This window comes from Amblyomma maculatum, chromosome 3 (assembly GCF_055883805.1).
Source record: "Amblyomma maculatum isolate TAMU_Amacu chromosome 3, ASM5588380v1, whole genome shotgun sequence".
Lineage (NCBI taxonomy): Eukaryota > Metazoa > Arthropoda > Arachnida > Ixodida > Ixodidae > Amblyomma > Amblyomma maculatum.
In genome coordinates this window covers 126,482,832-126,627,010 of record NC_139346.1, presented here as the reverse complement: position 1 = coordinate 126,627,010, position 144,179 = coordinate 126,482,832, and the positions used below count along the sequence as shown (strand labels likewise).

Sequence of the window (144,179 nt, the reverse complement as noted above, 5' to 3'; positions counted from 1 at the left end):
CACGTCATCTAGGTAGACTAGGCAACACTGCCATTTAAGCCCGGCGAGGACATTGTCCATCATCCGCTGAAATGTGGCCGGCGCGGAACAAAGTCCGAAAGGTAGAACTTTAATTCCGTAAAGGCCGTCGGGTGTGACAAAGGCCGTCTTCTCACGATCTCGCTCATCTACCTCAATCTGCCAGTAGCCACTTTTTAGATCGATTGACGAAAAGTACTTCGCATGCCGAAGGCGGTCGAGAGAGTCGTCAGTCGAACGTACGAACTCCCGTAGCGCCGATGCGTCCATGCTTTGCGATTGTTACTAGGCAGAGACGGAGATGGCGTGGACGGTACGATTCTGTACCGAAGCTCGCTGCTGAAGCACTTTTTCTATCGTGGCTGTTTCCGCAAGGAATTCTGCGAGAGTTTTCGGTGGGCTGCGTTCCAGGCCAGCAAAAAGCTGCTCTTTGACGCCAAGCATGAGGTAGCGCAGCTTGTTGTCCTCGGACATTGTAGGGTCTGCCCGCTTGAAGAGGAGTGTCATGTCTTCGATATATGCCGCGACGGTTTCGTTAGGCATTTGAACCCGAGATTGGAGAGCGTGTTCGGCCCGTTCGTGGCAATCTGAGCTACCGTAAGTAGCCGCAAAATGACGCTTGAACTCACTCCAGGAAGACAGCTGCTCTTCAGGCTTCTCGAACCATGTCCGAGCGCCATCCTCAAGGCTGAACTAGACGTTGTGAAGCCGGACGGCGTCATCCCAGAGTTTGAAGGTAGCTACCCTTTCGTAGTGCTGCAACCAGTCGTCGACTTCTTCATAGGTGTCCCCGTGAAAGGTCTTTGGGACGCGGGGGCATGAAACGTCACGTAAGTAGGTGCCGCTCGAGCCATTGCGACGACGTCGTGGCTGCCAGTAGTCATGGCTGATGGGGAAACTCAGGTGGTAGGCCTCGCTGGCTGCGGCTGGTGCGGTGAACAGGCGTTTCCTCGAATATATGAGCAGCACTCCTGCTTAGCGGAGGGGTACGGGACATCACACCTTCACCTCCACCAGATTTGTCACGATGTTGGTCACTGGGGCTAGCCTAACTGAGCCGGTACATGCGAAATTCCACGGTCCGAATTCTAGGTATCTCCTGCAAGTGCGGAGCCGATTCACTTCGTCTTTCGCTCCGAGCGCCCCCTGGCAATATTATAGTAGAAAAGAAAAGGAGAGGTAGCGCGTGCCGCACCCGTTGAAGGTAGGCAAAAACGAAGGCAGCGCAAAAGAGAGGTGGCTTCCGTTTTGGAGGGTGCCTACCGTGGAAATGAAGGGTATTACGAGGGCCGACAAGCACGCAGGTACAGAAAGGCCTTTCAAGAATGAGCAGAAGGGTGAGAACATAAAAACATGTTCATTGGGAGAAGAAAGAAAAAGCAGAGAAGGAGAGCAACAATGATAGGCGGATTGCGAGGCTGATACCTCTGGATGGAGAGGAGGGCAGTTTTGGATGAGGGCAAGATGGAAGCTTTTTATGAAAAGTGAAGAGGATATTATAGCTGGGACAGGAGTAAGAATCGGCGCGCAGCGTGCACTGTATGATGCTGGATATCTTGTGTTGAAATATTAGCACACGAAAAGAAATGTGTTCACGCCACCCAAATGCCCTCCGAGACGAGACAATGAGGCTTACTGATTCCTCCAGTTCTATCTCCACATCAGGCAACTCTTGATTAGGCATCGTGCTTCAGAAAAAAATTCAGACGTACACTTAAATCTGCCTAGGTTCAGTACTGCGAAAGCATTATGACTTCTCTCAAACTGCCTGGCGGATCTGCCCAATATTACATTCGAGGAAATTAGCCATATTCGACGAGATGGCTTATGTGCGAGACGGCCTTCTTAGGTTAAGTGAAGAAGAGGCGCAGATGAAGCCTTTCCGAGAGTGAGGGATATGGCCAGGTTTCTCCTTTTGGTTTAGGGTTCATGACTTGCTAGGGTTACGACCATGACGTTGTTTTCCGCGATCTCAGGTCTGCCAAAGTGGTTCGCCAGTTTGGCGCCTGATAACATGCCACTAAAAAGTTTTTCTGCACATGGTCTTCAGCATATCCCAGTTGCACTTATTCCTGTAGGAGATCGCGTAATTAAAATAAATAATCTTTGTTTAATGCAAGGTCACTTGCATACCCCAACCAGCCGATAGGTGCAGATTTCGGAGGCGCGAGCATTTGGTGCAAGAGGACTATAAGCAAATCTGATGACGTAGATGGCGTTGCTGACGTATGGCATTGCACATCATTTGCCTCATTGCCTGTGAAGGCACTTATTCCAGAGCAGCTTGCGTGCGTGAATGGAATAAACTGCGGAGTTGATTCTTCCGGTACGCCAGCACAGATTCTAGACGACTATATCATGAGGCCAGTGTTGGTAGGCTTTCAGTTTACCGTTGTAGCAGAGGGGCTGTATTCACGCTTACAAATGCAGTCAGTTATTACCACATTTGCAGGATCCTCTTGCCGATGTGAAATTTAAGTTTGGCCAATTATATGCCGCGTAGACCCTTTGTATCCTCGTCAATTACAAACTAAAATTTCTGGCGTTTTGGGCACAGTGCCTAATCTTGCAAGTCGGCAACGCACTGCCGCGTTTGCAGTGGTGATCATGCACCAGATGACTGCACTTCTGCGACTATTAACTGCTGCCTTTGTCAATGCAGTCACACAGCTGATGATCAAATTTGTCCAAAAAGGGCCGATGAGCAGAGTGTATTAGACATTAGTCAACGCTACAGGTGCTCGCGCGCAGGTGCTTAAGCCCTAGTAGCGAAACGACCGTGCATACGTAAATGTCCACACCTCAACTCCCGATGTTGAAGAAAGTATAACAAATCAGCTGTTGGTAATGTAGAGAAGACTGTTTCTGGGGTACTTGATCGCTTAATTAACACGTGCAGCTATGCTTTGGAAAAGATAATTTCCACCCAGGCTGCATTGTCGTCTATAGGTACTCTAACTCCGTCTACCTGCTGTATTTTCTATAAAACAATAGATGGCATTAAACTTACCGCCATTTCAGCGTCCACGCCTGCGGATGTAAATTATACGTACCTAACCCCTATTTCTACAGTATATCAGTCAGATGTTGACATGGCCTGCGCATCTGAGAAGCGTCGTGCTTCCTCCTCTTCCAGTTATTCAGATCATCCGCATGTGAAATCTGTGAAAGGTACAAAAGGAATTACAAAAAAAAAACAGATGTGTTGACTGAGGCTGTTGCTGCCTGATTTGTAAAGCAATTATCATATCGAAAATCTCTGTACTCCTGTGGAATTGTCGACCGATTATGTAATTTTTCTTCGACCTGCAGCATTTTATTCTTAAAATTACCCTGATATTATCTTACTGCAAGAAACGTGGTTCTCTCCTAATCGTCCTTTCACAGTTAAAAATTACCGCGTTTTTAAAGCTGATCGCCCACACGGCAGGGGTGGAGGCTTATTAACATTCATTTCAGCAAATCTGGTTGATTGCCACTAAGTGGTTCATGAATTTATTGGGCATGATTCTGAGATACTTGCCGTTGAGTTGATTTTCCCGCAGTGTGTCCCTGTCAAAATGGCAAATATATACTTCGCCACAGGTGTTTCTAGGACAGACATTTTAGAAGTTTTGCTGCGTATTAATTCAAATGTAGGTTTGGCTGTAGACTTCAATTCCCATTATATCATAAGGGATTTCAGAACAAACTATATTGGGCAGTTACGTTGGTCTTAAATGTCAAGAGATAATGTACATTGTTATAGCAGAAGCACCTTTATTTATATGAGAGCAAATTCTCATTCGGTTATTGATTTAACATTAGGTACAAATAGTATTGGAGTGTCATCGTGGTCTACATTAGACAAGGGTAGGTACGTCAAGTGACCACTGCCGAATCACTTTCAACATTGCATGTAGTCCGATTAGGCATCTGGTACATCATGTAAATTTGGAAACATTACCATATTCAAGAAATTTCCAGGAGAGGCCTTCAGGTCCTCTGCCCCTCCTGATAAATTGCGGTCCTGAAGTATTGTCGTCAGCGTTAGGCGGAACTTGGCGATCTTAAAAACAAGACTCCTTCGAGCTGGTGGAATGAATAATACGAAAACGCCTATCGTCTGGGGAAACCGCATGGAAGCGCCTTGCCTATAACGTGTGCCCAAACAACTGGGTAATAACAAATTCTTTGCAGCTTCGTTTTTAAGACTAAGGATGAATATAATGTGAATCTGAACACCTATTTGTCTAACCCAGTCAACCGAAAATATCTCTCTAAAAACATGGAACGTAATGACGTTTTGCCCTCCTTTCGAACCACCCAGTTCATGGTTTTGGCCACGCAAAATGAATTAGATCAATTGGAATCCATCGCCCAAGGCCTTCTGGCGCGCTTTCTATCTTTGTTTATGCCCGATTTAAGTTTCGTACTAACTTCCACTAAGATATCTATATCTAAATTAATATCTGCAGTTTATTGCCTGCACTCCGCTGACCCTGGTGTTGACAGAGTATCAGTTGCCATGCTGAAAATACTAATGAAAGACTATTCATTACCTATTGCAGTTTGCGAAATGGTCTTAGGAAAAAGCTTGAATTCCACAAGCTTGGATAACAGGAAAAATAATTTGACTAGTGAAAAACAAGGGGAAGTAATTTGATCTCGGCAATTCTAGTTCGATTACTATCACTTCACAATTAGCCTAGTTTACCGAACGGTTTGTCTACTCTCGTCTAACGGATCATGTTCTAACTTTTCATGACTTTAGCGAGGCTCACACTGGATTCCGACGGGAATTCTCGATTTGAGCGCACATTTACACTTGGAGAGCCGTATTAGGATTGCCATGAGGCAAAAAAAGATTTCAGCTTTTATTACTTTACATAATTGCAAAGCGTACAGCAGCCTAAAATACATCATTTTGCTTCATATACTAGCCGGTCTACATCCTACTTTATACTTATTTGCGTGGATAAGGGAAATTTTAATGGTTAGCTTCTTTTGCACAAAGGGTGCGTTAAATTCCAGCAGTTACACTCTGTGAAGAGGTGTACCACAAGGCTCAGTCCTCTCGCCGGTATTGTTTAATATACTAATGCGTGGTATTCCTATTCACCCGGCCATCAAAGTTTAGGTGTATGCAGACAATATTATCTTTTTTTCTTCTGCCACAAATGTTCACAACCGGTATTGTTTGTTCCAAATTATGTAAAGGCTCTGGAAGTTTTGCTGGACCGCCTAAGGCTAACTTTAAATGTCAACAAATCTGCCGTCCTAGTATTCACACAGACAATTCCCCCGTTAACATTTACTTGTCTTATCCTTCTGTCCTAATCCCGCAGGTTGATTCTATTAAATATTTGAGTATATTATACGAACCACAGTTTGACTGGAGGCCCCAATTTAGAAGTCTTGTGATTAAAAGTGAATGTGCCCTTGGCCGGTTGATAAGAATCAGCAACAAGAAATATGGTATGCGTCGGGACACTCTGCTCTTGCTTTATAAGACTTACGTACGACCAATACTTGGATTCGGCTCCATTCTCTTTTTTAGGTGCCCAAGAGAAAAGCTCGAAGCCCTTTTTGTTTTGGAACGACGAAGAGCTCGGCGCCTTTGCTTAGGTCTGCCGAAATCACTGGTCAATGCTTTATTATACTTGGAAGCTCGGATACCTTACCAAAATTTGCGGTTTCAGCTTCTAACTGTGCGAACATATTTAAGGTCTTTGGAGCCTGTCCCTGGATTGACTAATCTCATATTTACTTCGATTTCATGATACTTCTTTGTTAATATTCGGCCTTGGTATGAGCTTCTTCAGGTTGTGTTTACTAATTCCCGGCTGTAGAAACTTTTCGTATCATTATACTTTTAGTGCACGTTAACCACCGGCGGCCTGATACTATAATCTCACTTGATGACGCGCTCCAAAGGAATGCTAAGAATTTGTCTACCAGTGGCCTTATAGAGGAGTATCTAAATAATTTGCTAAGAAATATTGGCATTTTTACAGATGCCTCCCAGAAGAATGAAAAAGCAGCTATGCCATATACTCCCAGGCACATGACTGGAATTATTCATTTCGGGTCCATGACTATACGCTAATTTCCGCAGCTCAGTATCCGGCTATTGAGTTAGCCTTGACAATGATTCCTAGTAATATTTCAAAGGTTATTTTACCTTCCTGACAGCCTTTACATGTTGGCATCGCTCGAAAATTTGAGGGATACTCTGTTCTCCCGTTTGCTTTTTTAGTGCGTAGCACTACTAGCCGCAATCACGGATTTTGCCAATGTCTGTCCGAAGCCGCTCACTCACTCTCTTCGGGAGCTTGAAGTGGAGAAAGAGAAGGAGGGGATGCGCGCGTCGCGCGGCTCAGCATTGAGGAGGCGGAGCGGCCGTAAAGTTGCAGCGGAAGCCGCACTTTCTCTTTCTCTCTGTCCGTATGTCTGTCTGTGAACTTGAAGAGGAGGAAGGGAAAGTGGCGACGCCCGCATCACGCGACCTAACATAGGGGGGTGGAGCGGCCGCATAGATGCACCCAGTGAGAGAGCAATACTGTGGGGGAGTGGCGTGTCGGGGCGGCGATTCACAAGCGTGTGTTTCTCCGGAGTGAGCAGTGGTGTGTCGCTCGCGCGTCCTCGACTTCGGCATCTCTCCCTTCGCATCAGTTACTCCTCAGCCTTCACGGACAGCTGACGTGCACGCGCGGTACTCTGTGGACCTCAGATTCGAACCGTTAGCCGCGCCGTGAAGCTGCTCGCGCTAACCTCCGAGCCTTAACTGGCGCTCGCTTTTAAGAGCGGTTCCCTCTGTCTTCTCTCTTTCTCTTCCCTTGTGATCCCACCCCAGACCTTTCGGCCACATAGCAGTGCATTGTCTAGAGATACATTGTGCCTGTTTTCGTTTATTTCTGAAGATGGTGTAAGGAAAGCTGAGGACACGGCTGCGCCACGCATTTGGTTCGCATCGCAATGGATGAAGCCGGGCCGTCAGGCACTGCGGCGCAGGTTCGTTGTGCTTGACGTGCTGAAGTACAACGGCTACGCACCTACTCCGCATTTGATTAACTATGCAAATCGGCCGTAATATTTTTATTCCTCCTCATATTGCGGAATTTTGTTTGCCACTGTGGTATTACATTTAATGAGAGGGCCGATTTTTTTCGGAAATCCGCTGTTCGTGGACCGCCTATTCCGAGCATGCCTAATACAGGTTACTTAACTTTAGCATCATTTCAAAATTTCCAACGTCTCCATTACATCAGTCAGGAGCCTCTTCATTCTGCACCGGATTACCAATACTTAGATTGCCGTGGCGTGGACGCATGGGTAGTTCAAGGCAATATGAAGTGTCTATCGCTCTTGCGCTGCAGATGACCAAAACTAAATCTTCATTTATGTCGATCGGGGCTACCCGTTACTAACCTCTCTGAGTTGCAAAGAAATTGAATCCATAGATCATTTTGCCTCTTCTGCCGGCTGTTCGCATCTATGCGCAAAATGTACTTAGCGACTCCCCTTCCGAGATTGGGCATTCCTGTAACAGTTCCAGTTCTCCTCTCCCTCGGGCAAGCGTCAAGGGTAATGTCTTAAAATTAGTATGCGATTCCATTTATGATTACATAATTTCAACAGCAGATTCCTATGCTAAGTAGGTTTTCATTACTTTTTTCTTTTCGTTTTAATTTTTTTCCAAATACTAGTTAAACACTCATATTAATCTGAATACACCAGTCCTTGACCATATATATTCCAAATATACCTTGCACCCTGGCCAATTCCCCGCCGTGGGTATGTGCCATTTTTTCAGAGGTCATCATAATCATAAAGAAGGGCGTGGTTTTGCCGGCACAGTGCGATAGATGGTTGCAGTTGCAACTTCATAAATACGACGATGTTTTTAACTAAGCGCGAGTGTGCAGCACTTTAACACGAGACGTGATGGAGCGTATAAATACGCTTTTTGTGCATAAACACATTTAATAAATACTATTTTAGTCCGGGGGTGTTTTGGGACTCAAGACGCATGGCAGGAACAGTCAGCGTACAGGTAGGCCAAGCGCACGCACCGACAGCGAGGCCACTTCTCATTTGCAGGTGATCTTCATGTTTACAAGGGCCACTGGGGAAAAGGGGAGCTTTCCTGGCGACTTACGGCATTAGAAAGATATTAGGGTTGTAGTATTGCTTAAGGCACTGGACGTGGGCAGTCTCGCGGCCACGTCGATGAAGATCACATGAGGCCGCAAGGCGTTCTATGTAACTGACAGGAAAGATGCACTCAAGAACGCAATAGGGGCCATGATACTTCGAAACAAATTTAGAGGATAATCCGGAAGTAACTGCTGGAATCCAGAACCACGCAAGACAGCCAGAGGGGAATTGCGGTGTCGTATGGTGTTTGTCGTGACGGCATTATTGGTTGCACTACGTTTCGGTGGCGAGAGACCGGACAATTTGGCGACACTCCTCTGCGTGTCGGGCAGCTTCAGAAGCACCGCTTATACTCAGATTAGTATGGTTGGTACGGAATCAGATTATCTAATGGAGCAGAAGGGCAACAGCCGTAAAGAAGATAAAATGGAGAGAAACGAATAGTGGAATTTGTGGCAGTATTATGCGCGTACGTAATATATGGGAGGATATCTCAGTCAGAGTGGTCGGAGAAGACGTCCTTAGAAAGAAAGTCGCCAAGAGTACGATTAAAGTGTTCGTTGAGCAAATGTGCGGATGATAGGCGATGGATGTTCGATATGTCATGTGGCACTTGCTGAGAACAACTCGAACAACGTCAGATAAAAAGATGCGTCCTCTGTCCCTGAGTAATCACGAGATTCCCGTTGCGAAGGCCTAATCGCTGCAAATTGAATGACGCTCAGGAAGAAGGAAGGACAGCTGTTTACAGGGGCAGTGCATGGGAACGGCCCGTATAAATCAATACGGCTGCAACCCGCAAGCAGAACAATGAGTGGGGGTCTAGCGACATTGACAAGCGAGGTATGTCCGGGCGTAAATGAGGACAAATTTGTACATGCCCTCCAGCAGCTTCGCAAGCGTAGCCAATGCACCACTCCCGCATGGTTACATTGTGGATTAAGCATGGAAGGAATCACCGACTTGCGAGCGCAGCTGGCGGGGAATGACTAGCGACCATTTACCGTCATCAGCACTATAGTTGCGGCCATAAAGGAGTGTGTTACGAATGGCGAAGTTGATGCCTGGCGGCGAAGCGCACGAGTTGGAAAATCAGCGGATAGATCGGAGAGCAGACTGATAAGACAAGCCGCCCCAGGGTGTTTTGGCTTGCAGATTAAATGTGACCTAGTGTAGGCGTCCAAGGTGGAAAGGCTCGCGACGTCACCTGGATGGGGACGGCGAGGAAGGGCACCAGCGTCTTGGTACTTGCGGCCAGAGCGGCAGACTACGTTTACATCAAATTCCTGCAGACGTAGAGCCCACCTGGCAAAACAGCCGGATGGGTATTTCAGGGAAGAAAGCCAGAACAGCGCATGGAGGTCCGGCACAACTTCAAAAGGGCGGCCATAGAAGAAAGGTCGGAATTTGGTCGGAGCACGAACTATTGCCAAATACTCTTTTTTTGTGACCGCGTAATTTTACTCAGCCTTTGTGAGCCTTCGGCTTGCATAGGCGACGCGTATTTACCGAAGCTAGATTTCCACTTAGCTAGTACAGCGCTGAGACAGGCACCACTTACGTCGGTGTGTACGTTAGTAGATACGTCGGGTTTAAGTGACGCAAGACAGGTTGTGTCTTGAGAATGCGGCACAACGTATTAAAGGTGTCCTCGCATGAAGGTGACCGGAGACAAAAGCCGGAACGTCCCGACAGAAGCTGGGCCAAACGAGCAGCAATAGAGGCAAAGTTTCGAATGAACGGCGGAAAATAGGAGCACTAGCCTAGGAAACTGCGTAGGTAATTGATGAATACCGGCTTGGGAAAGGCAGCGACAGCATGATGTTTGGTCTGAACTGGAGAGAGCCCTTCCTTGGAGACAAATGGCTCCAACACGATCAGTTTACAGGTTGCAAAATTACATTTTTAAGTTGAGTAGCAAGCATGATTTGGAATTGTAGGTCAAGACGTGCTTCAGGCGGTAGAGATGAGTGTCAAAGTCGACAGAAGAAACAACGATGTTGGCAAGATAGCAGAGGAGTGTCTTCTATTTCAACCCATGCAAAATGACGGCTATCATTCTCTATAATGTCACAGGAGCATTGCAATGGCTGAAAGGCACAACCGCAAATTTATACCGGCCGTCGGTTGTAACAAAGGCGGTCTTAGACAGGTCTGCCGCTTCCATCCCGACCTACCAGTGCCCGGAACCTAAATCTAGGGAGGAATAAAATTCAGCGTCTTGCAAACAGTCCAGTCCATCGTAGATGAGTGGAAGTGCATAGACGTCTTTCTTATAGTCTTATTAAATTGGCGCTAATCTACACAGGAGCGGATGGAGTCATCCTTTTTTTAACGAGCACAAAGGCGAAGCCCATCGCTGTTTGAGGGCTGAATGGCGCCGTTCTAGAGCACCTGGTCTACTTTCTCTTCAATAATCCGGAGCTAAGTTGCATAGACACGCTAAGGCCGCTGTCGCAATGGTGCGTTGGCTCCTGTGTGAATCTCATGAGTGACAGTTGAACTTTGGCCCACGGAACTTTGATGGGAGTAGAAGAAGACGCTGAACTGTTGAAGTAGTGAAAGAATTTCCGCTCGCTGAAGCGTAGGACGATTGGCGTCGATGGAGTGGCGGAACAGTTCTGTGGACGACGAAGCGGACACAGAAATTATCCGTCATGAATCCGCTCAGCGCAGTCATGGCGGGGTGCAGTTCTTCGTCAGTCTTTACACGCAGAATAGATGCGAAGGGTTGCGGGCTCCCAAGACATTCAAGCGTTCATCGTGGTGCGAAGCAGTGGGTTAGTTAAACAGGTTAGAGAGAGAGAGGAAATAGTGGGTACAGCATATGCCAACGGATGGTACTTTCGGCAGAGAAATGTATGTGCTGGCGTGAAAGGAAATTTGATCGCACACATAGTCGCAAGTGATTTCGATGCCAGTGTCAAGATGGCTATAAAGAGGAGCAGAAGACGACGAAGTGACCATTTTCGCGCTTGCACCGGATGTCTCTGGACTATGCCACCACCGGCTCTCTGTCTTACCGGATCTGCGGCCTTCACAGATTATCTTTCCAACATGACATCTGGTGGAGACGTGCGGGGTACATTTTTCATGTACCGGACTTCATGCAACAACATCATCCAAGGGCGCACTCTCAGGATAAACACACCCGTTCACCATGGCCACCGGCGACTACGTAATCTCTCTCCCAAATTCTACCGCTTTCTGATCTACAGTCTACAAGCACACACTGCCACTATGAACACACAAGAGATAGCTGCCAATGGCCTGCGTCACCAGCGAGACCCCCTTTTATGATGGTCTTCACTACGAAAACGCCGATAACTGGCTGGTCCAGTTCAACCGTTTGGCCATCTTTAATGCGTGAGATGCTAACGCAAAGATGCACCCTGTCTACATTGTCCTGGAGGATTTGGCGGGGACCTGGTATGTTAACCATCAACCTCTCCTGCAAACTTAAGATAAGACGCGTTCAAAGAATAATTTCTGCATGCATTTATAAGCACATTCCGAAAATAAAAGGCCGATCTCCTACTGCATATTCGCATTCAGCATTCAAATTAAACTTGGATGATGTACGCGGAGATGAAGCTCCTGTTCCGCCGCGCAGATCCAAGCATGATGGAAGAGCGGACAGTGCTATTATTCACGAGAGGGGTGAAGAAACAGCTCTTCGACGGCCGGGTGCACAGTCCGCCAGTGACTGTGGATGTCTTCTTCATGGAAGCTACTTCCATCGAGAGAGCTCTTGACATGTGGGCAGGGCAGTACGCGTGCACAACTGTGTCGGTGCTTTCAGCATGTACTGAGGGATCCGCCGTGGCATCAGGAGACTCACGGCGTTTGACCATTCGAGCCATTGTGCAAAAAGAGCTGTATAAACTCTCGCCTACACCGGCACAGCCACAAATTGCATCTCACCGATGTAGTTCGCGAAGAAGCGCGACAAGTATTGGGTACCTCGCCGCTTCTTGCAAGCCCACCACAACCACGTCAATGTGTTACGCTGCCGTTACAAGCCGTCTTCAACCACCTGCAACACCGCGTTACCAAGTACCTGTCCCGGCCGCTCCCCAAATGTCCTCTTCCCAGTCGACGCCCAGCGACCCAGGCACCACCAACTGACACCTGGCGAACCGCGGACTAATGACCGCTGTGCTACAATGCCGCGAAGCAGGGCATGTCTGGCGTCGCTGTCGGTACAAAGAAATGGATCTTTGCAGGTTCCCGTTCAGTTCTCGCTGCACGCTGCTGGAAGAGCGCCCACAGGATATAAACCACTACCTTCCTAATCCGAATTCAGTCCAGTGCCACCGATCACCTTTGCCAAGCCGCTACGATTCATCCGAGCCGAGGGACCAGTCTAGAAATCCCTGTAAGGGAAACTAGACGCAGCAGCCTATGGTTGTGTGACTGCTATACACCGTAAGCTAGACAATGCCACCTTCGCCGACACCGAAAAATCAAGAGATGACGACGACAGTTACAAAGCCGCCCAAATTTAAAGCAAGCCGACAACCCGACCAACTTCGTAGCCCGACTGCTTCTCTACGACACCGCACCTCTGCGACGCACCATAACCGAGACCGGAGACCTCGACATTACCGCAGCGAGATGCCACAGCCAGACGATTTAGACCATTCCGTTGACGACAATGCCGTAACCGCTTTGGTAGATACAGGGGCCGATTATTCCATACTGAGTTGATCATTTACCGCTGCACTTACAAAGGTTACGACCGCTTGGGACGGATCACAGATACGCACCGCTGGAGGACATTTGATTACACCTGGAGGAGCGTGCACAGCGCGAGTCACTAGTGCAAAGGCGAATCTTCCTGCCAACATTTGTTGCGCTAGCGAATTCCCCAGAGACGTTATACTATCGACTTCCTGACGAAAAATGGCGCCATCATCGACCTGGATTTCCAGGCGGTTCAGTTTTCGGTAGAGAATACCCTAGAAGTTAACTGTGTCCTGTCAGTGCCGCACCACATTCTTTACGAGCACGTGACTGTTTCTTCTCGCTCTAGTGTAATGGTGACCGTCGGTGTGCGCACAGTCCTGGGATTTTAAGGTGTAGTCGAGGATAAACCGCCTTTGCTTATAGAGCGCGGCATTGCTGTTTCTCGGGCTATTGTCTCCCGCAAAGATGGCTATGTCGCCTTACTTTTCACCAATTTCAGCAACGAACACCGGCATCTAAATAAGCGAACAACTGACGCTTATATTGATGCTATGGCTGAAACTAGGTAGGCACACACATAAACTTGTGATTCTCGAGCGGAGCAAGAGAAAGTTGCCGACATAAAGTACGACATAAACCCGGCACTACCGCAGAAAGAGCAAGACATCCTAAGGAATATCCTCATTCTCTACCAAACTGCGTTCACGTCGCTGCCGCGCATCGGTCGAGCACACCTTGTAAAACATGGTATTATTACGGACGATACAGGTGCACTACTCCTATAGTCACCCTATTGTGTCTCGTCTAAAGAACGTGCCCCATTGCAAGTCAAGAAAATGCTTGTTCACAATGTTATTCGATCACCTCAGAGCCCCTGGCTTATATCTGTTGTTCTTGTCAAGAAGACGGAACATTACGGTTCTGTGTTGATTACCAGCATTGGAACAATGCTACTAAAAAGGATGTTTACCCCTTGCCCATAATCGACGATGCTTCAGATCACCTATGCAACACCATGCATTTCTCTTCTATGGACCTCAAATCTGGGTACTGGCAAATCGAGGTATATGAGATGGACCACGAGAAGGTTGCATATATCACTCCAGACGAATTGTACAAGTTTCAGGTCATGTCGTTCGGCATTTGCTCCGCGCCAGCGACTTTTCAAAGGTTCATGGACAGCGTTCTCGTGGACCTGAAATGGAAGATGTGTCTCGTATACCTGGACAATGTGATAGTCTTAGCCCCACATTTTTCAGAGTACATTCGTCTCCTTGAAGCGTCACTGGAAGCTATAAGATGTCCCAGCCTTACTTTAAAGGCTGAGAAATGTCGCTTAGCCTACGAAAAATTGAACTTTTTAGGCCACGTCATCAATAAGAAAGGGGACCTTCCCTAATCCGGGAAACCTGTTGCCATAACAAATTTCCCGCCTCCACGAGACCAGAAGAAAGTTTGGCGCTTCCTGGGGATATGTGCATACTACTGCCGCTTTTCACCAAAGTTCTCTAAGACTGCAGCGCCCCTTACGTATCTCACCAAAGGCAGATGCACAGTTTCAATTGGAAACAACGCAGCAACAGGCTTTTGAGGACCTTTAACGTCATCTTCAGTCACCCCCTATTCTGGTGCGCTTTGATGAACACGCTGATACGGAGGTACACAACGATGCGAGTAAGTTTGGTTTGTCCTCAATCCCTGCTCAGGTCCAAAAGTGACAAAAACATGTATTTACTTACGCAAGTCATTCATTGTCGAAATCCGAGGACAATTATTCTGCCACTGAAAAGGAGTCTCTCGCTATAGTGTGGGTAATTATGATGTTCAGGCAAAACCTGTAGAGACCTTTTAATGTAGTGACGGATCATCACGCACTTTGTTGGTTAGCCAGTATCAAGTATCTATCAGGGCGCCTGGCATGACGGAGTCTGCGCTTAGAAGAGTATGACATCAGAGTGACATACACATCCTTCCGTAAACATTGGTACGCAAATTGTCTTTCCCCGGCTCCCGTAGTGTCTGCCCCGACCTACGCAGAAGACAACGCCTTCGTCAACGCAGTGTGCAGACTTCGGCGCGCAAGAAAGCACCGACCCTGTTCCTCAAGCAATAGTTTATTATTTTCTAAGTGCTAGCTGAAGAGTTCCTATAGCCTACCGCGGCCTTTTATCTTTTCTCTGCCTACCCGTCGACTTAATTGCTTTTCAAGAAGAAGCTTGCCCCCAACAGTCGTCATTATTTGCTTGTCGTTCCTACAAACCTACAAAACGAAATTATGCATGCCTGCCACGACGAACCAGCTTCCAGACACTTTGCATTCACTAGACCGCAAGCCATGATCTGAAATAAATACTATTGGTCTCGAGTGGGACATTACGTTACGAATTAGATTCGCACTTGCTGTGGCTGTCAGCGCCGAAAGATTCTTCCTGTCAAGCCAGCCGGCTTGCCAAAACCAATAGAGCGCCATTCCCAGCCGTTTAAAGATATTGGGATGAATTTGCTAGGAGCATTTCCTGTCTCAAATTCAGGACAAAAGTGGATAATAGTCGCCACCGATTACCTGACACTGACACGTTATGCGGAGACAGCGGCTCTTCCGAGTGAAACCACTGTCGCAAAATCTTTGTACTGCCAACCTTCCTGCGCCACGGTGCTCCTGATCACAAACCGAAGTGCAGCCTTTTCTGCTGAGATTATGCAGCATATTCTTAATTTCAGTCACACATGTCACCGTAGGCCTACTCCCTAGCATCCTCAAAAGAATGTATTAAGTGAACGTTTAAACAGGACCCTTGCCGACACGATTTCAATGTACGTGGACGTTCAATACAATACGTAAGGTTCGCGTATAATACAGCCATTCAAGAATACCAATATGATGCCGTTTAGCCTGGTTTATTGTCGCCAAATCACCACAATCCTCGACGCCATGCTGCCCCATGTCGACGAACACACCATTGACGACGTTGCGTACTTCTTGCAACGTACCGAAGCAGCCCGCCAACTCGCTAGGCTGCGGATCCGTCACCAGCAAGTGCAGGATGCGCGACACTACAAACTGCGGCACCGCGATGTTGAATATCAGACGGGTGATTTTGTCTGGATTTGGTCTCCGATCCGATGATGGGGTCTTAGCCAAAAGCTCTTGCGTCGCAATTTCGGTCTTTACCGATCGACTTGTGCGCCGCGTTGGCACCCTCAACAACGCAGTTGCTCCTCATGGAGGCCCCACAATCAAGTCGTGCCGCGCGTATGCAGATGGTCCCACGTGGTTCGCATCAAACCGTATCACGCGAGGACCTGTGAGTCCGTACATTTACGCGAGCATCGGGCGGATTCTTCCAGACTAGAAGAGCTAATGATGCCAGTGAAAAGACCAAAATGAATAGGATCAGAAGATGACGAAGTGCTAGTTTTCGCGCTTGGACCGGACGTTCTTCGACTACGCTAAAACTGTCTCCGTGTTACCGGCTCTGAGGCCTTAACATGTATTTTTTCCTACGTGACAATATCATGTGGCCGCATGTGACTTATGCCAGCGTCGGAAAATACCATCCGTATTGCCATCAGGAAACCAGGACATCTCCATACTGACTGACCCGTGTTTCCATGTTGGTGTTGATTTGCTTGCTCCCTTCCCGGTCTCTTCCTCGGGCAACAAATTGATAGCCGTAGCGACAGACTATGCTACGCGGTAAGCCTTTACCCGCGCGATCCCGGCAAGCAGCGCTACAGACGTCGCTGATTTCGTCCTCCACGATGTGATACTACAACACGGTGCCCCTCGTCAACTGCTTATGGATTGTGGTCACTGCTTCCTCTTTCCAGAGCGGTTGACGAGCTGCTTCGTGTGCGCACCGCCCGCCACAAATTTACCACCGCCTATCATCCTAAGACCAACTGCCTCACAGAACACCTCAACCGTACGCTCACAGATATGTTATCAATGTATGCCTGTGACGACCACCGGGATTGGGACATTAATCTACCCTTTGTAACATTCGCCTATAATTTTTCTCGTCATGATGCCGCTGGCTACACTCCCTTTTATCTGCACTTTGGCCGACAACCATTACTTCCCTTTCATACATCGCTACCCACTACTGAAGCCGCCACTACTACTTACGGTCGTGATGCCATCTCCCGCGCTAATGATGCTCGCGAAAGGCTCTCTGCTCCCAAGGCTCTCAGCAATCCCGTTATAACATTCGCCACCGAAATGTGCATTACGCCCCAGGCTCTCTCATCCTGCTCTGGCTCCCATCCCTCAGGGTGGGCTTCTGCGAAAAACTTCTACCGCGCTATACAAGCCCCTACTGTATCTTGCGCCGAATCACCGACGTCACATACGAAATCGAACCTTTGAACCCGAAGTGTTCTGCACCACGCGCTTCCAACACTGTACATGTGACACGACACAAGCCGTATTATTCACGCCCTGCTTAGTTTTCTTAGAAAGCACGGGGACTGTGCTTCTGCGGCGGGGGTAGAGTTATGTGGTGTACCAGGCTGGCATTCAGCAAGTGAAGGACGAAGTGTCTGTGTGTGTGGGCGAAGACGACGCTGAGTGTTGTGTTGGGCGGTTGTGCGGTGCCCATCAATTCCAGAATGGTGTTACCCATCGGTGTGTAATTTCCACTCGTAATAATATTTACAAGCAGGGGAGAAGAGGGAGGAATGTGGGTGTGTTCGTCGTCGTGTGCTTTAGCGCATAGGCTAGAAGACGCGTTGTCAGACAGGGGCTCGAGCAGCGCCGAAAAGCCGACTTCAGCGCGAGCACAATGAAATATTGGCCTCGAGAGCGAGCAGAGTCGCCACCTTGCGGCACAGCGGCGAAACCTACTCAGTGTGGATGCGTTTTTGCGTCGCGCGCCAGCCCGTAGTGATTTACGCGCGCGCATGAGGCGTGTACAGGAGTGTTTTTGTTTGTTTCGGGGTTCCTGTGCACATTTTATTACCTATATGCCTCTTGCAAAATAAATATGAACAGTCTATAACCCCACGCTTCAAACAAAAAAAAATGTACTTGTCCGTATCGAGCATGTCATGCTTGGATAAGGACATCATCCATCGCGGTCTTTGGCGCTTGCGATCCTTTGACATGCAATGTCTCAAACGAAGTGGTACGTTCGTTAGCGCCGTGTCAAAGCAAAACAGGTCGCTGCCGTCAATAAAAGTTAATGCAAACGTTCAGAAATCGCATATTCCCGTTTCTGTTTGGAATACCGCAGCTACTAAAACATATGCCACAGCAGACTGCTTCATATAGCAGAATGTAGATTGAACAAACCATTCTATGCCTGTTATGCCTTCTGTATGCACTATAGAGTTGTGCGAGTACTTTTTTTTTTACTTTTAAACCTCTGTCGCGGTGTCTCAATGGTAAGGGGGCTCGACTGCTGATTTCAAGAACGGGGGATTCAATCACGACCGTTTCGAAAGGCGCTCCTCTGCTGTGGGATTTGACTGCACAATAAACAATCCCACGTGGTAAGGGTGGTGTTAATAATGAAACAAAAAGACACCAAAACCAGCCTCTGCAATCATCCGTCATAGCCGATGCTGCTTTCATGTGTTAAACACGGGCCAATATGCATTTCTTTCCTTTTTTATTTTGTTTTGTTTTGCTGTTGAAGCCGTCTGTGCATCCGTAAAAGTAGTAGTGAGCACATTCTGCTTCAGAAAAATGCTCGAATGTTTGGGAAACATCTTCCCTGCACCTAATTGTTACACTAAAAATTACATAATACACCTAGAATAATGTACTTCACTGGTAGCCTATTATAATCATTATAATCCCTTTTCGTCCAAGTGCTGTCTTCCGAGCAAACTCGTCGTTTCAGACAAGGGGAGTAAAACAGCTTCATGCGGGCTTAAATATCAGTGTTTAGTTGGGAATAAATACATTTTTATAGTCGCATGATAAGATGACGTCCATTTCTTTCGAAATAGTTTTATATCCGGCACCTGTTTTGGAAGAAACCCTAATAATTCGCATAAGATTTAGTCACTGCTAAATAATTTGTGATAAAGAAATTTTCAGCCTGTAAAATTGCTTCACAGAACACGACAGTGCCCATGCGCAGTTTATAACGACGTCTTCGCAGCGAGTAATTCGTAGCTTGCGCTTTAACGCTACTGAAAATTAATCGCTGATTATTGTAAATTCTGTGAAGTGTGTAAAAGTTCTCTCACACGGTGAAATTTATTGGCAATGCAAAACAACATAATTACACTACTAATTTACCATTATATATTAACATCACACACATCGGAAATCCCTTATACTTTCCTTGGTTTAAGAAAATCATTTACAGTTAGTGGCGCATGCAGTAATACACTATCACATTCTATGACAATGGCGGCAAAAAGCATCTCAGCAAATTCAATCCACTCAGCGCTGTACACGTGAACAATCAGCTTTCCTGAGCGGCGAGGTTTCCTGTATAGTGTCGGCGTGATCTCATTTTGGGGGAATACTTGTGCGTGGTTGCCTGGGCCAGAGTTGATGTGCACTCAATCTAAAGCAACTCGGCATGCAGTATGCTGCCAGAGCTACATTTAACCTGCTTAATCCTCGAAAGTACGATATAATGAACCAGGCTTTCTCAATGAAATCTACAGTACTGCAGGTAATAGCACGAACCTTGTATCTGCGTGGGCTTGACACTAAATTCGCCAGTCTCACTTGCATGAGACACGCGCAAACTGTTTAAAAGTCGATAAGAAAAACAAAGCTGTTATTAAGCAAGCCCAAGTAATATGCGCGGTACAGCGCAAGAAACGTGCAAAATAAATCTAGAAGACTGGTGGTTGCGTGCTTCGTTTTCCTAAAATCCGCGCTTCTGCTGCATTGGTGAAATCCTTGGATTTCTTTTCTGCAATATTGCAGAAATACTGTAGAAAACACGTTTTCATCGCCAACAAACCCGCCGTAAACTCGGAAGCAGACCTACGCTGCGTGCGTTTCTGCGAGCTCCGCCGGCTGCCAATCCACACTAACGGAACGACGGTGGCGGCACCTCTAGGTCGATCTCGCGGCGAATACGTGACGTGACAGAAATCTCAGCCTGAGATAACAGCGAGTTGCCAACTTTGCAGCACGACGAACTCACTTATATAATAGACATTCTGGATCCCTGCTCCAGCGGTGCATGCTGCTAAATGCTTTATTTGCCGAGCGCTGGCCGTTTGCGATGTAAGTTCTGTAACGGGCGTCTTAATTGTTGCGAGAAGCTTGCGCACACCTCCGCGAGAAAGGCACCCTTTTCGTGCCCTGGCCCTTTACCAACGCCGCAATGAAGTTGACGTAGCTGAAGATTTTTGTAAAATGGTTGTGGGCACAAACCAGGCACAGTTACCAATTTCAGAGGTTTTTGCACCACCTTCGCCGAATGATCAATACGACGTGCCCTTTACAATAGCTGAATTAGACGCCGCTCTTGCTTCTTGTCGGCATTCATCTGCACCTGGTCCTGACGGGATTACATATTCAACCTTATCGGACCTAGGCAAGGATGGTAGAACTGCACTACTTAATTACTTCAATGATATATGGGCTTCTAGTACTGTTCCTGAACACTGGAAAATTAGCCGCCTGGTTGCTCTTTTGAAGCCTGGAAAGCCTCCTCTCGAACTTACCTCATACCGGCCAGTTGCCCTAGCAAGCTGTGTTGGAAAAGTTATGGAGCGCATGGTGCTGGCAAGGCTTGAGTGGTATCTAGAGAGTAATGATCTTTATCCGAATATGATGACTGGATTTCGCCGCGGACGCTCTTCCATTGACAGCGTCATCGACCTTGTGGCGACAGTAGAACACGAAAAGCGTCACCGTCGACTAGTAGCTGCTGCACTTTTAGATATAAAGGGAGCTTACGACAACGTCCTCCATGAAGCTATTCTTGATGGACTTGACGACGTGGGAGTTGGTGGCCGACTGTACTTGTGGATTGTAAGCTATCTCAGCGGCCGCTCTGTTTACATGACTACGCCTGAAGGAGATACTACCCACTTTCAGGTCGGTCGTGGAGTTCCACAGGGAGGAGTTCTCAGCCCAACTTTATTTAACGTTGCGCTAATTGGCCTGGTGAGTGAACTGCCAACTAACATCCACATCAGTGCATATGCTGATGACATCTGCATCTGGGCCTCTGGTTCGACGCGCCCACAACTACGTGCGAGACCGCAACGAGCTGTGTCATCAACATCGATGTACTTACGGCGTCAAGGTTTATTTTTAGCGGCAGAAAAGTGTGCAGTGATAGCGTTTACGGGAAAATGTGTCAGCCGCTACCCGATTACCCTTCATGGAGTCGTAATACCATACGTCTCCAGGCACAGATTCCTGGGAGTAATTATTGACCACCGACTATCTTGGTCGAAACATATTGCTATGGTGAAGAAGAGGCTAATTTTTGCCATGTACTTCGTTACATAGCTGGCATCAAATGGGGTCCAACTGAGCGCTCCTTAATACGGCTTTACGAGGCTCTGTTTGTTGGCTACATCCGGTACAGTCTCCCAGTACTTTCTAGTATGAGCATTTCCTGCTTGCGGACTTTAGAGAGCGTGCAAGCGCAGGCACTGAAAATATGTCTTGGACTGCCCAGATGCACCTCTAACAAAGGCACAATTGAAGAGGCACACGCTCACCCAATGTCCATATACTTGTCACACGAACCACTTCGTGTATATTTACGAGCACTTACAAGACACCGTTTTCACCCACTCAGCGAGATTCTGGATGAGAGGCCGGACAGCAGTTTTACAACTGCACTCCGCTGCCATCAGTCGCAAGTACCGACAGGATATGCCCTCCCATATCGTCCCACCCAACCACCATAACGATGGATAAACCTTTGGTGCACCTTCGTGTTCCCGGAATACTAAAAAAATCTATGGTACCAATTAGTGGACTCAAACAACTTACTCTGGCACACATCTGGTCAGAATATCCCAGTTATATTCACGTATACACCGATGGATCTGTGTCAGCACAGGCATCCGCTGCAGCTGTGGTCATACCAGCTCAGAAAACGACTCTGCATTTCCTTTTGGGACATACCTCTACATCAACCGCTGCCGAACTTGTAGCCATTCGGGAATCTATTCGCTATATATGTGGGGAACCACCTCAAAAATGGTGTATATTCACGGACTCGAAGACTGCATTACAAATTTTGGAAAACTTCTTACGCCACACTGCCTATCAGTTCCTGGCACTAAACATTACGGAGCTCATCACATCTGCCCAGCTGCAAGGCCACATGATAATGTTTCAATGGATTCCTGCTCACTGCGGCCTCCATGGGAATGAGCAGGCCGATGTTGAAGCGAAAAGCGCTCTCATCAATGGCTTCCAAACAGCTGTGCCTTTTTCAAGAGCGGATACGACGTGTCTTCTAAAGAGTTGTATGAATATTGCTACAGCGACTTACTGGGCTCAACCAGACGCCCGACACATGCGTCTAAGAAAGCTTGATCGAACATTTAAATTTACTGTTCCGCGTGATATTCCGCGTCATCAGACATGCTTGATACATCGACTTCGTTTAAACGTGGCTTTCACGCGCAAGTACTTACATTTAATTGGACAGATGGACTCACCGGAATGTTTAACTTGTGGCATCCCAGAGACTGTGGACCATGTATTATTGGTGTGCCCAGAGTATGCGAACGAAAGAAATGTGCTAGCTGCTTCCTTGAAGCGTTTAGACAAGAGGCCTCTGTCGGAGGAACTGCTGCTGGGCGCTTGGCAGGACAAGGGGAAGGGCATCCAGGCAGTGCGCGCTCTTTGCCGTTATTTGAGCGCCAGTGGACTTGATTCACGTTTGTAAAGCAATCTGCTGTGTCTGTATATATATTTCATATGCCTTCTCCCACATCGTCACCCATCATGACCTTCTTTCTTCTCTCCTTCCCCTTCCCCAGTGCAGAGTAGCAGGCCAGATTTGAATTATTCGGGCCAACCTCTCTGCCTTTTCCTATCAATAAATCCATCTATCTATCTTCTTTAAGCAGCTACAAAGGTTTGCATTTATTACCGAAACCCGACTACCAGTATCAATGAAGACCATGACAAAAACGCCCTCGATCGAAACTTCAGTAAGGTTGCATGGTGATAGACAAGGACTTCAAAAGTAGAGCAGTGACATAGTTCCTGCCTCAGGAACTGGGGCCAGTAGTTTTCCTGAGGAGAAGCGTTCGGTCGATGTTGCATCAGAGAGATGTAGCGGCGTTGCACCGAGGGCGAACGACGGTCGGGGAGTGCTGAGCGGTCTGGTGAGAAATAACGGCTTGCTGCAGGCACAGAAGGCGCGGAATACTGAGGCGTCAAAGACAAGGTACCCAGAACCCTCGGTAGGAGGTGCCCACACTGGGAGATGGTTGCGGCAAAGTGGGCAATATGTCCAGTCAGTCCTTAAGTGTAGCAAATTACCCAGCGATCTGTCGTTCGCTAGGAAAAGAATGGTCTTGGAACCGGTCGAAAATTTGCTGCTGGCGCTCCCACAGGCACAGACGGTAGAGGGTAAGATGGCGACCAAAGTTGTGTGGATATTTCCGCTAAGGCAAAGACTGGCGACAGGCCTTGGAATGACATCGTCATAGGTAGTAGGAACGGCAAGAGGTCTTGTAACGGCGTCGACGGACGCTGGAGGAGCAGCAGCGACAACTGATGGTGGATGGACAGATGGAGGCACCTCAGCAACTTCCTCCTGAATAGCCTGTCGCGAGCACGGGCCAAATAGGGTCGCTGCTGTTGAGGGCTAGGAAGCAGGGAAAGATGATGCCCACCTGTTAACGAATAAATGCTTTAATATGCTGCAGCAATGATGGGTTGTCGAATGCAGGCGTCAGTCCGGCAAGCGATTCAACCTGTACCTGGGGCTGACGCGTTAACACCCTCTGCTTGCGCAGACCCTCGAATCTCTGGCAGGACATGAAGACTTCGGCGACGGTGCTCAAGTCGCGCTCTCACATGTGGAAGGCGTGATCGTCAATACCCTTCAATATGTGCTTTATGTTATCAACCTCTGATATGTTGGCACTATCTCGTTTGCACAGATCGACTTGTTCGATATAGCTTGTGAAGCTTTCACCGACCTGCTGCACCCGTTCACGCAAGCGCTGCTCGGCGTGCAGTTTCCTGACAGCCAGGCGTTGAAAGACTTCTGCGAGCACTGCTTTAAATGCCAGCCACGTACGGATGTCGCTTTCATGGTTGCGGTACGTCAAGTTATGCACGCCGGTGACGTAAAATATTACATTTTTCAGTTTCGTTTCGTGTCCAATTTATTGTGGAGGCTGAGCCGTTAAGAAGTGAGCCAATCTTCGAATCATGCTCATCGGTCCCACTGGCGAAGGGAGCCGGCGCAGATGAAAGTTGGACCCGCTGCCTTGCCTTGGTGTTAGACGTCGTCTGGCATTGCAGGTGTACGGAGAGTGCAACTACAGAGCTCCATGACCGACGTGTCTACCTAGGGACACAACCATATGTCAGATGAAGGGTTTATCAGGGGTACTGAAATTCTAGAAGCTTGGTAGGAACAGTCCGCGTGCAGGCAGGCGAAGCGCACACACCAATGGTCGTGCCACATTATCTCCTTTGCACGTACACCCTCGCACGTTTTAAACTGAACGCACGAGCGTCGACCTCAGAGTCGATAAGCGCCGTACGACGAAACACAGCGTCGAAATGAGCGAGAATACGCGCGTGCGCGCAATGAGCACTCCGGTGCAGCTGTCCTTTTCCAGGCTGCTACGGGAACCGGATACAACCCCACCAGCTTTTTGTGCGTTATCGCATTTCCTTTTTTCTGCATGCCGCTTGGAAAAGACAACAAAAGACTATGTGGTACCGCCTGCTTTTCTGTATGAGAGGAAAGTGTGAATTGATAAGCGAAGTATACCTTTAATTTGTCGCAGGAAAGTGCTGCTAGACCCTTAGCAAAAAGAAGCAAAATGCTGATATGCATGTAGTATAATCAGCGGGCGTATATCGCATTCCATCCAGCGCTACCATCTGACCGCTTTTTTATAACTTGATGAAAGCGATCAGAAAAAAAAAATGATGATGGCGATAATGGTGCTCAAAAGAAGCAGGGGTGGTGACCAGTTCCCGTAACAGCCTCGCAGAAGACAGCTGCACCGGAGTGCTCATTGCGCGCACTCATAAGGCTGAGTCCTAGCGAAATGTGGCATGTGGTGTTGCTTCTCTTGCGCATACATTTATTAGAGCATAAGAAGGCGAGGCAAATAACTACAGAATGTGAAAATGCAAAAGGCAGTAAGTTAAAGGGCATCGATGTCTATTCGATGCGACACGTCACACGATGTGCGAAATTTACGACAAATTATATGGGAACAATCTGCAAAGCATAACTTCATAGGATAAGCATATAGATGGCCGTACGTGTTTCACATAATCGGTCTGTATGTCTATCATCGCGCAAAGTCATCCGTATATTGTATTTGAAGACAAAGCAGGTAATTTTTTTTACTTTCATATATATGCATAGCCGTATATGTGTTATGGTGCAATTATTGTGAGGTTTTACAATTCCGCTGTAGTGGAAACATATTTGCAGATTAGCTCCAGACAGGTTTGGTTTGATGTATAGGATTTATCGTCCCAAAGAAATTAAAGATATGGGACGACGCCATAGCGGTGGGATCCATAAATGTTTACCGCTCGGGGCTCATTAAAATGCAGTTACAACGCAAAGCACACGACATGCTTGCATTTCGCCTCCATCAATAAGCGCCCGCTGCGGCCGTTATTCAGTCTAGTCTTCTTGTGTACATTAGTGGAATGCCCTAGCCACAGCGTCACCTCGGGGGAGCCCTTATCTCTAAGAAATCAAAATCGACAAAAATATCAAGATATCTTTAGAGAATCAGTATACAGTAATGTGCTTAGGTTTATCTTGTTTTGGCAATAATTCAGTATCTAAAGCGAGTAGCAGTTCTGAGTGCTTGTGCATTACTATTTAATCTGGATCAAGGCCTGGTATTTAAACATATGGAAGACTCCCTATATAACAATAAAGCGGAACTTCTGGACTGCCACAAGGGCAAGGGAAGAATGGCCAACCCTCTTGATACCCACGTCGTTCCGCTATGGGGCAGGCGAAAAAGGGCTTGCCCATGTCGGCCCTATGTCGGTGTCATCGAGGAATTGTGCTAGACCTTACCAAATTTCCACATCTGGCCCTCACCTTTATTTCAGCTGCCCTAGTTCAGGTGCTTCACATATCAGATAGCATATACCGTGGCTGGCAAACATCTTTTCTTTCCATTTGTATATACAATAAATAACCACCACCTCTCCTGCTCCTTGTCGGGTATATGCGAGAAAACGGCCGTTAATTTGGGCTAAGTAAGTGCACTCAAAGCACATTCTACGGCCCTTAAGATTGTATGTTTGATGTTGGAAGTAGTTTCAACTTTTTTTTTTTCATATTGCCGGTAGATCATAGGTCACTGTGCTACAAATGTCTATCTATAAATTTATTTATTTTGCAAACCTTGCGAGGGAATTTTATTACTGCAGATTTCTTCTCGTCAGTATACTACTAGAACAGCTACTTGCACAATCAGAAAGTAATAAAAGAGGCTATTGGTGTGTCAGCGTTCGTACTGCCACCCTCTTCCTTATTCTCTCAGATCGGAAAACCTGAAATCAAACACTGGGAGCGCATGCAAACTGAAACATTAATGTCATTTAAAAAAACAATTTTGCATTGCTTGAAACATCTCAATGCTTCACTTAACGTTTTAGCATCTAACAGTCGCAGATATATGCACTCCTCGCTGTACCAGTAGCGAAATGAGCATTTAGCACCCATGTCCCCAAGCATTCATATAGCACCCGTGTTCTCTTAACATTCAAAGCTATTTAATCTTTCATCTGCTGTGCCCAAGCAGTGATCGCAAAGGAAATACTCTGGGAACTGTAAGGCACACTATGTAGAATCAATACAGACTGGCAGATTTTTCGAAGGCAACTTATGTTGGTCTCAGTCAACAGCCCTTATTGTTGACTGACATTATTTCAAGAATGAAATGCCACTTTTGTCACATGTGTGCCCCTATTTCGCATTTTAGTTGATGCAGCGAGGCCTTGGCTCTGCCAAACATCTGTTACAAAATAGGACCATTTTTCCATGAAGTGAGAAATCATGCTTTTTATGTTAAGAATATATCATGTGTATCGATGAATAAGTTTCTAACTCCTATGCTCGCAAATTCCTTCTTGTGGACATGCTAGCCACCATTTGCTGTAACCTCGATAATTCTCAGATCTACTTATCCCTGGTACGCACTCATTAATATTTTCTTCAATAATAAATTCCCAAATTCCATCTGACCAACTCACTCATAAATTATTACCCTATTTCTATGTGTTTATGGACAGAACACATAATCAAAGCCTCACCCATCATCGTCATCATCAAAGCCTGACTATTCCCATCGTAGGGTGAAGACTTCTCCCATACTCCTCCGATTAACCGGGTCCTGTGCTAGCTCAATTTACTTCACCCCTGCGAAATTCTAGCGTCATACGCCAAACTTTCTGCCACCCCCACTATGCTTTCCTTCCATTGGAGTCTAATTTGTTACCTTAAGCGACTATCGATTGTCCTCTGCACCCACTACTTGCACTTCTCATTCCCATTACTACTTAAATTCCGCTGAACCTGAAATCGAAAACCGGGAGCCCGTGCGAACTGAAACATTACATGTCATTCAAAAATGAATTTTGCTTTGCTTGAAACATCTCAATGCTTCACTTTACGTTTTAGTATCTAACAGTAGCAGATATATGCACTCCTCACTGTATCAGTAACGAGATAAGCATTTAGCACCTATGTCTTTAAGCAATCATTCACGTGTTTTCTTAACATTCAAAGCTATTTAACCTTTCATCTGCTGTGCCGAAGCAGTGATCGCAAAGAAAATACTCTGGGAGCTGTAAGGCATACTATGTAGAATCAATACTTACTAGCAGATTCTTCGATGGCAAATTATTTTGGTCTCAGTCAACAATAATTATTGTTCATTGGTAACGTGCACGGTAGCGGCAGCAGCAGCGGATGCGTCGTAAGAAGTGTCACTGAGGGGTGATAACTCAAGTTGAGCACGGGTGCAATCTATTATGGCGTTATGATTGGAGAGGAAGTTCCAACCAAGGATAACGTCATGTGATGAGCGGGCGAGGACGAGGAATTCGATTGTGTATTGAACGTCGTCGATTGCAAGGCGGGCGGTGCAGGCGGCTAATGGTCGAATGTCCTGAGCGCTGGCGGTGTGAAGAGAAATGGCAGGAAGCGACAACATTACATTTTTGAGTTTGCGACAGAGGGTGTAATTAAGAACTGATACGGCTGCGCCAGTGTCTACAACTGCTTCGACAGGAACTCCCTCAATGAATACGATAATAATGTTGGCTGGTACTGAAACAGGTCTTGTGTTAGTCCCTGATTGCGCAGTTTTTGCCTCCGGAACTGCGGCCGTTAGTTTTCCGTGTGAACGGCTGATTGGCGGCGGAGCATCGGAGAACGGGAACGACGGCCAGGTGAAGGCGAGCGGTGGGATCGGCGATCGTAACTTGAAGAGGACTACGGAGGAGGCTCAGGGAACACGGGCGAGGGGGACGGGGTAAGATTGTACATCGGCTCACGTGTATAGTCGTAGGAACAAGGGCCACGATTGCGGCACAAACGAGCCACATAGCCGGCGACTCCACAGGCGTAGCAAATGGGTCAGTTGTCTTGTGTGTGCCAGGGGTTGGAAGGCTGTGGCTGTAATTGACGGCGGAGAACCGGACGATTAGGGGGGATTGTAGGCAGCTGAGGTTGCTGATGTCCCTGAGGCTCGTATAGGAGGGGAAGCCAGTTGTATACAGGGGCGACAGGGGGTGGTGGCGGCACCAAAACATCAGCTTACGTGAGAGGAGCCGCCACCAGGGGCTGCTAAAGAGGTGAAGGCAGAACCTCAGCGACCTGCTCTTGTATAACACGCTGAAGGGTGGGATTGAGCGGCGGCACAGGCGCAGGTGCTGGGGGCAGGTAGATAAACAAAGGTGGCATGCGACTTCCTCACGAACAAACTGTTGAATCTGCTGAATGAGCGACTGCTGATCCAGGGCACCGTCCCCGGAGAGAGCCAACCTGGAGAGGGTGGCCTGCTGAAGGCCAGCACGTCGTGTGGAAAGCCGCCTTTTGCGCAGCTCATCGAAGCTTTGGCAGAAGCTGATAACATCGGACACAGCTTGGGGATTTTGGCGACGAGCATATGGAAGGCGTCATCGTCAATTCTTTGCATAATGCGCCGGATCTTCTGGGCGTCACTCATGGTAGGGCTGACGCGCTTGCAGAGGTCGACGACATCTTCTATGAAAGTGGTGAAGTTCTCGCCGGTTTGTTGTGCCCGACTTTGCAAGCGTTGCTTGGCGCGAAGCTTACGTATAGCCGGACGGCCAAAAATTTCGGTCAGGCTGGTCTTCAGAGCCGCCCAGGTAGGGATGTCACTCTCATGGTTGCGAAACCATAGATTGGCCACGTAGCTCAAATAAAAAATGTTTCCCGTTGTCGTCCCACTTGTTGTACACACTTACGCATTCATACGACGCCAACCAGTCTTCTACATCCGTGTCATCGGTGCCGCTGAAGATGGCTGGGTCGCGCTGACGCGTTGCCACGGTACAGATGACAGGCGATGGGGTTGGCGGTTGGTTGTCGGTCTCAGGCATCGCTGAAGTGGTAGGCAATGTTCGGCTGCGAAGCTCCAGGTTGAGGGGATTGCTGTCACCTCCACCACTTGTAATAGGAGTCCTTAAACAGGGCGCTACGCCGTCAACAGTCAATGGAACGTTCTGCGATCAGTCGTTGCACTTCTGTAAGCGCACGCCCGAGCGTCGGAGAGAGAGCTTCATTGTCGTTTTCTTTCCTGACCGTCACGCGCGTTGAACATGGTTGTCGTTCTCTTCAGAGCATCAGGCGCTGAACATATCAGAGCGCAGTACCTGTTTTACACAGTAGACAGAATTGTGATCCGTTACAACGCTTAATGGGCAGCCATAAAGTCATAGACGAAACCGCTGGATGCCAAGGACACCTCCTAGACATTATTTTCATTGAGCGCGTAGTTCAAATCGGTATTCTAGGAAGTACAGCTTGCGTATGCTATAGCATGCTATTCCTCGTTGCAGCGCTGAATCAAAATTGCCAAAATGCCAACACCAATCGAACTTCTATTGAGAGCTAAACATTTCTGTCCAAAGGAGAATTCTACTGACAAGTTAAAAGAACACCAATGGGTGCCTCCATCTTTGTCGCTATGGTGAATATAACTATGCAGCGTATCTGAGCTCTTTCCACCGACCGCCAAAGATTTTTCTGATACATGTCGATATCTGTTTCTCAATCATTAAGAAATAAAAAGTCTAAAATTTCATTTCTCCTCTAAATTCTATACAACTGGATATTCAGTTCTCCCTAGAAGTCAAAGAGCGAGACACCTGGCCGTTTTTGAACGTTCTATTGACTCGAGAAAAAATCGTCCCTAATTCTCCGTCTATCGCGAGTCCACTCACATAGACCGATATTTGCACTTCACTTCGGACAACCCGACATGACATAAAACATCAGTTTTGATGACCTTACTACAAAGAGTCGAGAAACATTGAAGCACAGAGCCCGACAGAGCAGAAGAAAAGTGCTTAATATTCAAGGCAAACACCATGGATTGCTAACCTAGATCATTTTTTCCGAAATGAACATGCCTTCAAAAACGCAACGACAGGCTCCAGGGTGAAAATAACCCACCACAACCAACTTCATCGAAAAAATATGTCACTATTCCCTATGTCGGAGGCGCCAGCGAAACCACCGCCCGCATAGTAGAAAAAAGAAGTGATGTGGGTGGCGCACGTCTTTAAACACTTTGAAGAACGCGCTACATTTTCCGTTAGATTGACTGCTAAGAGAAAGAACCTAAGGTATTGTTTACAAAATTCTCTGCGCCGACTGTGACGCTATCTACATTGGCGAAAAGAACCAAAAAGAAAGAGTTGGCAACTTAAGAATGATGTAGGAAATTTCTCAAGAGAGAAACCTTTTAGCTGAACATTCAGAAGATTCCGACCGTCGAATAAATTTTTAAGAAACGTGCAACCTAGAAACCGGGAATGATTACCAAAAAAGATGCCTTCTCGACTCATGGCATATACAGAAGACCGTAAACAATGTCAACCGGACAATAGGCAACCTTACTGCTGCGTACATACAAGGTCCTCGCTCCTTCCGTGCCACTTTACAGAAGAAACGAAAAAAGACGGCAACAGGCGCTCCTTCACCTGCAGCACCGAGACTCAGGATTTGCAGTGCCCGGCAGCTGGCCTCATTAATAACCGACTCGCTTAAAGCCTTTCCTTCCTTTAAGAGCCTTAAAAGAACGCGCATACAGAAATCCCTGCCCAGCATGGGTGCGAAGAAGAGAAAGGCTGCGGTGGTACCATATGTGCACAGAATTTCACATGGCCTAAAAAATATAGGCAGGAGGTAGGGTGTTTACGTCGCATTCATCGCTCCGCTCAAGATGAAGAGGATTTGTCCGGCTATTCAAAGGGAAACAGAATCGAAGAAGCAAAAATGTGGGGTAAAATAGGGAGACCCATGTACTGAATGCAAGGCTGGTGTTGTGTACAGGCTTCCACTCTCTTGTGGAGCCTGTTATATAGGACAAATAGGACGATGTATTAACAAGAGACTACTGAATACCGGAATAACTTGGAAAGTGGCAAGGACAACATATTTCCGGTCTCGCATTGCCCTTCATGTGAAACAATGAAGGAGAAGAAGTGCACTCCTATGTTTGACCGGGGGCCCTATTCTCGACAGTTCGCCATTTTGTTCAAATTGTGGCGTAGGCGTGACGTGTGCAGTAGGATGGCGCCAGGTTATGTAAGCACACAATCTGAGTACGCATTCTGAAGAAAAAGAGAAATAAAGTAACAGAAAAAGGCGCGCTGTCGTCTGCTGCTATATATTGGCACCAAGTATGAAAAACGACGGTGCTCCTGCAGGAACCGATACTCTGCGGTGCATTTCGTGAATCGGAAGCCTCGGGTTGCAGTGAGGCGAGTGAAGTAATTTTTGGCGTTTCGATATTAGTGTCTCATAACATACTTGCGGTCGAACATTCGGCATCAGCTACGCACGGAAAGGCTGCGCAGGTTTCAGCTGAAGAGCAAGAACGGCAATGGAATATTCTCAAAGGGTTGGTGCAAAATGGGAGCGGAAAGTAGCATTGCTGTTCATATGCGCCGATAAACTTTCACGTTCACTTATCAGTGGCTTTTAAATGCAGGATCTAAAACGTTTAAGGACTTGGTCGTAAACAGAAGGAATCGACAGGTTTCAAAAGTAGCTCTAGCACTGACGAAGAGGAGCCAGCGCAGACGGTAATGTCCATCTCAGAAGGCAACTCTCGCAGTCTCAAAGTATCAGTTACGGTTAGGTACGGCTGTGTTATCCACCTTTTTCGAAAAGGCGCCTTATGACCAGCTACCGTCAGGTCACCAATTCTGCTTAAGTTTCTAACATATTGTGTCGGCTTGAGTTGTGTAGAGCGCGGAAAGCAGCGCGGAGAGAGAGAGAGAGAGAGAGAGAGAGAGAGAGAGAGAGAGAGTGAGAGTCTTCTCCACACACGCTCACACGAAGTGGGAGGCATACGCTAGGCCTTACACCTAGTCGGTTAAATTTTCATGCGCTGGCGTGCGAAAAGCATTTGCGACACGCAAAAGATGTCCGAGAAAGAGAACGTAACAGAAGAACAGAATAGCAGGAAACATAATTAACCGATTCTCATGCTACCGCAAATGTGCAGAGGGGAATAAACGGACAATATGTAAAGAAAGCGAAAGATGGCAGAGGAAATTATGGTATGATTTCCTCTGTCATCTTTCGCGCGTATTCCTTACTGTCCAAACAGTAAAATACAAATAATAAGGGGATATTATTTTCAGGTTGTATTAAAAAAAGCAACTAACAGAAAATGTCACTCAACTACATCATATGATTATAGCGTATCGTCATAACGTCCTCCGGAGTACTTATGTTTTTCTAAAAAATAAGCAATGGGGAGCCTGCACGCAATTAAATGAAAACTTTATATAAAAAACACATCACATGTGGCTAGTCAACATGTTACACGTAGATGGAACATGCATTATTTTATTAAAATAGAAGCTGTGAGTATTTTTGCTTGCTTTGCCCATCGTGGAAAGGCTGCTCTATTGATTAAAATTGCAGTGTGTGCATAGTGCAAAACAAAAAAGGCAGTGCTTAAGGTAGATGTTTAGAAAAGTGTTTGGTGATCCAGCGCTGCCTGTTCCGCGAAGTTTCTGCGCAGCCATCGAATCATATTACCCCTCATGTAATATCAGGTAACCGATCAGACAGATAATTAGAAAGCATCGCGGTGCTCTCTGAAATCCATGAGGGTTTGGTGGGCACTGTTTAACACAGAGACAAAGAGAAGAAAACGCGGCATTGGCGCCTTTATTTCTCTTCTTTGTCTGCATTTTAAAGAGCGCCCACGAAACAATCCTGAACAACCTACAACTCACCCAACTTCCCTTTCTGTTGCTCTCTGAAATGCTTCGTCTCGCGCAGATCAACCACTTGAGTTAGCGGGCCGCCTTGCTGCCCCTGGAAACGAAGGTGCGGATTGATGGTTTTTTTATGAGAGCAAAGAATTTGCAACGGGAGGGTAGCTACGACCCTCGTGCGGCTGTAAATCTGCGTCTTCATTATTAATCCTCTAAAAGATGACGCAGCTGAAAAGTTTTCTTATGATGTCGTTTCAGTGCTTTCTGCATTTACAATATGTGTCAGCTTACTTCACCACCCTCCAAACTCTCTACCAAACTACGGTTACACTGCACTTCGAATTCGCCATGTTATTTTCGCGGCCGCCTCTAGTGGCTAAAATGTGCCATCCAACATTGGTCACTTACAGCAATGGCAGAACATCATTTGCGTAATGAAACGTCATTTTGACGTCATCATAAATGTTTATGCATGACGTATTTGCCGCCACACAACGTCAGCCAATCAGATTTCAGGAGTCTGTTCCTGACAGTGGGCGGTTCATTCCAGCCCATTCGTAATACAAGCGTAAGTGCTTCCTATTCTATTATATATACCTCTGTTTTCCCTCCACAGTTATTTATATTTATACCCTGCATGCATTATGAATACCACTGCTAAAAATCGTTGTTCACGCTCACATCATTTTTACGTCACCGCAAAAAGTCGTTCTGACACACCGAAATTTCGCGCCACAAATTTGAAACACGTGACTGTTCTGCGAACCAATCAGAGAACAAAATGGCGCCGAACGGCGGCCATGTGCGTCGAGAATAGGGCCCCAGGTTAGGATTTTGTATCGCCACAAAGAAAAGATGATGAGAGATATAGTTGAAACATATTTTATTTCAACGGACAGTAAGCGTGTCAGCAAGACCTTTCTTGCACTTTCAAGCAAAGAGATGTCTTTTTTGAGTGACTATTTGTGCAGCAGGTGAACCCAGGAGTTGTTTCACGTTATTGTTTCGTTTTCGTCATGTTTGTTTTTATCTTTTTATCTGGGCCTTGTAGTAAAGGCCTAGGCGTAGTTGTGAGTCAGGGCTTGTACTGTGGCTTCCTTTTATCTTGTCCTTTGTCTTCTTGTTCGCGCTGTTTAACATAATAATGAATGTGTACCAACTCGCCCCAACAAAGCATTTTGGTAAGGTATATAATTGCGCTGTACCAATTGGTCGGCTTAAGGGCCGTTTACACTAGGCCGATCTACGTCGGCGGAGCATCGCCAGACGCGTCTTTTGCGTGGTCGTCGTGCTTGTCACACGGCGCCGACGCCGACAGCGCGCCGATGGCCGACCGACAGGGATGTTGGTCGGCGGACGCCGAAAGCGAAGCGATCGTGCTGCTGTCGGCCGATATCCTAGTCAGACTACGACGACGCGATGCCTCACTGCCCGCGCCGACCAATAGCAGTCGCTGCCTTCACCTCGCCCCGCCCACAGCCGCGTCTCTCGTCTGCTGCAGACCCCGGGGCTACTGATTTTTATACCTGCTTCTCGCTTTTTACCACTTGTTCACCAAATAGCGTACGTATTCGCTAAATGAATGCTTCATGATAATAGTAAATGCTTTGCCCTTTCCCGTGTGAGCGAGAAATTTTATCGGGAATGCGCCAATGACGACGAGTGCATGCCAACGACGCTGCAGTTTACATTTGTGTGCATACACACACGCTGCTCGTTTTCATGGCAATACAACCGCCTGCCGGGCTCTACTCGGGTATTTTCTTTTCTCAGGCTACGACTGCACATTACGCATTTACACAATGCGATAACTCCGCAAGAAATGCAAATCAGGCGATATACCGCATGAGAAATGTTTGGGATTTGGTTTTTGACATCGCACGAGAGCGGCGCTTCCTGCTAATTGTATTTGCTTTCTTCGATGCCATCAATGCTCGATTCTGATTCCTTTTATCCGGAAGTATTGCTTGGCAACCATTTGCATGAATTAAAACGGTGTTATTTGCGTCCCAAGAGCGAGAAAGAGAAAGAGAGAGAAGGCAGAGAGGTGAACCAGGAAAGCTTCCGGTTTGCTACCCTGTATTTTTAATGTTTAGTATAAGCCCAAACTTCTCACTCTCTTCTTGTACGCGCATCAGAAGTCTCTCGAGTTCCACTTCCTTTTCTGCCATTTAACTGCTATCTTCCGCATATCTATGGTTGTAGATACGTTTTTCAGCAATGTTCACTCCAGCTGAAGACTCGTCCGGACCGGCTTTCCTCATGATGCACTCAGCATATAGGTTAAAAAGGCTGGGCGACAGTATGCAGCCTTGTCTCACTCCTTTCTCAATCGGAAACCAATCAGCAAGACCATGCCCAGTTCCGACAGTGGCCTCTTGCCTTTCATATAGGTTCCTGTGGAGACAGATGAGGTGAATTGGAACTCACATCTCTTGGGGAGCTTGCCACAACCTGCTGTGGTCTACGCAGTCAAACCCTTTCGCATAAACAATAAAGCAGAAGTAGATGGGTTCTGGAACTCTGTTGCTTTTTCCAGGATCCAGCGAAGGTTAGCAATCTGGTCTCTAGTTCCTCTGCCCTTGCGAAACCCAGCTGACACGTCCGGAAGCTCGCGATTCACATACTGCTGCAGCCTACCTTATAGAATTTTCAACATCACCTTATTGCATGCGAAATAAGCGCGATCGTGCGGTAGTTGGAACAATTTTTGGCACTGCCTTTCTTTGGAATGGAGATGTAAACTGAATGCAACAGTTTCATTTCATAAACCACAGCAGATACTGATTTTTAGCATTCCCTAGTCTTTTTGCGTTATTTATATTCCATTCGACTCATGTCTGACAAACGGTATAGTTACCTGAATTAGCGCGGTTTCCAGTAAGGACCCAGGGAATCAACAGGTCATTTTGGTCTCTGGGTAACTTTCTGCGTTTCCAAGCCGCATATATGTGCGTCGTAAAACTTGGTTTCAAATCATGAACTCACTGTCTGCAGAACTTAAAAATGAAATTTCATGCATAAAGTGTGCTTGCAGGTAAACGTTTAAAAATATGTATTTGATGCAAAAAAGCTTTTACAGTGTGATGACCGTATTTCCTCTATACGTATACTAGAGAGGAATTAACCACCCTATTGTTTTGCTTGCCTCTTGGATCCTTACCAAGCGGGACTGGAGACCTTTTAGCACTGGGAAAATATTCGTAGCTTATTATTCGGAGAAATCACAGAATACGCTATTCTTTCCGAAAATATATCTCTGAAGTTATGCTGCTCGGATCGCTGGTGTGGTGGTGAATTCAAACAGAATTGCTTGTAAATTATCGCGCTTTCTATAGCAAGGTGCAAAATCTTGCAACAGGTAAATTAATGCGTTATGCAACTTGGTGTTGCTTTTCATGTAAGTAGTCTTGGCCCTTGAATAATTTTGAGACAGAGTTGCACACAGTCTATTATGCCACCTACTATTGCAGAGGTTGTGTGCTTTCTTTCTGAGTCGCGGACATGTTTTTTGAAAACCGCGTTTTTGTCATAACTATAGCACACTAAAGTAAACAATCGGATCGCAGATAATTACCGGCGAGCGTTTTGCTCCCAAGTGTTAGAAAATAACCCGAAGCATACTGTGAACTAGGTTGGTCAGGCTCCTAAAAGAACCGGCATTACCTTGTAGTAGGGGCAAGAAAATCATTGTATTAAAAGATATTTTGGTTCCCTCTCTCAGTACGTCTTTAAATGGTTTTTATTCCCAGCGAAAGTGTTGCAAATGGCTATGTACAAAATCGTGCCGCTCGTTTCATTTCTCGCAACTATTGCAGACATTCCAGTATAACTAACAATAAGGCGTCGTTATCCCTACCATCCTTAGAATCTCGCAGAACAATAGCACTTATCTGCCTCTTCCATAAAATTGTTTATAGCCATCATTCCTTCACACTACCTCTCACAAAGCCGGCCCGCACATCTCACCCATTGCATAATCACCTCAGTTTTAAACGCCTTTCAGGAAGAGCCACTGCATTCTACTCATCAGCCCTGCCCCGTGCCATCATTTATTGGAAGAGTCTTCCTGATAACTTTGTTTACACTTCAGATTATGTTATTTTCAAAGAAAAAATAAGCAACATTTTGTTCTGAAGTGTGCTGTTACTGAAGTGTATTTCTATAGTGTGCTTTTCAAATTTTGTTCTCTTTTCTTGTGTTTGCCATTGTATAATGTTAACGTTTTGAAAATAACGATGTTAAAATAACCATCTTCTACATGCTTCTTTTTTGCACCCCAGTTATGTAACCCCCCTCACATAATACTCTAATCGGAGCCCGTGAGGTATTCGAATAAATAAAAAGAATCATTTCTAGGCCCGTTAATCCTTCTCTTTAATACAAAATACATTGTGAACATTCAAAATTCAGACAAGATCATATCATATGCAGAATAGGCGGACCTATTCTATTATTGTAGCGGCCTGAGAACGTAGAACTGGTGCTTACGCTTAGTTGAATGAAATATATTAAGGCGAAAAGCCTTAATGCCGCATCTTTGTCGACGAAAGGTTGTCGACCAAAAGGTTTCAGCAGAGGTGTCACGTTTACGACTGCGCGAGTTAAAATTAATTAATAAACGTTGCCTCAACCAGGAATCGAACCATCATCCTTTGGAACCCCAGCCCAGCGCTTTACCGACGGCGCCACATCCCGGATTTTGTTTTCAGCATGGCATTTATTACATGCCTTTAAATGCCGGAAAGAGCTATATACATTACTTACAGAGTAATCAGCCTGTAGGCGAAAAGTCCAATTGAAACACACAACACCGCACCACACAACTTAGCACAAATTCACTAAAACGGTGGCAAGGAACGACAACACATCAACGATGTCAGCCAGCCTGGTTGATACTCACTGTCTTCGTGTCTTTAAGCTGGTGCACCATCTGGCCGAAATGAATACTGGGGGAAACGAGAGGCATAGCATAACGGTCCAACCATACGCGTTTTCCACAGATTGTGCAGCCCAAGGAAGAGAATCTTGTGAAATTGTTCTTGGTCATGTTCGGTGGCTATTAATAATGCACACGGTGGGAATATAGTACAAAGCCTTTTTTCAGTGTTCATTGCAGAACGTCCCGAAATAATATTGCCTCTTTGCAGGCAATAAAACAGTTTTCGATGGTTTCAGGTGTATCACATAGCCTACAATTAACAGAAGAAAGAAAAATATTTTTCTTGTGACGCCGCACTTTACCCGGCAGAACTCCGGCATGAATTAAGTTTCAAGAAAAATGTTTTAGTAGAATGCGTGATCGGCATTTTGCGCAACCTTTTTAACACATTATGCCCCATACAATTAGAATAAAGTGAATGATATAAGGAAGTAGGGAACCACATAGATATCAATTCTTTGTATAAATTGTTCCGTGAAACAGAGAATAAGTACTCATAAGAAAACGAACTGCCAGAAAAAGCCCTGAATCGCAAATTCTTTCATGAAACCAAATATTAAGGGCCGATTGCTAAAATTGGAAGAGAACACTACGTTGGGAAGAATGGTCACAAAATTAGTTTACCGGAATGATCTGGTAATTGGAACAGAGCTACTACGGAAAAAGAAGCAACCAGCAACTAAATGTCTGACATAAAGATGTGTCAAACCTAGTCCGCCATAAGAAACAGGCCTGACTAGCTTATCGCGCCGCATAGGCTCAAGAGTGGAGGACCGTATGAACGTCGCAAACGTTCAGTAAAAGCTTTGGATGTAATTCCTCGTGCATTGAAGTACCTTAAAACAATATATATTTGTAGCCAGAAACATGGTACAGGCCTGTGCTCGACCAAAAATTGATATGCGACGCGAAAGAAGCGTCTCGGCATAGCCTCGGAGTACCGAGACCCGCTCTTTGTAGTAGCGCCAAAAAGACTGAAAGTTGAAGGGGAACTCAAAGGCATTTAGGGGGAACACGAGACCATTCAATCGCAGCATAATGAGCCGGCATTGCTCCCCACGAACCGAACCACAGACCTATTCATTTTAGCGCCACATACAATACCAAACTGCTTAATGGTTCATATAATTTTCTCGTAATCAAGAGTTCGACGAAATATCGTCTGGTCAGGTGGTGGCATAAAGAAAATTATAGGGTCACTGACCAAGTCAAAGTTTAATAAAAACGAAATGACGTTTCGGAAGCCCTACGGCTTCCTTGTTCACAATGGGGAAACCAGACATACAGCATGCGTTTATAGCTTCTTTAAAATGCATCGTAATGATCTAGCATAATCAGATGGTAGATTCCCCTGCGTCCGATTGAGCGTGCCATGAGTGGTCTGAATCATCAAAGACTCTAGATACAATCGTCTAGCAGCGATCCGTTCTCTGGCAAGCACACGTGCCCCGTCCCAATTGATGGCGTGTCCAGTTTCTTGCGCATGTTCGGCCAGAGCGTTAGTAGCACTGTGTCCTTTCGCCACATCATTTTTGTGCTGCTGTATCCGTTTGCACCAGTTTCCTGTTTCTCCGATATAACTGCGGTCGCAATCTGCGCACGGAATCTTGTACACGACCCCAGGATATCTCTTAAGGGGAAGGGGGTCTTTCACATTGACAAGCTCGTGCCTAAGTTTGCTCGTTGGAACGTGGGCAACTTGCACGCCGTACTTTCGGAATACCCGACCAAGCGCTTCACTAATCTGTGGGATGTAAGGGATGCTTGCTCGTTTTGGCTTAGAGGCATCGGAAACATCAGAAGGTGGCGGTCGCTGTAGGAGTTTCTTTTTTGTGTTTGCCACAAAGCTTCTTGGATAGCCATTTCTCGTCAAATCCTTTTCGACAGTCTTCAGCTCTTCCTTGAGGGACTGCTCGTTAGAGCACGTGTTTATTGCTCTTTTGATCAAGGAGCAGACAACAGATCGCTTGTGTGCCATTGGGTGGACAGAATAAAAGTCAAGATAACGGCCTGAGTGTGTAGGCTTTCTGTACACGGTGAAATCCAGTCTCGTGGGTTTTCGGATCACACGAGTGTCGAGGAACGATATACAGCCATTCACCTCCTCTTCTACGGTGAAATTGATTGAGGATTCTATGCCGTTCAGGTGGTCCAAGAAACGCTGGACGTGTTGTCTCTTTAAGATGCAGAAACAATCGTCCACGTACCTGACGAATAATTTAGGCCTTGGCTCGAATGTTTCAAGGGCTTTTGTCTCGATGGCTTCCATTGTCAGATTAGCCGCCGTCACTGAAATTGCTGCACCCATGGCTGTGCCGAAGGTCTGCCGATAATAATTGCCACCGTACGAGAAATAGGTATTTGCAAGGCAAAAAGAAAGAAGCTTACATAGGTCGGGTACCTCGAAAGGTGTGCGCTCTTCAAGAGAGGAGTCCTCGTTCAAACGAAGCTTGCAGGTTTCCACCGCCAGGTTAACCGGAATACTCGTGAAAAGGGAGCAAACGTCGAAGGAAACCAACACTTCATCGCTTTCAATTGCGACGTTTTTCACTTTGTTAATAAAGTCCAATGTGTTCCGTATATGCGTCTCGGTCTTGCCAACTAAAGGCGATAAAATATTGTGCAAGTAGCGAGACAAACTTTGCAGTAGTGACCTTGTAAAATCCACAATCGGACGCAAAGGAACCCCTTCCTTATGAACTTTCGGCAGTCCGTAGATAACTGGAGCCGATCCATTTGTGCAGAGTAGCTTGTAATATAGGCTTCTTTTTGACGGCGGAAGAAATTGAAAAATCGTTGAAAGCATCTTCTAAAGGTCCCTCTGAACTTTAGAAGTGGGGTCTTTGGCTAGGCGGCTGTAAGTTGTCGGGTCCTGCAGCAAATCTTCAATTTTGGCTTTATAAGATTCACGGTCGAGAACAACACTGACGTTTCCTTTGTCGGCTGGTAGTATCGCAATCGTCTGGTTTCTCAAAGCTGGGTTTCTCAAATTTTCTCAAAGCTGGGTTTGTCACTGCCGAAAAACGCGAAATCCCCGGCGTACGCAAGCACATTGATATAATTTAATAAAGACAACATAATCACGAATATTGTTGCTTCGCAGTACACTCGAACAAAATGGCTCTAGGTAGAGGGCAAATTGTAGTGGTAACATAGGACAGCCTTGCTTCACGGATAATACAATTGCCACAGGTTCTGACAGGTGACCATTAACAATCAAGCGAGTGGAAAGTTGCACCCCTTTAAGTACAGGTGAGCTAACATTTGCACGTTCAAGAAGAGAAAACAGAAACGAATGCCGGACACGATATAATGCCTTCGCAAGGTCAATTTGGAGTAGAGCAAGCTGCACATAAGAGCCAGAGCAAGATTCAAGAATTGTACGTGCAATGTGTATGTTATTTTGTATGGAGCGACCACTCAAGCCACACGTCTGATGAGGGCCAATGAGAACCGTCATCGCATGTTGTAAACACTTTGAAAGAACTTTCGCAAAAATTTTGTAAGCCACATTTGCCAACGTGATTGGCCTCTAGCCATCAACTGAGAGCACTTTTTTATCCGTAGTCTTTGGAATTAAGATTGTGAGTCCTAGTAAAGGCCTGAGGAAGGACCCCCACATCAAAACGTAAAGCGATAATCTGCAGCAAGGCAGGGTTTGTAAAACTCGCATGATATGCCACCAGGGCCATGGGGTTTAGAGAGGTGTAATTGGCCAATTGCCTTCTCTATGTCATCCAACGCGAAAGGGTCGTTGATAAGAGCACGGTCATCATCTGATAAAGGCGTTATAAGAGCTGTAAAGTTAGCTAGCATGTCCGATTTAGGAGCAGCAGAAGCGTCCCTGAACAGTGTCGTGTAATAGTTCTCAAACACAGAGATGATATCACATGTTTTTGTTAGTAGATATGCCATTCGATATCATTCCCGTATTGGCTGTTGCACGACGGTGCTCGTCAAGTACAGCTTGTCGCGTGTGGGTTTCACAGTGCACAGCACGATTTGTACGAGATTGAACTCGGCACCCCTGCACCTTTCAGCGTCCTGTTCTTGTAGGTCCACTTCACCCTAGCAATTTCATCTAAATTTACACCAGGTGCCTCATTTTCTAATTCATAGAGATTATACAAACTCTTAAGCGATGGCCTCTCTTGCACCTTCCTGAAAAATGACCTAAAAGACCCAATTTCAATAGCTCTCGCTTGCACCTTGTTTAAACGCCTCGCCAGTTGCAAATGCTGGCATGATACCTGTCAAACACACTTGCAGCCGTGAGCGTATCCGAAAGGTAAACTTATGGTCGTTTATAAGCGATGAATACAGCTTTCAAAGCTCCTATTGCAGCCTAAAACAATAAGTTCTCCTGAGCGGAGCAACCACTATACAATGATCTGAAAAAGGTTTGGTTTGGTTTGTGGGGTTTAACGTCCCAAAGCAACTCAGGCTATGAAAGACGCCGTAGTGGGGGACTCCGAAAATTTCGACCACCTGGGGTTCTTTAACGTGCACTGACATCGCACAGCACACGGGCGCCTTGCTTTTCGCCTCCATCGAAAAGCGGCCGCCGAGGCCGGGATTCGATCCCGCGTCCTTGGGAACAGTAGTCGAGCGCCGTAACCACCCCGGCGGGGTAATCTGATCTGAAAAAGGAACTGGCACAGTTTCACAAAACAAATCCCGAGCAACCAGCGAAGAAGAAACATTAATACTGTCTAGGCGCGCGTGGAACCTCTCTGGATATGCGTAAATAGTGTAGTTGCCTGACATGAGGCCCTTGCGTCAATAAGTCCTGAATATTATTATCACAGAAGCCAGTGAAACTGGTTCAGCAGGTTTACTTAGAACTAAGTAAAAGCATCGGCAAGATCAGGCACGCAACCGACTGGCGGGCGAGCACCGAGAGCAAAGAAGACGAGCGCTTGCGAGTCTACCGAGCTCGCCACATGGCGACGCCAGTAAGATAACATTGCGGCAATATATAACACGCGACAACGCTTCACCACTACTCTCTCTGTGCACTACGCACGGCACGACCATTCAGGAAAATTCACAATTAGTCTTCCATTAGCACAACGTTCTTATCACAGTCTAGAAGGTTAGCCATGCGTTGAAACATATCAACATGCTCAGCTGCACTATTGGACGCATAAATATTGAAAAGTCTCTATGGCTTCCTGTGGAGCAAAAAATCTAGTTTATTAGCCGCGCTTCAGAGTCGGTATAGTAAGATAACGTAGAATAAGGGAGAGCCTTTCGCAAAAACAAGAAGCAACCCGCCGAACGTCCAACAGCACGCGTCACAATAACATTGTAATCAGAAAAAATGGTCATAGTGCTCTCTCTGTGTCGTGCTTACTCTCAATCTTGGTTCCTTGGATGGCGACAAAATCAAGCTGCCTGCTGCTGAAAAGTCGGCGAACTTGCTCCTGCTTCTGATTAGATCTAAGGCCTCGCAGATTCAGCGTTGCAAACACTAGCTCCTCACGGGTCGCCCTGGTGACGACACAAATGCTAACTAGACTTGCATTGTCTCTCTAGAGACGGCGAAATCGCCTCCGGACCTCTACTTCGACTGCGGCAATGCGAACGTTGCACTTCCTCTTGTGTTTCGACGTGTGCCGGTGGCGGCGATGCTTCACGCTTACAGGATCACAATCTTCACTTGAGTTAGATGCGCAATGTACATGGCGCTTATGAAGATGCTCCTTAACAGGAGCGACGGCCTCAATTGCAGGATGAGTGGCCTGACCTGCAAGCTCTTCCTCAGCATTGACCTCAGCGGCTGGAGGAACCGGGCGGCATCTTTGGTAGGATTAGAGCAGGTGGCAGGCTCCCTACCATGTTCTGAATTTGGCGTCTCATATCGAGGCATCGTCTCACGTTCTTCCCCATTCTTCTCGCTCTCCTAAGAGTCAACCTGAGGAACAACCTATGTATTAGCTGAGGAAGCCGCGTCCACAGTACCGGCTGGAAAGACACCAGCCGCGTCAAGCACTTCCGTTGCGTCCATTATATGCTTTTGTAGAGCGTCGTCGGGGGACACACACGATGCCGCAGCTGATTCGCATAGGTAACGGCGCACTTTTGTGTGATGTGATCGAAGCGTGGAAGTTCTCACAACGCTGCGTAAGCAGTGCTACGAATATGACCGACACGGTTGCATCGAAGACATAGCGGTGGCCTGCCTGGTATTAAAACAAGACTATGTATACCAGAAATAGTCAGTACTTGTGAGACGTCGCCAGTGCCGACTCCTTCAGCGAGAGACACAACAACATCCCGGTTTAGCATTCTCAAATCCTCCATTTCCGTTGCTTTCCAGATTTTTGTCGAAATCAGTCACCTTCCCGTACGCTTTTAGTGCATCACGTACGAAGGCGGCTTCCAAGCGCTAGGGAACCCATAGAAGCTTCAATTTTACCACTTTTGGTTCTGGGACAACGACGACACAGCGGGGGTCCTTAACAACTAGATCACCGCAAGCCACCAATTTCTCTTTAGATTGTACCCATTTGCAGGTGACCATCCATACATGAGACATTTGAAATTGGCCAATGGAACTAATTTAGTTGAGGTCCACAACATTCCGATGCGAGTCTCTGAAGTCTTGGGCCCGGTACGGGAGCCAGGCAAGGTACACATTCAAGAAAACGGAGTCAGCCACCAGCTTATCAGTTGGGAGAGGAGGCAAAAAAATACGTTGGCCATTACTGCTGGCATTAGCCTGAGCAGTATCTCGGGCAGAGGCCGATTGAAGCGTTTGTGCGGAGAACATCGAGAAACGCGACCGCTTGAAACAGGCTGATACCGGGATTCCGCCAGTGACAGATACTGCGCCTTTTGTAAACGAATTTTAGAACGCTGGTGAGCTTTGATGAGTTCAATGATATCGTTACGTGGTGGCATGACAAGCGATGAAACAGGGCGATGCAAAAGAAACTGCACGGGATGACATCACAATAAGTTATGCTTTAATGGCAAGCGGGTCTAGCGCGGGCTCTTCGCCCCGTGCCCCTGCCCGCTTCGTCGTCTTCCTAACATCACCCGGGGCCACCAAGCGATCGTCTCGATCGATTGCTTTTAATCCAATGCATGATGTGACAAATGAACACAGGCGAGGGCACGGAGATGAAATACTAGGGCGCAACAATGAATTCGAAGATGGAATGAATGCTTGTCCCAGTGCATCAGGTCCTATCTTCACCGTTTGCCGAAGGCAAATGCTCATGGACATGGCCTGGGTGGGGCTGCTGTCTACGCTCGAGTGGTCGTGAGGCCGCTTCATCGTGAATCGTTCAGGACGACTTTTGGCTCTTCCTGGTCATCGTGCGTTGTGGTCAGGGCTGGGGACTGGGCTGGGTAGAGCGGCTGGTCGGGTATGAGCAGAAAGGGGTGGGATGGAGCTGTGCGGCGATCTCCACGGGTTTTCGGGCGACTGTCCCGGCTTACAGATGGCGTCGTTGCTCTAATGCGAGGATGATGTTACGCCGCACCTCCAATAAAATGTTGCGGGGGGGGGGGGGGGGGGCATGACAAGCGATGGAGCATGGCGACACAACAGAAACAGAATGACATGATGACCTGACGATGAAATATGCTTTAATGGCCTAAAGCGAGCACTCCGCCCCGCGCTACTGCCCACTTTGTCATCTTCGTAACAATATGCTTGTTGTGTTCGACAAGGGGCGCGCGATGTACTATCCCGACAGGTCCTGACGTCCGCACGCGATTCATGCATATACGAAGCTGATTTCTCCAGGCGTCCGATCCAGGCGCCGGTTTGAGGCCGTTCATTTCAGCTGTCTCGAACGCCGCACCACACAGCAAACAGAAGCAGTCTCAGAGGTCTAGGAGGATTTAGTACAGCAGGCAGCAGCAGCGTTTGAAATTCATTTAAAGTGTAGAAAAAGTGCAGTATCTGTCAAACATTCTCCGCGGACACATGTATTACGCCGTAAAGGAAGGAAGGAAGGTAGGAGCGAAAGAAGAAAACGAGCTAAAGATGCCGTAGTGGAGGGCAACGATACACCGCGCTGTAAAGGCTTTCACCTCATCGCACTTTAGTGGTCCAAAGGGTCCTCTGGAATATCTTATGGATCTTTCGAAACTATATAATGGGAGAGGATATTTCTTGATAAGCTTTTGCCGGAGTGTACTTCGTTATTCAATAGAATGTTTACATATCTCAAATAAAGCCATGATCCTGTTCACTTGCTGGCATGCGCGAAGAACGCAGAGACGAGACGAAACGCCTGGAGTATCGATGCAACCTAATTTATTTTCTTTTCACTAGCCGGCGAAACAACCAGCAGGCGGCCAACGTCTGTCGGCTACGGTTGGCTACTTCTCGCTAGCAGCGACGTGGTCTTGTTGTGGCGTATTTCAGGTTCACCATGGGACTCCCCCCCCCCCCCCCCCCCCCAGTGAAAGCATACATTCAATGAAAGAAACAGTTCCCAAGTATAGAGGTTTAGGCGGCATGGTGCGTTCAAACGTCTGCTACTGCGCGTGTAGTAGCTGCTTTTCTCACTTGGGTTAGAATCTGCTGCCATGGGACGAAGCGCTTATGCACTGTTGCTAGGCGGCGGAATGAGAATGGCTATTGTGGACCTATTTTCCATTGTGGACCTATTTCCATACCATGCGCGCAGGATTCACTGTGTTCAAAAAAACAACTTCCACGGCCCCCCATTTTGATAGAGAGCACTTCCCTTCTTTGACGCAGAATCTTGAATGTTTCATCATTCGCTGCTTGTAGGGGTCGTCGTACAGCACCGCTACGCCGAAATACATGACTATATGAATTAGGTTCGTTGCACAGGTATGTACTCCTGCCAGTGGGTTGTCACGGAGGTGTAGTTCGGCGCTTGTTTGTGATATCACGTCCGGGTCACCACTTCGTGACATGAGCGAAGAACGCAGAGGCGAGGCGGACAAATTAGAACGTTGGTGCCAATAATGTATTTTTTTTCAGCTTGCCACTTCTCCAGTAGCCGGTCGATTTCGGTCGGCTGCGATTGGCTACTTTTTGCTAGCAGCGCCGTAGCCTAGCTTTGGTATATTTTAGGTTTACCACACACAATATCTGCGATAAACATAGCTCATGATGTTAACCTGTGCGACACACTCTAGTACAGCGAGGTTAGAAGTAATCCATCGGTACTGATCAAGTTTCTGCAATTGCGGCTTAATAAAGAAGCCTGCAATCCAGCATGAGTACAAATATATGACAAATGGGATGGCTCGAAAAAATGTATCGCAATGGTAACCCGCCATTCTTGAGCGCCATATACAGTGGAGGCCCATGAGCATAATTAAATCAAATGGTACTCCATCCTCACTTCCTACGCATGAGTACCGAATGCCATGCGGGTCTAGCTGAAAATCTTTCATTAGTGTTCTTTGCAATACGTCCCAAAAATATACTCCTTCCCAACAGTGTCAAAAAACATGGCCTATGTTTTCTGGCTTCCTGCATATTAAACAGTGTGATCCGCAGGGTATGAATAATCCTTTTTTCTTCAAAAACGTTTTCACCGGCAAGGTTCCGATGTGAATTTTAAAAAAGATTGGCTCCTGGCGTCACCTGCATTCTTTGTACCCTTTTTAAAGCATCTGCACCTGGGCCTCCATTGTACAAGGCCCTGTAGAAAGGCACAGGTAACATAATGTTATACAATGCACGATATAGTTTGTTTCGTTTTACTGTAGACAAATAATCACTTGAGAACCGCGCTGAAAAGAACCGAACACTTGCTACGACTTCTCTATAAAAGCCCTTAATCCCTGCGGAAACACCTTCCGTTGAAACCACATACTCCGGTGGCATCCGCCTCATAAGAACGGGTCGGCCGTTTCTCTAAAAAACAAAAAACGGCTGACGAGCTGTCGCAAAAAAAAAGATGGCCTAAACCTAGCCCATCATCTTTTAGTCGTCTGAACAGGTTAGTCCGGCTGCAGCGCTTCCACTTAGATGCCCAGACAAATACAGCGAAATTCTTGTGCAGTTTCTGAATATTTAATTGTGAACAGTGCACCACCTGCATAACATACCAGAGCTTACTGATAAAGAACAAATTGCAAACTGTGGCCCTTGCAAAAATAGATAGGTTTATCAGTCTCCACTTCTCAGCTTTGTCTTTTATTTATTTAGCCTGCCCTTTCAAATACTATTCAGTGTTACGGTAAGCCATAAGCGGAACTCCCAAGTACTTATCTAGTGCCGTCGTCCAAGGCACACTTGCAAACCGTTCAGGCGTAGATGGCCACCTTCCATGCCAAAGTCCGAGGCCTTTCGACCAGTTAACTCGACTACCGGTGACCCGGCTGAATTCGTGCAAACACTTCACAGCTTGGCATATGCCCTCCTCATCATCGGTCAAAACAGCGATTTCGTCTGCATACGCTAACAGCTTTACTTCGGCTGCTTGTACACTGAGTCCCTGAGCGGTATTATTGGTTTGAGTATTTTCAAACAAAGGGTCTCTGTATAGATGCAAAATAAAAGAGTGCTGAGGGGACAAGCCCTGTCGTACGGAACGCTGTACACTGATGGGGTCTCCTAAACATTTGTTAACATCGTCTTGCAGCTCCGGTATACCAAGCCACGCCTTCACGGACAACAGAACCGACATTCACATGATCTAAAATGGCAAACAACAGTTCGTGAGCGACACAGACAAATGCCTATGCTAAGTCAATCTGGAGAAAGGCCACCCGGTTATTACTGTCATCAGAGTATTCTAATACACTGCGCACTTATGGATATTGGTGAAAATGGAGCGCCCTTTGATCCCACATATCTTATGAGGCCCAAATATGTCTCTAATCACGGTCTGAAACTTTCACCCTAGAACCCTCATAAAAATTTTGTACTCCACGTTTGTTAGCGTTACTGGCCGGTTCGCAGTAACCAGTCTTAACTTACTTATTTCATTTGTTTTCGGAATGAGCACAGTGTGGGACGACTCATATGGCGGAGGAAGAGCCTTTTCTTTGAAGACTTCGTTAAAGCTTACAGTTAGGACAGGGGCTCTTTCATGTTTAAGTACTTATAAAGTCGCACTGAACCCGTCCGGGCGAGGGGATTTACCGGGGTTTAATTTATCAATTGCGTGCTCCACCTCCGTTTCTGTTATGTCCAGGTATAATCGGTCTTTTGTTTCGTCATCAAGAAACGGTAGTTTAGCTAGAAATTCCTCCTTAAATGTAATAACATCTACCGGGTATGAAGCGGAGCGCCTGCTAGTGTTCGAAAAATGCTGTTTTGATATGACTCATGTCTGTTGATAATACCCTTCACCCTTCTATTTCTTCGTTGTGATTCCTTTCAGCACGGGCTTTTTCTAAACTTAGCGCTCTTTTTGTTAGCGCATCGCCTGCAGCTGTGTCTTCGGCCCTGGCCCTAACCAGCGCTCCCTGGTAACGCTGTTCCTCAATTAGTTCGAGCTTTTGTTTGGTTTTCCTTATGTCCTCCATCCATTCACCCGGTACTCGGCTTTGCTCTTTTACCATTTTATGAAGCAGTGTCCTTAAACTTTACTTCATTTTGTTTCTCTTCGCGACTTATAATAGCAGATCTTTCAATTGCTTTTAATTTAGAGGCTTCCTTACAGAGCTGCCACTGCTGCCAAACCTTCAAGTTTTTTTCGTGGATCTATTTTTGCTATTTATTCTCTTACTGCTCGACTGTACTATTCATCCTCAAGTAGCTTGTTCCACATTTACCAGTGGCAGTTAGCCTCCACATTTCCCACGAAAAAATATTCCCACGCTTAACAATGCCTACGCAACATTGAACCATAGAATGGTCTGAAAATGACATCGGTACTACTTCATACCTGTTGCATTTGGGTACGATGTCGACGGAGGAATAGATGCGATCTAACCGTGCATGGCTTGCGCCCTGGAATCGCGTATACTTTACTGGGCGTGATCCCTCCAGACACTATGCGACGTTTTTCAGCTTATAGATGTCAATTATTCTTAAGAGCACTTCAGTGTTTCTGTCATGGAAAGCGCGACTGCTGGTCTTGTCACGCGCGTTTAGAACACCCCCCCCCCCCCCCAGTTGTAATCCCTAATAACTATAAGCGGTCCCTCCGTCCGAAGGCGCTCCTCAATATTTTCAAAGAACACGACACGGTCATGAACCACATTGGTCGCATACACGCACACAACTCGCCACTCAATGCCTTTCAGCGAAAAATCGAGGTAAACACATCGTCCCGTAATGCAAGAATGCTGCGCCTGCACCTCTAGCCCGGGCAGCTTCTTTACAAAAAGAACACCACCAGCCGATGTGCCAACAGCATGACAGCGAGAAAAACCTAGACGTGTAAAGGCCCCATCATACTCTCGGTCTTTTCTTCACCGTCTACTTTCGTTTCTTGCACAGCCAATATATCTATTTCGTAATCCATTAAAAGCCTGTAAAGCTGGCTTTGTTTCCTTTTACTGCCAAACCTCTAACATTTTGGGTGGCCACTTTAAACGGCGATGCAGAAGCTATTTTTGAATACAAAGAAGAGACTAAAAGCACGATGCTTACCTCCCGCGTCTAGCATGTCTCTAGACGTTGCCTTCGCCGCCGGTATCATCCGGCGCTTGCCTCTGGTTATGAGGCGACTTGTGGCTGGAACGCTTGTCTGTTTGAGTATTGGTCCGCGAGCGCAGACTGGAACGCCGTGCTTGAGAGGCCTCCGCCGGTGGTTCCTCTGCACTGTGCTCTGCCACCATGTCGTCGTCGGTATTGGTCTGGGCACATGCACGCTTCGCAGCGGTGATGACAGTCGCGCGGGCGTCTCTCTTCTCGCGGTCGTCACTGGAAACCTTTCCGTCGAGATCCAAAGGCTCCGCTAAGCTCGCCCAATCTTCTGTCGTGGCCTGATCTGCCGATGATGGGTCACTAAATGGTGCACCTCTTCCTGATGCGACAGCGGTGGTGATGTTGCTGCTTGAACCCGCGGCCTCAAACACCGCCTCTGGCGGTTGACCCACATCTTCAGCTCCTCTTGCTGCTTCTTCCGCCTCGACGACATCCATGAGGTGCGCACAGTCGCTCGGCGCCACACGGTCGATAGCCGACGCTTATGTACGGACGCAGTCCGCCTTTGCTTGTCCATAGCGCCGGCACTTGGAGCACCTGGGCACCTTACAGTCACGGCGAACGTGGCCTGCTCCACTGCAACGCAGGCACTGCATAGGCCGCGCGGGCACCACGACGAGGGCCAGCTCACCAGCCACTCGAACCTGATGGGGTAGGTCATCGACCTTCATACCTGGCTTCAGTTTTAGCAGCACAGTCCTCGTTGCGGATCCTTTCTCCTTCATGCCAGCAACGCGCCGACGTTTTCGGGTAACCTCGGTCACGGCGCAAAACGCCGCAAAAGCGGTGCGGATGTCCTCGTCGAGAACGCCGTGCAGCATCTAGTGCAGGCGCAATTTAACTTGCTATTCTTCTGGGTGAATGCCGATGCAGTGGCGTCCCTTGACCTCGATCTTCTTCAGAGCAGCCCGTTTCATTGCCGCTTCCGCGCTGCTGAAGGTCACAACCCACACGTGAATAGTCTGATACCCCCCAACGACATGACATCGGGAGCACAGGAACATTTGCCAGGGCATCCCTGAAGTCTTCGACCCTGTAGGGCCTAACAAGCACGTCGCCGTGCAAAAACAAAAACGTGTTTAAAACAACACTTCCGGGGGGCAGGGTAGGCATACCTATCTCATATTCCTTGTCTTCTCCACTGGTGAACCTGTTACCGCGGCCAAACACGGCCGCTATCGCCGCTCCTTAGTAGGTCATGATTCTGCGTCCGCACAAAACTGTAGCCGAAAGTATATTTCCAGCTGGATGGTTTGAAATAAACAAAGGCGCATTGGTTGATTGCGATGTCTCAGAAATGTCCCTTAAAGAAGAGTATTGTGACGTATAGCAATAATTATCAGTATGTAAATTACAGAATTTAAAGCGATTGGCAAATTACTTTTCTGGTGTACTTCCTCTTCACTTGGCGTGCAAATAACGCCATCACGAGTGTGGCGCACGGAATAAGATAGACAGCGCGTGGCCTTCGAAATCTTCATCGCGCCGGCTCGGATCGGCAATATTGCCGACGAACTACGACTGCAACTTGAGGCCCGCGCGTTTCGGCAAGGTGGCTGGCAGCGCTTCTACGTCCCGAAAGGATTAATAAATAAAAATGAGTATAGCAAGTTGCTCTATGTAGGAATTCGAAACAGAGCTTCCCTTTTCAGTGCACGCGTCAGCCGCATTTTAAGCGAAGGAACGCTTGTACGCGCGAACTGCAGCCGAAAGGTTCTCTCGCAGCGGCCGCTAGGGTAAGCGATGATGTCACCGCTAGGGCATGAAGCGTCGGTACATGAGTTCGCTCTTGAGAGACGTGTAGCGGTTGCGTCTACCAGTGCCGGGTGCACTATGGTGTCTCCTGTGTACGCCAACTGTAGCGAAAAGTTTCTTATACTCGCCAAGGCTGCTAAGGGAGACGATTACGTCATCGCTGAGGCATGAAGCGTCAGAATATAGGCTTGCTTTTGAGAAACGAGTAATGGAACCGGTGCCGTCTACCAGTGCCGGACGCACTACAGTGTCTCGTTCATCAGTGACTTCCTCATCGGTGAGTATTGATGGGCCATCTTCTTCGGTTGATGCTCGACCGCGAAGGAGGCCGCGTAAGATGGAGGCGCAGAAGGCGGACGCCAAAGCTCGCCATGATGAGATCATGCGGCGAAAGCGACGCGAAAATGCTGAACTCCGGGAACAAGAGGTAGTAGCGAAATGACAACGGCGGACCGAGAACCCAGAATTCAGGGCAATAGAGGCCGAGACAATGCGGCTTAAGCATCAGGCAGATGTGCAACTAAGGGCAAAGGAAGCAGACGCCAAACGACAGGAGCGACAATCGAACGCCGAGCTGAGAGCCAGGGAGGCAGTGATGAAACGTCAGTGCCGCCGCGACATGAATCCCCAATTACGAGCGCGGGAAGCCGAGGTGTCCCCAGTGACTTGGACTATGATGTGTGAAAGTGCCAGTGCGATGTGTGTATGGGTGTGGTGAGTGAGTGAGATTATGAATGTGCGTGAACTGTAAAGAAACAGGGGAGCAGGAAAATCTGAAGTACGCAGAACACAATACAAAATTGTATAATATCAGAATCACGTTTCGGAACAAGAAATTACCAAACAGTCATGCTTTAGACACGTTATCGAGTGTTGCATCAAGTGAACTATGCCTTTGTGTGACTCAAAAGCGCGACAAGTAAATGAATAATCTGTGCGAACGGGGCGCGATAACGCAATCGCGTTCCATTCTTAAAGGCGAAGCTTAAGCATCCTCCAAATTTCTTCTCGACCTAAATTTGCTCGGAGGGGGCTACAGTTTGTTGAGGCGCACGTTCCAGGTCTCTTTTGTTTTGTACACGGCGACAGGTGCGCTTCAGCGTTAACTCATATTCCTGAATTCCAAGCACGTATTTCCTCATCAGGCAACATTTTGATGAAGAAGAGCCGCTGATGATCTTTCCTCTCTTTGTGCCGTGCGAGAGGAAAAGACGTGGTACCTAAGACGGGAAAAAATTTACTTGGTTGTCTGCCCCATATATTTGATTCAAGCCGCCCATGGAAAGGTATAGGAACTCTTGCTCTAGCCCAATGGTCCAGGCTGAGAAATATATGGACGATGCCACAGTTGCGCCTTCACGCTTTCTCTTCTTTATGCTACTGTAGTAACGGGTTTGGGGGGTGCCTTTCTTACGCGTGATGAGCAGTGATTAAAACTGATTGGAATTAGATCCTTTTACAGCATATAGAACTGATTAAAGTCACTAAGTTTGTAATGTAAACTGCAAACAACGAACTTGGAATAGTGTTTCGCTGCCAGTTGCTTCTTGAGAACAATTTTAGCCATCTTTTAGGTCTTAGTTAGCACGAATTTCAAGAACTGAAACGACGAGATCCTCGTCCCACTCCGTTAGCAGTCTCCGTCACACTCAGCCAGATGACAAATGCGATGACATATTAACCTGGGCTTAATGAAGGAGCGGTACAAATGAAACTTTAACAAGACGACTATGTTTGCTGCGAAGTTGCAGGGTGCTGGAAGTTTACATGATACGAGATCGGCTGCTGAGATAGTATAGTTGTTCGGAAGTTTAGCATCCTGGATGACCTTCGACTCCGACTTTCTTCAACAAGGCATTGCAGAAAAGGGCACCTAAGTGCTTATATGGCCCCTTCAATTTTACGTTGATAGTGAACCTTATGGAGGAAGTAAGGGGGCTGCTGAATTAAGACACAATTCAGGAGGATTTGCTGGATTTAACTTCTCAATGATTGAATGTCCCACAATTTGCAATTTCCGGTCGCCGGGGTTGCACTTGATTCTAGTGCAACATTTTATGGTCTAAACCCTAAAAAGTTTCATATTGTGTTTGCTCTGTTTCCGTGCCGTTCCACTTCGGAAAAGACAGTCGGACAAATCTTCTTCAAAGCGTACGTGTTGAGAATCTTTGTTTATGCCACTAATTTGTTCGGCAGCAAGTTTACCGCTTTTTTCTTTTTGGGGATGGTAATGACCTGTAGCGCCTCTTGAGTGGCACCGGCGAAGAAAAAACTGCTTCTGAACATGGATCGCGCACCCTCTGCAGGCAGTGTTGTTCTTTTGCCTTTCAAGAGCAGTCTTGTTGCTTCTTTTCTGAGGTATTAGGCCTTCACAGAGGAAGACCTTGGCAATCCTCCCTTCCAAGCTTCTGCGCCGGATGCGTCAGCTTTTCGGTGAGAGCGATAGCTCCAACCACTAACATTACTTCGAGAGTTTTTCCTCCAAAGCCTTCCCCAGCCCATGCGCCTCGCCCATGCGGCGGCCGACGACGTGCACTCTCGATCGTCTGGCTGAGCTGGCCGATAACATTCATGAGGCGACCTCCCCATCCCTCACTGCTGTTTTTCCGCCTACAGACCCGGTCGGTTCGTGCCTGGAGGCCCATCACGATGAGCTTGCCGCCTCATTCGCAATAGTCTGCAGGTTAACCCAGGAACCCAGCCGCTTCGTCGCGATCATTGCGCTCTTTTGCGCACACGTAAAGCTAGAAGTCCCAGCTCTCCGGCTCTCTGCTGGTGCCACCGGCGTTTTAGACAACGGGCCACGAAGTGTACATCACCCATTTTGTGGTCGGGAAACGCCCGCCGCAATCACTAAAGGCGGCGTCCGGTACATCCAGTTATCCGAGGCGCCTATATATGATAACTGACACATTCGCCGACACCCAGTTCCTTATAGACACGGGCACGGAAATTAGCTTGGTTCAGCTGAATAAGGCTGATCGTTCCAAGTCGCGAGGTCAGTCGTTCCGTGCTGCCAACGCTCGACTATAGCGATTTACGGATTGAGATTTCTCACCTTCGTATTTGGGCTTCGCTGCACTTTTCGATGGGTATTCGTCATCGCAGATGTGGTTCACTCGATCATCGGCTCGGACATCCTCTCATACTTCGACTTGAAACTTACCGCGTGGCGTCGCCGCCTTACTGACGGTCTGACTCATCTCTACATATTGGCAATTTTGACTGACCTTGCTCCCATGGGCATCCGCATGCTGATACCTTCCTCCAAGTTGAAAAAAGTGCTGGCGGATTTCCCACAGCTGACCAAGCCGTGCAGTGCAGCCTCACTCAAAAGCTGAGACATATGGTGAGACACCACATCGTCACCCGGGCCCCACCCAGAGCTGCTCGACCACGCAACATGTTTGGAGCCCGTCTTACTTTTGCCAAACGTGAGTTCGAGCACGTGCTGCAGCATGGCATTTATGCCTGTCATCTTGCGCGAGGGCATCTCCGTTACATCTAGCGCCCAAGTTTAATCCCGGTGAGTGGCATCCCTGTGGCGACTATCGGGCGTTGAATGCCAAGACTGTCCACGACAACTATCCGCTGCCACACATCCAGGGCGTTACGCCATAACTCGCAGGCTGCACCACTACTTGGAAGGTTGACGTGGAGAAGGGGTATCACCAAATTCTCATCGAACCCGCCGATATACATAAGACAGCCATTAACACGGCCTTTGGTTTGTTTGAGCACGTGTGGATGCTTCTATTAATATGCAATCCGGCTCAATCTTTCCAGCGGTTCATGGTTGAGGTCATGCGGGGCCAGCGGCCTGTTTTCGCGTACCTCGATGATGCCATCATCGGCAGCCATACGCCTGAAAATTATGAGCAATACCTTCGTGCTCTGTTCAAGCAGCTACAGCAGTACGGCCTGGTTGTGAACACCTCCAAGCGTGTTTTTGGTGCCTCTGAGCTCCAGTTCTTGAATCATCACATATTCTCGGAGGTTATCCACCCTCACACGTCCACCCACCAGGCCATCAAAAATTAGCCCCAGCCTACAACTGTGCGCCACTTACGGCATTTCCTGGAGGTGGTAAAGATTATTGCGAAAACAGTACTATGCAAGATTTCGGCCCGTCGCGTAGTCCGTGGCCGCAGCCACGAATGACCTTGAACAGTCGCGAAGAACAAGAAGAACGCTCAGTCACCTGCTGCTAATGCTTTCTCTCCATATTCCTTTCAGCGATATCAACTTTTATATGATATGAGTGATATGATATGATATGAGTGGATATCAACTTTTATATCCACTTATCCCCTTCCCCCAGTGCAGGGTAGCAAACCGGTTGCTTTTACTGGTTAACCTTCCTGTCTTTCCTCCTCATATTCCTCCTCCTCCTTCGTTCAGCAGCATTGAATGTTCTCACTTTTTTCCAGGTGCTTCATCCCACATTGTGCAGAGCGCTTCGTCCGCTCATTGACCTCCTCTGGTTAACTACTGGCCCGTCATCCGCCTTTTCGTGGTCATCAGAAGCCCGGGCCATCATTGCTTCCATAACAAAAGCTGTCATGAGCGCTGTGCTTCTGGTCCAGCCGTGCAGAACCGCCCCTACAATATTCATAGTGGATGCCTCCAGCGTGGCTGTCGGAGCCATCTTGCAGCAGAATATTAACTCTGAGTGGAGATAATTGTCTTTTTACTCTCGAAAGCTACTTCGCGGTGAGACCCGCTACAGGGTCTTTGGCCAAGAAATCCCGGCCATCTACTCCGCTATGCAGCACTGTCGGCATTTTGTAGAAAGATACCAGTTTCACGTGCTGACCGATCATAAGCCTCTGGCGTATGTATTCCACACCAACTCCTCGAAATGCGTCTCACTTGAACTCCTCCATCGCGCTTATTCTTCGGAGTTTACTACCGACATTCACTATGCGCACAGTGCCATCAACACTGCGCGGTACACACTCCATCTACCACTGTCGACTGGGCCGCATTCTCTTCCGCCCAGTAGAATGACGGTGAGCTCGCAGCATTTTGAGATAACCCCCGTTTCCTCCGACTACAGCTTAGTGCCCCATTCCTTTTGGTTTTGGTTCTGGGACAACGACGACACAGCGGGGGTCCTTAACAACTAGATCACCGCAAGCCACCAATTTCTCTTTAGATTGTACCCATTTGCAGGTGACCATCCATACATGAGACATTTGAAATTGGCCAATGGAACTAATTTAGTTGAGGTCCACAACATTCCGAATCGAGTCTCTGAAGTCTTGGGCCCGGTACGGGAGCCAGGCAAGGTACACATTCAAGAAAACGGAGTCAGCCACCAGCTTATCAGTTGGGAGAGGAGGCAAAAAAATACGTTGGCCATTACTGCTGGCATTAGCCTGAGCAGTATCTCGGGCAGAGGCCGATTGAAGTGTTTGTGCGGAGAACATCGAGAAACGCGACCGCTTGAAACAGGCTGATACCGGGATTCCGCCAGTGACAGATACTGTGCCTTTTGTAAACGAATTTTAGAACGCTGGTGAGCTTTGATGAGTTCAATGATATCGTTACGTGGTGGCATGACAAGCGATGAAACAGGGCGATGCAAAAGAAACTGCACGGGATGACATCACAATAAGTTATGCTTTAATGGCAAGCGGGTCTAGCGCGGGCTCTTCGCCCCGTGCCCTGCCCGCTTCGTCGTCTTCCTAACATCACCCGGGGCCACCAAGCGATCGTCTCGATCGATTGCTTTTAATCCAATGCATGATGTGACAAATGAACACAGGCGAGGGCACGGAGATGTAATACTAGGGCGCAACAATGAATGCGAAGATGGAATGAATGCTTGTCCCAGTGCATCAGGTCCTATCTTCACCGTTTGCCGAAGGCAAATGCTCATGGACATGGCCTGGGTGGGGCTGCTGTCTACGCTCGAGTGGTCTTGAGGCCGCTTCATCGTGGAATCGTTCAGGACGACTTTTGGCTCTTCCTGGTCATCGTGCGTTGTGGTCAGGGCTGGGGACTGGGCTGGGTAGAGCGGCTGGTCGGGTATGAGCAGAAAGGGGTGGGATGGAGCTGTGCGGCGATCTCCACGGGTTTTCGGGCGACTGTCCCGGCTTACAGATGGCGTCGCTGCTCTAATGCGAGGATGATGTTACGCCGCACCTCCAATCAAATGTAGCGGGGGGGCATGACAAGCGATGGAGCACGGCGACACAACAGAAACAGATTGACATGATGACCTGACGATGAAATATGCTTTAATGGCCTAAAGCGAGCACTCCGCCCCGCGCTACTGCCTACTTTGTCATCTTCGTAACAATATGCTTGTTGTGTTCGACAAGGGGCGCGCGATGTACTATCCCGACAGGTCCTGACGTCAGCATGCGATTCATGCATATACGAAGCTGATTTCTCCAGGCGTCCGATCCAGGCGCCGGTTTGAGGCCGTTCATTTCAGCTGTCTCGAACGCCGCACCACACAGCAAACAGAAGCAGTCTCAGAGGTCTAGGAGGCTTTAGTACAGCAGGCAGCAGCAGCGTTTGAAATTCATTTAAAGTGTAGAAAAAGTGCAGTATCTGTCAAACATTCTCCGCGGACACATGTACCACGCCGTAAAGGAAGGAAGGAAGGTAGGAGCGAAAGAAGAAAACGAGCTAAAGATGCCGTAGTGGAGGGCAACGATACACCGCGCTGTAAAGGCTTTCACCTCATCGCACTTTAGTGGTCCAAAGGGTCCTCTGGAATATCTTATGGATCTTTCGAAACTATATAATGGGAGAGGATATTTCTTGATAAGCTTTTGCCGGAGTGTACTTCGTTATTCAATAGAATGTTTTCATATCTCAAATAAAGCCATGATCCTGTTCACTTGCTGGCATGCGCGAAGAACGCAGAGACGAGACGGGACGCTTGGAGTATCGATGCAACCTAATTTATTTTCTTTTCACTAGCCGGCAAAACAACCAGCAGGCGGCCAACGTCTGCCGGCTAAGGTTGGCTACTTCTCGCTAGCAGCGACGTGGTCTTGTTGTGGCGTATTTCAGGTTCACCATGGGACTCCCCCCCCCCCCCCCCCCCCCCCCCCCCAGTGAAAGCATACATTCAATGAAAGAAACAGTTCCCAAGTATAGAGGTTTAGGCGGCATGGTGCGTTCAAACGTCTGCTACTGCGCGTGTAGTAGCTGCTTTTCTCACTTGGGTTAGAATCTGCTGCCATGGGACGAAGCGCTTATGCACTGGTGCTAGGCGGCGGTATGAGAATGGCTATTGTGGACCTATTTTCCATTGTGGACCTATTTCCATACCATGCGCGCAGGATTCACTGTGTTCAAAAAAACAACTTCCACGGCCCCCCATTTTGATAGAGAGCACTTTCCTTCTTTGACGCAGAATCTTGAATGTTTCATCATACGCTGCTTGTAGGGGTCGTCGTACAGCACCGCTACGCCGAAATACATGACTATATGAATTAGGTTCGTTGCACAGGTATGTACTCCTGCCAGTGGGCTGTCACGTAGGTGTAGTTCGGCGCTTGTTTGTGATATCACGTCCGGGTCACCACTTCGTGACATGAGCGAGGAACGCAGAGGCGAGGCGGACAAATTAGAACGTTGGTGCCAATAATGTATTTTTTTTTTTCAGCTTGTAACTTCTCCAGTAGCCGGTCGATTTCGGTAGGCTACGATTGGCTACTTTTTGCTAGCAGCGCCGTAGCCTAGCTTTGGTATATTTTAGGTTTACCACACACAATATCTGCGATAAACATAGCTCATGATGTTAACCTGTGCGACGCACTCTAGTACAGCGAGGTTAGAAGTAATCCATCGGTACTGATCAAGTTTCTGCAATTGCGGCTTAATAAAGAAGCCTGCAATCCAGCATGAGTACAAATATATGACAAATGGGATGGCTCGAAAAAATTTATCGCAATGGTAACCCGCCATTCTTGAGCGCCATATACAGTGGAGGCCCATGAGCATAATTAAATCAAATGGTGCTCCATCCTCACTTCCTACGCATGAGTACCGAATGCCATGCGGGTCTAGCTGAAAATCTTTCATTAGTGTTCTTTGCAATACGTCCCAAAAATATACTCCTTCCCAACAGTGTCAAAAAACTTGGCCTATGTTTTCTGGCCTGCTTCCTGCATATTAAACAGTGTGATCCGCAGGGTATGAATAATCCTTTTTTCTTCAACAATGTTTTCACCGGCAAGGTTCCGATGTGAAATTTAAAAAAGATTGGCTCCTGGCGTCACCTACATTCTTTGTACCCTTTTTAAAGCATCTGCACCTGGGCCTCCATTGTACAAGACCCTGTAGAAAGGCACAGGTAACATAATGTTATACAATGCACGATATAGTTTGTTTCGTTTTACTGTAGACAAATAATCACTTGAGAACCGCGCTGGAAAGAACCGAACACTTGCTACGACTTCTCTATAAAAGCCCTTAATCCCTGCGGAAACACCTTCCGTTGAAACCACATACTCCGGTGGCATCCGCCTCATAAGAACGGGTCGGTCGTTTCTCTAAAAAACAAAAAACGGCTGACGAGCTGTCGCAAAAAGAGATGGCTCAAACCTAGCCCATCATCTTTTAGTCGTCTGAACAGGTTAGTCCGGCTGCAGTGCTTCCACTTAGATGCCCAGACAAATACAGCGAAATTCTTGTGCAGTTTCTGAATATTTAACTGTGAACAGTGCACCACCTGCATAACATAAGAGAGCTTACTGATAAAGAACAAATTGCAAACTGTGGCCCTTGCAAAAATAGATAGGTTTATCCCTCTCCACTTCTCAGCTTTGTCTTTTATTTCTTTAGCCTGCCCTTTCAAATACTATTCAGTGTTACGGTAAGCCATAAGCGGAACTCCCAAGTACTTATCTAGTGCCGTCGTCCAAGGCACACTGGCAAACCGTTCAGGCGTAGATGGCCACCTTCCATGCCAAAGTCCGAGGCCTTTCGACCAGTTAACTCGACTACCGGTGACCCGGCTGAATTCGTGCAAACACTTCACAGCTTGGCATATGCCCCCCTCATCATCGGTCAAAACAGCGATTTCGTCTGCATACGCTAACAGCTTTACTTCGGCTGCTTGTGCACTGAGTCCCTGAGCGGTATTATTGGTTTGAGTATTTTCAAACAAAGGGTCTCTGTATAGATGCAAAATAAAAGAGTGCTGAGGGGACAAGCCCTGTCGTACGGAACGCTGTACACTGATGGGGTCTCCTAAACATTTGTTAACAATCAATCTCGTCGTGCAGCTCCGGTATACCAAGCCACGCCTTCACGGACAACAGAACCGACATTCACATGATCCAAAATGGCAAACAACAGTTCGTGAGCGACACAGACAAATGCCTATGCTAAGTCAATCTGGAGAAAGGCCACCCGGTTATTACTGTCATCAGAGTATTCTAATACACTGCGCACTTTATGGATATTGGTGAAAATGGAGCGCCCTTTGATCCCACATATCTTATGAGGCCCAAATATGTCTCTAATCACGGTCTGAAACTTTCACCCTAGAACCCTCATAAAAATTTTGTACTCCACGTTTGTGAGCGTTACTGGCCGGTTCGCAGTAACCAGTCTTAACTTACTTATTTCATTTGTTTTCGGAATGAGCACAGTGTGGGACGACTCATATGGCGGAGGAAGAGCCTTTTCTTTGAAGACTTCGTTAAAGCTTACAGTTAGGGCAGGGGCTCTTTCATGTTTAAGTACTTATAAAGTCGCACTGAACCCGTCCGGTCGAGGGGATTTACCGGGGTTTAATTTATCAATTACGTGCTCCACCTCCGTTTCTGTTATGTCCAGGTATAATCGGTCTTTTGTTTCGTCGTCAAGAAACGGTAGCTTAGCTAGAAATTCCTCCTTAAATGTAATAACATCTACCGGGTATGAAGCGGAGCGCCTGCTAGTGTTCGAAAAATGCTGTTTTGATATGATTCATGTCAGTTGATAATACCCTTCACCCTTCTATTTCTTCGTTGTGATTCCTTTCAGCACGGGCTTTTTCTAAACTTAGCGCTCTTTTTGTTAGCGCTTCGCCTGCAGCTGTGTCTTCGGCCCTGGCCCTAACCAGCGCTCCCTGGTAACGCTGTTCCTCAATTAGTTCGAGCTTTTGTTTGGTTTTCCTTATGTCCTCCATCCATTCACCCGGTACTCGGCTTTGCTCTTTTACCATTTTATGAAGCAGTGTCCTTAAACTTTACTTCATTTTGTTTCTCTTCGCGACTTATAATAGCAGATCTTTCAATTGCTTTTAATTTAAAGGCTTCCTTACAGAGCTGCCACTGCTGCCAAACCTTCAAGTTTTTTTCGTGGATCTATTTTTGCTATTTATTCTCTTACTGCTCGACTGTACTATTCATCCTCAAGTAGCTTGTTCCACATTTACCAGTGGCAGTTAGCCTCCACATTTCCCACGAAAAAATATTCCCACGCTTAACAATGCCTACGCAACATTGAACCATAGAATGGTCTGAAAATTACATCGGTACTACTTCATACCTGTTGCATTTGGGTACGATGTCGACGGAGGAATAGATGCGATCTAACCGTGCATGGCTTGCGCCCTGGAATCGCGTATACTTTACTGAGCGTGATCCCTCCAGACACTATGCGACGTTTTTCAGTTTATAGATGTCAATTATTCTTAAGAGCACTTCAGTGTTTCTGTCATGGAAAGCGCGACTGCTGGTCTTGTCACGCGCGTTTAGAACACCCCCCCCCCCAGTTGTAATCCCTAATAACTATAAGCGGTCCCTCCGTCCGAAGGCGCTCCTCAATATTTTCAAAGAACACGACACGGTCATGAACCACATTGGGCGCATACACGCACACAACTCGCCACTCAATGCCTTTCAGCGAAAAATCGAGGTAAACACATCGTCCCGTAATGCAAGAATGCTGCGCCTGCGCCTCTAGCCCGGGAAGCTTCTTTACAAAAAGAACACCACCAGCCGATGTGCCAACAGCATGACAGCGAGAAAAACCTAGACGTGTAAAGGCCCCATCATACTCTAGGTCTTTTCTTCACCGTCTACTTTCGTTTCTTGCACAGCCAATATATCTATATCGTAATCCATTAAAAGCCTGTAAAGCTGGCTTTGTTTCCTTTTACTGCCAAACCTCTAACATTTTGGGTGGTCACTTTAAACGGCGATGCAGAAGCTATTTTTGAATACAAACAAGAGACTAAAAGCACGATGCTTACCTCCCGCGTCTAGCATGTCTCTAGACGTTGCCTTCGCCGCCGGTATCATCCGGCGCTTGCCTCTGGTTATGAGGCGACTTGTGGCTGGAACGCTTGTCTGTTTGAGTATTGGTCCGCGAGCGCAGACTGGAACGCCGTGCTTGAGAGGCCTTCGCCGGTGGTTCCTCTGCACTGTGCTCTGCCACCATGTCGTCGTCGGTATTGGTCTGGGCACATGCACGCTTCGCAGCGGTGATGACAGTCGCGCGGGCGTCTCTCTTCTCGCGGTCGTCCCTGGAAACCTTTCCGTCGAGATCCAAAGGCTCCGCTAAGCTCGCCCAATCTTCTGTCGTGGCCTGATCTGCCGATGATGGGTCACTAAATGGTGCACCTCTTCCTGATGCGACAGCGGTGGTGATGTTGCTGCTTGAACCCGCGGTCTCAAACACCGCCTCTGGTGGTTGACCCACATCTTCAGCTCCACTTGCTGCTTCTTCCGCCTCGACGACATCCATGAGGTGTGCAGAGTCGCTCGGCGCCACGCGGTCGATAGCCGACGCTTATGTACGGACGCAGTCCGCCTTTGCTTGTCCATAACGCCGGCACTTGGAGCACCTGGGCACCTTACAGTCACGGCGAACGTGGCCTGCTCCACTGCAACGCAGGCACTGCATAGGCCGCGCGGGCACCACGACGAGGGCCAGCTCACCAGCCACTCGAACCTGATGGGGTAGGTCATCGACCTTCATACCTGGCTTCAGTTTTAGCAGCGCAGTCCTCGTTGCGGATCCTTTCTCCTTCATGCCAGCAACGCGCCGACGTTTTCGGGTAACCTCGGTCACGGCGCAAAACACCGCAAAAGCGGTGCGAATGTCCTCGTCGAGAACGCCGTGCAGCATCTAGTGCAGGCGCAATTTAACTTGCTATTCTTCTGGGTGAATGCCGATGCAGCGGCGTCCCTTGACCTCGATCTTCTTCAGAGCAGCCCGTTTCTTTGCCGCTTCCGCGCTGCTGAAGGTCACAACCCACACGTGAATAGTCTGATACGCCCCCAACGACATGACATCGGGAGCACAGGAACATTTGCCAGGGCATCCCTGAAGTCTTCGACCCTGTAGGGCCTAACAAGCACGTCGCCGTGCAAAAACAAAAATTAAAACAACACGTCCGGGGGCCAGGGTAGGCAGACCTATCTCATATTCCTTGTATTCTCCACTGGTGAACCTGTTACCGCGGCCAAACACGGCCGCTATCGCCGCTCCTTAGGAGGTCATGATTCTGCGTCCGCACCAAACTGTAGCCGAAAGTATAATATTTCCAGCTGGATGGTTTGAAATAAACAAAGGCGCATCGGTTGATTGCGATGTCTCAGAAATGTCCCTTAAAGAAGAGTATTGTGACGTATAGCAATAATTATCAGCATGTAAATTACAGAATTTAAAGCGATTGGCAAATTACTTTTCTGGTGTACTTCCTCTTCACTTGGCGTGCAAATAACGCCATCACGAGTGTGGCGCACGGAATAAGATAGACAGCGCGTGGCCTTCGAAATCTTTATCGCGCCGGCTCGGATCGGCAATATTGCCGACGAACTACGACTGCAACATGAGGCCCGCGCGTTTCGGCAAGGTGGCTGGCAGCGCTTCTACGTCCCGAAAGGATTAATAAATAAAAATGAGTATAGCAAGTTGCTCTATGTAGGAATTCGAAACAGAGCTTCCCTTTTCAGTGCACGCGTCAGCCGCATTTTAAGCGAAGGAACGCTTGTACGCGCGAACTGCAGCCGAAAGGTTCTCTCGCAGCGGCCGCTAGGGTAAGCGATGATGTCACCGCTAGGGCATGTAGCGTCGGTACATGAGTTCGCTCTTGAGAGACGTGTAGCGGTTGCGTCTACCAGTGCCGGGTGCACTATGGTGTCTCCTGTGTACGCCAACTGTAGCGAAAAGTTTCTTATACTCGCCGAGGCTGCTAAGGGAGACGATTACGTCATCGCTGAGGCATGAAGCGTCAGAATATAGGCTTGCTTTTGAGAAACGAGTAATGGAACCGGTGCCGTCTACCAGTGCCGGACGCACTACAGTGTCTCGTTCATCAGTGACTTCCTCATCGGTGAGTATTGATGGGCCATCTTCTTCGGTTGGTGCTCGACCGCGAAGGAGGCCGCGTAAGATGGAGGCGCAGAAGGCGGACGCCAAAGCTCGCCATGATGAGATCATGCGGCGAAAGCGACGCGAAAATGCTGAACTCCGGGAACAAGAGGTAGTGGCGAAATGACAACGGCGGACCGAGAACCCAGAATTCAGGGCAATAGAGGCCGAGACAATGCGGCTTAAGCATCAGGCAGATGTGCAACTAAGGGCAAAGGAAGCAGACGCCAAACGACAGGAGCGACAATCGAACGCCGAGCTGAGAGCCAGGGAGGCAGTGATGAAACGTCAGTGCCGCCACATGAATCCCCAATTACGAGCGCGGGAAGCCGAGGTGTCCCCAGTGACTTGGCCTATGATGTGTGAAAGTGCCAGTGCGATGTGTGTATGGGTGTGGTGAGTGAGTGAGATTATGAATGTGCGTGAACTGTAAAGAAACAGGGGAGCAGGAAAATCTGAAGTACGCAGAACACAATACAAAATTGTATAATATCAGAATCACGTTTCGGAACAAGAAATTACCAAACAGTCATGCTTTAGACACGTTATCGAGTGTTGCATCAAGTGAACTATGCCTTTGTGTCACTCAAAAGCGCGACAAGTAAATGAATAATCTGTGCGAACGGGGCGCGATAACGCAATTGCGTTCCATTCTTAAAGGCGAAGCTTAAGCATCCTCCAAATTTCTTCTCGACCTAAATTTGCTCGGAGGGGGCTGCAGTTTGTTGAGGCGCACGTTCCAGGTCTGTTTTGTTTTGTACACGGCGACAGGTGCGCTTCAGCGTTAACTCATATTCCTGAATTTCAAGCACGTATTTGCTCATCAGGCAACATTTTGATGAAGAAGAGCCGCTGATGATCTTTCCTCTCTTTGTGCCGTGCGAGAGGAAAAGACGTGGTACCTAAGACGGGAAAAAATTTACTTGGTTGTCTGCCCCATATATTTGATTCAAGCCGCCCATGGAAAGGTATAGGGACTCTTGCTCTAGCCCAATGGTCCAGGCTGAGAAATATATGGACGATGCCACAGTTGAGCCTTCACGCTTTCTCTTCTTTATGCTACTGTAGTAACGGGTTTGGGGGGTGCCTTTCTTACGCGTGATGAGCAGTGATTAAAACTGATTGGAACTAGATCCTTTTACAGCATATAGAACTGATTAAAGTCACTAAGTTTGAAATGTAAACTGCAAACAACGAACTTGGAATAGTGTTTCGCTGCCAGTTGCTTCTTGAGAACAATTTTAGCCATCTTTTAGGTCTTAGTTAGCACGAATTTCAAGAACTGAAACGACGAGATCCTCGTCTCACTCCGTTAGCAGTCTCCGTCACACTCAGCCAGATGACAAATGCGATGACATATTAACCTGGGCTAAATGAAGGAGCGGTACAAATGAAACTTTAACAAGACGACTATGTTTGCTGCGAAGTTGCAGGGTGCTGGAAGTTTACATGATACGAGATCGGCTGCTGAGATAGTATAGTTGTTCGGAAGTTTAGCATCGTGGATGACCTTCGACTCCGACTTTCTTCGCCAAGGCATTGCAGAAAAGGGCACCTAAGTGCTTATATGGCCCCTTCAATTTTACGTTGATAGTGAACCTTATGGAGGAAGTAAGGGGGCTGCTGAATTAAGACACAATTCAGGAGGATTTGCTGGATTTAACTTCTCAATGATTGAATGTCCCACAATTTGCAATTTCCGGTCGCCGGGGTTGCACTTGATTCTAGTGCAACATTTTATGGTCTAAACCCTAAAAAGTTTCATATTGTGTTTGCTATGTTTCCGTGCCGTTCCACTTCGGAAAAGACAGTCGGACAAATATTCTTCAAAGCGTACGTGTTGAGAATCTTTGTTTATGCCACTAATTTGTGCGGCAGTAAGTTTACCGCTTTTTTCTTTTTGGGGATGGTAATGACCTGTAGCGCCTCTTGAGTGGCACCGGCGAAGAAAAAACTGCTTCTGATCATGGATCGTGCACCCTCTGCAGGCAGTGTTGTTCTTTTGCCTGTCAAGAGCACTCTTGTTGCTTCTTTTCTGAGGTATTAGGCCTTCACAGAGGAAGACCTTGGCGATCCGCCCTTCCAAGCTTCTGCGCCGGATGCGTCAGCGTTTCGGTGAGAGCGATAGCTCCAACCACTAACATTACTTCGAGAGTTTTTCCTCCAAAGCCTTCCCCAGCCCATGCGCCTCGCCCATGCGGCGGCCGACGACGTGCACTCTCGATCGTCTGGCTGAGCTGGCCGATAACATTCATGAGGCGACCTCCCCATCCCTCACTGCTGTTTTTCCGCCTACAGACCCGGTCGGTTCGTGCCTGGAGGCCCATCACAATGAGCTTGCCGCCTCATTCGCAACAGTCTGCAGGTTAACCCAGGAACCCAGCCGCTTCGTCGCGATCATTGCGCTCTTTTGCGCACACGTAAAGCTAGAAGTCCCAGCTCTCCGGCTCTCTGCTGGTGCCACCGGCGTTTTAGACAACGGGCCACGAAGTGTACATCACCCATTTTTTGGTCGGGAAACGCCCGCCGCAATCACTAAAGGCGGCGTCCGGTACATCCAGTTATCCGAGGCGCCTATACATGATAACTGACACATTCGCCGACACCCATTTCCTTATAGACACGGGCACTGAAATTAGCTTGGTTCAGCTGAATAAGGCTGATCGTTCCAAGTCGCGAGGTCAGTCGTTCCGTGCTGCCAACGCTCGACTATAGCGATTTACGGATTGAGATTTCTCACCTTCGTATTTGGGCTTCGCTGCACTTTTCGATGGGTATTCGTCATCGCAGATGTGGTTCACTCGATCATCGGCTCGGACTTCCTCTCATACTTCGACTTGAAACTTAGCGCGTGGCGTCGCCGCCTTACTGACGGTCTGACTGATCTCTACATATTGGCAATCTTGACTGACCTTGCTCCCATGGGCATCCGCATGCTGATACCTTCCTCCAAGTTGAAAAAAGTGCTGGCGGATTTCCCACAGCTGACCAAGCCGTGCAGCCTCACTCAAAAGCTGAGACATGTGGTGAGACACCACATCGTCACCCGGGCCCCACCCAGAGCTGCTCGACCACGCCACATGTTTGGAGCCCGTCTTACTTTTGCCAAACGTGAGTTCGACCACGTGCTGCAGCTTGGCATTTATGCCTGTCATCTTGCACGAGGGCATCTCCGTTACATCTAGGGCCCAAGTTTAATCCCGGTGAGTGGCATCCCTGTGGCGACTATCGGGCGTTGAATGCCAAGACTGTCCACGACAACTATCCGCTGCCACACATCCAGGGCGTTACGCCATAACTCGCAGGCTGCACCACTACTTGGAAGGTTGACGTGGAGAAGGGGTATCACCAAATTCTCATCGAACCCGCCGATATACATAAGACAGCCATTAACACGGCCTTTGGTTTGTTTGAGCACGTGTGGATGCTTCTATTAATATGCAATCTGGCTCAATCTTTCCAGCGGTTCATGGTTGAGGTCATGCGGGGCCAGCGGCCTGTTTTCGCGTACCTCGATGATGCCATCATCGGCAGCCATACGCCTGAAAATTATGAGCAATACCTTCGTGCTCTGTTCAAGCAGCTACAGCAGTACGGCCTGGTTGTGAACACCTCCAAGCGTGTTTTTGGTGCCTCTGAGCTCCAGTTCTTGAATCATCACATATTCTCGGAGGTTATCCACCCTCACACGTCCACCCACCAGGCCATCAAAAATTAGCCCCAGCCTACAACTGTGCGCCACTTACGGCATTTCCTGGAGGTGGTAAAGATTATTGCGAAAACAGTACTATGCAAGATTTCGGCCCGTCGCGTAGTCCGTGGCCGCAGCCCCGAATGACTTTGAACAGTCGCGAAGAACAAGAAGAACGCTCAGTCACCTGCTGCTAATGCTTTCTCTCCATATTCCTTTCAGCGATATCAACTTTTATATGATATGAGTGATATGATATGATATGAGTGGATATCAACTTTTATATCCACTTATCCCCTTCCCCCAGTGCAGGGTAGCAAACCGGTTGCTTTTACTGGTTAACCTCCCTGTCTTTCCTCCTCATATTCCTCCTCCTCCTTCGTTCAGCAGCATTGAATGTTCTCACTTTTTTCCAGGTGCTTCATCCCACATTATGCAGAGCGCTTCGTCCGCTCATTGACCTCCTCTGGTTAACTACTGGCCCGTCATCCGCCTTTTCGTGGTTATCAGAAGCCCGGGCCATCATTGCTTCCATAACAAAAGCTGTCGCGAGCGCTGTGCTTCTGGTCCAGCCGTGCAGAACCGCCCCTACAATATTCATAGTGGATGCCTCCAGCGTGGCTGTCGGAGCCATCTTGCAGCAGAATATTAACTCTGAGTGGAGATAATTGTCTTTTTACTCTCGAAAGCTACTTCGCGGTGAGACCCGCTACAGGGTCTTTGGCCAAGAACTCCCGGCCATCTACTCCGCTATGCAGCACTGTCGGCATTTTGTAGAAAGATACCAGTTTCACGTGCTGACCGATCATAAGCCTCTGGAGTATCTATTCCACACCAACTCCTCGAAATGCGTCTCACTTGAACTCCTCCATCGCGCTTATTCTTCGGAGTTTACTACCGACATTCACTATGCGCACAGTGCCATCAACACTGCGCGGTACACACTCCATCTACCACCGTCGACTGGGCCGCATTCTCTTCCGCCCAGTAGAATGACGGTGAGCTCGCAGCATTTTGAGATAACCCCCGTTTCCTCCGACTACAGCTTAGTGCCCCATTCCTGCTAATATGAGCCCTTGTGATCTGATGGGTCAACAGAGCTTGCCCGCCACTTTGTTCCGACTACACTAAGTCGCCCCATCTTGCATTCATTATTTACATGATATATGCCACCAAGGCGTTCGGGTTACTCAGCGACTTCTCCCTCAGCGCTTTGTTTGGCTTATAATCAGCGCAGATGTGCGCACTTGGACACCCCTGTGCCTGCCCTGCCAGACGACCAAGGTCTGCCTTAATCCACGACGCCTTCCCAGGCCTTCCTACCACCAGGCCGTTGTTTCGATTATGTAACATCTCGACATCCTATGCCCTCTATCCGTGTCTCGAGGACACCGCTATATTCTGATCCTGGTCGACCGCTCATTCGCTTGTCTGGAGGCAGTCCCTATTCCTGACATCACCACGGAGACGGTTTCCCGCGCATTCATCTCTGCGTGAGTATCTCAATTTGGTGGTCCTGACACCATGACAACCGACCGTGGCCGCCAGTTTGAGTCCTCCCTGTATTGCTGCCCTTAATCATTATCTCGGCGCTAAGCATTTCCGTACCACTGCATGTCACCCGTATGTCAACGGCACGATGGAACGCCTTCACCGTCAATTGAGGACCAACCTAGCTGCTTACCTCAATTGCGCCACCTGACTCGACTCTTTACCCATTGTGCTCCTTGGTCTACCGGTCGTCATCCGGAAAGCTGGTGTATGGTAGGGTCTGCGTCTTCCAGGATGCTTTACATCACAGCAGTTCCCAGCCCAGCCTCAAGAATATTTTCAGTGCCTGTAGGACTCTGTTAAAGACCTCCGGCCTACTTCACCGCATCTGTCCCGCCACCATACCTTTTTGTGCACTCTGACCTGGCCACTTCGACCCACGAGTTTGTGCACCGTGATGCTGTCAAAGCTCGTCTAACAACGGCGTACGACGGACTTTTACGCGTTCTATACCGCACTCTGAAAACCGCTACCCTCCTACAGAACGGACGGGCAGAGACCGTCAGCCTAGACTGCCTTAAGCTGGCTTACACGGAGACTGCACTGGACAGTCTCGCATCGCCACTTGACATCCTGCTCTAGTTCTATCGCCGGCCCTCCGTCCGTTTCGACTTCCAGTCTAGGCGGGGGAGAGGGGGGGGGCTGTAGCGCCCTCTTGGTTGGCGCCGGGAATCCGGATATTGTGCGCTTCCCGGCAATGAAAATAAAGACGGCGCCTGGTCGTGGCTCAAGCCGTATCTGCGGGCAGTCTTGTTCTGGCGCAAATCAGCAGCAGTCTTGTTCCTTCGGTCCTGATGCGTTAAGCATCCAGACCCATTTTAGGCTTAGTTATTCAGCCGAGTTGGCAGTTTTTCATGAACTGGTTGTTACATCGTGCTGTATTCAAGAAACTATTCGCGGGTATTAAAAAAAGATTTACAAGATTGTTATTTTCTTCATGTATAATTTTCATTGGATCACCTTAGTCACGTGACTAAGAAAACAGCTTAGCAATATATGTGACTCTGTTTGTCATACAATTATGTCGGCCAATGTACAGGTCATGCCCATGTAAAGATCTTCTTGAGCTACTGTTCTAAATCTATACTCGAAAAAACTTCTTTTCAGACCACATAGCTTGGTTGCAAGAGAAAACAATCCTCTCGCTTTGGGGAGTCCCCTGCCGCACTATGCAAACACGATGAAACCATTGAGCATGCTTTTCTAAACTGATGGAACGCCGATATCTTGTGGAACATTTAATGAACATCCCATTTCATACCCTGTAGCTCCTCTAACAGCACTGCTTAACTACCTTCACTAGCTAGGGTTCTAGCGTTGAACGTTGCCAGGGTCAGTTTCCAATGGCGACCTGTCCTTCGGAGCCAGGAATTCTTAGCACCCCCTGCTGCGTGACAGGTCTGACCGCCGCCGTGGTCAGTTGTTCCGCAGCCGCTGGTGACTGAGGGCCGGGGTTTTATAAGACTAAGCATGGGAGGTTGCGGCCAATTACTGCACCAGGGTGGCCAACTCCTGTTCTGGTGAGGGAGTGTGTTGCCGGAGGTTCCTCATTCATAAGAAAGAGGATGCTAAGGAACTTAAAAATTACAGGCCAATCAGCTGTTTGTTCCGTATAAGGTGTGCACTAAGGTAATCGCTAATAAATCAGGACAACCTTAGACAGCAATCAAGCAAAGGATCAAGCAGGTTTTCGGAAACGGTACTCTACTATCGATCATATCCATACCATGAACCAGGTGATAGAAAAATGCTCGGAATATAACCAGACCTTTATACATAACATTCATTGATTACGAAAAAGGATTTGACTCAGTAGAAACCAAGGAGGTGATGCAGGCATGGTGAAATCAGGGGGTAGACGAGCCGTATGTGAAAGTGCTGGAAGATATATAGTGGCTGCAGAAACCATAGTTCTGCATAAAGAAAGTAACAAAATTCCCATAAAGAAAGGTGTTAGGCAAGGAGACACGACCTCCCCAGTATTATTCACAGCTTACATAGGGGAAGTATTCAGAGCCTAGAAATGGGAGCAGTTAGGGATAACGGTAGATGGAGAATACCTCAGTAATCTGCGATTTGCTGATGACATTGCCTTGCTAAGTAACTCAGGAGATGAACTGCATGGAATGATTGGTGACCTAGACAGAGAAACTAGAAAGGTAGGCTTGAAAATAAATATACAGAAGTCTAAGGTAATGTTCAACAGCCTCGGGAATGAACAGCAGTTTACGATAGGTAGCGAAGCAGTGAAAGTAGTAGGCGAATATGTCTACTTAGGACAGGTAGTAACCGCAGATCCGGACTATGAAAAGAAGTAACAAGAAGAATAAGATTAGGATGGAGCGCATTTGGCAAGCACTCGCAGATTATTATTAGCAGCTTACCGGTATCGCTCAAGAGGTAAGTATACAACAGTTGCAACTTACCTGTACTCACCTATGGGCGGAAACGCGGAGGCTAACCAAGAGGGTTCTACTTAAGTTGAGGATGACGCAAAGGGCTATGGAACGAATAATGGTAGGGGTAACATTAAGAGATAGGTGCAGAGTGGGTCAGAGAAATACCTCAAGTCACTGACGTTCTAGCGGAAATCGAGAAGACGAAATGGGCATGGGCAGGACATGTAGTACGAAGAGAGGATAACCGATGGTCGCTTAAGCTAACAAACTGGATTCGAAGGGAAGGAAAGCCTAGGAGGGGGCGACAGAAAGTTAGGTGGGCGGATGAGGTGATGTTCGCAGGGGTCAAGTAAATGCAGCTGGCATAGGACCGGGTTAATTGGAGAAATATGGGAGAGGCCTTTGATTGGCAGTGGGTATACTCAGGCTCATGATAATGATGATGAACATGAATAAGTTATCTGGTGGTTGTTTGTTAAGCCCATTTGTATAACGGCATCAATGCAAGGTGTAATAAAGGCGATTATTTTGCAACATGTATAGTTGAATGTATTTTAATTCAATTTATAATTAGTGCTTGATGTTTCTTTTCAATTAAATAAATAAAATTATATTATGCATTACCTAAACACGACTGCTGCCATAATTTTTGGTATCTACTGAAAAGGACTTAGACCGCGCTCTGATTTTCCTTTGCACTACTAATTCAGTTTTTCCAAAGACTGAAGTGATTTCTGTACAACTGATGGGTGGCAATCATTTTATATAGTCCCCTTTTCGGGGATTTCAATAGCAAAACAACGTTATGAACACCCAGAATAAATGTATTTCATAAATACAGACAAATGTTCTTTTGGAAAAAAAGTTACTTCAACATGCCTTTCATGGTTCACTCACTGAAAAAAAGTTATTCGTGCAAACCGATATCTGTTCACAATAAGAAATCATTAGCGGAAGCCTTTTGGTGCCTTTGAACTTTTTAATAGTGAATCAATAAAAATGTGATTTCATTTGCGTTTCTTGGTCAGCACTGAAGTACAGAGTGCTTCTAACTGTGGCTAAATACCAGCAGCTGCTTTCTCTTTAGTTGTACCCAGTAATAAATATGCCATAGAAGCGCCAGCAAAATGAAGCTCATACACTTAGCTAAACAAAATTACACTTAGGCAAGTGAAATAAGTTCTTTTAAGAAATAGAGGCTTGAGGGATCGGCAGGATGCTGGTACACAATGCTTTATGCCTTGGGGGCTTAGAAAAAATTCACATAGCTTTCCTATTTATGAAGTTATTGTCTGATGTCAATGCTATAATTCAAAAGCAGGTGTCTCCAGGTCAATAATAAACTTCCAAAGGAAGTCATGCAGCACCGTAGGACCAAGTTGTGCAACGGGTAGGATGTGCACATTCTTGTTTGAGGACGGCTACCTCTGGAATATGAATACATGGGCTGTTTTTGCAGGGCTTCAGAACTAAATAGCAGCATCAATCAAGCCAGATTTGCAAACAAAATATGCTTCAAGTTGCATTTCGTCTATTATTAAAGTTGCTGTTTGTTAACGCTTTGTATATCTCCTTCACATAAAAAAAGTTAGATTCCTGTTTTCTGTGGACGGACTTGCTTTATGTGATGAACATGCAGCTCCATTCTGACTGCGTCAGTGTGCGACAACTTGCTTTCACTGAACTTCTCAAAAACTTGTAAGCTTGAGGTGAAATTGTGAATTGACTTGCAAAATTTAAAAAAACCTGGGGGGGTATCAGAGCATTGTTTAAAACAAGATCGACTTTGTTTTTGAAGCATTTTAGTACCTCCAAAGTGCAAAATGTTCGTCACTTACTTAATCGAGAAAAGTTGCTACCAAATCATAGCATTTCACGTATCAACTGTAGTACCTTAGCAATAAATTCTTCATATTTTCTGGACGCAATAGTAATGTGGAATGCCCTCCAAAACACCATCGTATCATGCACTGATCGCAAATTGTTCAGTGTAAAACTGAAAGACAATCTTTCGTGAAGGCATCGATGGTGACGCCAGCGTAAAAATGTGGGCGGGGGGGGGGGGGGGGACAGCGCTTACCTTGTCTTGCCTTTTTTGCATGTGTTTTACTTCATGCATATGACATAGATTTTAAAACAGTTTCGGCGTCATTTACTTATGGTGTATTGTTTTTTTTTTCATATTCTACCATTTAACCCATGAATTATTTCTCTAGTTTCTGTTCTCTTATTGTTTCAATGTTTTCCTGTTCTTGTTCGCATCGTATATTGATTTTGCTCGCCCCTTATGTAATGCCCTCGGGGAAAAATAAATGAAATGAAATTGAGAAGACCAGCCCTCTCAGAAGGCTCACTGAATATATTCCTGTGAATATCTTATTCAATCACATATGTACCACTGTTTGTAAATTCCTTCGGTCACTCAGCTTTTCAGGTACAAGCACCTCATCACAACTGCTGCAGCTGCACAAAAAACGCTTCAAAGCGAAGTTCCGCAATGACACAATCACCCGCGAACGGACTGAGGAGAAGAATAAATAAGTATCAGTTCAGTGTTTAAACTATATACGGACCGTGTCAATCGCGCGCAATATTTTTGTTCTGAAGTTCGCAATACTTTTCGGTACTATCCGTGTGTTCAATGAAGGCTGATAACATTCAAAGTGATAGCGGCCAAGGCGCGGCGATCGTTCACGCTGCCGACTGCACTGCGCCTGCAACTGCTATATTACCGCCGCGTGAGCCATTTTTTAGTGTATATTAATTGTCACCGCGAGTCATTCTTTACGTCGCATATACATATACGTATGTTCTCTCAATACATTTAAAAAAAAGCTCGATCGAAAAAGCCTCATTAATTATTTGCAGCGACTGCGTTCGGCATGTACGTGGCTCGAGCGACTGTGGTGAAGTCCATTTCTTCCTCATTTGCTTGTCTGTACGGTCAAGTTCTTGTATACGCGGAACGGAGTATCCGCATCAACCGTACGAACTCCGTAATTACCCCATCATGTCAGTGAGGAATCCGTATGCTCCGAACACATCCGTCCGCAATCGCCGTACATGGTCCGTACACTACATTAGGACATCCTTATCTACCGCATGACGTCTGTACGTTCTGCGCACAGGACCATCTGCATCCGCCGTATGAAATCCGTAAGTTCCACAAGGACTTCTTTGACGAACGTACGAAATTTGTTTTCCGTAAGTGTGATGCGGAATACGCACGGATTCCATACGTTTTCTGTACTGCTACATACGGAGTCGTTGGGTCGCTGGCGTTCTTTGTAACCACCGAAACGAATCGATGGAGGAGCTCACAATACCTTAAGTGTCGGCAGCATAAATGTAGTAGTAGGGCAGACATCCGGCCACCTCTGACTGCGTTTAACCCCAGGATGTACCACCGGCTGCCAACACCCCATCATAATGCTCCTTCTCGTCCGCGCTCGCCAGTTCCAAACCTCTTCTTCCTCCTCCTTCCGCTGGCAGACGCATGCGCGAATCGGGAACACATATTTGATTACAACCGAACACATCTGCATAATATTTAAAAAGTGATTTTCATAATCAATTTAAACAGTTTACATTTTACTACTAATGCCTATTTCTAGTATCAGTAAAGAGTAGTGTTATGATGCGGAAGGAATCTAGATTAAAACGCAAACCAACCCATATTTTTGTGTGCTTGAAGTTGTGTGCTTTTCCTAGATTTTTCAAATGCCTTTGACCTAATTACTCATAAAGTTTTGCTTTAAAAAACTTGACCACTATAGCGTCAGATGTATCGCACACAATTAATTGAGTCCAACTTGCAATATTGTTCTCAATTAGAATACATTAAAACAGGTGCTCCTCATGAAAATATTTTGGGAACGTTTCTATTCATCCTTTACATCAATGAGTCCGTATCGTTGAAACCACACATTACATAATTTATGATGATGAGACTAGTCTTTTTTTTTTCAAGTAGATCATATGCCAATTTGCGTTGTCAGGCCAATACCGCGCTTTTCAAAATTAATGCATGGGGTCAAATGAACTGTCAAAAACTAAACAATAATAAAACGAAAGCTGTTTAATTTCACCCTCGCCACACGCGTGTACTATTGTCCCATATTTTCCCTAAATAACCCTGAGATAGAAGTCATTGAAAACTAAATCTCTCGGAGTGCACCTTTCCCAAAACGTGACATGGGATGATCACGTGAACTACACTATTAATAAAGTGTCAAGGACGATCGGCATTATGCGCCACCACTGCTACTCCTTTCCTTCCTTTGTTAACATTCTCATATACAATTATTCATTCTCTTTATGAAGTCACGCGTTTCTTGTTGGTCAAGAACAACAGCGGGAAACATTGGCAAACTTGCGGTCTTACAAAAAAAAGAGCTTTGCGCCTAGCGTGCAAAATTCCATAAAGTTTTATTACTGCATGTTGTTGGGTTCTCACGGGGCTCCGGCTCCGCTCTGAGAACCGAGGCCACACCGCTAGCTCTGACCCAACCCGTGGCCGTGAAGAACGTCATACCGAGGCAAACATAGCCAGCGGGCCAAGTTGTTTATTAGGAACGCCCAATGGGAGGGGGGGGGGGGGGGGGTTCTTCCTCGCTGTCGTAGCAGCATCGGCGCGCTTCGGCGACGCGGCGTCGTCTCTCTGGGTGAAGCTGCTGTGTGCCGAGATGAGAGGGGAGGCGGAGGGAGGGGCCGTTCTCACACCCCCGCGCTCTCCGCCACAGCATCGGAGGGAGGAGGCCAGAAGGGGAAAGATGAGTGCTCCCCGAGAGAAAGAGAGGGTGTTCGCCGCGTCGTGCGGGCAAGGGAAATGTTGATTTCCCACAAGGTTTATTTAAGCTCAACATAATTTCCGTTTCATCAATGTATGCACACAAGCTATGCCGCATGTATAAACTTGGTATATTAAAATATAATGATGCCATAATGAGCCTCGCACGGCTAACCGAAAACTTTTCTGTTTATAATGTACGCCATCCTGAAATGTGGCATATAGGCAAATGTAGAAAAACTTCCCAGTCGGAAAAAAACTTTAGAAAATTTTCTGATGTTACGAAAAAATTTCTGTGCGGTTTTTGACGGGAAACCTGTTGTGACAACAGAACATTCTGTGGTAACATTAGAATTTTCTTTAGTTGCAACAGAAAAGTGCAACAGAACTACAGACAACAGAAATATACTAGAGAAAAACTACAGTACTACAGAAAAATACTACAGAACTACAGAAAAATATGATGGTTACGACAAAACTACAGGATATTTTGTCGTATTTTTGACACAGTTCTGTAGTTTTTTCGACAAGGTTATGCGCATCAGATGTTGAAATTCCTTTTACCCACATTTCTAAATCAAATAGTTCGAGAAACTGAAATCTATCGTATATCTCTAAGAGAACTGCGCTCAATATTTGTAATGTGATGTAGAATAGTGACTTCGCTTTCTTTGCTTTTTAATGTTCTTTTTTTAACGATTTTCCATGAATCATGTATGTTCTCGTCTTATTATACTCTTTTTCCTTAGCCGCAAGCTTCTCTGCTGCCCGTGTTGTTGGCGGTGAGTGCCCCTCAAGCTGTTCTGACAGCGTTTGTCCTGTCCCCGATGTAAAATTTTGTTTGCGAAATAAATTTCAATTTGAATTATTAAGCAATTACTATAAGCGGAGGTGATACCAATCGATCCCCAGTCACAAACTTGATCTCCGCAGCGGCATCCACGTCGATACCACCACTCCATCTAAGGCCCCAGCACTTGCTTTCAGCAAGCCTCCCCTCCCCCTTTACCCCGGAACCTTCTGCGCGACCAACGACGCTGATGTAGACGACTGGCTGGCCCTATACGAACGCGTCAATAAGCACAACAGATGGAATGTTACGCGTATGCTCGCGAAACGCATCTTGTATTTGTCTGGGGCCGCGCGGGTGCGCGTTTTTGACACTCACGAAAAGGACCTAACATCATTGGACGTGTGTGCGCAGAAGCTCCACGAGCTTTACGGAAAGCATATTGGCCGCCATCACGCCGTGAAGGAAGAACTCGCTTCTCGAGGACAAACGCCTGCAGTTTTATCTCACGTATATCCTGGACATCCTGTCTGTGTGCCGCAAAGTTGACGAAGCCATGTCAGAGGCCGATTAAGTCGGAAACACATACTAAAAGGTATTGCCGAAGATACCTTCAAACCCCTCTTGTGCAAGGAGTGTTCCACCATGGACTCTGTATTGCAGATGTGCCGAGGTTTCGAGTAATCAAAACAGAAGCGCATATCTCAATGTTCAGACTGGTTGCCTTGGCGTTTATCCTCCTAATCTGATTACAAGGACTGCGTGGAAATAAAATTTTTGCAATCACTGGGGCCTTAACGGCTAAGAAAAGGCTTTCTAGGAGCGCTTTAAAGTTGCCTCCACAAACCTTTCAATAATTCAATGCAGCAGCGACGACGCTTCACAACATCAACTGTGGTGAGTTTTTTATCGAAGGGTTTGAGAAATAACGGCGTATGTCAATGAGCAAAAAATTATTACTCACCAAATCCGAGAAAAACTTATAGTAAAAACAAAGAAACAAAGACAACACAAAAATTAGAAGCCGATGAGCTGCATTGCCATCCTTGTTTCCACTTTAGGCAAAATAAGGTCTCTGCTTGCGTTATATGTGAACTAGCGATCAAAATTACTCTGCAACATAATGACGTCGCTTTGGAGAGCTTCTCACCAATAATGTTGCAGAAAATGTTTAAACGTTAATACTGATAATTTTCTTCGTAAAGAGGTTTAAGGTGTATAATTTGCCTGATCCTTTTTGATGGATAAGAAACCATGTATTCGAAATAAATGGTTCCCATAGGCATTACGTGTCTGCAGATCGATAAAAAGGCTAAACTCTACGAACTGGTTAAAACACAATTTCTTACCAGAACGGATTCATTTGATCTGTGCACCCACACCTTTAACAACATAGTCTGTCAAATAGGTTTTCAAACCAAATAGAATAAATAAGAGGACACTTAAGCTTTGCCTTAAGAGTAGAAAGTATAGCTTTGGGTAATCACTGCATCCTCTGTTACTATTCTAATACAGCTTTGATCACATCCGCCTATCAGTTTGTATTTTCAGCTTGTTCACTTTGGCTTTACGAAACAACTCCACTTGAGCCCTCCCTTCACAATTGTCCCGAGCTTCATCTCGAAACCAATATTTCAGCTCCGCATCTTTCGCTTTATGGAACTCAGTAGTCCTGCGTCTACGGCCGCTAGAGCCGGGTAATGCTACTACCCACCTTCGTGCGCATGATCACGGACGGCGCTGTGCGTTTGTTTCTAATGGTCAAACCTTGGCACCCCGGCTTCGCTTCAAAAGTCTAGCTGCTTTATATCGAGCGTTCTTCTCTGCCGCTGCGGCTCCGCCATGTGAATTAACCACGTAGTCGAGCACTACCATAACGATAAAACATATTGTTAAGGGAACCCAGCACGTCCACCAAATGTTAAGGGAACCTTACACAGCGGTAAACGCCAGATAACTCTTAGAAGCACACACCACCAGTACGAACCCAGCTTAGCCTGAGCGTCGTCTTCTTCACAACACCACACCAGTGCGTCGTCGTCATCTAGATATTGCGCACCGTAACAATATTCCCAAACGAAATCCCCATATTATCACTCAGATCAGGTGCGATGTTAGATGATGTTGACCCACTATTACCAGCAATAATGTTCGTCACACGTTTTCAAACTCAGCGAAACAAACATAACAGCAATCCCCTCCATCCATGCTGGTTTCACTCAATATTCTCTTAATCACTTATACTATCAACCATCCCTAATAAATGCACTAACACTAGATATATTACTTGCAGTTTTTACTAGAACGTGAAGGTGCTATCCGGGTCGAAACACATGTACCAACACTATTTGCGGCGGCCGCAGTAGATCGTATGACGTGGCCTTCCAAATGTTGAGCCGAGAGCTTCTGGAGTTCTTTTAGAAATCTCCAGAACCGGGCTACAGCGACGTCTTCACGAAGCAACGATCTTACTATGTTTTCATATTAGATAGCATGGAAATATGTGGGTACACAAAGGCATCATTGTTCATTTGCCTCCACACTGATATATTTAGAAAAAGATGACTAGGAGGCATAAGAATAGTTCACGAAACTGGTCAGGGATCTCCAGGGTGATGTTGGCATATCATTTTATTCGGAATAAGTTCGCTTCAAAGAACAGTTAAACTCAATTTGACGTTTCGCTACCAGATGATAGGTATTTCGGCACACTGTGTTTCGTTTTTACCGTCAATTTTTATGCATTTACAAACACCGTCGCATTGCTCGTCTGTTTCGCACTGGAACAAAATAAGAGAATAAGTTAATTCCGGGTTAGATAATACCAGACATATGATGCAGTCCTTAACACTTGCGATAAGTGTTCAAATAAAGCAGCTACCGGCTGGCTGCGCAGTTTATAATACAGTAGCACGTGTTAATCTCTCAGGTTAAAATGTATTCTGAAGATGACCTTTTCTTTTTTAAATGACATTATACATTCCAATTATATTAGAAGATGCGAGAAATTTGCTTCGCCAATTAATATTCGACTGATATTTATAGAATGCGACAGCGCTAAAGTGTTCTGCAAGTGACGGCAGGATTGACGCACTGCTATAGAACCAGTTTAAATTAAAAGGGACAAGTGAGGACTATATATGTCACCCTGAATGAGGGGACCTTTGATCTGCAGAAAGTTTTTAGCTGCCATGATAGCACACTCACTTCTCTACATTTATTTTGACCTTCCTCTACGCTTGGTCAGCGGTTGTCAAAAGGATGGCGAGATGATTTTGCTGAATCCAGTGCACGGTGACGTGGGGGCTCTTTCGCGCAAGACTCGAGTTTCAAACCTTGGTGACATAGTATTCATCATCATCATCATCAGCCTGACTATACCCACTGCAGGGCGAAGGCCTCTCCCATATTTCTCCACTTAACCCGGTCCACTTAACATAGTATTAGGTGCATACAATTACGACCAAAGACATACACTCTAAAAAATGTTAATTTCTTCCGATTACTTTTCATCTACGAGAAGACCTCTCATACTTGCAGTCTGGTTCTTTTTATAAATGGCTTATGATTTATGTGGATATGTGGTGATGAAGATAGGCGCACATGGGTTAGCTTTCCACCTATTGATTAAAGGAACCGGCATAGTGACCTTGTATGTGGTCCCCACCCGTCTTCAATGCTCCCCATTAGCATGCTTTATATAAAGAGAGTTTTCATGACGTGTTTTTACAAACACCATAATTGTAATCATGAGTTTTGTGGCAAACATACCAATATCCTTATTTTTATACTTATTCCTCATCTTATAAATTGTTTGCCCCTATATGCACATATGGCGATCTGAGGCAATTAAAACGACTTACAAACATAACGTTTTTCCTCCACTCTAGTCAAGCTGCAAATCGTGACCTCCGTACTGGGGTTGAAATCAATCTGATGTAGCACAAATTTTGTGGTGTAGACAATGTCGTCTAGCCCTGGTACACTTTGCGCACTCTGCAACGGGACCCGACATATGCCTTGAATGGGCTGCTGAAAACGCCCTGGTGGGTCACACATCGGATATATGCAACTGTGCTTTTGGGGATATTCATATTCCTCCTCGTTTTTCAAATATGGAGATCCCGTCAATTTCCCACGCTGATCCTACTTCGGACAGATTCAAGGTTCCCCTTTGGTCTCGGTTAGCCCCTCTCATAATGGCATGAGACCTATGCAGTGTCTGCAGAGGCAAGCCTCATTGGGCTTGTCAACATTATGAGAATATCGGCACGACTTAATATCTGATGAGCAGCCCTACTTCATATTCTCCCTATGAATCCTTATAGCCATAATTCTGCAGTTATTTTCACATATGTTCCTTTTTAAGCCAACATGAAGTTTCGAAATTTTTATATGCGCAAAATAGTCTGAGTCACTTCATGTGGATGTTAGTAAGGTAGTTAAGTTTTATAATGTGAGCGGTAATTATATACACAGAGATGCAGCTTGTTCAGGCCGGCCACACAAAGAGCACTAATTAGTGATTTTTTTCATGTCCAGTCATTTTAGCAATTCAGGCTATTGAGTAAACAGATCCGTGCAATAGCGGCTTCACATGCTTGCAATTATTATACAGTCATCTGTAATGGTAATTAAGGTAGCATATATTAGAATCGATCATGTAAAGAATACACATACTGCACAGTGCATACTGTGGTGTGGGCATGCCCGCTACGGCCAATGTAGGATTTGCACCCTGCCAATTCTTTAAACGTACCGCACAACCGTTGATTTCCCACTGCAGCGGCGCCGACCCGAAGAAAAGCGCAAATCAGGATAGGAAACGAGCAGCGGGTGTAATCGTGCTACCTGAGCGAGAGTCGTCGGTTTGGCTTTTCTTCTTCGTCGGAAGCAACCCCTCGCATCAGGGTTCATGTCCCAGACTGAGAGCGCTTGCTCAATCTGTTTGCTTGTGGCTTAGATGCAGACCTGTAAGTTTCACAAACTATGCCCCTCACGGCTCCATGTGCTGCTACTGTCTCTATTAGATATATTTCGGAAGCAATTCATCTGCCGATATTAATTTTGTCCTCGTAAATAATTTGTACCGAGTGCAATGAGGGCAAATAGGTAATGAACACACTAAGTTTTGGCAAATATGTGTCCTTTATTTATGATATTGTGTGTGCTATATGAAGCTGAAAAACAAGGAGATGCGGCTTATTAGGGCACCAATGCATACCATCCGACTGTGGTAGGGGCTGCTTTCCTATGCAGACTAGGCTCACTGCTGCAGCAGTAATTGTGAGCAACCTTGCCCTCGCTTTCTTTGGCATCTCTTGCGTCTTCCAGCGCAGAAGTGTAGGGCAGTTGTCAGTTGCGCGGTACAGGTAAAAAATTGTTCGGGTGTACAACAGCATACATTAGGAGCCGCATTTAGCTAGCACTATTTTTCGTCCCGATATTCTGTAAACTATCCCAAATCCCAAACCGCTCCCACACCCACAATTCAGATATTATCCGATGGACCCACACGGTAAATGTAGGAAACAGAGGAGCTTGAAGCAGTGCCTAGCAACGCTTCAAGCAGGAGCTGACGTAGTGGAAACTCGCCGAATTCATGGGTCTAGGGCGCTCCTCCAGCCAATCCGAATTCATGTTGTTCAACACCAACCACCACCTTACCAAGCAAACCATTCCTCTATGCACATCACTATAGGTAGGCTTCTAGTAGCCGACTTAAGCAAACCCTTTCTGCTTCTGGTAATGTTCCTGCAAACAATGGGCTCATCCCACAAGCTATCCTTAAACTGACTATCACCACTCATCAAACTATCAGACTCATGAAACGAATAGCGGACAAGCACAGAGGCAGGCGAGAGAATGATCTCTGGCGCCTTGTACAGGCATTTGTCATCGGCCGAATGGTCTATTCACTCCCATATCTACATCTTATAACGACAGAAATTTTAGAACGTGGTCGCTTCTTTTCATCAAGCATACAAAACAGCACGTCATTTCCTGACACATATTCCTACCACACGCCCCCTAATTATGGGAATACACAATACAATAAAAGAACGAGTGGAAGCTGATCGTACTGCTCCAATCAAAAACCATTCCTCCACAGAAACGGGCAGGTTAATCTGCGCCGCCCTAAAACTTCAAACAATTAGTCCACCCTCCGATAACAGCCACTTTGTACCCCAGCACATCGAGGACAACCTTACCGTACAACCACTACATAAAAAATGCACCCTGCTTACCACAACGCACGGCGAGAAGCGCGAGCCAAGGTGTTAAACAAAGGCCACGCGACTGATACTGAAGCGGCCTGTGTAGGCCCAATAGAATACATTCACCCGACGGCATGTATATTCCGTGATGTCCGTTAACTTCCTCATAGAATGTCTGCTCTGTCAAAGCAAAAAACGTCGACAGAGCTGAAGAGGCGGCCATAGCGCTAATCATCTCATCTTCCACTGCGACACTAATTTTAAGCGATTCTAAACCTGCAAATCAACATTTCGCAAGAAGCCAAATACACCCAGTCGCCCATCGCCTCAACCTCTGGCACCACAGCTCCCCAACTCATTCCCATCGTATGGGTACCTGGCCATGGATGCAACCCCGGCAACGAGGCTACCCACTCAACTATTCGAGCGCTCGTCAAACGAGCGGAGCATATTGCAGACTCGGGAAGCACGCGGGAGAGTTCTCACCTATAATGACGTAACTGTTCAATACCGAGAACAATGACTCTTCTATTGCCCACCTCACACCACACACTCAAAACCCGAACAAACAATCTGGCGACCGCTACCAGCCAAAATCTTTCCCTACATATCTTGGTTGGCATTGGCAAACCCAGGCTGGTACGACCCCACATGCTCTCTATAACATGTTTACATGCTGATTTCAAGCCACCGCCCCATTGGAGCCTCAAGGAGCAAGCAAGAGTGTTGGGAGATCCCGGACTCCAGCTCGGACCCACCCACGCAGATGCTTCTTGACTGGGCTGAAGCGGTCGCTGCCTAGGACGGCCTGATAGGCGCCATCCGGGATCTAGTTGTTGCGACTGACGTAAGAAGGAAAGGTAAATGCACGGGCCTGCTACTGGCTCTGTAGCTGAGCTGCCTCCGCTGCCTCGTGCGGACAGAAGATAAAATAGAGAAGAAAGAGAATGGAAAGGGAGAGAAAGACGCGCGCCGGCACCAGCCATCGTCCACTACCGAAACGGCAGCGGGCTCAGTGACGGCCCACAACAGATAACAATTCCTAGGCAGGCTAGCCCCCGCAGCAAGCAGCCGCGACCTACCAATCCCAGCCTCGTAGGGTCAGTTCGACAAGGGCCAACGCAACTTCAGTGCACGAAAGGCGACCAGGTCCTACGCCCGACACCCGTTCTAAGTGGTGCAGCAACCGGACTTTCCGCTTCTTTGTCAAACTGATGGGAAGGTCACCGCCAGGTAACTAAACATGTTTCTCCCTTGTCCTACTGCCTTCGACCTTAACAAGGTGGGCATGAAATCGGGCTAATAAACGTGAATAACCTGTAACCTTTTCATGCGCGTTAAGGTAACATCTGACTTATGGGTATGGGCAATTGCAGAACCTCCCGATCGCCTGGGACTACCACAGCACAACTATTTGATGCTTTGTTGGGGGCCCCGCCCGTGCTCAGTCTTGGACGAGAACGGGAGTTTTGTCTCCCCGCCCATAGACGCCTTAGGCACGCAAGCTTGTGCGCCAATTGCTCTCGCGCACTGCGTTTTCTTTTGAAGCGAAAAGCTTCACTAGGAATGGGTCTGGCGTGCGTGTGATCACTTTTAGCCACAGCTGGGCATGCGTGAACTCACCGACTGACGTCACTAGGATAGGCACAGGTGTTAGAAGCGCAAAGCTTCACTATGAGGGTCAGAGCCGAGCTTCGCGTATGCCGTATGCCGTGACGTCACAGTCAAAGCCAAATGCGCAGGCCCGTCACGAAGCTCTGCCAGCATCGCCTAGCAACGCTTAAGAGGTGTGCGACTTCTCAATAAAAAATAAATTTATTATCCCCCCCCGGGAATCAAACCTCCCACCCTTCGATCCCCAGCCGAGCGCTTTACCGCTGTGCCACGCAGCGGGTCATGAAGTGCTGCTCATAATTCCGCTTGTGTACCGTGAGGATGATAGCGGGATGCCGCGCGTGACAGATACTGCAATTGCCGCGCAAATTAAAAGTACCAGAGACTAAAATAGTTAAGTCACTTCGTTTTAGCTATGAGAATACATAATACCTGGGAAGGTAATGCTAAAGTGACCAGGGAGGCCCAGACCTGGCGGCTCAACTCCACTGTAGTGGGCCAAAAAATACTACAAGAACTACAGCTTCAGTAAGGTGAGCCACCCTATGTCACTGAACTGCAGCGTTAGACGCGGAAACTATTCAAAATTGCACCGATCCCTAAGAATATGCACCCGATTCATGACAAGAAACAAAGACAGTATAGAGTAAAATTTATTCAAAGCAAACTAATAAACAACCCTTCTGAGGAATCCGCCTATTGCGATGCTCCCGCGGCTAGAACTCGCCGCGCTCATAGCAGTGGTAGGCGAGAACATTCCTAAAAAGTAATTGGATTCATTATTACGCTAAAGCTTTATTAGCAGAAGAGGCTGCGGTAGAGCTAGCATGTAAGGGAACTAAAGCCAAAAGTATCCTCTCAGATAGTAAGGCGGCTGTTAGGAACTTCGGCAAAGGCCTAATTTCCAAGCAGGCGGCCAGTCTATTGAGAAAGCACCCGCAAAACCGGGAGGTTTCAGTATCTGCGTTCCAGCTCACGAGAGTCCACCAGGCAATGAGGCTGCCCATCGTCTCTCTCGATATATACACACCCGAGCGGTCATAGAGACCCCGCTACCCGGAGACAAAGATCCCGTTATCACCTACAAGGAGCTGTCTGAGACTCCCAGACTAAGCAGAAGGATCTATCCACCACCAGATAGGACCCTAACACCCTCAGAGTGCAGGAGCTGGCAAAACATTAAGGCCAATCGTTTCTTTTCTCATATTACTCTGCATAATGAGTTGACAGGTCACCCAGAGGCTTGCAATCGCTGCAACGTACCTCTGAGTCATCACCAGCAGCCTGACTATACTCAGTGCAGGGAGAAACCCTCTACCATTTTCTCCAATTAACCCAGTTCTGTGCCAGCTGCATCCACTTGACCCCTGCGAACTTCTTAACCTCATACGCCCACCTGATTTTCTGCCGCCCCCTTCTACGCTTTCCTTCCCTTGAAATGCAGTTTGTTACCCCAAGCGATCATCGGTTATCCTCTCTTCGCACTACATGTCCTGCCCATGCCCATTTCTTCTTGTCGATTTCTACTAGAATGTCAGTAGCTTGAGTTATTTCTCTGCCCCACTCTGCCTGCTTCCTATCCTCAATGTTACCCCAACCATTTTTCGCTCCATAGACCTCTGCATTGTCCTCAACTTAAGTGGAACCCTCTTGGTTAGACTCCACGTTTCCGCCCCTTAGGTGAGTACAGGTGAGATGCAACTGTTGTATACTTTCCTCTTGAGCGATACTGGTTAGCTGCTAGTCGTAATCGGCGAGTGCTTGCCAAATGCGCTTCATCCCAATTTTATTGTTCTTCTCTCCTCTCTCTCTAAGTCAAAATAATCTGGCAATGCCCCGATTCTCCGGGAGCTAAAGAAACTGATCCTCTTAATTAAATTACCTGGGAGTCCTACATCCATAGCCCAGAGGCGGATGAACAAAAGATCGTCCTACGCCTCGCGGAGGAGGCTTATTTTAGGACCTTCTCTGCGGCCACGGCGCAGTAGAGCCGCAGTAGGAGACCCTTCCCTGGCGTAGCTGCTGCCCCGAGGTCCATATCGGTATATTATCTTCTCTTAGGTCTCCCAATAAGGTTACGCAATGATGTGACGTCCCCCATCTGCCGTCAGCTATAAGGATAAAGCGGGAACGAGCGCGCTCCAACGCCGCCGGGCGGCGCTTCTTGCCTTCCGCGATTGACGGATGCAGCGCATTTCCTTTCCTGCAAACTAATTATAGAACGCCTGAACTTAGACGCGCTGGACATGGCAGCCAAGGAGAGTTTAACTTCTGACGAATGGCACAGAAGACTGGAGAAATTAACTTCTTCTGATCCCGAGGTAGTCACTGCTTTTCACTACGTATATCCAGGTATAGCAGAGCTAAGCCGCCATGTTCAATGTTTTTTCGAAGTGAGTGCACTTGGCTGCGCCCCGACGGCGCATGCCCAGCTGTTGCGTGACGGCGAAGCTTAGGAAACGTGGAGCAAACAGCCAACGGGGGGGGGGGGGGGGGGGGGAGGGTCTGAAGGATTGTGGCAGCATTACGCCATGCTGCCAACGGGAATTGTTATTGCGACGGCCCGTCTCAGTCCTCCGCGATGTTCTCGGACCAAGTCGGCAGTGTGTTGTCGATCTTGGCCCTACGGCGGAGACGTACCGATGATAAGCCCAGAGACGGAGATTGTCGCGGTACCTGGCGTGAGTGACTGCTTCCCCGCTGCCATTTCTTGTGCCGCGCTGTCATGTACTGTTAACTAGAAGCTTCGTTTCTTGGGAAACGGTCCCACCTAGTAAGGTTCACAACCTTCTTATCCGATTTATTTCGCTTTTATACCCGTGTAGCATCTTCCAGTACTTTTTGTTGTCCCTGAATAAACAGCTGTTTTATCCTCAATGTCCATGCCGGTTTACTCATCGGGCAATAGCATGGCTCACGAAGTCATTTCAGGAACGCGTTGCCTTTGAATGCAAAACGGATTCTGCACTCATCTCTCTAACGAATGAAAAATTTACAATCCTGTTATAATGTAGACCGTATACATAGCAATGAATCCGTAATACTAATTACCTTATGAGCGATAACTACACCGCTATTCCAGTATTTAAAATCTTATTTCAGTGAAATTAAGGGGAAGCCTAAGAAAAAGCAACACATAGTGATGGCATCATTCCGGTGTGCTTTTCAACAAGGTCAGAAAAAAATGAAACGGCAAATAAAGCCTGACACAGGGCAATTTGTGAGGGATGATAATACTGCCAACCATATTGTGCAAAATACTGCTTAGAGAAAAGGAATGACTGTGCTCACAGTGTGTTTCGGACAAAAATGTGTCTGGTCTTGGATTCCAAATCTCTCTGATACAAACACATTGCGTACATTTTTCGGGTGTGATCTGAAAAGCAAATATAAACATATAGTCGCATTGATCATCAGACTATATAATTTAGTTCCTATTTGGCTTTTCTTTCTCTCAATGTATATAAATGTGCTTTATCTGTCTATATAATGCGGTATATGCGATAATAGGACCGGGTTGTTTTGTTTTGCCCACTGTTCCTGGGCTAAATACACTTGAAATAATGTTTCTTATTTTGGTCACCTACGTTTAAACAGCTCCCAAAAGATGACGATCTTATTGGCTGGCGCCCACTGTCGACCGGTAAGTATATGCCTTTTAAAACGTTTTTCAATGACATATAGTATGATATACCGCAAGCTTGTATTCCATACAACTTTCAATTTTTAAAATTTTCTGACGCTACGAAGAAATCGCGCTAAAATTAGTATTCTTTTTTACAAGTGGATACCGAATAGCGCATTATACTAATCATCCTTATCGGCTAAAGAAAGTTCCTGCGTTGTTCAGGGCCTAATGGAGATGTGAGAACCCGTGTGTCAGCACTGTGCTTGGCCACTAAGCTACCAGTCTGCTGCTAGCATTTAAGTTTGCTCTTTAATAAAACGTGCTCTGCAGGGCTCAGAAAGGTACCTATTCCGTACAAATTATTGTACCATAATGATTTACACTACGCGAGAACTCCAGTGAACCGGGAGTGCTTTCGCACTAGTTCAGCTATAAAAACACGGCTAGTTGGAATCAAACGCATTCTAAAATAGGTGGGGGACCACATACGTCGGCGGAGGAAAACTTTGCCCCGTATTAATAAATTAGCGCGTAAACGCATGGCTACTATGTCGCACTATTGCAAGAAAGCATTGAAAAGATGACTTAAAAAGGTTTCAGTGGCGCCATGTCGAGGTGTCAGTGACAAACAGCGTGCACGAGCGTCGTCGTTCGCGCCACTAGAACGTATACTAGCTCACTATAATGCGGGTAAAGCATGGCTTGCAGTTCAATTACGGCCGAAGCATCACCGAAACCTTTTTCGGCCAGGAACCCCAACAGGGCTGAGTTTTGCCTTTGCACCTTTAACCCATCTTGGTATTGCATGTGCCTTGACATTTTCTATAAGGGATTTGTTGGGCTAGCATGCGAGCAAATCATCCAGTCTTCCAATCCCATTATGCCCGATGTCGGACCATAAGTGGGTTATCTAAGGCGGCATCATTCGGGCTTCTCGAGGGCTTGTCCATATTGATCTGCCATTTGTATTCCACCTGCCCTCAAGTAACCTACAAACTACCGAGGGGGAATCCTGTGCGCACACCCACTATATGCCCCGCTAGAGCCTATGTGAGACCCTATGCAATCCAAAGTGAGTGGCCTTATCCTCGCTCTAGAAGTGCTTTTCACCATAGAACCCACATTTGGGTTCGATCTTCCATCGAATATCCTTCGCGGAATCATTGGGGTCCGAATGCACAAATGTCTGCGGTTGCCCGAAGTCTGATAGGGATCATGTATTATAAAAAATGTTACTCGCAGTTGGGCCTTGCCCTCTTCTGGAACAACACAAAGCAATGGAGGTATTAGTGTTGTGGTTACAGCACTAGTTGGCTACAAGGGCCTATTGGGGCCCCACATTCTATGGTACCTGAGTTGCCAGTTTGTAGGTATAAGGATGAGTAGTTCATGAGCAAAACATAGTGTTATTTGTACAGTTCTTGCTCCTCTCTTGTAGTCTACCTGCTTTGCTTAGCCTTATTTCAAATAGGAAAGGAAACTTCTTAGCTTAAAAATGCGTACCAATATTGAAACTGTGCACCAGTTTAATTTACACGATTTTGCTGGGCAGCGAGGATAGAATAAATACCGAAATATTCGCAATAATGAATACCTTTAATTTAAAATTTTCTGGAAACCTTTTTTAATAAAGCATAATTCAGAGCGTTGTCACGGCGTTTTCAATTGTAATCCTGGTATAAACGCATCTCATCCTCGGGACTTGTTTTACTCATTAACGAAGAAAACTACCGTGAAACCAAAATTTTGTTTCACAACAAAGACAACTTTCGTTGGATGATTCACCGAACTCATTTTTTACGTAGACGGAGTTAGGAGAGACTATGCATCGATTCAGGCATTGCAAAAACAGAGTATAGTTGACCTCTCTGTGAAAGTACTGCAATATATCTATAGTGGCTGTTATTCAGAGACGCCTTGAAGTCAAGACTTTATTCGGACCGCAACAAGAACATGCAGGCTACAAGTATCCAATAGCTTTGTTTTATAAAGAAACCTGGGTGCAGCCGATGCATGCTGTTGGCTAGCGATACAGCAACACAAGAGAACAGTGGCTGCCTAGATCAGAGAGCGGCATATAGTAGCTAACGGCAACAGGCTTGATGAGCGTTTCACCGATATACGACTTCCCCTCTACAAGATCAGAAGCTGTCATAAGTCAGACTACCCCGTTTCCGCTTATCATGAGCACTGCGCCTTGGTAGCAAAGGTAAACCACCATCGCTTTGTTCCAACGTTAATGCCTTTTGGGCGTCACTTACAACGGGACGACAATCCCTCCGATGCACACTGGCTAATTGGCGGCAGCTGTGGGAGAAAGTTCACTTTCTAGCCGGTCACTTGCAAGGGGTACATTTGTATAAGTTTCGTTCGAAACAGCAGGCTTCACAAGATAGCGTCGCAAATGGTCAGCATGCACAACTCTCGTGCACCGGTGTAGAACCAAAATGTATGTCATTGCCGATTTCACATCCACAACCTTGCATGGGCGCCACTTCGCCTGCTCTCCACGCGCTGAACGCACAAACACTTCAGCAGCAATAAAGAATATTCTAGGTGAATTCCTTCGCTTGTTTACACTCCGGACATTCCTCTGAAATCTGGCGTTTATTGGATATTGCAGATTCGCTTTCAACAAACAACCTTGTGGGCAACAATCCTATTTAAAAACAGTTCAGCTGCCGTTTGGCCGTTGAATGTGTGTAGCGTTATTCTGTGAGCGGAAAGAAAATTATCTATCGTGTGCTGCAGTCACCTGGAAGTTCTATTTCTCTGGTCTTCTAGTGTGCTTGACCCCGTTTGCTAACAGACACTTCTCAAATTCTTCTTGCATGAAACTGCAGCTGTGAATACCTCTATCGGCAGGAAATGACTTTAGAAGAACGGGCGCACCGTTTCGATCCCGGTGTGCGCTGTCTTTGACGTCATGATTCTTAATTCGAACCACTTGGAATAGGAATCTACAGCTAAAAAAAACATGCTTTCGTTTTCAACACAGTCCAAATGTATCTTCTTCCCAATGTGCACTACTCCCAAGATGAAAGTGCCTCTAGTAGCCCTACAGATTTTGTGCTTTGGCAAATTTTACACTGCTGAGAGGTTCTTTAAAGGTAGTCCTCTATCTGTGGCCGCCAAGCCATTGATGTCGTTAGTGCTTTCATCTTTGTAATGCCCATGTGTTGCTCATGCAAAGAGCACATAACTTCACTTTGAAGCGGCTATGGTACGTACGACTCTTGTTCCACACCAAACAACCACAATCGTTTGAAAGCTCAAACCATTTAATGGCTGATAAGGTACGTCCACAGCACACGGCCATCCGAGTCATATCATTTCAGGAACAGCACTGAGAGCTTAATCGTTCAGTTTCACGCTCAATATCTTTCGCAGTTATGAGGAGTGTTCTCTCAGGTGAAAAATAAAAGATTTTTCTGTCTCGTCACCGGCATCACCCGGCGGGGTAGAACCGTGGTTACGGCACTCGACTCTGCGCCCAAAGATGCGGTATCGAATACGGGACTCGGCGGCCGATTTTCGATCGCGGCAAAAATCAAGTTGCCCGAGTACTCGTCGATGTCAGCACATGTTACAGAACTTCATGTGGCGGAAATTTCCGGAAGTCCTCCACTACGGCGTCTCCCATAGCCTGAGTCGCTTTGGGACGTTAAACACCACAAACCAAGTCATCGAATTGCCACCGGCTTCAGGCGATTGAAGGTGTGATAGGCCATCTGAATTGGCTATCTTTGTTCATGCTCTGTGGAGAATTTGTAAGTTGAAATTTGCAAGAATTCCCATCGATGCACGCGAGGTGCAGCTGCTGCCCTTGTGTGGTACTTTGCCTCAGAAATGACGGATAACGACCAGTCATCCGCGACCACGTTGAGCTTACGCCCACACAGATATTTATGAAATTTCTTTACTAAAAAAAGCTGCAAGAGATTTTTACCACATTCGCGTAGTTACGCTCGGCAGGAGTCACTGATCGAAATGCGAATGCAGTGAGTCGCTCTACGCCTTCAACCACGTGTGACAGCTCCGCGCCTAAGCCGTAAGCAAAAGCGTCCCATGTCAGCTGTATTTCCTTCTTTACATCATAAAGTTCCAAACTATGCTTTCACTAATCAAATTTTTACAGCGTCCGAAAGATGCATTACACTGGCTCGCCCATTCTCATGGGCTGCTTTCACATAACAGTTGGTGGAGCGGTTCTGGCAAGTTTGGTATGTCAGGCAAAAATTTGGCGTAGTTATTTACTAGTCCCGAGAATGCCTTTAGTTGAGTCGCGCTACTTAGTTTTGGAGCTTCTCCAATCGTCTTTACTTTTTTCGCTGTTGGGTGTACGCCATGCATATCTAGCTCATGCACCCTGTGAGGAACATTTTCTTACAACGCTGCATTTCCCTGCATCTACATAATACCGTCCATACTGACCGACTTTAGCACTTTCTCGGAACTGTTATGTATTTAAACCATGCATGCTACACACGTACATAGGACACGAGAGTTAAACTGCAACTTTATTTGGGAAGGGCTTGAACGACAACGTATATACCCCCAAGCAACGGCCCACCAGAGAAAGAACCACCAAACAACACGCCTCAAGCCACAAGCGAGGTAAAATGTCCAAACGTTGAGCATACTGCAGGAAGCGAACCAAGGCCGGAAAAGCCGGTTACAACAAGCTTCCAGACTAACTTATTCTACTTGCATTCTTTTCTATGGAAAAAGCGGTGAGGAGAAAGCAGTGCAGAGAAAATTTTTTCTTTAAAAGCTATAAAATCAAACAAGCACGATAAGGAGATGACCGTGACGAAAAACGTCCGATGCCCATGAGAGCCAACAATTAACACGGCTACATGAAAAAACGTTAAACCAAGTGAAGACTTGTGGACATAAATTTTGATGTGTATGAATGCCAATTATTAAAAAAAGGGTATACGATAAAATGCGTGGCAAAATTGGTCTAGGCTAAAAGGAAGAATAGTAAAGAAAGGAACCAGAGAGGCACAAACATGTAAAATAAAATGAAAAAACAACAAGTAAAACAAGATTAAAACCACATAATACCACAGAGTTGCAATCTCTTTGCTTGAAAGGGAAATAGAAGGAGTGGTAACGCACTCACTCTTGAAGTTAGAAGTCCTGGCTGCTTCTATTATTTCGCGAGTCAGCTGGTAGGAGCATTTATACAGAATGGTTAATATTTCCAACATAGGGAAACATTGTTCATTAGAGCCTTGTTCACTAGAACCTGTTTTCTATTTCAGAATTCTAAATAATGCACTGGCACGTTCCTCAGTGAAGAACCAGACAGAAATATTCGATGTTCTGGTAATATCTTGTTGATACTGTGATCCTAATGAATAAGGCTCTAATGAGCAATCTATCCCTATATTTGAAATAACAACCATTCTGAAGAAATGCCCCTGCCAAAAAACTTGCGAAATAATAAAAGAAGCCAAGATTTCTAACCAAAGCGTGAGTGCGGGAGCGCGCTTTCCGTTTCTCTTGTCACCTCGGCACCTCTTGTCTCTTTGCTCACTGTACTTCTTTTCAGCCTTTTAAAATTTCTACTTCGCCACGAATTTTTATCGTATACTCTTTTTTAATTGTTGGCTTTCATGCATATCAGAATTATTGCCCACATGTCTTCATTTACCTTAACATTGTTTCCTGCATACTTTTTAATAGTTGGCTCCACTATTGCAAAAACCAGCGTCTCCCAGCGTCTTCCAGTTCGAAACCAGTAAGATTTTCGGCTGGTTTTGCACTGGATCTGCTGGGCACGCTGGAGGTCTGCAATATTCACTGGAGCAGTAACGGGAAGACACTGGTTGTACTGGTACGATAGGAGAAAAACGCTGGGATTAGCTTTTTCACGCTGGGTGTGTAGCTGGCATCTGTGATGCACTGGGAGAAGCGCTGTATGTGCGCTGGGGCCGCACTGGTCCCAGTGTCCCAGTATAGCCGGTGCGGCCTGCGGCGTCAGCCGGAGTAGCATCCCTCAAGGACCAACATGAAACAGCGTACTCGCAATCGACCATCGGGGCGCATATGAAAATTATAGTTCCAGCAAGCGATTTTTGCTACGAAGTGGTTGCCCGCCTGTAGAAAACAAAGGCAGTATATTTTTTCTATAGTTTCTATGTTTCGATAGGTCATTTCGAGAATTTCGAGAGAGACCACGACCGCCGCGCCTCTGATAGCTCATGATACACTGATGATTACCGCACAACTAAAACTGGAATTGAATAATGTGGGCTACCATGCATAACAAACTTCACAGCTGATCTTAAGGGCACTCTAACACAATGCTTACTGCCAAAATGTTCAATGCGGGCTTAATCGAAGGTGAGCGTAGCCTGCACCATGGCCCAGTATAGAGAGCAGAAAGAAAAAATAAATGAGGAAGAAAGTAGTTTACCGAGCGATGGGCCCATGAGAAAAAAAACAACATACAGCGCTTGTAATGCATAATATTTTGCGTGTTTCTCAAGCTTTTGCTCTCCTTCTTACTCTGCGCATAAAGCAGCCGAGCCCTCGGTCATCGCGATGCTTCCCGAAATGTTTACATACAAATAAGGTTTAGTTACACGCAATATAGTGTCGTCGCTGCTGGGTTTGCCGGTATTGAAGCTTGGTCGCACTTTTTTTCTTGAACGTTTGTGCTAAAGCTCCGTGTTCAGCGAAACTTACGCCCACGGTAGCAGAGCACCACCGAAGAGCCGGCGTTGGTAAATTTGCCAGCGATGTCAAACTCCACATGTTAATGTGATTCCAGTGCACAAAATAGCGCGCATAGGCACCCAGAACATTAGTCGCAAGTCGTGAGAGCAGATAGCAAGCTCCAATGATCAAGAGGTTGTAATTGTTAGAGCGGCAGCAATGGCCTGTGGACTGCGAAACATGAAGTCCCAACCTCATAAATGCGGGTCATGACATAAAACGTAGAAATGTTTCAGAGAAATCCAGTTCTCGGCGGGGAGAAGGAAGGAAGAAGAAAGGCGTTCTGGGCGGCTGAGCCTGAAAATGTTGCTTGCTGGAAACAGCGCATCGGCCGTTGGCCGAGGTCTTTTGACTCCTCAGGATACTACCGAGACGTACAAAGTTGTCCTTCCACGCCTGCCCACCGGTAATGTTGTCCTTAATACCGTTTTCCTGCATGCCGACATTAAGGGTCGCTCGTACCGAGCACCTGACTTTCGAGACGCACTTGCACAGATTTTGGACCTCCGGGAAATTTTGTGCATTGGTCAATACCAAATGAGCCAAGTGTGGATGGTTACCTGCGAGAGTAGTTCTTCAAAGCAGAATCTCATTAACAAAGCAGAGTTCCCTGTGAAAGGACTTCGGTGCATGGTGTTCGACCCGGATACAAAGAATGTCAAGGTTAAGCTCCTTTGGCTTCCCCGCTGTATGGAGCACCGGAGGATTGTGGAAGCTTTCGAGCCTTATGGAACGATTCAATCTGTGGAGCGTGAAAAGTGGCGGTGCCCAGGAATGGAGCACATGGAAACGGTGAACCGTGAAATCTCCCTCACTCTCAAAAACGGAGTGTCAGCAAGTACAATTCCTCACACTCTTAATGTTTATTTGGTGCAGGCATTAGTGCTTATCCCAGGGAGACCTCCACTGTGTCTTCGATGCAGCCGGGTAGGTCATGTACGGCGTCAGTGCCGAACGCCTCGATGCACCCAGTGCCAGCGCTTTGGCCATACTGTGGAGAACTTTGTATTAAGTTATGCCGATAGACTGCGTCAAGGCCAGTGGTCACGCGAAGATGACGTGGCGTCCGAACATATCATGGACGTGTCAGAGGTTGTTGATGTAACTGGTGAGTTAGGTCGTGAACCTCAAATTGATGGGGACCAGAAGCCTTCTGCACCTCACATCAACTCAGAAGAATCTGCAGTGACTGGCCATCAAGAACCAGCGTCTCCAGAGCCAAAACCGCCAGACCCGGGCCCGCCTGTGAGTGCCACTCGGAGTGCTGCGCTTGCTACCCAAGAACCACATGTCATTGAAGGACGTCTGGATATGCCTCCTGTGGAGTCAATGGAGAAGATACTGCCAGTGGATGCTCGCCTATCCTCCTTCGTCATTGATTATCCTTCGTCGTTGGAGGGTAACAGTGAGCCGTCTGTGACGCTGATCTCTGGTACGTCCGGTTCTCTGTCGGCTGTCAGTGTGGCAGCGAGCGATGTGCTTCAATCAGGTTCGTGGGCCGGAGCCTTGAGTGTCTCAGAGGAGGACATGGACAACACAGTGCCTTTGAAGCGCCCCGCAGATGATGAGGTGTGTATCGATGGTGCTGGCCAGAAGGAACACTGTTTAAAGGCCACAGCAATGGTGACTTTAAAGAGGAGGGCGATGTCTGCCCAAAAGGCCGCCAATTTACAGGCGGGACACCCCATTCCAGGGGATGATGTTTAAAAGGACTAGTACCAAAAATGGCTAGCGTCGCAGCATATCAAGTCGCTACCCTTAACGTCAGGGGTATGCGTAATCGTCGGAGACAGCAGCAGTTAAGACATCTGTTAAAGAAATGGAGTGTGTCTGTAGCAGCAATTCAGGAAACAAAGTTGTCCTCCGATGAAGAGACAGAAGCTGCTCTTGAGCCGTTTTTGCCGGAATATAACATTATTGTTAGCCACGCTAGAGGCTTGTCCGGAGGGTATATGCTATTCCTGGCCAAAACGCTAGAGATGACAGCCATGTCTTATTGCATAGATGACGAGGGACGACTTATATGCTGTGACCTCACAATCTCAGGTGTGCAGTGGCGAAATATTTGTGTTTACGCCCCTGTAAAACAGCAAGACAGAAGGCATTTTTTTCTTTCATTAGTTAATCATTTGTGCACAGATCGCAAAATTATGTTGTTGGGAGAATTTATTTGTGCTTGTAGGGATGAGGACCGATCAGCATTATGTAAGAGATATGACCCTAGTGCTACATTACTTAACGATTTGGCTTGTGAATATAACCTAGTGGATGTGGGGCAGGAAAAAGGGGACAGTATTCATTTCACTCATTTTCAGTTCTTCTCTAATTCCCGCCTTGACAGAATTTGTTTCTGCAGACACGTTAGCAAATGTGTTTGCTCACTGGGTGCGGCCCATCTTCTTCAGTGACCATTGTATGGTGTCTCTTCAGGTAGGGCGGTACAGTCGGCAGATACTTTACCCTCGGTGGGAACTGTGGAAAATGAATAACTGTCTGCTCTAAGATGAAATCTTTAAGCGTGCCGCACCTACTTGTTTGAAAGACATATGGTCACGCCATGATCTGTCAGTTTTTCAAAAATGGGACTTGTTTAAACAGGAAACCAAAAACTTAGCAATTGAAGCCTCTGCAAGAATCGCGTTCCTAAAGAGACACCACCTTCGTGAGCTTGGGCGCACTCTAACTGAGCTACATGAGCTAGAGAGGGTTAGCCCGGGTACCTATGTTGAAGAAATTAAATTAATGTTGAAGGCAGAGCTTCAACAATTTGCGACGGAAAGATACTAGGGGGCCCTAATAAGATTTAGGACTCGAAGGTTTCTTGCCAAGCAACCTTCACGTCGGGCCCTCAGTGATGAAAGAGAGAATGCTCTTACGAAGGAAATATTGGAAATTCAGTATGGTGATTGCACATATAGAGATGCTCCTAGTATTCTTGCTGCTTTCTATGATTATTATCGAAAGCTGTTCGGCAGTTGTAAAGATACAAATCAGGGTTTCGATTATAATTTCTTACTTGAGAACTTTCGTCGACTAGACGATTAGAAGTGTGCTGTAGTAGAGGGACCCATCACTTTGGAAGAAATTAAATCAGCCATTTCAGACCTTCAGAACCAGAAATCTCCTGGCCCAGATGGTATTACTAGCGAATTTTATAAAACATTTTCGCCTTGCCTAACGCCTGTTCTGATGGAAGTATTCCAAGCATCTTATGATGTGAGTTTCCTGCCTCCCACTTTCTATTCAGGCCACACAATATTAATTCCCAAAAGCAAAGATACTAATCGGTTGAAAACTGTTGAAGAGTATCGTCCAATTTCCCTCTGTAATGTTGATTACAAAATTTTTGCCAAGGTCCTTTGTTCTCGTTTGCAGCTGGTTATCATGGACTTGATAGGTTTGCATCAGGTATGTGGTATCAGAGGGCGCAGTATTCAAACACACATCCATATTGCACGTTCAGTAATCGAGACAGTATCAGATGAGACAGGCCAAATAGCTCTGATTCAAATTGACCTGGCGAAGGCGTTTGATAACGTTCGGCACAATTTCTTGTTCGCGGTCTTGGAGAACGCAAACATTGGTGACGTTTTGCTCAAAGGCATAAGGCTGTGCTATATGAACTCGTATACAAGACTGATTGTTAATCAGGAGCTAACTAAACCAATACCACTGGAATCATCTGTTCGTCAAGGATGTCCACTGTCTCCACTGTTGTTTGGCTTATATCTGGAACCCCTCTGTCTCAGTATAATTAACAGTGCAGCCATCCGTGGTTTCTCTCTGGCTCAATGTGAAGTTAAGATTTTAGCTTACGAGGACAATATCGCCCTCTTTTGTTTTGACAAAAAGAGTGTACTTGAGGCTTTACACTTGACTGAACAGTTCTGCGATGTATCAGGCGCGGCCCTTAATTTAGATAAATCCAAAGGTTTTTGGTTGGGACACTGGGGCGCTAGACCAAGCCAGTTTGGAGGCATATGCTGGGACTGTAGTCCTCTTCAGTACCTAGGGGTTCCGCTGCACCAAGTTTGTAACAGCGCAGCCTACTGGGATTCACAAATCGTACCTATGCGGCGACAAACGCAGGCTTGGATGGGTAGGGAACTGTCAGTGTTTGCTAGGGCACAGGTCTGTAACATATTTTTGTTTGCAAAGCTTGCGTATGTCCTTCAAGTCCTGCATTGTGCGAGGAGGAAAGTACAAGTTATACACAGAATATTTGCAAAATTTGTGTGGCGCTCTCAATGGGAGCCCATGTGGCGTGACAACTTGTTTCTTCCCTTAGAGTATGGTGGAGAGGGCCTTGTTCACTTGTTTGTGCATCAACTTGTTTCCCGTTTTTTCTTTTTCAAATCGGCAAACCATCCGTTTCTTGTAACTGTGCTCATTAGGCGTCTTAGTCCACATTTGCTTTACTTATTCGAACCAACTGGGCAGGCTCGTGAGGGACGTTATGGGGATTCCTTAAGGAGGTTGCTGACACTTTCAATTTTCTCACTGTGCGTTTCTCTGTAGATTGCCTGTATAGCCTCTCAAGAAAGCAGATGACCCAGGCTCTCACTGAGTCTTTGTTCCCTACACCGTTGTATCGGCAGCCTTATCTGGGGTTTTTGGACACCACTGTTTTAAAGCGTGTTAGGCAAATATGCATTCAGGCAGCTGCAAAAACGTTCTTTTTCAAATTACATACAGCGACGTTGCCTGTGAAGACATTTCTTCACAATAGGGAGTTGTTTGTGCCCTGGTCGGTAAATTGTCGTATCTGTAACGTGCCTGAGACAATTGATCATTGTTTTATTCTGTGCTGTGATGCTATGTTCTTTTGGGACATACTACAAAGAACTCTTAAAAAGGACGTTGAAATTATGCCTTTTACAATTAGATTTTTGCCTCCTGACAAAAACTCTGCCATGCCTTACGATCTATTTGTGTTGATGGGAGTGTTCAGCCTTTGGAAAAGCCGCATGATCGACAGGCATGCAGAGCCACCAAGATCGTCCAAATCCGTGTTTCGGGAGCAGTGTGCTTTGGTGAGAAGTGTATATGCTGCACTTGAAGAACCTCCAAACTGGATGCCGTATCTAGACGCATGTGTATGTCTCCCAGACTTTTGATGCTCTGATCATTGTGCATTGTCGGGCTGGGGATATGACGGGCTCCTATTAAGCAGCCCGGTAACTTTAGACATGGACATGTTTAAGTGAATTTGTTCCTTTTTACGGAAGTTTTGCAATAAAGAAAAAAAAATTCTCGGCGGGGCCGAGTGGTTAGCGTAGTGAGCTAGAGATTGAGTAGGTGCCTAGGGACCGCGTTCGAAGCGCGCTTGGTGCACTCTTTTTTTTTCACTTCATTTACGGTTTGTTTAAATAGTTAACTTGTTTCGTTACTTTTTACTTTTTAATTTTTATCCCACGCTGTTTTTTTCTCCGCGCTAACAGTGCCGCCAGTGCGGAGCGTGCCAGTATGCCGCGTCCCAGTGCGCCCAGTTTCCAGCGTCATACTGGGACCATAATCAGGTATAGCACTGGGGTGCTGGGACCCAGTGACACTGGTTTTTGCAATAGGGTCTATTGCGCATCGGATGTTTTTCGTCACGGGCATCTCCTTATCGGCCTTGTTTGACTTTATTGCTTTTAAAGAAACGGTTTTCTCTGCACTGTTTTGTCCTCACCGCTTTTTACATAGAAAATAGGGCAAGTGGAATAATTTATTCTGGCTGCTTGTTGTAATCTGCTTTTCCGGTCTTGGTTCGCCACCTGCTGTATGCTTAACTTTTGGGCATTTTATCTCTCGTGTGGCTTGATACCTGTTTTTTTCTGGTTGTTGCCCTGGTGGGCTGTTGCTTTGGGGTATATATGTTGTGGTTAGCGCCCTTCGCAAATAAAGTTGCAGTTCAGCTTTCGCATGTGTTCTCTTGTCCTCTGTCCGTGTGTAGCATGCGCTGTTGAAATACGTAATAGAAAAATGAAAAACAAGCTAGCCCGTCAGCTACCTTTTTTTCACGGAACGTTGATAGCACACCTTAAGGTCGTTATTTGCTATTAACACATCGTCCAGGTAACAGGAAGTTCCAGGTATCTTTCGTAACACCTGGTCCATCACGGCCTGAAACACTGTAGGCGCGATTGCCACTCCGTAAGTCAGTCGCCGGAACCTGAACAGTTTCATGTGCGCATTCATCAACACCAGTTTTTGTGCCTTCTCATCCAGGTCAAGCTACCGGTAAGCCTTGCACAAATCCACTAAATCGTACACGGTCCCTCCAAAAAATGACGCGAATATGTCATCTGGCAGGGGCAGCAGCTATTGTAGTTCAATACCACGATTTACGGTCACTCTGTAATCTCCCCATATTCTAATGTGCTTTTTTGCTTTCTTTTTTAACAATAACTAGCAGTGCAGACCGTGCACTGCGCCTGACTGTACACCGCACCAGACTTCTCAAGCTCACACAATTCATTCTTGACCTGTTCGCGCAATGCATACAAAAAAGATTAGGTGCGCACCTTATTCCTTTTTACGCTACCAGTAAATCCCTGCATAGAGCCATAACCTGTCTCAAACACAATACCGTACATTCATTTAGCTTGTCGTCGGCTTCCGCTGCTACAATCTGTCTGCCCTCCAGCACGTTATCAACCTCATGTTGCTACTGCATTCTGCAGGCAAACGTTTACTGCGGTTGTCCAATCGCGACTGAAAGCGTCGGCATGCAAACTCCCTTTTCTTGCTTTGCAATTATCCGAGCAAGATTGTTACTCCGATTCTGGTAAGATACCTTGACGTTTGCTAGAGCTTATACTTTGAGTAGTTAACATTATACACACCTAGACGTACGTGGTGTTTAGAAGATGAGCAGATTCGAAAATTTTTAGTAATGTCTCTTTCGGACATTACAGTAACAGCAGCTCCCATGTCCGGAATCTCCTTCCAATTTACTTTTCCTGTGAGCACAATAGGCGGTTTGCAAGAAACCTCGTTCTCGGATAAACTCTAAGCACGTTGGCTTCCACAAAGGGCTCCTCAACTTCGTCCATGACCTTTGTTTCGCATATTTGCGCTACATTACCTGGCACCGAACATCTGAAGCACGGACATTTAAGAACAGGACAACTCACTGGCGCATGCAGTCCACCGCATGAGATACACGAACAGTGCCTTTCCCACGTTGCTTCTTTGGGCAGTGTAGCGGGGAACCCTGCTCGTTGCTAAAGTTTTCTCATTCGTAGCGTGTGGCCGACCTTGGGTGGTGGAGCTCCGCCAGGAAATGTTCGCAGGGCTGGTAGTTAACCGCATTAGGTAGCATTTCTGGGCTCCCATTGTGAGCCATTTCTCGGGCGGTGGCAGCGTTTCAGACTCGCTCCCAGGTGATTTCGTAGTCCAACAATGCAACAAGACGGCATCAGATAGAAACGGCTTGAATCCCTGAAATCAGTCCATCCCAGAAACTCTTCTATAAAAAACTTCCATACTAGCACGTGGCAGCGTCTCTTCAGCTCGACAATGAACTGTGCCGCGCTTTTGCTCGTCTCTTGCTTTTGCTAGCACAGGTGATACCGCTCGGTCACCGCTGACGCTTTTGGTGCATAGTGCTGTCGGAGAACATCTGTAGCTTCTTTGTACTTGCCTTCCGTGGTCTTCTTCAGCAGGAGGCTAGGCAGATTCACGTAAGCTAATTCCCCAAGGAGAGTTAAGTAGACTTACAAGTTCTTACTTGCGTCTTGTCTGTTGGTGGTTGGGTATAGGTTATAGACCTCCTTCATGTTTGTAAACAAACAAGGCGATCGAGGTGGCGCTGCTCTCGTCAGCGATCCCACGGTAGGCAAAAAGCACGACCGCGGCCGGTGTACAGTGGCTAGCCGGGGCACTGTGGCCGAGCTTGTCAAGGCAGTGTTATTGTGATTTGCAGGCGCCTTCTAGGCAGACGAAGTGACCATGTGCTAGTATTTCGTGAGCCTCAGCGGTGAGAACAGAAGCGATACACTGAAAAACTCTACGTACACGGCGTGCAGCGTACGGACCCGCACGCCGTACCGATGGGGATTGGGTAGGCGCACAAGAGAAGCGTTGCTGCCAGCCGAGGAAAATGAGCGACGTTGGCATCTATTTTCTGTTTTCTCCCAGAAAATTATGCATGGAACGCATCGAGAATTACAAAGCTTCGGATGGTTACAACTACTTTGAGTCGAGTAAGCTGACGGCGATTTTTCTCTCTCATAAATAGCGCTCGTACCGCGTACGAATAGTCCGCTCGAAGCATCATAGCATAATCGGAGGATTCTTCACACCGAGCGGCAAATGAGCGTTCTTGGTAAGCACGAAGCACCTCGCTAGCGTCGAGCGGCTGTACGGTTAAGATGATTTAGGTCAGTGTGGCAACGGTAGCCTTGACACCACACTGTTTGCGTATCATTGCGTTATTGGTTGAGATCAGAACGCTGCGCATCTGTTATATTTGCTTTGTTCGTGGGCGGCTGTCGTCGATAAAGGTAGCAATTTTATTACGGGTAGTCGCGCTGTTAGCTTGCATTACAATTACGAGCTGCAGCGGCCACTGTGGTTCCGTGGGTTCCGGTAAAAACGTCCCAGGAACAAATGGCCCCAAACAGATGCAATGAAACGCACTGCAAAGTCGAGCTTTCCCCTTGCCTGGTGCTTGGCTTATCAGCGATGAATTACGCTCATTGTAATCAACTTTCACTGTTTTTATCTTACATTGTGTTTATTGTTTTAGCGAACATTATGTATTTGAACCCCGCCGTTTTATTTTTTTTTTACGTTCTGTAGTTCTGTTTACTAAAAACGTAGACTGAGTTTCCTTGTGTCTAGCCGTCATAATGTATGCTACAGTGCTTTTTTCTACCCGTCCGCTTGAAATTTGCAAGACATGGCACTGATGCCGTGTGTTCGCAAAGAAAAAAAAAACATTATGGCGCCGAAATTTGTGCTGTCGAGGGCAAACACGTCTCTCGAATGTGTAATATTAGCCGGGTGATTAGACCTATATTAAAGAGCGATATTTCCCAGCTTGGAAACTGGGAACTATGCACTGTATAATACTCGCTGGATGTTATAGTGGTGGGGTTCGTTTTTTTTTTTTTTCGTTTTTCTTTTTTTTTGCAATGCTTTCTCGCCTAGCCTTCTCCAGTTCCTGTAAACCTGTAAAGCACCCAGAGGGCATACTGCCCAAACAATAGTTGCATCTATTCTAAAAAAAAAAAAAAAAAGCCTTCCAATAAGATGTTCAATTTTTCGCGGATTGAGTTCCGGGCAGATTTTCAGCCAATTTCTTCGGTGACATTTTTTCCTAGGGGCCGCTTCCTGATAGGACCTTTCTGGACGATTATTCCGGGGCTATATATTTCATGGACCTTTTTTTTCGGGACTGTATCTTCTGAGGAACTCTTTTCTGGGGCCGTTTTTACCTTCACCCGTGATTCCGTAGTTAGGGCGGCCCAGTTCGGTCTCAGCCACTGTGACCGCGTTTCAATGTAGGATAAACCCCACAACTCGCATTCACAATCAGCCGCTGTGAATACAAATAAAAGCGCTCGGCATAAATACAAAATGCAGCTCCAGTCCAAATCAGTAGCTGTCAACGTGAAGTGGCAATCTTCATCAGGAAGTAGATTAAAATAATTTGGAGTGAACGCGGCGAAGTTTAGCCATGCAATATGGTACATTACGGATCGAGGAGTGCTACACAGATCACTTGCGTAGCAGCTCACTGCGCTTACATACACAGCGAAAAAACGGACTTGAGGAACAGTTTACAAAGGTAAAACATCTACGCATGCTCCAACAAAGAAACGCGCAGGTACATATGTTACCTGCGCACCCGCGCCCGCACCAGCACTAAAACAGTACCAAGATCCCATCACGCGTCGTAAAAAGGCCAAACTCGAGATATTCGCGACCTTTGATCCGGTAGACCGCTCTGGCGTAAAGGTGAATAAGTTTCAGCTTAGCCGTGACGAAGTATTTGCCACATATTCGATGAGCAGGCGTCGGTATCCAGCCTTGGCGCTTCACCGCGGCGGCCCACCACTGTTTACGGCGACCATTGTCGGCAAGAAACCTATGCAAGCTTACTAAACTTCCTCTTGTTTGTCTTTCAACACATGTCATAGCGACGCGATTAGTCGGCATGGTGCTCTGCATTCCCCGGCAGCAGCAAGCCATCGCACAATCATGGTAGGCAAAGCGACTGAAGCGTGTTTTTGCCTACCACGCGAAAGTCACTAACGACGACAGCGCCACCGCATTTTCGTGACGTAGCCGGAGTGAAGGAGGTCTATAGGTTGAACATTTCCACGGGGAGATTAAAATTGCCAGAGTCCGGAAAGAACTCTGCCAATAAACCCAGAGTGGCGTTCATCATTTATGTTCCCTCTTGCCGTGGCATCGTCGCCGCTTCTTCAAACTTGGTCATTGCCTCTTCATGAATGATCCCATCGTCTCCTACGTGTTATTCAGAGATGCTGTGAAGTCAAGATATTATTCAAGCAGCAAAACAAACATATAGGCTACCAGAACTCAATGGCTTCGTTTTATGATAGAAGCCCGGGTGCAGACTGGGAGTGCAAGCGGCAACAAACTTGATAAGCGTTATGCCATTATACCATTGGCTGCACAGTTAACGTAGTTATGCATAAAGAAACTGATAAAATTCATACAAATAAAGGTGGCAAGCAAGGAGGCATGGTCTCCCTATTGCTATAGACCGATCATTTCAGAAAAGTAGCCTCAGACTTCTAATTCGAGCCATTAGGTATACGGGTTGCAGAATACATCAGTAATCTGTGATTCGCTGAGGACATAGGCTTGCTAATTCATTGAAGGGATAAACTGCTAAAAATGAATAATGCCTTAGACAGGAAGGCAGCAAGTAAGGCCTAAAAATCAATATACAGAAGACTAAGATATTATTCAGCACTCTCAGGAAGGAACAGCAGTTTACAACTGGTAGCGAAGCACTGAAAGTGATAGGCGAATACGGCTTTTAAGACAGGCTGTAACCGCAAGTAGAAACCATGAAAGGGAAGTAACCAGAATCATAAGATTAGGTTGCGGCGAACTTGGAAACTACTAGCAGTATGTGACTGTCAGCTTACTGGCTTAATGGTATCGGCCAAGTGGAAAGCACATTACAGCTGCATCTGATCTATAGCCACATCTGGGGCTGAGGCATGGAGGCGAACAAAAATCGGGCTACTTAGGTTGAGGACAACAAAGAGCTATCGAGCGGAAAATGGCACGTGTAACTTTAAGATATAGGAATCCTGAAAATGGGTCAGAGTACTAACTTAAGTTACTGATATTCTAGTGAAAATCAAGAAGAAATGGGCATGGCCAGAGCATGTATGCGAACAGAAGATAACTGATGGTCGAAGGGGGTAACAAGTGAAGGAAAGCGCAGCAGGGGTCAAGGAATGTTAGATGGTGGAGGAGGTGACAATTGCAGGGGTAAAGTAAATCCAGATAGCACAGGACAAGACTATGTGAAGGAATATAGGGGAAGCCACCACCTTGGCGCGAGTAAAGTCCCGCTGATGACGATTATTCTGAGATGTTCACAACGCAATAGTAGCTTTTGCGCAATATATTAGCCAGCCACATTCATTACCTCATTAGGCACTGCATATGCTCATATCCAGTTGGCTCCGCATAGGAATTGTTTTTATTTGCAGTATTCAATATGCGTATTTCCATAACAAGAAACAAATTGGTATAATGTAAGCTTGCACAGTACTGGATCTCATGCAATTACCAAAATTTTGAGCATAACACTTGTGGGATTCTCTGCGGGGCTGCGGCTCCGCTCTCAGAGCAAACAGCGCTCCGCTAGCTCAGACCACAGTGGTGGCCCCCAAGAACAACACGAACACCGAGGACCAAAGGGTAACCGGTTTAATCGTTTTCCTCGGTCGCGCACGCGCGATCAAGCAATTCACTTCACCTGGTTCCAGTCTTTTCCGGACGCGTCCGCACTGCTGGCCCGTCCGGTCCGCTCTGTCTTCAGGCCGCACACCCACCACACTCACACACAGCGCACGCCTCCCTCGCCACCGCAGTCGAGGGAGAGAGGGGGGAGGAGGCTGCCAAGTGAAGTGGAGAGGAGATGCAGCGCCTCACCCTCGCCGCCTCGCTGTAGCCAGGAGGGGATAATACGTGCCTTCCCACACCCCTCCTACCTTAATTAGGACGCCTCCCCCGCGCGCGATTAAAAATCGGCCAAAAGGTCATCCATGTCAGCAAACTCCATGGCAGGCCCGTGCACGGGGTCCGCGTCGTTCGTAAACGCAGGGGCCGTGTAGGCAGCAGCGGCTGCCACGGCCTCCGCCGCCTGCCCGTTGTCGCAGGCGGCGTCCAATGCTGGGCGCCCGTCGGTGTGGAGCTCTGAGGTCTGGTGGCGTCGTTTAGAGAGCAGCAGCCCTCCACACTGGCCGCAGTATCTGGCACCAGCGTCAGGTGCCATTCCCGAGTTCGGGAACGCCTTCTCGTGGTCCCGCAAGGTGCGCCCGCGGAAGGGATGGGGCACGGCGTGCAGGGGAAGCCTGGCTTCCACCTTTCGCTGCACCTTCCACGGGGTGTCGCTGTAGTAGCTCAGCGGCGGCGATCCCCCGTCCTGGGAGGTCCACGTAGCCACGCTGCGGGACGACGATCGCTGCTTCTGCTGGCGGCGTTCAAACCGGCGGGGTCCACCCGTTTGGCCCGCGCTGGTGTTCTGCGAGCGAGGGCGGTCCCCAGCCCGGCGAGCGCCTTGGTGTGACGACGATCGTTCCTTCTGCCGGCGGCGTTTAAACCGGCGGGGTCCACCCGTTTGGCCCGCGCTGGTGTTCTGCGAGCGTGGGCCGCTGCGGGCTTGCCCTGGCTGGGCAGCCCGGCTGCTGTGGCGCACCCGGCCATCCCTGGATCGCTGGACAGCGGGACGCCGATGGCCGTCGACACCAGCCCTGCCGCTCTGCTCTCGAAGAGGTGCGTTCTTGTTCATCTCCAGCTCGAGTCTAGCTGGCGGGCCTCCGTCTGCGAGCTCCAGGATTGCGCTGGGATGGTCGAAGTGCACTAGCATTTCCTCGCCCTCCCGCTTGTGATATATTCATTCGAGCTCGAATGCAAGCTTCTCCAAGAATGAGCTCGAATGCGAGCTGTTCTGGGAACCACTGTATGACTGCGCAGCCACTGGGCTGCCAGACTAAACATCACCTTCGCCGTTCATCGCCGCCTGAACGCAGACAGCGTGGCCCATGCGCCCGGAGTGCCGGTGTCATAAATAAGGCCAGTCGGCGGGCTAGGTCCCTCTGAACGTGCTCAGCACAGGCTTCGCGTAAAGGAACACTGCCGGCTTGTGTATCGACACCCGCCGGATAAACACGAGACCTCTCGTGCCCTTGCGGTTGACATTAGGCGAATTCGCCTACCTTCCGCACTGTAACATCGCGGAAAGGGCTGCCTTCCCTTGCATGTGCTTGCGCGCGAACTCGCGCGTCTGGCGTTCCTCCTTCAACAGCTCGAATGCGAACTGTGCAAGCAAGGACCGTGTTTGAGGCCTGCATGTGCGCTCTCACGCATGCGGCCTCAACGATTTCGCTGGCTGCGGGTGTTATAGCGATGCCGGTAGAGACTGCTCTCAGCATCGCCCGCCTCGGCGCTCTCCGGAGCGAGAGGCGTTTCCGCTTCCGCAGCATCTCTCTGGAAATATTGCTTCAGCTCTCCCACATGAATGGGTCCGCTTATTCGGCCCGAGTGCGGGTCTTTCAGTCGGTAAATCAGCCGCGACTGTTTCTCTGCGATCACAAAGGGCCCGACCCATCGAGGCGCAAGGCCGGCCGCGAATCCCGCGGATGCATCGCTGAGAACATGATTTCGCCTCAGAACCGTGTCTCCCAACTGGAACTGAAGGTCACTGTGGGCTTGGTCGTAGCTCGCCTTTTGGCTTACCCTGGCCTTCTAACGGCTGCGGCTCGCCTCCTTAATGGCATTGGCCAAACGCTCTCGTAATTGCCGTGCGTAGTCGTCGACATTGGCCTCGACTTTGCGAACATCGTCCGACCGATGGGACAGAACCATGTCCGTTGGCGTGTTCAGCTGCCTGCCAAACATGAGAAAAGCCGGCGTGAAGCCGGTCGAGCGATTTACACTCGTGCGCAGAGCGAAGGATATGGCGTCCAAGTGCTCATCCAAATCATTATGCGACCGCGCATATGCGCCCAGGAGCGGCTTGATATCCCGATTGCGGCGCTCGCTCACGTTGGACTGGGGATGATAGCACGTGGTTTTCTGCTGCCGTACACCCATTGCCGCGCACGTATCACGAAACACCTTTGATGTGAAATACGTGGCGTTGTCGGTTATCAGTCGCTCCGGAAAGCCAAAACGACAAAACACCTCCGACAGCTTTCCCAAGATCTCCCGGGCAGTAGCTTTCCGCAGCGGGTACAGTTCAGCGAAAGCGCTGGAATGGCACGTAACGACGAGCACGTATTTGCACCCCTTTTTGCTGCGCGGCAGCGGCCCCATCAAATCGCACGCCAGGATTTGCCATGGCTTCGTGCTTATGATGAGCTGGAGTAAGCCAGGCGGTTTGCCACCTCGAGGCTTCCTCTCTTGGCAGATGTGGCATGTTCGCACGTAACGACATACGTCAGCCTTCATTCCGGGCCAGGTAGCGAACCGACAAAGCTTCCGCCATGTCTTTGGGGCGCTCCCGTGACCGTCGGCGTCGTGATAGTGCCGCATAGCGGCGCGGCGCAGTTTGCGCGGAATCACAACTTTAAAGCACTCACTGGAGGCTTCTTTGTCTGGCACGTATTTTAGCAAAGCTCCTTCACAGTCCAGCAGGAAGTTCTCCAACTCACTCGTATCAATACCAGCTACACTAGAGTTAGCGCCAACCACACTACCAGTGGCTTCACAGCGCATTTTGGCCGGAGTTGTCAGAGCATCCGTCTCTTCGCTAAGACAATTGATTAACTCCTGACAGTACGAGTCTTCCTGCTGAGCTTCGAGAAGCTCTTCTCTGCTGAACATAACTTCGAGGGGGACTACTGCTCCCACAAAGCGCACGTGCTTTCGGGGCTCCACAGGCGGGGTGCTGCCCGCTGCGCGCTCCCCACGCAGAGGGGGAGACAGCTGCCCTTCCGTCTCCTCCTCGTCTTCGCCTGCCGGTTGGGTGTCAGTGACCGGCGCCCGTGACAGCGCGTCCGCGACTGCATTGGCAGCCCCTTTTCGGTAGCGCACTTCGAACTCGAAGCGTTGTAGTGTCAGGGCCCACCGCGCAAGCCGACCGCTGGGCTCGTGCAGGCGTTTCAGCCATGTTAAGGCCATGTGGTCGGTCTCGACCGTGAACCTTGTTCCTTCTACGTACATTTCGAAACGTCGCAGTGCGTAGATAATGGCCAAACATTCCTTTTCTGTCGCTGAGTAATTGCGTTCTGCCGGCGAGAGCGCGCGGCTCGCAAACGACACTGGTCGCAGCTGATCCCCATCCATCTGGAGGAGTACAGCGCCCACTCCGATATCACAGGCATCGGTCTGGATAACGAATGGCTTGTTTAGGTCAGGCAGCTTCAGAGCTGCTGTCTCAGCGATGGCGTGCGAGAGCTGGCGAAAGCTCCTTTCCTGCTCATCTCCCCATTGCCAACGGGAAGACTTTCTTAGCAATCGTGCCAAGGGCGCTTGCAGGCGCACACAGTTTGGAATGAACTGTCGGTAGTATCCCACCATACCGAGATATCGGCGAACAGCGCTGACATCTGTAGGCGCAGGAAACTCCAGGATCGCCCGAAGTTTCTCTGGATCAGGAGACACCTGCCCCCGTTCAACTCGATATCCAAGCAAGCTCACCTGAGCCTGGCATATCTGCGCCTTTGCGGGATTGAGCGTAAGGCCAGCGGACCTGAGCTTTCCCAGAATGTCTCTGAGGTGATCGAGGTGTTCCTCGAATGTGTGGGAATAGACGATCACATCGTCCAGGTAGGCGAGGGCGTGCTGCCATCGGGCATCGCCGAGTACGCGGTCCATTAGTCTCTGGAACTTGCTCGGAGCGCCGGACAATCCAAAGGGCATTCTTTTGAAGTGGAAAAGTCCTCTGTGACATGGGAACGCCGTTTTGTACTCATCGCCTGGTCGCATTTCGACCTGCAGATACCCCTCGCTTGCGTCAAGTATCGAAAAGAACAGAGCGCCGCCAAGATTGGAAACAGTCTCGTCTATTCTCGGAAAGGGGTATGCATCTTTCTCCGTGACCTTGTTCAGATGCCGATAGTCCACGCACAAATGCCAAGTGCGGTCTTTCTTTGGAACGAGCACCACTGGGCACCCCCATGGACTTTGAGAACGGCATATAAGACCAGCATCGAGCAACTCCTGGAGCGCCTCATCGATCGCTTGCCTTTTAGCAGCGCTGACGGGCCTTGGGTTACATTTCCAGGGCAGCGCGTCACCCGTATTTATGCGGTGCTGCACCAGATTGGTACATCCCGGCTGGTCTGTGAACATCTCGTCAAAGTTGTGTAGCAATGACAAGAGTCGGTCACGTTGGTGCTCTGTCAGCGCACCGGCATCGGCCAGCAATCTCTGCATTTTCTTTTCCGAATGCGGATGAAAAGCGTGCTGACGGGCCGCCGCTGCCGATCGCGGCCGCTGACACGGAATCCCACTGTCTCTTTTTTTGCCGGCAGTGGCCGGGGTTGTACGCGTTTTCTTCTCCGACATCGGAGAGGGAGCATTGAGACGAGCCGCCCTAACCGAGCTCGGTCGGGGGGGGGGGGGGGGGCGAACAGCGCTCATAGGAGGTATGCCTCCCGTCTGCGAGCGGATCGGCCGTGCGCGTTAACAACGACTGCGTTGTAACCGGCGGTTCGGCGAATGGCCTGAGAGGGGCAACGGGCTCTCCCGATAACCCCCACTGGCGATATCGATCACCAGTCCAGTTTTAGCCAAGAACTCTCGGCCTACGATAATTGGTACTGTCAGGCCAGGCAGGTGAACAAAACGCACTCTGCGTACACGGTTATCGAAGCGCACTACGAGGCGAATGTCACCGCAGGAGCGCATCTCTCCGCTAGCGAGCAGGAGGGGCGTTGTTCGCTGTCGCATCCGAATGGACCGCCGTCGGAGCTGGGAAACGACCGCGTCTCCAATGAGCGAAATGCTTGCACCAGTGTCCAGCAGTGCCCTAAATGTTGCTCCCGCTATGGCGAGGTCAACAAAAGGCGCTGGCGTGTTAGTTGGCTCTCCAACTTTGAATGCGGACGTGACGGGTACAGGCTTCCGAGCGTTTTCAGGCTCCGCCGGTGCTGCTACCGGCGGCCTGCTTCGTTTCCCGATCTCGAGGGGCAGTTTCTGGCTATGTGACCAGTTTGGCCACAGCTAAAGCAGCGCACAGATCGCCATGCTTGTTGCTGCGACGCTCGGCGGGTTTCAGAGGCACCCCAACCATCTGGCCGTATGCGGCCCTCCGGGGGTGCGTTCTGAGTAGGTGCGGACTTTCGCGGCTGAACCCCGGTGAACTCACGGGGGTTGAAATCAGCACTGCTCAACCGGTACCCAAAGGGATCCAGGGCGCGATCCGATATTTCGAGCAGCAACGGCTCGCTCGTGAACCCACTTGCCTCAGGAGTGTACTCACTCCTTACCGTTGGGGCGCCGCTCCAGGCACACCTCGGCTCTAATGATTCTCTAGACGGTGGCGGGGGCCGGTATTTACGGGCCGCAGAAATCTGAACCTGGACTCTGCGAGCTTCAATGGCAAGCTCGTTCAGGTCGCTGCATCGGCAGCTGCTCAAGTAAAGGGCAAATGTGGGGTGGCACTGGCGCAGGACGCGTTCCACTCGGTCCGAATGCGAAGCTTCCGTGTCGGCGTACTCGTACAATTCCTGCATCGCTCGTACAAACTCTACAAGCGATTCATCAGGTGCCTGTGTCCGCAGCTCCAGTTCTCGCCGCATTCGCTGCTTGTAATCGTACGGAAGGAACCCCTCCCTAAACAAGCGTCGAAAGTCAGACATAGTGCTCGCTTTGTGGCCTACCAATAGGTACCACCGGGCGGCTTGATCGACGAGTGCAACTGGCAAAACTCGTCTCAAAATATCGCTCTCGCTCAGGTCACTCGCAAGCTCATACCGGCGCAAGGCCAGTAGGAAGTCATTTGCGCTCTGCGTGTCGCTGTAGCCACTGTATGTCGGTATCGGTACGCCGATCCGAGGGCCGGGCGAGTGCGCCTGCTTCAACAGCTGTTGCAAAGCGGATGCGAGGACGTTTGCGGTGTCTCCCTCCGGGTGACATACTGCGCGCTCACTAGCCATCGGGTGTGATGCGCGTCCCGCTGTGGCGGGCGTTCTCCAATCGGCGCCAATGGGCAATTCCGACTGAATACCGGGGGGAATAAAGCCTTCTCCAACGGGCGGTAGCTTGTGATGCAACTCGGGATCTCCCGATGCTGGGTACGCTGCATGCCTCTCCGTCAAAGGACGGGGAGCGCTCGCCGCATTGGCGGGTGTAGACGCAATTTGGCCACCGGGCCAGCCTGCGTGCGCAGCGGGTGAAAGGAGCGAAGAGTAGCCGCCGCCGACGGGCGATGGCTGTACGAGTAATTCAGGATTGCCTGTATTAAGACTCGTTTCGCGAACTGCATTGGCAATCGCACCTGTTACATGGCGGCGCGATTGGGCCTGGAAGCCACTGCCACTGGGCACGGGCTTCGGAAGCTGGCCAGGAGTTCGCGGCGCGAACATACTAGCGCGAGCCGCATCGGCGGGTGCGCCAGGGGACACGTTCAAAAGAACGGAACTTCTATAGCCACAGCCATCGGACTGTTCCGGCTCGATGTGCTTACCGGGAATGCCCGGCGCAACGTTTCGGACGGTAGCCGCGCCTGCGGCATCATGCAACACGTCCAATTGACCTCCCAACATCGCATCGGCGATTGGATTTGATGTAGCCAAATGGCTAATGCTCGAGATCTCCCGAGCTTGGCCGCAGACAACGGCCAACATCATTAGGTCAGACAGCCCATAGCGCGGGCTGGTCATGTTGTTCATACAGAGCTAGCTTTCCCCGCTGGAACGCCAACAGGGACCCACGTTGGTGCGCCAAAATGTGGGATTCTCTACGGGGCTGCGGCTCCGCTCTCAGAGCAAACAGCGCTCCGCTAGCTCAGACCACAGTGGTGGCCCCCAAGAACAACACGAACACCGAGGACCAAAGGGTAACCGGTTTAATCGTTTTCCTCAGTCGCGCACGCGCGATCAAGCAATTCACTTCACCTGGTTCCAGTCTTTTCCGGACGCGTCCGCACTGCTGGCCCGTCCGGTCCGCTCTGTCTTCAGGCCGCACACCCACCACACTCACACACAGCGCACGCCTCGCAGTCGAGGGAGAGAGGGGGCGAGGAGGCTGCCACGTGAAGTGGGGAGGAGATGCAGCGCCTCACCCTCGCCGCCTCGCTGTAGCCAGGAGGGGATAATACGTGCCTTCCCACACACTGTAGATGTTGAGAACGAAGCTAAATATCTCCTGCTGTATTTGGTGCTACCGATAGCTTTTCATTTTTTTCAATCTTGGGAGTAAAACAGTTACCTGCTAAGACAAACTCAGTGTGCCACCAAAATGAATAATGACTTTCCAATACGTATACATACTTGAAAGGAGCACTACGATGATTTCAGTATATCAGCCAAATTTGTGGATCTATCACGCTGCCAGACATCATTGTCTGGCATTTCGGCTACCTTTACATATGGCAGGCTCTATATTCCGTCTTCTTATCTAGAGCTTTCTGCCAACTGGAGCGCTGCAGGATATCCCAGTAAAGCTTTCCAGCGCGTCAACTGCTTTCCGCTGCATATTTGGTGGAGAAGAACTAGGTAATTTTGTTTGTAATTATTCGAGACTGAATACATATTTGTAAAAGCATTCTAGTAAATGGGCACAACACCGCCTCAAAAGGCGAGCAGTCGTCTTTTAGGTCCACGTTGTCGGTTGTGCGGTGTGAGAATAGCTGCAAGGGCTATGGACAGTCAGATGACCGAGAAACCTGGAACTTTAGTTTCGTCTTTCTTGCAACTGGTCACCGCCCTAGTTTCAAAGTGATAAGTAAGATGATGCAGAAAATTATTGTCCGCTTTGTCCTAGCGGCTTTGTCTCAATACGCACTGATGTATTCGACCAAGACAGGGGTTGGTAATGATGAAGTTTGTTTACTACCTAACAAGCGTTTCTCCCAGATTCGTTGATGAGGTTCGGTATGGCTGTTTCACAGGTGTGCTGAACAAAGCAGCATAGAAAACGAGCATATAAATCGCCTAGTAAAAGCTTGTCATGAAGTACGGTTTACAGAATAGGATAGCAGTCAGTCTACTACATGACTATTTTGATGTCTGCGGAGGAGCTTCGAGATAATGTAATGAGCCTTCTGCGCGAAGAGTTCGAGTTCACGTTTCATTTTTTCAGATTACTCCTATCGCACCAGTGTTACCGTAATAAAATCCAAACTTGCACTTCACAATCTAGCTTTGCGCCGGAAACTAGCTCGCCTTTCTCTTTATCATAATCTTACCACCTGACAACGTGTTCATCTGTCGAGCCCATTGGTCATCTCGTCATCTCCACTTCAATGCCGTATACCCCCAGCGCGCCCATACGACAACATTCCAAAAGTTATTTTTTCTCCGAACTGCCCTGGATTGGAACGACCTTCCCGACCGCATCGCCTCCCTAACCGACATTCATAATTTCAAGATTGCCATCGAAAGTCATTTTTTATTTCAACCGCCGTACTCCAAGTCCACCCCTCATGTTCAGTTCAGTTCAGCCGTTCTTTCGTGTCCGACACTTCGTGACCCTATGGACCATATCATAGGGTCACGCTTTCCTATGATATGGATATGATATGATATGATATGATATGAGAGACGCTTTCCGGTCTCTCACTATCTTCCTAACATCACCTAACTTCATCTGCAGCGCCTAGAGGATGCCATCTAACCATCGCGTTCGCTGCCTACCCCTTCTCCGGTGACCCTCAACCTTTCCCAACATCAAAACTTTCTCCAGCGACTCCTCTCTTCTCATCAGATGACCAAAGTAGCTTAGCTTTAACTTTAGAATTTGACCCTCCAATGTGCAGTCAGGGTTTATGGTCGACATTATCTAATGATTTTATCTTCTGGCCATGAGTCTCCGCCAGAACCACAATTCATGTAATGTCATGTAAGTCATGTAATACCCTTTAAATAGGGCTTTTGAGGATTCAATAAATAAAAAATTAAAAAAAGAAACTAAACTTAGTAGCTGCATATTAAAGTATCGCAACATTACCCCAAATGATCCGCGTTGATATTCAGGGATTGGTGTAATTAGTATCAGCAGTCTTCAAGATGGAGTCTTAAATTATCACTTGGAGCGACTCAGTACGAAATAATGACAGCGATTACAAGTCTTTTGTGTAGTGACTGCTGCAGCTACTTTGGGGCACCCAACTTAACAAGTACATGCCATGCCACTACACTTCATGGCTGCCGTTCATGATGACTGGCAGCATTCTCCAAAAATTGGCATCTCAAAAAATAAATTTGCTCTGATAAACGCCACTAGGACACTCTACAGACACGATAGCAGGGAAATGAACACAACGAAGGCGCTAAATCACAGGCAGGAACCGCGAAGTGATGGCTGTCACTATAGGCATCATTAAGTAGTCTCTTTTCCTAGCGACCCGTCGACATCTGGCCAATTCAGGCGCAAGTCGCGACGGCAGGAAGTTTGAAGATGGCAGATGATAGGGGAGGCCCAAATGAACATAGCCAACAGGCCTGAATACAAGATTTGCCGCGACAAGCCGATAGACCGCAAAATGTAGTGTCGGCTCTAATGATGAGATCTGAAAAATAAGCATCTTCAAAAAATTAAGGAATCCACCGACAGCTGTTATGAACCGCACTCGTTGTTAGCGTTTCTGCTATTCGATGTGGTGCAGATGACTATAAATTATTTTCTCAAAACGTATGACGCCTTGGACTGGCCGGAACATCCGGCCTGCCAACAGCAAACATGACTGTGGGTAGGCCGCATGTGCTGGCCAGTCCAAGGCCTGCACTGCATGTCAATGCGCTTCGAGATTGAAGTTTCTTCAGGAATACGATGCTATGATCAAGTTTGAGAAACAATTACGAAGTACGCCGGCCACTGCCCTGTTATGCCGCATTCGAGCTCCACAGGACTAAGCTTCCAGTCTGTGACGATTGTAGATTTTTTTTGCTAGAAGTATACCTGCACCGAACTTATACTAAAGAATTTCATCTCTAGACATCAACGTTGGACAAGAAATAGTGGCCTATGTTCATGAAGCAGAAGATGATCCGGACAGTGTTGGTTGTCCAGAAGGACAGACGTAGCAGGTAAAGTCAGTCGCCATATTAAATATACCTCCTATTTCTTCAAAGACGCTGTTTGAACAGTGTAACAGAGTTCGGGAGGAAACTTACGTGTCACCCTGCAGGGATAGACTGACAAAACTCACAAAACATGTAAATATAGCCGATTATGATAGATTTATATATAAAAGTAATAAGTTTGCTTCATGAGCGGGTTTCTATACGCGAGAACCATTAAAAAATTACAAGGGTTCAACGCTGCTGAACCAAACATTGAGCGAAAGCATTAGCTGCGGGTGACCGAGCCTTCTTCTCGTTTTCTTCTTCGTCAGCCCACATATAAAGCCCGCTTTAACCAACCCATATGAACGTGCCTTAGTGGCCTATAGGGGTAACGTGAATGCCAGGGTCCTAGCAAGCTGATTCTGGCATTACCGTCCCATGTGAAACGAGAGACCCAAGTCGGCAGCTCCTACCAGCCCGTGTGTCAAGTGGGGTGTGACGTCACAGCGTAGCGTGGGCAAGACGTAACAGCGGACGGCTCACGCGAAGGCTTGAAAGTTCGAGTAGTATTGCTTTCGCAATAATACACACTATGGCACTTAAGGCATGAATCCTTAGCTTCCCATAAAGTCTTGGTGGTAAAAAAAAACAAGAAGAGCTCGACGCTGCTGAACCGAATAACGAGCGAAAGCATTTTCTGCGGGTGGCCGAGCATTCTTCTTCTCCTTCTTCTTGTTCTTCGTTTTCTGTAAGGCGCAGCGCCGACTCGGAGACCAAGGACATAGACACGGCCCAGAGCGGCGAGCGGTTAGACCTGGCGTAGTATTGCTTTCGCAATAAACGCTTTTATCGTGTGGCTTTGCATTGATTACTCATGACGAAGCCAAAAGGAAAAAAAGTAACGCTAACTACTTGTTACTGCTGGATTTTCGGAACGCTGATTGGCAACAAGAGGTTTACAAATGCAACCTAGATGAGACAAATTGAACTGAGAGGACGAGGTTTGCATGCATTCAGGGCGCTTGCGTGGGGTCTGAACTCAGCTCCTGCTACCTTCCAGAGGATGTTAGACGCTGTGTTTGCCGACTATAACATGTACTTCTTGCCTCGTTACTCTGGAGGAAAGTCTGCTGCACTTAAAAAAAAATTTATGGCACTTGTGTGCAGTTTTCGAAGCCATTCAATTATCTGGTACCTCCATAATCCAGAATAGTGTCACATTAAACTCGGAACGCGGAATTTTTAAACAAGATTACGAACTGTTAGATCGTTGCCGAGACTGTGGTAAGGCAGCCGCCGTCGCTGCTTTCTCCACAACCACCAAGGGCATTGCATATCGTTTTCTTAGTTTCTTTTCATATTATCTACATTTTCCTGAGCAGTTATCCTGCCTCTAAAAAGACAATGAACCGTCATTCTTGAACTCGAAGCATTGGAGGCCATTCGATGTTATGTGAATACTTCGGAAATATTCGCTCAAACCCACGCACCGCACAGAACTCCACATATACGTAACACTGCTCTAAATGCAATCTATCAGGGATCACATGATAGCGCCAAATACAAAATGCACATGCCGTTATCACGTTCTGAGTTGAACTATTGCCCCATTCAAACGGAAAGCCAGAAACATTGGGGGGTGGCAAAATTACGCTGTTAATTATATAGCCTAATTTCCTGGTAGTCAAAAAAAAACAGGTTAGTCAATATAGCTTGAACGTAGGACTGGCTTGGAGATAGATTTTGAGGTCCCTACCCTGCTATAGGTTAGGTTAGGGAAGAAGCATACTTACTATAATAACTTCCCGAGGCTCCTCTTTCGGAGACAAGCGCTTAATGAGAAGGTGATTCTCATCATCAAGGCGCTTTCTCTTTGTGAATGCATGATGTCCAATAAGAGACGACACGGAACAGCAACCCTTCATTCAGCACCACTCCATGTACGTGATGAGATTTCGTGCAGAAATAAAACTTGGTTGATGGGCTCTCCCTATGTCCAGATTGTACCTAACGCCTTTCGCGAGAACATCTTGAGGGAAGGAGAAAATGAACATTCTGTCCTCCTGAGCTTCACGAAACCTTGTGAATGCATTGTGAATGCATGATGTCCAATAAGAGACGACACGGAACAGCAACCCTTCATTCAGCACCACTCCATGTACGTGATGAGATTTGGTGCAGAAATAAAACTTGGTTGATAGGCTCTCCCTATGTCGAGATTGTACCTGACGCCTTTCGCGAGAACATCTTGAGGGAAGGAGAAAATGAACATTCTGTCCTCCTGAGCTTCACGCATACGCGAAACGTACTACTGGCCTTGGCTGCAGTTGTGAAGATGATCAGAACTTAAGGTCAAAGTAGCGACGACTAAGCTAGGCAGACTACTGTCCCTTAATATACTGTCACAAACCCCAATCCGCTATGTCAATATGTACCACTCAGCCGGCTGGATAACCGGTATACTGCGATCAAAAATCACTATTCTCGACGCCATTGGGCCAAATTCTCTACTTTGTAGACCCGCTGCTGAAAGTTCGACCTTGTTCCCGTCGAACGTAAACTTCATCGAATGCACTCTCGGTTATTAAGGCGAAAGCCTTTAATGCCTCATCGTGGTCGACAGAAGGTTGTCAGCAGAGGTGACACGCTTTCGAGAGCGAGAGTTAAAAATAAAAATCAATAAACCTTGCCTCCACTGGAAATCGAAGCTCCATCCATTGGATCCCCAGCCTCAGTTTACCACCTACGCCACGCCCCGGATTTGTTTTCTTTATTGCCTGAGTTTTGCAAGACAACACAAACACACATACAAACGCCACGCCCCGGATCATGAAAGCTCTTCATAATTGCCCTTGTCTACCGTGAGGGTGAAGGCGGGATTCCGAGACTGACAGATACTGCGCTTTTCCTTTCCTGTACACGATTTATAGAACACCGGTGAACTTTGATGCGTTCAATGAAATGCTGGCTGTGTTAGACAAGGGGCTCGCAATGTACCGTCACGACAGGTCTTGACGTCAACAATCAATTCAAGCTCTTCTGCGGAGCAAAGACCCTGCTCGGCAGCAAGAAGCCGTCCGGCGAGTGGATGAGACGCGAAGAGGCAAATCTGTTTGTTAGCCAATTTAGTCGCGGATGCTCCGGCCCCGTTCTCTAGGCCTGCGTGCCAGGTGTGGGAGTCAGGGGCATCCATTTCTGCTAAATAGAGGTGTCGACGACCAGCTGCGGCAAGGAAGCGACAACGTGCGCAAGAGACAGTGGAAGAACGTGAAGAGCGTCGTGCTAAGCGTCGTGCACAAGATGAAACTCGGCGACTACGTTCTAACTCTCCGAGTGCTTCCACCTCGTCAGCTACTGATGAACACAGGACTGCGCAGGAACGCCGCAATGCCATCAAGCAAAGACAGCGCACTGAAAATCGCTGGAAGAACAGTCGTAACCATCGTGTGTCATGAGTTACTCAAAAGCCAAACTATCGAACCACAGAAGCTACGCCACAAGTGAACACACAAGAGTGGCCATGCAACCATTGCCAACGCAATTTAGCAGGCTTAGCCAGAGGTAAGCCACTGCCAATTTTTGTTTTGTAAAACCCTACTGTCTGTTTATGCCAATTTTTCTCAGAATAAAACGGTTAAAATGGTTTGATTTCTTACAAGCATTTCAATGAGCACTATTTAACAGCGACAAGCAAAGGTTATTATACTGAAAAAGGATTTTTCAAAATTTGATCGTTGGACACATGTAAGTATTACACAACATACCGTCGCATAAGCTTTCCTAAAACTTAAGGCTCCTGTGGCCATGTAAGCAAGCACGCATTGCACAGTAGCGTACCAATATATTTCACTGGAATTCTACCGTTATCGCCTGAGATCCCATAGTCACGATGGCCTTCTGCCATGTCTGCTGCCAGTTTCCAGGCAAGAATTTATTTTAAGCTGCAAGCCTTTCTTGGTTCATCAGTGGCATGCGCACAAAGTGACTATCCGCAGAATTAGTGACTAAATAACAGATACAAAGCAAATCCATCACAATCACTATAAGAAGCAAAAAACCAAATCCAACCATTCTTAATTGGCTATAGCGACATAATGACGATTCATAATGAGTTGCGACGTTACTACCGCCCTAATCCAAGTCATGTCCAGCAATGCAATTCTTATGTCATATTACAAGCCAACCAAAGCCAACGCCCACGGGTACTTTCGCATTGCCACGCGTAGGAGGCTTAAGTGCACCCCTTGAATTTTTAGTTGTTAAATAACACATTGCAGGTCATTTACACTTAGAAGCGAAGTGGCTTATTAACGCTTAGCTGTTCTATTATTGAATATTTTGGAGACGGCTTTCGGGTACAACACCAACTGAATGCGAAAGCTGAGATTAACTGCGCCAAATTCTGTCAACAGTATTTTTCCTGTTTTGAAAATATCGCGCGTAATTAACCTGCGCATACAGTCGACAGCATTGAAGTATTCTACTCACTCTGCGTATAGAATGGAAGAAAGAAATGTCAGCAAAGTTAGGCTAGCAACAATCATCATGAAGCGTAGTTTCCTGTGGAGGTATCGTGTGTTAGTTTCAATAAAGCGCTGCGGAATTTAGGAGCGCAATTTTAAGCGTTGCCGAATACACTTTTTAAAAAATTATTTTCATCATTCAAAGCCGGCACGGGTTCGTTCGTTATGAGCATAAAATCAAAATTGCTGTTGTGCTTTCTGTTCCCCATACAGCTGCACTCAAACATTCTGCAGGATTTTGGTGGACTTGCAGCACTTGTTCTGAACAGAAATGATTAAGCTCTTTTGCACGATCAAGCAAAAAGAACATACACGTCAGACTCGATTAAATTCAAGGGAAATAATTCACAAGCTACCGGTTAACAATAGAATAAAATGTAAAGTCTGTTTCTGCTGCTGACGCAAAAGTCGTGGCGACAGAGGCTGACAACATAATTACACTGATTTCACGTTTTCAAATAACGTTTTGAAAATGTCAAACTACACCTTCTAGCCTCAGATATCTCAAATATTTTTGCATGGTGATGACGTTAGTACAGCATTCTGCTTTCAACAGTGAACCGACTTTGATTTTCTTTTATCTGCTGTAGCAGATTGCGTATTGTTTTTTTTTTCAGGAGGTCCAGAGACGTCGGAAAATTTGGATCGCAAAAAGTCTCCTTGCAAAGACCTCAAACTTTTTCTTGTTCTCGAATCGATATTTACTTACTCTCGGCTTTAATACTGCCACAAAACACAAAAACGTATTTGTTATCGTTCTCAACAGATGTGTTGCATACGTTTGAGGTTACTTTGGCCGGCTGCTAGATGGTTCTCCGCCCACTAAACTAAACGCGGTGGAATTCTGGCTCCTAAATCTACAACTAACGAGTACGCTATTTCTGCTATCACCGCCACCGTGTTTCTTAGTTCAGAAACAAGTAGAAGTCAGCCAGATAAAGGGTTAATTCAAGTGCAACTCCAATGAATTCTTTTGCTGCCGTCGGCATTTTCCTGATTGCATGACACTATGTTTGAGGCTCTGCCAAACTTGCTCGTTTATATGAGCTTTTCGATGCAATATTGACCTCTTTGGCCACTTTGTGACTTTCACGTGCTGCAACACAAATCTACAGATGCCGGTATGGCTGAGCCTTAATTTGTATTCGGAGATCTGCCGCTACTCCTAACAACAACTGCGTTGCCGGCGCAGCCTCTAAATTAGTGGCGCAGATCAAGCCAGGGACACCACTATCTTAGATGAGAATAACCATTTGGCCAGACTTTCATTACGATTGAGGTTGTCTCGACTCTTTACCTCCAACTACTAGAGGTGAAAATTCTGGACACGTGAGTTTATCTTCAAGCAATGCGTAACATAAAATCATACACAAGTATTTAGGGAAATATAACTTATCCAGCTAACTACCTGAACTAAATTTCTTTTCGTCTCATTAACGGCAGGTTTAAGTAAACAAAAACAGCTCTTTATTCACCGTGCATATTTTATTTAAATTTAAATTTTAGGCAGCCTTGTGTAATAGTATCAGCGAATAGAGAGAGAAGATTGCAATAATCTAATTGTAGTGGTTTGGTAATCCTCACGGATTATAAATTCGCATCTAGCGTCACAGCCGTGGTCTCATCGTTGAAACCGAAAGCAACGGAGAATGTGCTATTCACTGTATGATGTGCCAAACTCTTTTTAATAGCTATAGTCTCTCAAGCGAGAGCTGTCACATAAGCGCTTCTGTTGTTTACAGGCGCTCTAGAGAGCCCAGTCTGTCTAATACTGGAGTTACTAAAAACAGAAAAATTCAAATTTCAAAGAGCAGACGGCTACCGTCGTAGTTCATTTCGTAGAGTGGCTCGCACATCAAGTGATGGCTACTGATTTGCTTTCCCCCGCATGCTGGTTTATTTGTCCTGAATAATTATAACATATATATCTTCGATTATTATTTTCTATTGTAAACTATGTAAACAAGTGTACTGCTTTTAGAGCTGTCCATGACCTAATAAAGTTGTGCATGTTTTACAGAAATCACGTGCTAATAATATACGATTCATGATGAAGGTCGCAGGAATGATTTTACCTTAAAGCTTTTTCAAGCGAAAGGTTTTCAGACACATAAAAATATTGTTTTAATGTTCTCAGCGCTCAGCACAATTCCAGCTTTATAAATGCGATTTTTACCTGTACGCAGCTGCGGAATCTTTTGAGTATACCATTATGCACACGTTGATGAGAATGATCTATTGCGCCGATGGTTAGCAAAATCTGGTTTTTACTACTGAAACCCAGCGTGGTACATATTTGATAATAAAATGCGAAAACCTACAAGCGGAGTTACAGGTTTGTTGACAGTTATGTTACACTCTACAGATGGGTAAAAATGTGAGTTCATAAACACCTGCTCAGGAACAATAGATGGGTCGAGAACATCACGGATGTCCCCTTCAAACTCTGCTGGGTATATGAAGTATATCAAGCAGATGGACCGGCTAGTGGCCTCTAGAATATAACTTCACAAGTCATTTTAGCTATTACAGAGACATGGTACTATATAGAAAGCATTTTAATTTCTTGAGGACAAATCTTATCAAATAGACCGGAGATTTTGTAGCAACTGCGGAGGTTTTGTACGGAGCTCGGGATCTGTTCACAGGCTCAAATATCTAGCCCCTATCTCGGGCCATCTCTAGGGCAGGGAAGAACGGCACAGAGACCCAGCCAGCGGCCAAGCTGTTTATGGGGAGTTCCCATTGTTCTTCCCGGTCTTTGCAACACCCACATGCTCCGACGTCATGGCATGTTTTATCTTCCTCCGTTGCGCGAACTATCTGTCGAAGTGAGCGAGGAAGGCGAAGAGAGGCCACCCGGTGCGCTCCGCCATTCCCTCTAGTCCCACCCTTTCCGCAACAGCTGCGGGAGGAAGGACATCAAGAGGGGAAGAACTAAAGCTATCTTGAGAGAGAGGATAGTGTTCGCTGCTTCGTGCGTGCAAGGGGACTGTCTAATTCCCACACCCTCTCTCCCTACCTTAATCGTGACCTCTATCTGGGCACCGTGTTCAATACTGGAGCAGCACAGCTGGTCCCTCAGCAGGCCCATGCCGCAAGACAGGAGTCGGTACCCGGGGCTGGTAGGCTCTGCATTTGATGCCGCGGCCAAATCGAGGACGGCTGCCCCAACGTCGACACCTTGTGTCACTTGCAGGTCGCACGTTCCCATGCTGCTGAAATCCCCGCCGCTGCTCTCCCAGGGATGACGAGGACAAGTTCGCTGGCCCGACACCCAGTCACGAGCCGCCGGCACACCCGACGTGCGCTTCTCTCCCATGGCTGCGCCGACGCCCACCAGGCCGTAAATCAGGGAAGCAGGCTACGTCCTTTCATGCACCAGACATCTTGCTGAGTTCCTGTAGAAGTACCACACGGGTCTGCGTACTTACACGGGCCGGAGTCTTTGGCACGAGACCTTTTGCTTTATCCTGCTTGGCGGCCAGCAGCGTTGACATTCGGAGAGCGCGCCGAATTCGAATATTGTGCTTCCCGTTACGAAGATCTCGCTTTACAACAACTTTCGCGCTAACTTGCGCGTCTGCGCTTTCTTTAGAATCAGCTTGAGGTGCATAGGAAGCCGACGCTGGTGTCTGCATGGTGTCACGCTCGGAGCGCTCCCCTTGTTTCAGCTACCTCGCTGAAAAGGATGTTGTAGTAATGCTCATCGACTAGCTGTGTGCGTGGTCTCACAGGAGCAGCATTTAACGATTATCTAGCAATGTTGCTGTCTGTGGGTGCTACAGAAGCGTTGTTTATGTGATCTCGCAACTGTGGAATTTCCCCATTTTTAGAGCGAGCTCACTGCATTCGGGTCTCGCAGCGATGTCTGCAGAGACCTCTCTGGGGTTCTCTTAGCCTCCGCGCCGTTTAGCGCGTGCACTTTCCGCTTCCACAGTGCTTTCTCTGGAAAGTACTATTGGCATGGGCCCGCCAATTCGGCTCGACTTCGGGTCCTTCAGATTGCAGCCGCGAAAGCATCTCGGCAACCTTGAACGGCCACACCCTATGGGTGCACAACCCGTCGCGATCTCGTGGTCACTTTGGCGAGTGCTTAATTTCGCTTGAGCACCGCGTCTTCCCCTGAAAATTAACTTCACAGTGAACGTAACCATAACTGCAGTGTTGTTAGCGCGGCTACGCGTCGCCTTTCCATTGACATATGCCGCACTCTCGCGCAAGTGCTTTACCTAGTCGTCTACATTTGCCTGAATCTTTGTGTTCATGCGCAGAGCGAAGGAATTTTCGTGCCAGTGCACATTCCGGTAGTTACGCGATCTTACATGTGCACCCTATAGCAGATTTATATTCCGATCTCACCACGTGCACTTTGCTGGAGAAAAGCGACTTCACGGCCCTCAACTGAGGCGTCACTATGTGAAGAACATGTGTGTGAGTGGGGAAAACCAACCGTCTTTTCTCTGAGAAAAGATGAAGAAAGAAAACACGTTCGCAAAAACAAGTAAGAAGCGAAAAACGTTTGGGTTGGCTCGAGGAGCGCGAAGCACGAGAGGAGAACAGGCGAGCAGCGGACTCGATCTGTTGTCCAAGGAGCTCGGAGTGGTGCGTTTTCTGCCAGGCCTGACCGGGGATCCAGACCTGGGGCCTGCCGGCTGCATCCTGTCCTGTTCCTCCTGCTCTCCCATGTGATCGGACCCGGGAGCACCATAGCTTCAGCTCATTGCCGCTGTTGTAACGGCAGCTCTTTACTGGCACGAGCGTTCGGCGCCGTGCTGGACCCAGACACGTCATAGAGATCTGACGCATCGCCCATGTTTCCGCAACCCGAGGCCTGGCCCCGTCCGGTGGCCTAGCTAGCCTTTCGCTAGGCCTACCGAGGCCCTATGTCAGCGATCCTATAAGGATTGACGAACCGGAGCATCGACAACGACTTGACTTTTCTACCTCCCCAACGAACTGGTCACTGTTATCAATTTTGTGTTTAGTCTTCGTCATAGTCTAGTCCCGTCTATGTGCGCAGATAAACTTATTCGTTGCTAAAGTGGTCGGTCTGGTCGTGTATTTCGATTGGTATTATTGAATAGGCCACGAAACAAGGCGGCCCATAGATTCTAAAGAAAGAACCTCACACACTACCACGTATTGTAGCTAAGCTTAATCATAGATCAGCAGGAAAACTCCAACTCACTCGGAGCAATACCAGCTACACTAGAGTTAATTATCGCCCAACACACAATTGGCTTCACAACGCAATTTGTCCTGAATCGTTAGGGAGCTCTGTCTCTTCAATAAGCCTTGTGACCCTCTTATGACAAAACATGTGCCTTCCCACTAACACCTGACAAGCTCTTAGCTGCTGAACTCAACTTCGAGGGAGTGTCCTTGCGGTTACGGGTTGCAGGTGCTCTGGATGCTTGCGGAAAAGGGCGATCCTCTCTGCGCGCTTCTTCCGAAGCTTTGGTGTACAAGCGCTCTTATTGACATCGTGTCTGCAACCACATACTCACACTTCTTTTTCAAAACATTATCTGGCTGCTTGTGAAACAACAGGCCGAATGCGAGTGCCCTCAATGAATATCAATGCGACGCCTTTCCGGTTAACGTGGCTCTAGATTTTCCTGGGATGTTGAACTTTGAACCTGGGCTCGGCGCTCTTCGACAGTTTTCCCACCAGGATTCTCCACCGTCCGAGTTAGCGAAATTCATCATTTCCAAGATAAATTTATTGCGCAGTTAGGCAAACAGGTGGAATATTCCAGACAGCTGGAGGTGCAAATAGATGATTCGTTTATGCCACCGTATTTACAAACGTTTTACTGAAGATTGACATTACATTGGTGCTTTAGAATATGTGTTGCTGCGTCCCATATCAATCCAAGCAATGGTCGGTGTACTTTATGTTTCCCAGGATTGCGACAACCTGCGCTTCTTACCGTACATCGCACAACACACAGGCGCCTTCCTTTTCGTCTGTATTGAAAAGCACTTGCCACTGCCAGAATTCGGACCTACATCCTTGGATACAGCAGTGCAGCGCCATTCAGGCATTTTCATTTCAACATTTCCATTTCTTTTCTACACAGGTCAGACGACCAATATTCTGCTTGTTCGGTGCGTATTGCCTTGTTTGTAATGCATATTTCTGTTTTATGAGCTGTGGTTAAGGGCGTTCGCTAAAAAATGTTGTTTTGACTATATGATGCCCTATATCGCGAAGCCTAAACGTTACACGCCATGCTATTATATAATATCTGCTAGCCCAAAAGTGTTTTATGCCTTTGAAAAATTACTGTCATATATTTGAAAAAAGAAAAGCAAGCACTTGGTTTTGCTGTAAAACCCCAAACGCAGGAAATTGTGCCTGAATATTGGGCTATAAAAACATTCAACTTTACCGCTCCGCAAGCGAAAATTTCTCGAATCTGATATTTCTAAACACTGCAAGATTTCATAGACTCTGAGCTGTAACAAACCATACTTGCAGAACATCTCACGTAGCACAGAATGTGGGGCCCCAGTAGGTCCGATGTAGGCAAGTGGGGCTGGGCAACCATCATAAAACCTGCATCGGTCCCCTATGGGGCAAAAGTGGGCAAGCTCCTTTTGGGCTTGCCCCGGCTCCTCCCGCATGGGTCCCATAGGGGCGTTTCTTGGGCTAATTCAGAACACATTCCTGCATCCAGATCACAAGGGTCCCTTGCCGGATATTTGAGGGCAATCCAACATAAATGTGTGCTTTTTATGGGAAAGCCCTCATAGATCCGAAATGAGGCCGCCCCCATTAAATCTTTGGGGGACCAACATCGGCCGTAGTGGGGCAAGAAAATGGACATACCCACATGCTGCCCCAATCAGCCCCTTGTAGGTTACTTGAGGGCAAGTGAAATATGAATAAGGGCTCAATTTGGGCAAGCCCTCGTGAAGCCCAAATGAGGCAGCTTAAGCTAAACCGCTTTAGGTCCCACATAGGTTGTAATGGGGCTGGAAGGCGGGCGTGCCCACATGGTTCCAAAATCGGTCCTTTGTGGGGACTTTGAAGGCCCGTGCAACAGCAGGTGGGCTCAAGGTTCAAAAACAACGTCCAGCCCAATTGGGGCTGCCCACATAAAACTCCTTTATATCCCACATGTGCCGTAATGGGGCTAGAAGGCAGGAGGGCCCGCATGATACCAAAATTGGTCCCTTGTGGGGAATTTGAAGGCACTTGCAACAGCAAGTGGGCTTTAGGTTCAAAACCAACACCCAACCCGATTGGGGCCGCCCACACAAAACCGCTGTATGTCCCACATCGGCCGTAATGGGGCTAGAAGGCGTGCGTGCAATGGCGTAATCATTGTTTCCAACCTTTATTTGCATTAGATGTTGCCCTAAATAGCTATCATAGGTGATTTGTATAACAGTTGTTGCTATGTTTAGTCGATTAGTTCCCACGGCTTTAGTTCTCGCGCTCATGTAAATTGCGCTACAAATACTAAAACAAACTGATTGCTAACTGTTGCCTCTTATGGGGTTGCTTTGGACAGCCTGCAACTCCCAGCACAATATTACTGTTCAGAACACACATCTCCATAGCCTGAATAAGATGTACATGAAGTCATTTCGGGCAGATGAATGTTATGAATTATTATAAATTTAATATTGTGGCTATTTAGCAAGTGCAGACATGTATAAAATAATTACTTAATTATGTGCATAAATATTGATTGTGAAAACCTGGACTAGGGCTTTCCATCAATTTCCTGCGTCGGACCCCAATGAGAATAATGTGGGCAAGCCCAAGTACGGCTAGCGCTATAGAACCCGCATTGGTCCTATGTCATTATCTGATGGGCTAACTGAAATAAAAAAAAATGTTCCTCCAAAGCGGCTGCCCAAATCGGTCCAAAGTAGGACCATCGCGGGGAGTTGGCGGGATGTGCCCGTTTAACAATGCCGGAAAAATGTGGGCAGCCCCGCAAGGGCTGCCTGCATCGGCCCCTAGTGGGGCCCATTGTGGCTTTGTCGACAGCCCCCCTCGGGCCTACGTCGGCCCCTCTTGCAGCACCCACACTGAGTCCACCGGGGCAGTCCTGCATTGCCTACATCGGGCCCACCGGGGCCCACCGGGGCCCACCCTTCATAGCCCACTTTGTACTACCTGGGATAAAAGTCTTATTGAAAACATTTCCATCTGAAGGCTTTTCCAATCATTATTTAAACGTCGGCAAAAGGCGCGTGTCCTTATGTATCATTTGCGTAGTTTGCAGTTTCCTATTTTTGCATTTGTTTCATCTATGACTCATTTGCGGACGAGCTGCTACTTGCTTTGCTAGTAATGAAAAAAAAAGGGCAGTCATGTCTAGAAAACGACCAGATGAAAATCCAATCCAATCATTATTTTAGTATCTTTATGCTCAAGAAATACAAATGTCGGAAAAAGCGTTTTTTGTTTTGAGCGAGCGAAAAAATCTTGTGACAGCAATGAATATTCCATGTGTATATGATCAGGAAGAAATAAAGAGCAGGAAAGAATGTTGACGCAAGATACCCCGGAACTTGGCCAATAAGGACACTTCAGTCTTTAACACTGGAGGCTGAATACAGGGCACAATCCTGTACCAATGAAGTTCGAGTCTCGTTTTGCTTACATTCTTCTCTTTTATTTTCAACGTTGAGTGAGTAGAATTCCTTATCCTCAATACATGGATACATTTTTGTGGGCTGGATTTTGTATGGAAAAAGCTTCAATGCGAAGCTTCGATTGGAATTCTCTTGAGTTATACAAGTAATATTTATTTTCTGTCAGCAGTTAGAAATAGCCTAAAGGAAACAGTTGGTAGGAGTTACTGATAACGGCCGCTGAAATGTGCTTCTCAAAAAGCAAAGGAAGACAAGGCAATGAGGAATTGCAATGTCTCACTTGAATGCCGAGGCTTAAGTTAGCAAATAACAGAAAAGCCTGCACCGAAACGGCGATATTGGCACCCACTCAACTATCGCATCTCATACAGCAAGCATTGAACAACCGGCGTTCGCATTCTCCAATATAGTGTGAATGACGTACGCAGCATAGTAGATGTTTTTTTTTTTGTTTTTTTCCATAGACACGCCGTTAACTTTACTGTCCCTTGTCGAAGATCTGGAACAACCAGTTCCGCACACAGCCGTTTGTGAGGATCCTAAGGCATCGTTAAAAGTTGTCCATACTATTGTCAATTGAGGGTTTTTGTTCTGTCAAGTTACCATCGTGGCCGCTTGGGGGCCGAAAGTCGTCGTTTTTTTTCCAGTTTGCAAAATGGCGGCGCCCTCGTCGTCCGCATGCTCCACAGACAAGTTATCGTAGACTTTTTTATGAGTAATTATGTGAACCTGCGCTGCTTTTTTTCACTTATTGTATGTAGTGGACAGTCTAGAAACTTGTGTAGAACGTAAAAGTTTCCTTTACAGTTGCTCTGTCTGAAAATATATTTTTTCACGTTGTGGGGGAGGGGGGGAGGGGCGGGGTGTTGCATATGTGAAACACTGGGCACAAAATGCCATAAAAGCTGTTGCCGATATGCGACATTGTTCTTGTGCATGACATGCGTCCTCTGTATTTTGACGTGCATTTATATATTTACCGCTAACGTCTCTGCACTGATATTGGTTTGCTCAATTTGCTTTTTCAACAATTTTTCAGGCATCCACTGCCATTTCAACGTCATCGTCTTATTCCGTACCAAAAGAGAGACCCAAGCATTTTCTTCGTGCAAACCTACTGGATGTAATTGACACTAATGAGAGTGATCTTACTGCTGATGAGAGAAGTGAAGATGAAGTGTCTGGAGACAGCAGTGATGATCAAGAGGACGACTCAGCTGTGGTTAACGAGGCTGAAGCAGAAGTTCCGAGCACGACAGATTTTCCTGCAGGTGATGTGAGATCAAGTAACGCGAAGAAGCGGTACACATGGCTGAAAAAGGAGTTCAATAACGAACCGGTGAGTTTCGAGAACGACTTTCCGTTGCCTTCTGCAGAGCCGCTGAGCGCTAATCAATACTTTGACATGTTCGTTTCCCGATTCATGTAGAAAGCTGTTTTGAGCAACAAATACTACTTTCAGAAACATGGAACGCCCCTAAACCTCACTTTTGAAGAAGTATCATCTGTGCTGGGGGGGGGGGGATGTTCTTCGGGATGGGACTCGTAAACATGCACAGTGTCCGTGCCTACTGGAAATGTGGAAGCAGATACGAATTAGTAGCCCAGGTTATGGCGCGAAACAGGTTTCAAAAAATAACAAGGCACTTGCATTTCTTTGATAATGAAGCTGCCACTGAACAAGTTAAAGAAGACAATTGCTGGAAAGTACGTCCAAGGCTTACTTCCTTGCGCAGCAACATGATTGGCTTGCCACAAGAAAAAAATTCAGCAGTGGACGAAATCTTGACCCTTTCCGTGGACGGTGTTACGTCCGTCAATACATGCCTAAAAAACTTAAAAGAAAATGGGGCCGGAAGCTTTGGGCACGTTCTGGAGAATCAGGTCTGTGCTACAATTTTGATGTATATCAACGCTGCAACAAATATTTTTATGGCTACCAGGATGGCTATCAGCTTTGGTTGGGAGCTGGGGTTGTGCTCCAGTAATGTTCGAGCCTTCCAAAGCGAGGCGACAATCTAGTTGTTGCTGACAACTTCTTTACTGGCCCTCACCTTGTAGAAGAGCTTACAAGAATGGGAATCTCCTACATTGGCACCATCCGTGAAAGCAGACTCAAGTGCGGCAAGTTAATGGATGACAAACTGATGAAAAAGCGAGGTTGGGGTGCCTGTGGTACTTCAGTTGCCTCCTGTGATCAAAAGGCAATGGTAGCCGTGAAGTGGTACGACAACCGCTCTGTTACTCTCCTTCCTAACTGCACTAGTGTCAACCCGGTTACCTCTGTGAAAAGATGAAATAACAAGGAAAAAAACATGTCTTTGTAGATTTCCAGCGATCATTCCTGCCTACAAGAGATCGATGGGTGGCGTGGATCTTCTTGACAAAATGTGCTTCTCATATCGTTTTCCCATAAGCTCAAAGCGCTGGTATATGTATTTATTTTGGCATATGCTGAAAATGGCTGCCGTTAATGTATGGCTCATGCAGAAAAGAATCTTTCATCAGCAAAGATTGTCGCCCACACCCTTGACAGAATTCCTCTCCGAGCTCGCTACAAGCCTTATCTTGTACAACAAGCGACCGCCAGGGAGCCCTTGAATTCAGAATGTTACACCACTTAAGCAATTGTGCCTAAATGTCCCTCGCGACGCCAGAAAAGTCAGAAAGGAACTCTGGCCCATATGGAATACACGGCGGAACAGCTGCCAGGCATGCCCAGTGGGCTACACCTACGTCTCTTGTTCGAAGTGTCAGATGATGCTTTGTTTGAACAAGGATCGCAACTGTTTTGTAAGTTACCACCAGTAGGCTGCGGACAGTCTTGCTTATGCTTTGTATTGTTCTGGAAGTGATATGCACTAAAAGCGACGTTGCTAATAAAAATTTTATTTAGACCCCCGCGCACGAATCCGTCTCCGACAACGAGTCAGTGCACGAGCTAGCCCAAGCTCTCTACTTCCGGGCAGCAGTAGAGCCGCCTGATTGCGATGGGATGCACGAGAGGCTGCACACGTATAAGGAAATTTTAGAACACTGCAGACTGAGCAGAAGGTGCCTGCCACCACCGGACGGAACGCTAAATAACTAGGAGGATGTCGCTTGGCGGCGCCTAAAAGCTGGGAACTTTCCAAGTCCCGTTTGGCTTTTCGACGCGCAATCGGAGGAAAACGCGGACGATAAATGCGAAACCTGCGGAGAAAGGGGCATTCTGTATCATATAATCTGGCAATGCTCTGATTCCCCTGGCGCCAAGGAAAACATAAATAGTAGAGAAGCCTGGGAACTGCTCCTTCAAAGCGATTTCCCCGCCAAACAGCAGCAAGCTCTCTGCCTGGTGGCTGAAGCCGCGAAAAAACACTGTCGCTTCGCCTGTCTTTAATCCCGGATGCCCCGGCCTCCGTCCCATAGGCCTGCGTGTAGGGGGCGGAGAGTAGGGGGCCTCCTACCTCGGTGGAAAAATAAAGTTCTTAACAAGAAGAACTGATCTATTTAATATTTTAATATTTGATACATTCACATGTGGCGCAAGTCATTCGCTAATGAGGCCATTTTCGCCTTTACTATTTCATTTTCTGCCTGTTAATAATTACCTAATTATTCTATTGGCCTCATTATATATTCGCACACAACATTACGTTACCCTCTATTGATTGACATGACTCACTAACCTCTACCACTTCTCAATTACTCACAACTGCTGCGGAACACTTTTACATTTTTGCCTCTAATTATTTACTTAATTATTTCATTGGCCTAATCATTTTTTCTGCAGCAACAATACGTCAGCATCTGTCGTTTGACTCGTCTAATTAACCTCTACCACTTCTCAATTACCCGCAACTGCTGCGTACACGATTTTGCCGAAGCGGTCTGCGGACATGGTCTGCGGACAGAAATCAGTGAACATAGCGAAGTAACGCTTTCTCGTTAATAAAGAGGAAAAACGACGCAGCATTTTTCTCATTTAGACTTTTGTATTGAGCTAGTCGCACATTTAACGATGACGAAAATAAGGAGTCCCAAATGTGTCCGAGAACTTGCAGCATTTTGAGCGTCGTAGGCAATTTCATTGCTTTTTTAACGCGGGGATATGGTGAATTGCGAATGTGCATCTAGCCTAAATCTGCCGCAACGAGGCAAATAAAACCATAATGCATGAAAAGTTTAGCGGCGGTTCAATAACATAGCGCATGCATTTAGTGAGAGGGTAAGGTAAAGGAAATATTTTTTACTGCACGCTACCAGGAAAGCCGCTCATTTCATGTGTGCAAACAACGTGCTTGCAAGATCAAGCACCTCCGCAGTGCCATCATTGTCGGTGAGTTATTATTTCCTCGAGGTGACAAGATTTCTATGCTTACCATGCTTACACCTCTGTAGCGAAATTGTGATCAGATGTGACAACTGCTCCTACTACTTCGATTATTTGGTAGTAATCTGCCTGACTGCAGTGCGAAAATAAAACTAGAATATGACTGATATAGAGCTAAAAGCGCACCCTTGTGTTCTACACAATGTAACTAGAAATAAGTTACCATCTTAGACAAAAGATTCGTATTTATGGTAATTGGAACCAGAGATTAACTACGATCAGCAACATCTCGCACCTATGAAAGCGTGATTGGCGGAGGAAAAGTAGGGCGTTAGCAGCATGACTCATGAACGCATGTTTGTTCAAATTTTTGCACCAGCTGCAATTGGTGCTGACGCTATAGTCATCTAAGTATTCATCTTGAGCATAATATCGTATACTCGCTACCAGCAGTACGTCTTGTTTAGGTTTCACTAATAGAAGGAATCCCCTTATTTGTCACTGACCGGAGCTAGAGATTGTCGTTTCATCATTTTCCCGCAAAAATACCGAGATCACCTCAATATTGAGAGAAAAGCAGTAGAAAAAATTATTTTGACCTTGAACAAGGGTTTAGCCTTCGTTGGGCCACGATTACAAAGGGTAATACCTCAATCGATCCTCAGGTCCGAGGTCAGCCAGAACCATTTGTTGGTATAACGAAATTTGTAGTTAAAGCTTGAATTTTAAGTACGAACTAGGAAGGAAAATCTTGGTATCGGCAAAGGCTTTGGGGGACACCTGCCATGTTGTGGGACCGTAACGTATAAGCATGCTGGACGAGTGGCTGTTAGTTATTGCGCTGAAGAATCAGTGATAGAAGTATGGGATATTGATATAGAAAAGAAAACGCTAGGCACATAGTGATTAAGTTCATGGGAGCAGCGATGCTTCATAGTGCTTCCTGGGGTCCCAGTGAAACCACGAGGGAGCCGCATAATGATATGGCAAAATAAACTTTGATGACAGCCTCTTCTAAATTGTGGCCCAGTAGCAGAGGAATCTAAAAGACATGAACCTCGCTGGCTTGAGTCGACGTGGTGTCTAATTATGTACTGGGAGAGGTCTTGTGTTAAGGCGATCACAGAACCCCGAAGATTACATTAAAGATTATGGAGTCTAGATAACGAGCCCAGGTTTGATGGCACAGTGGTTGAAGAAATGCGGGCAGCGGGTCTGGGATGAGGTCATGAGCCGCCCTCTATACAATGCATGCATACTGCTACGGTGGAGAAGAAAAGGAATCGCGGGGCCAGCGGGTGGAAAGCGAATGATGAAGCGGGTGGTGGGCTGTGTAGGTCTCTGCGACTGAGTCGGTCTCCTAAGGTGATCCTACCGCTTAACATTTAGGTGGCAGCATCGGGATAATGCCACACACGTCGCAGACGAGAGGAGTCTACTGGTGGACGATGACACCAAAGCCGCAGCGGCCGGCGTCGCTAGGCCTAGGAGGTAGGAGGGGCTCGGTCGCTCTCAGCATCGCCCGCCCAGCAGAGGCTCATAGTGTGGGCACGGCTGGCTGTACGCTCAACTGGTGCCCTGGACTGAGGGCGCCACCCAGGACTGCCGTCATATCTACTCCCTCTTTTGAATAAATAAATGTGTTGGACAACAACAACATCTAGACGCTGGAGCTCTGCGCTTGCTGCGGCTATTCTCGCAGCAGCTGGACGCTTCGGAGACCCGACTTGCTGCACACACTGTGGCGGTGGCAGCTCGCCCACGCGAATTACGATGCTTAGAACCGGCCAACGTGAACATAGCAGGTCAGGTGCTTTTGGGCATATCTGCCCTGTCCCCGACCAAGAGGCCCACTTACGGAGGCAGATGGCCGAACGGGAGTGCGGCCTATAAGCTGAGTGCCAGCGCACTCTCTCGCACACATCCAAGGTGAAGGATTGAGGAGGGACCTGGACGAGTAATTGAGCAAGGTGCAGCAACTGGAGAAGAGTTTCAAGCTCCAGCAGAATCTCAATGAGGTGCAGGCGGTACACCTTCAGCGGCCAGTGCGTCAGCTGGAGGTGGAGATACAGCGGGCATGGTCCTCGATGCGTGCACGGGTGTATTCGCGGCAGGAGAATCTGGAGCATTAACACCGAGAGACCCTCGAGTTCGAGCGGCAGGAGGCAGAATGTTGCCTGGCTCTAGCCAACGGCCAGACCGAGACCCTGGAGGCTGTATGCGTGCAATCTCCGCAGCAGCTCGACCAGGAGGACTAGAAACTGCCTGCCCAACCAGAGCCAATTGCATCAGATGGAGCTAGAGGCGGGGCGAGCAAAGCACCGGCACCGCCTGGACGCTTAGAACGGCGCTACGAGAAGGCCCATCTGGCCGAGGAGTTGGGTGCCTGCCTGTCCGAGGTCGTCGATACTCACAGCCGGGAGGTGAGCGAGCTATTACGAAAGAAGGCGGAGGCTGAGGAGGCAGAGCAGTGGGTTACCCAGACACATGAGGCTGCTGTAGAGGAGCAGTATCGCGACGGGTACGGCCAACAGGCCCAGAATGACAAACTGCGCACAAAGAACAGGGAGGTGGAAGATGCCATGCGGGCATACGTGTGAAAAGCCAAAGCCAAACCAAGGATCTGGGCGTGAAGCTGGAGACATTTAAAGCTAGGCATGCGAAGGAACCTCAGACCCTGGAAGACAGGTTGTTGGCCGGGTGTGAACTGAAGGAGCAATAGCTGCTGGAGCGCCTGTTACCTGCAGTCAAGGCGGATTGGGATCTGACCCAATTGGAATGGCTGATGTGCCTTTGAGAGGGAGCTGCGGGAATGGCCCAAGAGCTGCAGAGCGGTATGGGGGACCACCTCGCACAGGAGGACAGTTCCTGCGCTGCGGACGTGTTGTGCCTGCAGTAGCTCACGAAGACAAACACTCGGCGGGCAAGGCGGTGTCTTCAGAGTAAAGCGTCGAAAAAATTGAGGTGCTTCAATTGAAGGCCGGGATACCGCTTTTGGTTTTTGCCCTCGTGGTTGCAGGGGAGGTCTAATGCGGCGACAGATACCATGCCCTCAATGGAGATGGCGGGCAGCAATAACGAATTCTGAACGTATGCAAGTACATTATTACGGCTGAGCTAAACAAACCCTCTCAAAAGGAAGGAGTCGACGGAGAGAAAAATAATGAAACCAAGGCGGCAGAGGTCAGCAGCGGGGAAGGTGAGCAGGCAGCTGAGTCTGTCAAGGTCGAGAACACAGCGTTCGTCGAGCAAGGAGGTGAAAGGGAGGGTGAGGATAAGCAAAAGCATTCAAATTTCGAGAGAAACACGACAGCTACTCTCACCAAAGGGGACAGTAAGGCTATCATTTTTCAGCTGAACGACTTCAAGCCCCACCCGTCGAACTTCGACCAGGTGGTCAACACCGCACACTAACGGCTCATCAACTACGCGCCGTGGCATCAGAAATAGGCGAAAAAGGGATCTGCATACTCTCATGCGGCTACCGCTCACTGGGAGTGGTCGTTGCCGAGGGGTGGTATCCCTTGAAGATATTTTTAGCATCGAGCGGCCTCCCCAGGTTTGGAGTCGGACTGCGATTTTATTTGGAGATTTCCGATTGGTGTGATGGTGTGGATTTATGTGTTATTGTTATCGTCCATTCCCTGTGTAGTCGGCATTTTCGTGTGTGTCGTCAGAAACAAACAGTAAGTTCCCTGTCCCTCTTCGCTTTCCCCTCAGTGAAAGATGTTAGGGGGAGGAAGAAGAGGAACAGCGGTGCCAGCGGGTGGGGACGAGAACGATGAAACCGGTGGTGGGCGAGTGACTCTGTCTGTGACTGCGTCGGTATGCTGAGTGTGATCATGCCTCGTAACAATCATCATCATCATCAGCCTGATTATACCCACTGCAGGGCGAAGGCCTCTCCCATATCTCTCCACTTAACCCGGTGTCGTAACAATACATACATACATACATACATACATACATACATACATACATACATACATACATACATACATACATACACACATACATACACACACATACATACATACATACATACATACATACATACATACATACATACATACATACATACATACATACATACATACATACATACATACATACATACATACATACATACATACATACATACATACATACATACATACATACATACATACATACATACATACATACATACATACATACATACATACATACATACATACATACATACATACATACATACATAAGGGTGTGTTCAGATAAGAACGGTAATCTGCTTTCCATGACCCTTTTTTGTTTTATATGTAATAGTTATATGTGATGGGCAAATGTCTCGACAAAAAGCAATGAAACTTAATTTTGCAAGATACGATGTAGTTGTCTCGGAAAGAAATTGTATATCACTAGAGTGTATAACGCGCTGTTTTAGCCATTTCAAAAAGTTGCAAGCTTGGAGACCAGCTGATTGCACACTAAGATATTACCGTCTATTATTTTTACTCCCTAAAACTACGCAACTATTATATTTATCAAAAGTAGCGGAAACCCGTTTTGTCTGCAGTTTATTTATTAAGCAACGGCAAACTTTCCTTCAGGAGCAACGCGCTACAAAAATGCTTGTTTTCAACATTAATACAAGCATGATGCCTTAACTTGTTTGCACTAAAACTTGTTCTCTTTATAATGCAAAATACGTTCTTAATTTCACAGAACATTTGGAGCTCTAAATTGCAATGTGTGCCCTCCACAAGGCGTGAAGTGTCCAGAATTTTGAAAATTGCAAACAAAGGGCAATTTGGAAATCAGTTCAAAAAGAACACCATTTTGATTTTTATTAAAATCTCTCTCAAGAATCTTCAGTACCTCAAAAATATAACGGACTAAAAGTGTTGCATTGCATTGTTCAAAATATAAAAAATAAAAATAACACCTATCGCTAGTCCTGAAAATTGCCGTTATTCATCCCTACCTTCCGGCTCGACTTAAAAAGTGTTGCCGCCTAACATTTTTTTTATATCTTACCCAGGTTTTGTTCTTTCTTTCTAGAAAATTTGAATTTCTAGAATTCTCCTTTTTTTCTCTAAATTATTTTGAACTCTGCCAGTATTCAAACATATAAAATGGACAACTTTGTTTCCAATTTAAGGAACTGGCTCGACTTCAGTATTTATCAAAGTCAACCTAACACTTCCAAGTACTTTATAATTATGAAGCAATAAAAACTGTTGCAATATGTAAAAAATAAAGTAAGTATACAACTAATGCTTTTTAGATACGCGCGCATAGGGCTTTCTGGTAAAGAGTAGGCATCAGAATTTTGAATTTGTATTTGCTGAATTTAGCTACTTAAATTATTATGGAATATTTAAAGCCGTTTTAATGTTTATAAAGTCATTTTCTGCTTTTCGACAGGGTTTATGATAGCTTAAAATGGTATAAGGTTACTTTTTTAAATTTCATGAGAAAACGCAAGTGGTTTTTGAAAATTTTCTCTATTGAGTATTCGATTTCTTTCTGTGAGGAGTAGTGCTGTTCAATACAGCTCCTAAAATATTATTTCATTTTTGTTTTATGACAAAAATAACAATACTACATATTTTATCATTTTTTCTAACGTGCACAAAAGTAGAGTCAAACGAAAAGCGCTATCCAGCAATATAGTTTTGTTCTAATCTTACTTAGCTTTAAGGTAGCAGGATGAATGAGCTGAGATGGCGAGCATTCTTGTCGATAGATATTTGCAACAGCGTTACTGTCGTCCTGTACGAAGCTCTCACAGCTATCAGGTTACACCTATGAATGCCCTTGTTAACTGATTTAAATAATTTTTTCCCCAGAAAAATAACAGAATGGAATTCACTGCCTCAGGCTTTTCTGCAAACAGACAATATGCTTCAATTTGAAAAATGCTTATACAGTCACATACCCGACTAGATATCCCTGCCACTTTTAGTTTTTCATAATTTTCCCATGTTGTGATTTTGGTAGCTTGCAGGCCGAATTATTTAGTGAATATTTTGTTCACCAATGTTGTACTAAAGTCTTGTATCTGCAAACCGGGACGGTTTTCTCATTTTTGAATTAATTTTTCTAGAAGTGGTATAAGGTGGTACTTGTATAAGGGGGTACTTGGAAGCGCGCATGCAAGAAGCCATCACGGTTACCGAGGCCCATCTTGCCCCAATGGGACTTCGCTGCTCTTCTAGAAAATCCGAGCTACTCATCTGCCACCCCCCAAGACCAGGGCGCCCGTCCAACGACTGGCGCCGACACCACACACCATGCATAGAGATACACGACAGGGATGGAAATCGCATACCCACAGTCGATAAAATACGAATTCTAGGATTAATCATCCAAAGCAACGGGTCCAACTGGGTGATGCTTGACAGCATCACGATCAAGATTGCAAACGCGATCTGGATGTTTCGGCGCATCATGAATAGGCACAGGGGACTGAGCGAGGACAACGCTATTCAAATGGTCCATGCTTTTGTACTCTGTCACATCACATACGTGGCTGCAATGTTCAACTGGAAAAAGGAACATCAGAGAAGGCTTGAAGTACACATACGCCGAGCTTTCAAGACAGCGTTGGGGCTTCCCGATAATGCCTCCACTGAACTACTCTTACAGCTAGGAGTGCACAATACCCTTGCCGAAATCATCGAGGCACAGCACACGGCACAGATTGCACGCCTATCAAGCCCCAAAGCGGGCAGAGAGATTCTCGTTAAGCTCGGCCTGAACACCATAGTAGAAAAGAACAACGTCCTGCAGTTACCTAAAGTCGTGCGAGAAGCAGTCAAAGTGTCCCCCTTCCCAAGAA

At 47.2% G+C, this 144,179-nt stretch overlaps 1 long non-coding RNA gene and 1 pseudogene across 2 annotated transcripts; one reads left to right on the top strand and one right to left on the bottom strand.

The window, feature by feature from the left end:
* The first annotated feature begins 25,214 nt into the window (after positions 1-25,214).
* On the top strand, positions 25,215-136,508 carry LOC146195967 (uncharacterized; annotated as a pseudogene). The gene is made up of 3 exons (XR_014706065.1): positions 25,215-25,335; positions 90,755-90,800; positions 134,081-136,508. The product of XR_014706065.1 is annotated as an uncharacterized LOC146195967 (transcript).
* Positions 81,938-124,521, bottom strand: LOC146195968 (uncharacterized). Its single transcript, XR_014706066.1, has 3 exons — positions 124,385-124,521; positions 90,449-90,533; positions 81,938-82,105 (listed from the first exon to the last, which is right to left on the bottom strand). It is a non-coding gene; the product is annotated as an uncharacterized LOC146195968 (long non-coding RNA).
* Positions 136,509-144,179: the final 7,671 nt, after the last annotated feature.